The sequence below is a fragment of the Lithobates pipiens genome, unplaced genomic scaffold, assembly GCF_037356315.1.
Source record: "Lithobates pipiens isolate NorthernLeopardFrog02 unplaced genomic scaffold, aLitPip1_a1.2 Scaffold_3, whole genome shotgun sequence".
In the NCBI taxonomy this organism is placed as follows: Eukaryota; Metazoa; Chordata; class Amphibia; order Anura; family Ranidae; genus Lithobates; species Lithobates pipiens.
Window position 1 is genome coordinate 209,190,991 of NW_027507790.1, and position 144,179 is coordinate 209,335,169.

Here is a 144,179-nt window from a genome sequence, read left to right on the forward strand (position 1 = left end):
GAGGCGGACTAGGTGTACCAAATTTTCGCTATTACTATTATGCAGCTCAGCTAGCCCAGATCACTCTATATCATGCGAAAGCCGAGATACCGATATGGGTCAGTCTTGAGGCCATAGACGCCCACCCTATTACTATATCCAATCTCCTATGGCTACCCCCCTCGCAGAGAGGCAAACTTACCAATCCGATAACCCAGCACTCCATTAAAATATGGGACATGCTCCACAAGCCCTTTCACCTTAAATCCCAACACTTACCGTTACTATCTATCTTCGGACACCCTCTATTTGGCCCGGCCTACTCCGAGCCAGGCTTATTTAGGGCCTGGTCTCGGGCAGGCTTAGACCGAATTTGTGATCTAACAAGGTGTAGATCGATCAAACCCTTTCCTATCCTACAAGCACAATCTCGACTCCCTAACAAGGAATGCTTCCGTTACCTACAAATTTCCCACTTTGTAAATTCACTACCCAAATTTGACAATGAGCAGGACTATATGTCAATCTATGAAAAAATATGTGATTCTGACCCACATGCACCTGGCATTATATCTCAACTATACTCTCAATTCACTTCCCCGCCCGCTCCCCTCCCGTCCTATGCCACTAGATGGTCCGCAGACCTCAATATAGATTACGATGACGATACATGGACGACGATCTGGACCAATACTTGTAAAGCTACCCAAAATGTCGTTGCCTCAGAGGCAAATTTTAAAGTCCTTATGCGGTGGTATCTGGTCCCCATTAGAATAGCTAAGTTTGTCCCTGGTTACCCCGCTTCCTGCTTTAGAGGTTGTGCTGAAGCAGGTACTCATACCCATATCTGGTGGACATGACCTATTGCACAAAGCTTTTGGACAGCGACATTCCAGATGGCGTCATTACTTTTGGGAGACCCTATACCACCCGATCCATCTCTGGCCTTGCTTAACCTAGCACCCCAAAACTGCACGCGAAACCAGTTATCCTTATTTCTCCAACTTACTACGGTGGCAAAACAAACGATAGCTAGAGCCTGGAAGACACCAACACTCCCCATAGCTGAACTTAAAAATAGTGTCACGCAGGCTATGATCCACTGCAAAATTGAAGCCAAAATTCTAGATCGCATGCCCCGGTTCCGCAAGATCTGGCAACCGTGGATAACACACTTCTTACCCCCTGACTTAGATCCCAACCTTTTCGAGGCCTAATCTGTGAAGGGGACCCCCGCAGCATGCGGCCTGGGTCCGTGCGGACCGACTGACCCACAGCCTTCCTGTCTTTCTTTGCTTCTCTCTCCTCTTGTTTCTCCCTTCTACTCCTTTTCTTGTTTCCACTCTAACTGCTATTGCTATCCTATTTCCTTATTCCCGAAAACCACTGCACTCGCAGTACATGTATTCCCCGCTAAAGCATTGACCTTACTCCGGGGAGTAACCTACTTCTCCATTCCCGGTGATTCCGGGCTATAGGACACTTAACTGTCTAACCAGATAATTACTCTCTTTTGTGATCTGAATTGCATGATCCAGTTTTGTTCTAATTATGTTATATAGGGACCAAGTCCCAACGTTATTGCTTCCATGCTGTTCACCAAATCTCTTTACTTACCTTATGTCTATATCGTACTGTGTAATTATTCTGTTACTTGCTAATAAAAATTTTTGAACAGAAAAAAATATTTTAAAAAGCAACAGCTATTAAACCATTACCTTCCCCGCAAGGTTACATAGCAATATATTGTAGAACTATTAGTTCAGGTTATTTTTGGGTCTATATTGGCATTTGAGACGATGCAGGATTATGTGGACTATGGGGAATGTTCCTGTTTGTCTGGCCTAGCTATCCTACAATCACTTAACTACAATTTCAAAATTCACATATGAGTTAAAATGAAAAAAATAATAGATAAAAAAAAAAAAATCAAACATCTCACCATCGGCCAAAGTCTGAACAGGCTAAAAACAAAGCAAAGCATTGAGCCAACTATGTAGGGAGGCCTCAGAGGTCCTTCTAGACAAGCTGCAAATATAGTTATTCTACAGAAGTGCTAGCTGTAAAGTTTATGTAATTGATGTACTTAGCAGAACCAGTAAACAGAAAAGCTGCCTAAGTAAAAACATCAGTTTCTTTCACGCACCAAAACATACAAAACATAAAATTAGCATATGCAAGAGGCTTATTGCTTTAGCATGTGTGATAATAGACAAGAACAATACATACAAATTCAGTGATGAAATGCAGCTGTAGATACAACATTGCCAATACACAGAATATAGAAATAACAAATAAAAACGAAGAGGTAATATAAAGAATGCATTATATTCACAGCTAAATCTGGTAAATAACAAGAAATAGAACATAACACTGATAGCACTAAAGAACACGTAATGAAAAAAAAAATCAGAAAAAAATAATGGAAATAATAATTAAACATTGTTCTTTTTCTAGGGTGGTTTGTCATATTGTTCACATGAAAATGCAGGCCTAGAGTTTTTTAGGTCACTCTGAGCAAAGAAAAAGAAAAAAAAAAAAAGCTCAGCGGTAAGTAGACACGTGCAATTGGTTCCCGTCCGAATGAATTTTTGGTTATTCAAAGATTTGGATGTATCCGAATCACCGAATGAAATAGTCCTGAATTTAGTTGAAATTACTTTAATTTTGTTTCGTATATTCATTTTCTAACAAAATCCATATTTTCAGAACTATTTGAATTCGGATCGGTCGAAAAATGATTGACCAATTCAAATTCTGTGTAAAGAATAGCTTGTTGTTAAAGGGTCAGGTCTGAATCTACACTGGGGGACATTTTATTTAATAAAGGACTTGTCAAAAACTTGTGTTGTGTTTTTACTCACTTTTTACACTTTCACATAGGGGGCCATCAACATGGGGACAAGGTGCTCCAAAGCAACCCCCCCCCCCCCCCCCCCCATGTTGAGGGCATGTAGCCTGGTATGGTTCAGGAGGCTTTTCTGGCCTGCTAGGCTGCATGCTCGGATAAGGGTCTGGTATGGATTTTGGTGGGTCCTCACGCCAGTTTTTTTTACATTTTGGCGTGGGGTTCCCCTTGACATCCACACCAGACCTGGGAAGCGTGTGGACAGCTGAAGAGTCATAGGTTGTTAGGACACGGCAGCTGGCTTAATGAATTTGGAATTCATTAGAAGCTTAATAAACAAAACTAAATTAAATGAAACAAAACAAATCTAAATAAATTCCGAAACGAATAAAAGAAACAAAATTAGTAACATAACAAATTTATCCATTCTGTTCATGTCTAGTGATAAGCATGCAACATGCATACCGAAGTGTGGCCATAGATGACTATCTTTTTTCATCAATTAGCGGGCTGATAAAAAAAATGAACTGATTCCTCCTTCCACACAAGCAAGGTAGATGGAGGAATCCTCTATTGAATCCTAAATTGAGCTGCAGTTCAGTGAGTAAAATAAGTATTTGATCCCCTACCAACCAACAATAATTATGGCTCCCACAGACTGGCTACAGTATATGCCCATGTGGTACACAGATTAGTCCTGTCAATTTAAGAAGGTGCTTCTAATGACAACTTGCTATGTGTACAAAGGACACCTGTCCAAAGAATGTCTTTCTTCCATTCAAACCTCACCATCATTGACAAGACCAAAGAGCTGTCAAAGGACATCAGAGGCAAGATTGTAGACCCGCACAAGGCTGGAATGGGCTACAAGACCATCAGCAAGAAGTTTGGTGAGAAGGAGACAACTGTTGGAGTGATTATTTGCAAATGCAAGAAATACAAAGTAACCGTCAATCACCCTCAGTTTGGAGCTCTATGCAAGGATGTAAGGATGATCATGAGAAAAGTGAGGAATCAGCCGAGAACTTTATGGGTGGAGCTTGTGAATGATCTCAAGCTAGTTGGGACCACAGTCACCAAACAAACGATTGACAACAAAATATGCCGCCATAGTCTGAAATCCTGCAGTGCCCAAGGTCCCTGTCCTCAAGAAGGCACATGTACAGGCCTGTCTGAGATTTGCCAATGAATATCTAAATGATTCAGAGAATGATTGGGAGAAAGTGCTGTGGCCAGACATAAGGAAAATTGAGCTCTTTGGCATTGACTCGACTCGCTGTGTTTGGAGGAAGAAAAATGCTGAATATGACCCTAAGAAAACCATCCCTATAGTCAAGCACTCTGCTAAAGGTACAGGTGACTTTGCCTCATTGAGGGGCTAATGAACGGGGTCATGTATTGTAAAATCTTGGATGCGTACCTTCTTTTCTCAGTCAGAACACTGAATATGGGTCGTGGATGGGGTTTCCAGCATGACAATGACCCAAAACATACCACCAAGGCAACAAAGGAGTGGCTCAAGAAGAAGCACATTAAGGTCATGGAGTGGCCTAGTCAGTTGCCGGACCTTAATCCTATAGAAAATCTATGGAGGCTGAAACTTGCCATGAGACAGCCAAGAAACCATAAGGATTTAGAGAAGATCTGTAATGAAGAGTGGACCAAAATCCCTCCTGAGATGTGTGCAAACCTGGAAACCAACAAAAAAAGTCTTCCCCTCCAAGTACTGAGCCATGTTTTGCTTGGGAATCAAATACTTATTTTCCTCACTGAACTGCAACTTAATTGATAACATTTGTATCATGTGTTTTTTTCTGGATTTTTGGTTAATATTCTGTCTCTATCATTTAAAATTCACCTGTGATAAAGATTATAGACCCTTCATTTCTTTGTAAGTGGGCAAACTTATAAAATCTGCAGGGGATCCAATAATAATTTTCCCCACTATATAAGATGTTCTCAGACTGAAGATATACTGTGAGTACAGGACTCCATTGACCTGCCTTGATAGGGAGTGTCATAAAGTGATTTAGTCTTTTAAGGCCTGCATGTCAAATGTACCTGCCAATGAACTCATAATTATCTCAGAAGCATCAAAAATGTATCTGAAATGCATATTGAGGGCACATGAAAGGAACCTGAGTCTGTCCATCAACACAAGCCCTGATAAAGATTGATTTCCCTTTTTCTTATTTATTTTGAATCATAATGTTCCATTTAAGAGGTTGGTAATAGATGTACATTGTGTGTGGGGCTGTGTAGCAAAATCACTATCATTTTTACTATATATAGACTTGTAATGTATTTTCAATAACAACTTCCGTATATACTATATTTGACAGACTTATGTCTGTTCTTTTTACAATACAGAAAAATATTTCCATCATATTAATGGCTTTTGCTTCATAGATGGAAGTGTCTTGATAATTTTTTGGCCAAGGTTGTGTAATAAAGCACCCAGATTATTTTTATCAAAATATACTGAGCTAATTGTTTCTGATAGTAATTTTCTAGTCTGAAAGACTGACAGCTTAATTAATTTAAAGAAAAATGTGTATGGCCTCACAAAGTGTATAAAAAAAGTAAAACGAATACCCAAAGAACCATTATCTGAATTAAATGGAATAGAGATTTGGGAGTCTGGTCCCCGACCAGAACCACCAGAAAAGAGGGAGGCTCTACTGGGTGACCTCTTTGCCCTGATAGTACTGGACTTGGGGTAAGCAATTTTCTGTTATATGTATTGCTACTCCTTTTTTTCCCCAAATATATTCAAAACTATATTGTGTTTTAAATATCAATGCTATTATATTATGGTATGTTTATATCTTTTCCAGATGTATTCCTTGTATTTCCTGAAGAAGCTATTTACAGCGAAACTAGTTGAAATACTACACCATCTGTACCTGTATTTTTAGTGATTGTGTTTTGTATTAATAAATTGTTATTTTTTTATATATCTGTCTATATATTCATTCATATCACATTTTTAACCTGTACCGAGATAGTCCGCAAGCTCTCCCTTTAAAGAGGAAATAAGCTCTGCATTTTAAATCGCTTTTTTCATGCTATATAATATGGTACAGTATTTACAATCATTGCCCAGTGTAAAGGATGTAAAAACATTACTTACAGTTTTTTTAATCTTTTACAATTACCGTATTTATCGGCGTATAACACACACTTTCTTACCCTGAAAATAGAGGGTAAACCATTTCTGCATGTTATCAAATATCAGTTTTTTTTACTAACAGGTAGCGGCCTGGGTGCCACCTGCACTGCCTCTCCTGGCCATAAGACAGCGCTGCCAGTAAATTTTAAAGTTCAGAAAACATTACTGCCAGCCCTTTGTCATATACTGCTCCTCCTCTGTAACTCTCAATGTAAATCTAAGCCTCCGAATCCCTCAATTATCGCCCCCCCTTGTGGCCGCTCTCCTACTCCCGCTCCTCCTCGAGTGTACCTTCTGATTGGAGGAGGAGAGCGGTCATGTGACCATCAATGAAAAAAAGGAGAGCAGTCACATGACCAGGTACCGCGTTAATGGAGGTATTTAGAAGCTTTGATTTACAATGAGAGTGAAACGGGAGGAGCAGTGTAGGAGAAGGGGCTGACAGTGTGAAGTTTTCTCAACTTCAGAGTATGCTTGCAGCCCTGTCCCAGGAGACTGGTGGTCACCCAGGTGCAGGGGGGGGGGTCTTTATAATGAAAGGGGGGTGTGTGTTGTGCAGGGGTCTGTGTATTGCGCAGGGGTCCTTGTATTATGCAGGTGGTCTGTGTATTATTCCAAGGGGATGTGTATTATGCTGGGAGTCTGTGTATTATGCTGGGGATCTGTGTATTATGTAGGTGGTCTGTGTATTATGCAGGGGGTCTATGTATTATGCTGGGGGGTCTGTGTATTATGCTGGGGGTCTATTTATTATTTCAGGGGGCTGTGTATTATGCAGGGGGTCTGTGTATTATGCTGGGGGGCTTTGTAAAGTTTTTTCCTGAAACTTCCCTCTTAAAGTTAAGGTGCGTGTTATATGCTTGTGCGTGTTATACGCCGATAATGCTTCTCTAGGGAATTGGCAATTGCTCCCGAGCTTAGTAAATAAAGTGAAGCTTCACTTTACAAAGATAACCCAACCTCATGCAAAAAGAAAAAAAAACAAGCAAACAAAAACAGCATTGGATGATGGAAGTAATGAGATCATTACCACTTTTACTAAGCTCTGGAGCACCTGCACCTGCAAAGTGCACAATATTTTTGCCCTTAGTAAATCAAGGTATGACTAGAGCCTCTCCATGTACACGTGCCATAAGTATGTGGCACAGATACATCAATTCCATTTTTTTTTGTCTGGGATTCTTTGATCCAATTTGTATCACTGATAAACGCTAATGATTACAATTTGAAATTCATTATGGATGTTTAACCAGCTCTTTCTCAAAGTAATACTATTCTACCTGTGTCCAGCTTTCACTCTTGGGCACCTATTAATTGAATAGCATATAGACAGTACCTTCGAGTCAGGCATGATTGCTCCATAGAACAAGCCTTCAAGAGGCAGACAGATTGAGGCATAGTCTACTACAAAGAGGCTACACTACAACAAGCTTACGTAAAGGCATTCAACCCGGCACAACAACAACCTTGCAAAAAAATTACTTTTCACAAAAAAAAGAGAGGACAAATGATGATAATACAACTTGGATAGTTTTATGTTATTCCAATCACACAAACACTGGCAAATTTCAACTGAAGATCCTATAGTGGCAATTTTTGAGTACTCTCTATTACTAGTACTCTAGTAATAGAGTACTCTAGTACTCTCTAGTACTCTCTATTACCTTCAGACCTCTGTTAACAATAAACTAGTGCAAAGTGCATTTAAGGGGGAACAGAGGATGGGCCCATGTCTTAAGCTTGGTACTTTCCTTTGAAGGAAGGTTTCTATGTAGACAAAAAGAGAACTTTGCATTACCCAATGGGGAGATTTTCAAAATGTGGCACTTTTGATAATTGCAACACAATTGTTATCATATGATTGCAGGGCTTTTTACATTGGCAAAATGAAAAACGAGTTTTGGTGACGTACAAACATATTTATAGCACGAGGGCGATGTGATGGAAGCCACTTAGTCTCGTGGATGCTTGTAGGTCCCATAGGAGCTTTGGTCGCACACCCCCACCCCAGGAGGTTCTTTGAGGACACGGCTAGTGGAGAGGTGGAGTCTGGGATAGTTTTTGAGGGAGATCAATTACTTTCAATACGTCTCTGGTTTAGATGCATGTCTCTGATGAAAAGGGTAAATATACTCATATGTAGACACCCATGAACTGGTGCTTTAGTGAAGTGTAACATTTATAACCATTCATTTGCTGTATCAACAGAAATATACAAAAAAAAACCCTATAGAAGACCGTTATTATCAGTTCTAGGTTGAAATGCATTGGGCTATTTCTGTACATCAGATAGCTCTTTGAATTAAGAATGGAACCGCATGTTAGGACTACTTTTTGGAATTATTTATAACCATTTTTTACGTGAGATTGTATATATTCTTTCATCACACTTGCATAACTTCTGTATACACCAGAGCTCATGTTTTAACCAAGCTTATATATATATATATATATATATATATATATATATATATATATATATATATTTTTTTTTTTTTACTTGATGTATCTTCATCATTTGGTGTTAAATAAAAACCTTTTGGACTTTTACAAAATCTATGTCTCTTAAATAGCTGCTTAAAAACCCTATGGGGAAATTTTCTCTCTTTTTTTCTATCTGATATCAGGGTGTGCAGCTTTCCTAGACCCACCGTGTATGTCCACCTCTCCCCGTTTTCTCAGGTAGTCTGCCTAAAAGCCTTCGTCAAGCTGAGTTGGAAATAGCCTGGGCCTTTTGTTGAGATGGACAGGGAAAAGGAAGATAAAGGCCTAGAGATTATCCCTGAAGTGTTGTCAGAGAAGGCACTGAAGAGAAGTAAGGGAAGAATCTCAGTCAGTGTTCGGAACAGCCTTACCCATGAGGATGCCTGCCAGAGTGCTGTTGGGACAGGTCAGTCAAGCAACTCCAGTCTCACTGGGTGATATCATGGGAAAACAAGACAGAGATATTCCCCTGGAGGATTTCTACCCAAAGAACACACCTCTTATACCTGCTTGGATGGAGAGAGCAAAGGCTCAGATCTTGAGATGGAAGGCCGCTTTCTCAAAGTGAGTTTGACATAACTGGCAAAGAGTGCAACCCACTAAATTCGGCGGGAGGAAGACAAGCCCTTTCGGGAGAGAGTCAGACGAATCCCACTGGGGGACCTTGAAGATTTGAGGGAACAGCTGGCTGAACTCAAAAGAACGGGCATTATCAGAGAGTCCTGGATCCCTTACGCCTCTCCAATTGTGGTGGTAAGGAAGAACGACGGGTCCCTATGGCTGTGCACTGATTATAGGACCCTGAACCGGAGGACCATTCCTGACCAGTACACTACACCTCGGATAGAAGATGCCTTGCAGAGCCTGCCGGGGGCAAAGTGGTTCAGTGTGCTGGACCTAAAAAGCGGGTACTATCAGATCCCCATGTGTCCTGAAGATAGGGAAAAGACCGCTTTTATCACTCCTGTGGGTTTCTTCGAGTATGGATGCTGCAAGGCCTGTCTGGAGCTCCAGCAACCTTTCAGAGGCTAATGGAGAAGACAGTGGGTGACATGAACCTGATTGAAGTGCTGGTATACCTGAACAGATTTCCGATGGATTTTGGCCGAAACTAGTCTTGCATACACATGGTCACACAAAGTTGTTGGAAAATCTGATCGTTCAGAACGAGGTGACGTTCGTAACATACAACGGGACTACGTAGAGGCCAGTAGCCAATAGCTTTCGTCTCCAATTTTTTTCTGAGCATGCATGGCACTTTGTGCGTTGGAATTCTCTACACATGATCGGAAAAAGTCCGATCAGATTTAGTTGTCGGAAAATTTTAAATCCAGCTCTCAAACTTTTTCCCGTCGGAAATTCCGACAGAAAAAGTCCAATAGAGCCCACACACGATCGGATTTTCCGACAACATAATCTGATCTGACTTTTTCCATCGGAATTTCCGACCATGTGTATGGGGCATTAGAATTTAGAAGCCCAACTGTATCCTCTGGTGGCTCCAGAAGTCTATGTCCAAATGCTTAGATTTGTGCTACAACCATATTTGGATCACTAGATCACACAATCACATTCAAAATACACCACTGATGCGTTATGAAGGGTAGAGAATTTTCATTTATTAGAAGAAGACAGGCTGGTGAATATTGATGTACTGTAAGCCTGTATAGTTGTGTTCCACGTTACAGCAATTGAGAATATACTTATAACAAGAAATATGTAGAGTATATGGAGTTTATTTGAGCTTTGTTCTTGAAGGTAACTTCTTCCTGTTTGATGAGGATTGGTTCCATAATGTTAGCCATTCATTAATGTGAATATTTGTGACCCCATACATATACTAACCTATTCCTCGCTGTTTGGAAGCAGGAATGTGTAGTTGATTTGCTTTACACTTTATTATGAGTCCCTGATAGTTTGGGAAGGGAGTCAGAGTCGGTTTTTAGAATGTTTTAGATATTTAAATGCTAATACATTTAACATAATGTTTACAGAGATTTATGGATTTCTTTGTGGATTTGAAAATTAGCATTAAAGAAGGTAAAGTATTTACTCAAGAATACGGAAAGGATATGGCTTCAAATGTTATTTTACCACAGCTTCTTATGTCAAATGTGCAATCTCCTATCATCAATCTGTTCATCTGATGCATAATGATAGACGTGAGGAGGATTTTTTTCAAGGGATTCTAAAGCCGCGTACACACGTAGCCGTCTGTCCGACGTACTTAGTCTGGCGGACTTCCCGCCAGACTGTCCGTCGGACTTTCCGAACGGGCTACTTGCCCACACACGGCACTTTTTCAGCTGACTAATACGGCGTACTAAGTCTGCCATACTATCCGCCCTACTTTTGAAATGAACGGACTCGCCCACACACGCGGAGGAAAGTCCGCTCATTTCGAGTGCGTCTCCAGGTAGGCGGGGCCCGCGAAGGATACATCGCTGGCCCCGCCGCCTGGTATGGACTTAAAGGGGAACCCCAATGCCGTGGGGGTCCCCCCAAGTCCACAACAGACCCTTGTCCGAGCACGCTACCCGGCTGGCCAGGAAAGGAGGGGCGAGCGAGCGCCCCCCCTCCTGAGCCGTACCAGGCCGCGTGCCCTCAACATGGGGGGTGCCTTGGGAAAGGGGGGGCTGCTTGGCCCCCCCACCCCAAAGCACCTTGTCCCCATGTTGATGAGGACAAGGGCCTCTTCCCGACAACCCTGGCCGTTGGTTGTTGGGGTCTGCGGGCGGGGGGCTTATCGGAATCCGGGAGCCTCCTTTAATAAGGGGGCCCCCGGATACCGGCCCCCCACCTTATGTGAATGAGTATGGGGTACAATGTACCCCTACCCATTCACCTGTAAAAAAAAGTAAAAAAAAAAAAAAACACAACACACAAGATAAAATATTTTATTGCACAGCTCCAGGGGTCTTCCGTCTTCGGGGGTCTTCTCGCCGGACTCCTCCGCTATCTTCTTGTAGCTCTTTTACTAGCGGAGGAGCCCGGCATTCTTCTTCGTCGCCGCGGCCTCTTCTTCCGACTTCGGGGGTCTTGTCCCCCTCTTCGGTTCTTCTGCCGGGCCACCGCGCCTTCTTATAGCTCTTTTACAGGCGGTGGCCCGGTCTTCTGTCGCCGCCGCCGCCTTCTGTTCTTCTTCTTCTTCTTCTTCAGTCCGGCGGACTTGAGTTTGCTGGACTTTTCCACCCGCTTGTTTGATCGTGTGTACGCGGCATAAGGAAGTGAGTAAGAAATAATGGGTATGTTAGTAAAAAGGAGATGGATACAATATACCGTATTTATCGGCGTATAACACACACCCCAAGTTTAGGAGGGAATTTTAAGGAAAAAAACTTTTAGGAGGGAAATTTAAAGAAAAAAAACTTACATTTAAATGCCCATCAATGCAGCCTTATCAGTGTCCATCTGAAGCCTTGTCAGTGTCATTTGCAGCCTTGTCATGCAGCCTGTCCGTCATTGCAGCGTTGTCATGCAGCCTGTCTGTCATTGCAGCCTTGTCATTGCAGCCTTGTCATTGCAGCCTACCCGTCATGCAGCCTGTCCGTCATGCAGCCTGTCCGTCATGCAGTTTGTCCGTCATTGCAGCCTTGTGCATCGTTATCCGCTCAGCTTTTGTTTTTAAAAATGGCGACGCCGAGATGTCCTGTGTATCTCGGGGGCACCCGGAAGTTCTCGTGGCTTTTGGCCGCCTTCGGCCGTACCCGGCGGCTTTCAGCCGCCTCGGCCGTACTCGGCGGCTTTCGCCCGCCTCGGCCGTACTCGGCGGCTTTCTGCCGCCTCGGCCGTACTCGGCGGCTTTCTGCCGCCTCGGCCGTACTCGGCGGCTTTCGGCCGCCTCGGCCGTACTCGGCGGCTTTCGGGTGCTTCGGCTGTACTCAGCGGCTTTTGGCCGCCTTCGGCCGTACTCGGTGGCTTTCAGCCGCTCTCGTCCCTTTTCTGCGGTTTTCGGCCGCCGAGAAGGGCCGAAGGCTGGCGAAAGCCACGAGAAGGGCCGAAGGCGGCTAAAACCTGCCCAGAGCCCAAAAATCACGCAGAAATCGCAGCAGAACGGCGTATAACGCGCAACCGCGATTTTCCCCTGATTTTAAGGGGAAAAAGTGTATGTTATACGCCGATAAATACGGTAGTAACTTTTTAAGTTAAAGTGTTTATTAAGACATTTATATAAGACTATGCCAGCCCCTCTATTAAAGGTTGGCATAGCACACTATGTAAGTCATTTTGAAAAACGGTGTTCTAAATACCTATTTTGAGCTGTCTGTAGGCCAGTCACGTGACTTGCAGCCACTTTACAGCTCTGATAGATGGCTTCTGTGAGAGGAGACGTTATCTCCCTCTGACGTCAGCCAGGGAGATCACGTAAACACTCGTCTCTTCCTGCAGAAACTATCCATCGGAGCTGTAAAGCGACCACGACTCACGTGACCTGCAAACAATGCTGATGGCTATAATTATAAGAGAGGAGACTTTTGTGATCTCATCCATACAAAGGAAAAAATCTAGGTATAGACAGGAAGAAAAACCCTCCAGCAATCTATAATAGCGGACTATAATGGCCAAGACAATGGAGACAATGGGTAAGCAAAAAATGTATCTTTATTATACAATATTTTAATATTGTATAATAAAGATGATTTTTTTATTTACCTATTATCTTCATTGTTTTGGCCATTATAATCTGCTATTATAGATTGCTGGAGGGTTTTTCTAATGGGTTTATACCTAATTTTTTTCCAATGCTGATGGCTTTCAAAGTTGCCACAAGAGAGCAGATGAGAGCACTACTTCAATGAGTGTGGACCTTTACAATCATGCAACAGCTTCCAAGGAATCCAACTTTTAACAGATACGTTGGTGCATTGCATGAGATTTAATCACAATGCAGGCTTTTGATATCTGCATCCTTCAAACTTAAGAAGTCTCTACAGGCTTGTTGACATTAATATAATGTACCATGGCTAATGCATTGCAAATGACACATCACTCTGTTTACTTTTTTTAAGTTTATTAAGTTTATTAATTCATTGTTATTCACTGCAGCAAGTTGTGATGCGGTGCTGAAAAAGTACAGTATATACTTCTTTTTTTTAGCACACACCTCTGTACTGAACAGAACTCATAGGACTCAAGGCACATTGCCTTGATTATGCCTTTGGACTGGGTTGGGAAAGGGTGCCCATTGCAGCCCAATGTGTATGGTGTGAATGAGCCCTGCTGGATACATACATTGCCTGCATATTAACACATTTTGCCTACCATTAGTAGTATCTTTGGTAACACTTTCGACATTTGACACAGCTGTTACAAGCAGTATTTGTATACTCGCACTCAGCACTGTGTAATCAAAGTGGGGGCTGGCCATTTTTAGGTTACTCAACCTCATGACTCATATGATATGATGTGTCCGCAAGACCTTGTCCTTACAGCAAAATGTTTAATAAGAATTATACAACCGTTTCAACTGTTATTATTTTTCTGCTCACTAAATAATAACACCCGGTGGGATGTAAATCTCAGAACTGAAGATCAGATGAGTATAAGTCGGAAATGAAAGTAACAGACACATTAGCCTGTAGGAGTTCAAGTTTATACTTACTCAACTCAAATGATGTCACAATAACAAAGTCTGAGTGAGCCCACAATAATATCATACCAGCATGAATCATAGTGGAAATCATCATGACCATTACAACTTTACAAGCAATGCTAGCAATACTTTGTGTTCTAATCTGCAAAAAAGTTTGTTTTTCCTTTCCTTTTTATCAGTGTTATTTATTCAGAGCACATATGTCGGTACACAGTTATAAAATGACTAATGGGCTTATTATTTAAAGGAAGTAAAGGTGCTATCTGTCAGGCTAGATTCATACCAAGTCATACCATTTAGGTCATGTTGATGCATGCCAGGCATTTGTGCTGATGTGTGTCTTTCCAACCCATGCCATTACTGTGCATTTTTGCTTTTTCCCACACCAGGAGCCAAAATACGGTACTTTATTTTATATTTGCGTTACAACTCACTGTGCCACATTTAAATGCAGCGTATCTTACTTTTGCTCAGTGCACACCATTGCCATGCATTTGTGTGAACTGGGAATATTGAAATTGATGTATTTTTCTTGTTATTGTGTTGTGCCTGTTTTGGACCTGCTGTGAATAAATGTTCAAAAAAAAGAAAGAGAAAAATAGTGTTTTTGTAAACATTTTATGAGTTTCATGGAATACAAGACATTCATAAGGATTCTTGCACATAGGCAGAAGAGCCATTCAATGTAAGTGCCGGTGTCTTTCCCAGCCTATGATGCCTAGGTGCAGTGTACAGCCTCACATTAGACATGTGCGATTCTGAAAATTCGTACATTCGTATGAGTCCAAAATACAAATTTTCATGCATATGAATTCCGTCCGAAATTTTGTTTACGAATTTCGGATCCAAATTCATAATGAAAATTTGTAAATGTTACGAAAGGTTAAGGAACCTAAAAGTTAAAAACCCAGGAAGTCAGCACAGCACAGGGATGGTGGGAACCCTTCATAACGATAAATTCACCATAACGAAAATTCGCAAGTGTTACGAAAGTTAACGAACCTAAAATTTAAAACCCCAGGAAGTCAGCACAGGGATGGTGGGAACCCAATGGGGAATTTCTATGCTTACGAATTTTATAAGAAATACGAAATTTCATTAAAGAATTTCGGGAATTTCGGATCCAAATTAACAGAATTGTAACTGGTGTTTTGTTCACCAATCAGAGAAAGTCAGCACAGCACAGGGATGGTGGGAACCCCTCATAAGGGGCACAGCGGGTGTACACTCAGACCCGAGAACTCAGCGTAGGGATGGTGGGAACCACTCATAATGGACACAGCAGGTGTACAGACCTGGGAACTCAGCACAGGGATGGTGGGAACCCCTCATAATGATAAATTCATCATAACGAACATTCGGAATTGTTACGAAACGTTAACAAACCTAAAAGTTAAAAACACAGGAAGTCGCCACAGCACAGGGATGGTGGGAGCCCGTCATAATGATAAATTCATCATAACGAACTTTCGTTATTTTAACGAAAAGTTTAGGAATCTAACGAAAATTCGTATTTCGTACAAATCCAAATTGAAATTCATACACAAATTACGAAATACGATTTTTTTTTGTATGAAACGAAACAGAACAAAACAAAACATTTTTTTTTGACGGTGCCCATGTCTACCTCAAATAGACATAAATGGATTTGTGCTGCTGTACTCGGGTATGCTCACAGATGCTGTTGTAAAAACAATAAAGAAAAAGTTATATATTTTGTATATATACTTGTGTTTAGGGTAGTACTGACATATACCTGAGTACAGCAGTACACGGCCATTCATGTCTGTAGGAGGCTGCACGCTGCAGCTGGTCTTTCCTGGTGGGGAAAATATGTCGACATTTATGTTGAACAGGCTCAGCCACCCTTGTGCTAGAGGTCTAAAAGAGTGTTAGGTTGTTTATATATATATAATATTTGTTGGGAAACATGCAGTTTAGCTTTAAGGAAACAGACCACATTAAAGTTGTGTATCTCTTACCCCCACAGGAGCTACTGGTGATGAGTACTACTCTGTTCTGCCATAATTCTTATAATTGCTTGGTCCTCATTGACACACCTGGTAATATACTAAAACCATCTGCACCTATGTAACTCAAGAATTAGTAGACCACCACTCGGTAATAGTGCACCAGAAATAGGCCACAGCAACTTGGAGAAAAATTTAATGTTAAGAGGCAAGGCAAACAAAGGATACATCAATAAACATTTAATTACACAGACTTAAAAGCACTATAAAGGGTCAAATGAGTTTATCCACTAGCTGGCACTCAAAGAGTTATAGCAAGTGAACTTAAACTACAACCGGGTAACAAGAGTCTCTAAACAACTCAACCAGTTCAGAAGAATCTAAAGGGTCCTGGTGTACACCTTGTGCATACAACCCCAACAGCAGGTGGTTGTACACTATTCTAGTATGGGGTTACCCCTGGAGGTGGTGGAAAGTATTTGGTGCCTACTAGTTAATTGGGATGGGTGAACGGTTCTGTCCGAGCATAAGTTCGGGCCTAACTTTGGTTGTTCAGATGTTCAGCGAACACTAATATGCAGTGTTTTGGGGGAAATTTGAAAGCCGCGGGAACACCGTTAAAGTCTATAGGACACTAACATGAAAAATAAAACGTGCTCATTTTAAAGGCTTATATGCAAGTTATTGTCAAAAAAAAGTGTTTAGGGACCTGGGTCCTGCCCCAGGGGACATGTATCAATGCAAAATTTTTTTTAAAAATGGCTGTTTTTTCGGGAGCAGTGATTTTTTTCATGCTAAAAGTGAAACATTGAAAGTGAAATATTCCTTTAAATATCAATCCTGGTGGGTGTCTATAGTATACCTGTAAAGTGGCGCATTTTCCTTGTGTTTAGAACAGTACCACAGCAAAACAACATTTTTGTGAGGGTATGCGAGCAGGGGGCTTATTGGAATCGGGAAGCCCCCTTTAACAAGGGGACCCCCAGATCCCGGCCCCCCCTGTGTGAATTGGTAACAGGGTACATTGTACCCCTACCATTTCACAAAAATAGTGTCAATAATGGTAAAAAAGACAAGAGCTTGTCCTGCGATGTAAATCCACGCCGCCCGACGGACTGAAAAAAAAGGCACAACAGTTCCACCTCCATAGGAGGCTCCCGCTGAGTGATGCTTCCCTTTGGTGACAACTGTTATATAGCTGAGGGCGGGGCGACACCCGGTGACATAAATGGGTGACTCGGCCCCCCTCTGACGCAATGGGGAAGTGTCACATGTGACAACACTGAAGAAATGACACTTTGCTACAGTGTAAAGTAGTGAGTGTACAGCTTGTATAACAGTGTAAATTTGCTGTCTCTACAAAATAACTCAACACACAGCCATTAATGTCTAAACCACTGGCAACAAAAGTGAGTACACCCCTAAGTTAAAAAAGTCTAAATTGGGCCCAAAGTGTCAATATTTTGTGTGGCCACCATTATTTTCCTGCATTGCCTTAACCCTCTTGGGCATGGAGTTCACCAGAGCTTCACAGGTTGCCACTGGAGTCCTCTTCCTCTCCTCCATGATGACATCATGGAGCTGGTGGATATTAGAGACCTTGCGCTCCTTTACCTGCTGTTTGACGATGCCCCACAGATACTTAATAGGGTTTAGGTATGGAGACATGCTTGGCCAATCCATCACCTTTACCCTCAGCTTCTTTAGCAAGGCAGTGGTCATCTTGCAGGTGTGTTTGGGGTCCTTATCATGTTGGAATATTGCCCTGTAGCACAGGCTCTAAAGGGCATTATGCTCTGCTTCAATATGTCACAGTACATGTCGGCATTCATGGGCCCCTCAATGAACTGTAGCTCCCCAGTGCCAGCAGCACTCATGCAGCCCCAGACCATGACACTCTCACCATCATACTTGACTGTAGGCAAGACACACTTGTCTTTGTACTCCTTACCTAGTTGCTGCCATACAAGCTTTACACCATCTGAACCAAATAAGTTTATCTTGGTCTCATCATTCATGTCCTTAGTCTGCTTGTCTTCAGCAAACTGTTTGCGGGCTTTCTTGTGCATCATCTTTAGAAGAGACTTCCCTCTGGGGCGACAGCCATGCAGACCAATTTGATGCAGTGGGCGGCGTATGGTCTGAGCACTGACAGGCTGACCCCCCAACCCCTTCAACTTCTGCAGTGATGCTGGAAGCACTCATAAGTCCATTTCCCATAGACAACCTCTGGATATGAAGCTGAAAATGTGCACTCAACTTCTTTGGTCGACCATGGCGAGGCCTGTTCTGAGTGGAACCTGTGCGGTTAAACCGCTGTATGGTTTTGGCCACCATGCTGAAGCTCAGTTTCAGGGTCTTGGCAATCTTCTTATAGCCTAGGCCAGTGATGGCGAACCTTGGCACTCCTGATGTTTTGAAACTACATTTCCCATGATGCTCCACTACACTGCAGAGTGCATGAGCATCATGGGAAATGTAGTTCCAAAACATCTGGGGTGCCAAGGTTCGCCATCACTGGCCTAGGCCATCTTTATGTAGAGCAACAATTATTTTTTTCAGATGCTCACTGAGTTCTTTGTCATACATTGCCATGTCGAACTTACAGTGACCAGTATGAGAGAGTGTGAGAGCGATAACACAAAATTTAACACAACTGCTCCCCATTCACTCCTGAGACCTTGTAACGCTAACAAGTCACATGACACGGGGGAGGAAAAAATGGCTAATTGGGCCCAATTTAGACATTTTCACTTAGGTGTGTGTTCACTTTTGTTGCCAGCGGTTTAGACATTAATGGCTGTGTGTTGAGTTATTTTGAGGGGACAGCAAATTTACACTGTTATGCAAGCTTTACATTCACTACTTTACATTGCAGCAAAGTGTCATTTCTTCAGTGTTGTCACATGAAAAGATATAATAAAATATTTACAAAAATGTGAGGGGTGTACTCACTTTTGAGATACTGTGTGTACATATATATATATATATATATATATATATATATATATATATATATATATATATATATATATATATATATATATATTTATTTATTTATTTTATTTTAGCAGAGGCCCTATAGAATAAAATGGTAGATGTTGCAATTTGTTGTGTCATACAGTATTTGCTCAGCGGTTTTTCAAATTCAATTTTTGGGGGGAAATACACTTGAGGAATTGTATTTCACACAAACATAACATAATATCCAATTTATAAAATATAAAAGATGGTGTTACACTGAGCAAATAGATACCTAACATATCAAACTACGGTACTTAAAATTCTCCATGGGTGTCACTTTGAATGCCTTTACAGGTTACCAGTTTGGGGATACACAGAAGGTCTGGTGCTAGAATATTGCTATTCCTCTGATGTTCGTGACAGTACCTCACAAGGGTGGTGCGATCACCATTTACATATGTGTGCAGGACTTATGTACGCGTTTGCATTAGTACATAGGCACATGGGGACAGGGGCTGATTTCCGGGTCGCTAATGGCCAGGTAAAGAAAAAGACAAAGCCGGAAGTCACAAAATCTCACCGCTTCCAGTTTCCGGGGTCACAGAGAAAAAAGGAAGAAGTTCCTCTCTCTCTGTGTAATGCTGTTGTTGCCTCTGGTCGCATCGCTCCCGCACTCAGGTATTGGATGTCTATTTGGAACAGTGCGTGGTGGGCGTTTAGGCTGTGTCGTTCAGCTCATCACTTCCTGGCAAGCGTCTAATTTGGTCCCAATGGCTTAGTGATTAACAATTCCCAGCGATCAGGTCTCGGTCTCTCAGACACACCACAGTCTCTTAGCTCCAATCCTGAAGATGCAGTGACTCCCTCTCTCTTTCAAATTCAGTCTCTGAAGGCAGCTCTAGCAGGCTCAGATGCATGTCCATCCCCTCTCCCTCATTGGGGAACAAGCTCTCAGATCCTCTCTAATGGCTTTGGTGCCGTGGATGTAGGTCTGCAGGTCTGTACCCATCATTCTCTTCCCTGGACTCTAGGGATCAGCATCAATCTGACTGGGAAAACTGTGAAGCTCTCCTATTAGTGCAGGGATTCAAGGGAATTTAGGTCCACAGCCTGCCAGCCTCCATAGACAAGCATGGTGCAAATCCCTTTAACCAATTCAATACCAGGCACTTTTACCCCCTGCCTGCCCAGGCCAATTTTCAGCTTTCATAGCTGTCACAATGACAATTGTGCAGTCATGGAGCAATGCACCCATAATACATTTTTTCACACAAATAGAGCTATTTTCCTAAATGGACAAAAAATACAGAAAATTCATAAATTTGGTCAAAATGTATTCTGCTACATTTCCTTGGTGAGAATAACCCAACACAGTGTTTTATTATTTAGTCTGTAGGAAAGTTATAGAATCCACAAACTATGGCATATACAGTATCTCACAAAAGTACACCCCTCCCCACCCTTTTTTGTAAATATTTTATTATATCTTTTCATGTGACAACACTGAGGAAATGACACTTTGCTACAATGTAAAGTAGTGAGTGTACAACTTGTATAACAGTGTAAATTTGCTGTCCTCTCAAAATAACTCAACACGCAGCCATTAATGTCTAAACCGCTGGCAACAAAAGTTAGTACACCCCTAAGTGAAAATGTCCAAAATGGCCCCAATTAGCCATTTTTGTGACTCGTTAGTGTTACAAAATCTCAGGTGTGAATGGGGAGCAGGTGTGTTAAATTTGGTGTTATTGCTTTCACTCTCTCATACTGGTCACTGGAAGTTCAACATGTCATCTCATGGCAAAGAACTCTGAGGATCTGAAAAAATAATTGTTGCTCTACATAAAGATAGCCTAGGCTATAAGAAGATTGCCAAGACCCTGAAACTGAGGTGCAGCATGGTGGCCAAGAACAAACAGCGGTTTAACGGCACAGGATATCCTGACATAATACTGAGGCCAAATGACCAGGTTGCTTACACAGGGGATATGCGAGTTGTTAGCTGGCATTTACTTTTTGTATTGTTGGGAACCCTGTATCAAGATGCATCTAAATGATGTCTTATGTTATACAGCATCTCACAATAGTTAGTACGCCCCTCACATTTTTTGTAAATATTTTATTATATCTTTTCATGTGACAACACTTAAGAAATTACACTTTTTTTACAATGTAAAGTAGTGAGTGTACACCTTGTATAACAGTGTACATTTTCTTTAACCTTAAATAACTCAACACACATTCATTAATGTCTAAACCCCTAAGTGAAAATTTCCAAATTGGACCAAATTATCAATTTTTCCACCCATGTGACTCGTTAGTGTTACAAGGTCTCAGGTATAAATGGGGGGCAGGTGTGTTAAATTTGGTGTTATCGCTCTCACTGTCTCATACTGGTCACTGGAAGTTCAACATGACACCTCATGGCAATGAACTTTCTGAGGATCTGAAAAAAAATGAAAAGAAAATGAAAAACTGAAAAAAAAATTGTTGCTCTACATAAAGATGGCCTAGGCTAAAAGAAGATTGCCAAGACCCAGAAACTGAGCTGCAGCATGGTGGCCAAGACAGGACTGGTTCCACTCAGAACAGGCTTCACCATGGTCGACCATAGAAGTTGAGTGCACGTGCTCAGCGTCATATCCAGAGGTTGTCTTTGGGAAATAGACATAGGAGTGCTGCCAGCATTGCTGCAGAGGTTGAAGGGTTGGGGGGTCAGCCTATCAGTACTCAGACCATATGCCGCAAACTGCATCAAATTGGTCTGTATGGCTGTCATCCCAGGAGGAAGCCTCTTCTAAAGATAATGCGCAAGAAAGCCTGCAAACAGTTTGCTGAAGACAAGCAGACTTAGGACATGGGTTACCGGTAGACATGTGCACAACAAAGAAAATTGTTTTGTTTCGTTTCATTTCTTTACGTTTCCGTTGATTCGTAACCATTCATAATTTCGTAAGACACAAGTTTTTATAGTCGGACTGTATTTTCATAAAATATATATTTTCGCGAAATGATTCGTAATTCCATTAGTCTAAGTCTCTTTGATTTGAAATTCGTAATTTTTTTAGATAAACATTTTAGTTTATTCGGTACACTACTCGTAATTTAGTAATTGTTACTTTGGTGAGATTGCCTTTTTCGTTTTTTCGTTGATTTGTACTTTCGTAGCAAAATAAAGAATAATAATCCTATACTTGCTTTTCTAATAAGTCCTGTACTTACTTCAGTCCACTCCCTCAGTCACGAGACCTGACTCAGTCTCCTCCTCAACTGAATTTAAAAAGATTCAGGAATGCAGTGGGACTCAAACACAAAAGGGATAAGCTGATTGGCTGAAGATATTAAGTAAGATGCATCACTCGCTAATACACTGCTCATTAGAAAGAACGATTTGAGAACACAAAATTACCAACATACATATTAAAGTGGTTGTAAACCCACATTTTGGACTTATACCTATAGGTATTGGAAATATCTCCTAAACGTGTGCCGTTTAGGAGATATTTCACTTGTAGTCTGCTCAAAAATTCAACGGCGCATGTGCGGGGAAGAAACAAAACGAAGTGCCATTTCTTCCTTTGCCTGTGCCGTTAATCGAGAGAGAGAGAGAGAGAGAGAGAGAGAGAGAGAATGAATTTAGTTGGACATGCTTATAATGATAGTAGTTGTACAGAGATTGAAGAGACACCACAGCTTTACTCTTCATATTTTTAACCTTAAGCCCCATACACACTATCAGATTTTCTGCTGATTTTTGCCTTCAGATTTACCAAAACCATATAATATGAGGTCAAACCTTAGGAGTTTCAATTTGAATGCAATCAGGCAGGTCCTTGTACTACATTTTTTTCATAAATCTGAAGGAAAGAAATCAGCAGAAAATCTGATAGTGTGTATGTGGCTTTAGTCACATTTTTATGTTGTTTGCCATTTATTGTTTATGGGCTTCCCATGACTCATTAATGTGGCTATATACATATGGAAAATCTTATGACCAGTTCATGGCTATTCTGCATAAAACAGCTGCACCTCATCTGAATCAGGCCTTAATAAAGCTGTTCCTTTGACCCATCAAAAGCTTTTTTATATGTTCTTTGCGTAGATTGTTCTGCTGTAGTGGAGGTGGGCATAGGTAGTACATCACCCACTTGTCAAGACAAGGAATGGTGTAAACAATACATACAGTTTATTGATTGCAGCAGAAAATAAGCCAATGATTATATTACCAGCCCTCCCTCAAAGTGGTTAAAGTGAACCTATTGTCACGTGGAAGGTGGTTTTTACAGTGCCTTGAAAAAGTATTCATACCCCTTGAGAGTTTCCACATTTTGTCATGTTACAACCAAAAACGGAAATGTATTTTATTGGGAATTTATGTGATAGACCAACACAAAGTGGCACATAATTGTGAAATGGATGGAAAATGATAAATGGTTTTCAATTTTTTTTACAAATAAATATCTGAAAAGTGTGGCATGCATTTGTATTCAGCCCCCTTTACTCTGATACCCCTAACTAAAAAATCTAGTGGAACCAATGGCCTTCAGAAGTCACAAAATTAGTAAATAGAGTCCATCTGTGTGTAATTTAATCTCCGTTTAAACACAACTGTTCTGTGAAACCCTCAGAGGGTTGTTAGAAAACCTTAGTGAACAAGTGTCATGAAGGCAAAGGAACACACGGCACAGGTCAGGGATAAAGTTGTGGAGAAGTTTAAAGCAGGGTTAGGTTATCAAAAAATGGAAAGATTATGGCACAACTGCAAACCTACCAAGACATGGCCGTCCACCTAAACTGACAGGCCGTGTAATGAGAGCATTCATCAGAGATGCAGCCAAGAGACCCATGTTAACACTGGAGGAGATGTAGAGATCCACAGCTCAGGTAGGAGAATCTGTCCACAGAACAACTATTAGTCGTGCACTCCACAAATCTGGCCTTTATGTAAGAGTGGCAAGAAGAAAGCCATTGTTGAAAGTAAACCATAAGAAGTCCCATTTGCAGTTTGCGAGAAGCCATGTGAGGGACACAGCAAACATGTAGAAGAAGGTGCTCTGGTCAGATGAGACCAAAATGTAACTTTTTGGCCTAAAAGCAAAACGTTTGGCAGAAAACTAACACTGCACATCACCCTGAACATACACCATCCCCACCATGAAACATGGTGGTGGCAGCATCATGGTGTGGTGGGGGGGCATGGCTGAGTCCTGCATTCTGTGTGAATGGACACAGATGCGGAACTCAGGAGCGCACCCTCATGGGTGTCCATTAAGGAGAGCGCTTCTCCAACATGGACACTCGATACAGGGAGGAGCCCCCATCGGCACTGAGGGACCCCAAAAGAGGATGCTTTGGGTACCTCTCAAACAAAAAAGAAAAAAGAAAAAGTGTCCCCAAGGTGGGGCTTTTTACCAGCATGTATTACCTGTGGAAGCTAATAAATTTAAATGTGAAGAGATACTGACATGTTGCAGAAAGGCTAGTAATATAAATATTTTATTGATAAAAAAGGAGGATTACAGTGGTCAGGGATTGAGCTCCACTATGTGAATAAAAATGCATAGTGTTACATGTATAAGCAAAAGTACACATATACATACAATTATAATGCTTGGAACATAGTATCAATACAATAAAAGATATATGCGTATAGATAATATAAACCCTTTACGCGTTTCGACCCTCTCAGGGGTCTTCTTCAGAAGGTTATTATCTATTATAGAATAATAGATAATAAACTTCTGAAGAAGACCCCTGAGAGGGTCGAAACGCGTAAAGGGTTTATATTATCTATACGCATATATCTTTTATTGTATTGTATTGTTCCAAGCATTATAATTGTATGTATATGTGTACTTTTGTTTATACATGTAACACTATGCATTTTTATTCACATAGTGGAGCTCAATCCCTGACCACTGTAATCCTCCTTTTTTATCAATAAAATATTTATATTACTAGCCTTTCTGCAACATGTCAGTATCTCTTCACATTTAAATTTATTAGCTTCCACAGGAAATACATGCTGGTAAAAAGCCCCACCTTGGGGACACTTTTTCTTTTTTCTTTTTTGTTTGTAACATACCAGGGGTGATCAGCGCCCTCTGACCCTGTTTCTGGGGTGTTACCGTCCATTTTGTCTAGTGCTTTGGGTACCTCTTTGCAAATCGAACTACACGGTGGAGTTAAGTATGACATGTTTGTTTTGTTTTGTTTTTTTAAATGAGGGTTTACAACCCCTTTAACTGTTTTGCACTGCAAGGTTTCTCCCTATTTATACCCTATACATGTGGTGAGCGGCACTGTGAATCTAGGGGCATTTGTGTCCAATCCATCATTGATAGTGCCACACCAGGAGTGCCCTACTATTGAAATAGCCTACTGTGATGAAGTGTGTGCTTGTTTGATCTCTTTAATTAGAGATCCACGCTATCTGGTAAGAAGCCACTCTTTCAATATAAGGAGCACATTTGAAGCAGATTTTTTCCATAAGCATTAAACACTTCATCACCTTGTAATTCATGTTGACTTTTTTCTAGAACAGATACAATGTTTGATAGACATTAATGTTTAGTTTATATATTGGTGCACATGAACAAATATTTGAAATTTATTTATTTTATTTATTTGCGCATGCACTTTATTTTTTCTACATGCATACTATATTTGTTTATTATATTGCCTATTTTTATTCATCAGTTTTTACCCAATGAATGATAGGAGGTATCACATTAATATAAGCACCATTTTTTATGTGGGTGTATAGATAACTCATTCATTTTGTGATCTCATTTGTGAATTAGTCATTGTTATTTAAAGGAACAGCACACCATTTATTTTTCATAAGGTTTTTATTTCTGCCTGTGCCTCTGCTGTGGAGATTCACCCACTATATTTGTTCTGGTGACCATTGTCACTGAGACAGTAAATGATGGGAAAATCAAAATGTTACAGATGTCACTGGGAGGTGAGGGGAAATCTCCAAATGGGGTCATGTCCCAATGACAGCTGTCAGAGGAGAGGAGATGTTCCCTAACTTTAGAGAAATTTCTGTTATTCTTCTATAGCTTCTAGAACAGAAGGCACAGGAAAATTCACCAATGGAACGCCGAAAAAAAAAAAAAACTCTATCCAAATCTAAAAGAGCAGAACAGAGAAAGGCTCTGAATTAAAGTATAATGTTGCCACCTAAGTTGCTTTTTACAAAAAAAAACTTGCTGGAAGTCTTCTGAAAAAAACAAACAAAAAAACAAAACAGAAATTTGCCCAGTGTTTGGTTTTAAAGTAACAAAAGTGACATTATTTAAGACATGCAGTTTCTGGCACATATCTGAATAAAATAAAATAAAAAAATGCAATTTTAGAACCCATTTCAACACTTAAAAAAAGCAATTGTAATTAAATGTTATATACCATATAATCATCGCACTTCCCTGAAAAGAACCTTGCTTTAACGCAGTAAGCATTAAACTATGTTTGGGTGTGTTCCTCTTTCAGGGGAATCGATTCAGTGCACCTTAGACACTGGAGAACCCACTTCCAAAGATTTTGGCTGCAGAAAACACAGTTCATATGAATCATTGTGATCTCCCACCTGTTATGTCAAGTTGCATCATATTTATCTCGGAGACCATCTGCATCCAACTACACAACAGGAAACACAGCTTCTTGGCTCTGATCCATTGGATTAGTTTGGAAGAAAATTGTGCTTCTTTTGTTGTCATTACACAAGTTTACGTGAAAAAAAGGATCTATAAAATAAATACTTTGGTTTAGGCTATCAGCTAAGTTGTATGGCTACAGATGTCTGTTCTATAAGCATCTATCAAACCAAGGCCATACAGGTAACCCTAGTAGTTAGGAAGATTCATCATTGTGTATAGATCACTGTAAAGACACATCGACTCATTTCATGCTTTGATAGGCATACAATGTTGACTCCACAAACATGGGTAGACATGTTTATGCAGACAATCAGAAACATATACAGACTCATGCAGTACCTTTTTGGAAAACCAATTTTCATGTTCATTTCATGTTATCTTATCCCTATCAACTCCACAACACAACCCCCACCAATTTAAAGTAATTCTAAAGGATTTTTTAAAATTATTAAAACATATTATGCATACCTACATACATAGCAGCCTCAATCCTACTCTTCTGGGGTCCTCTGTTTCTGGTTTATTCCCCTCTAAGTGTCTCAATGGCTAAGCCGCTTGCTATGGGGGCACTCGTGTGGCCATGCACAAATGACACACAGAGTATGGCTAGGTCCCACACTCCTCACTGACTGTGATTGACTGTGTCAATCTCCAGGGAGGAGAGAGAGAGCGGAGAGAGCCATGGTACAGTGCTGGATTGAGATTGGGCTCAGGTAAGTTAAAGGAGGGGGGAACTGAGGGGGAGCTACACACAGATTTTTTTTACTGTACCTATTTTTTTGTTAATGTAGAGGATGCATTAACCAGATGCATACATTTGGTGTGTTACACACATCCATAAAATTTCTTCCTCTGTATATAAGGCATCTCCTGTACATCCAGGAGACTGCCTGCAGTTTCTCCTCTCTCCTGCTCACTCCCGTGCCCTCACTGATACCTTGTGTCTGTAGAAAGAGGAGCTCCAATCCTACGATTGGCAGCCAATCTAAAGCCTTCCTCGTTCAATGATCACAGTAATAGGCAATCACAGCGAACATTCAGTGTAACATTTCTAAACAATAACAAAAGTAACACAGTAGCTGTCTTATCTCCTCAGTTCCCTGACAGACAGCATCTGTGAGTAAGAGAGCTGCAGCTAACATAAACGAATGTTTGTTGTGTGCACAGGGAATTAGTTAAAGTGGTTGGAAAACTCAGTCATGGAATCTGAACAAAGCACATATATCTGTAGTGTTTACTTATCTCTCTCCAAAGCTCTAAGGCTGGGTTCACACATATATGGCTACAGTATGCAGTCCGGTGCGTTTCTGTTCAATGATTCAGGTATGAAATTTTACCTGAATTTTTACCTGAACCGGGCCCAAAAATGCACAGGACCCATTTCAAAACTGCACTGCTCCATTAAAAGCCAGTCACATTAGCATGTTATGCAAAATGGACGCGGGTAAAAACGTATTCAATTTGCATATGTGTGAACCCAGCCTAAGTTTCTATTCTCTCTGGTGCTTCATTCCTCTGTTATTAGCATGAGTCACTTCTGAGAAGTTTTCCTGACACATTAGATAAAATCTGCCATTTTGAAGGGGGTGTAGGGAAGAGAAGATCACAGATAAACAAATAAAACCTATGTAGTAGGATTTGTTTCATCTCTGTGTATCATCTGAGGCTGTTCACTCCACTGGGTATATATGAGGGTTTACATCCACTTTAACCCTTAACTAACCCAGACATGCTCCTTTATTTTAGTATTCAACCCATTCATTTCAGTGCATCATCATGTATAAAAACTACTGTATGTAACAGTTTAATCTCCTGTTCCATGTTATCATTTTAAATTATTTGTTTTAAAAAATATATAATACTGTTACAAAATACGTGATTTATGGTATATCTGTTTTATTTTAAATTAGTAAGAACTTTAAATTACCAATGCATTATGAGAAAAATGAAATATATGTAAAATGAAAGCATAACAACGTAATTTCTCTTGTAAATAACGAACATGCTTTGTAACAAAAATTAAATTTTAGTGTAGCAGTAAATAAAACAAAACAAAAACAGCAGAATACCATTTATATGTTTCCCTGCAGAAATGGTACTTGTGTTCAAAATATTGCTGATCAAACTTTAAAAAAATTTTTTTTTTTCAATTTTTTACTGTTTTATTTCTCCTTAAAATGCAAATAGATTTAAAAAAAAAAAAAAATCTCAGAAGACCTTAGGATCACACAAAAGTCCCATTTGTCCCCTCAAAATGATATATGTACCAATTCTGTACCATCAGTAATTACAAAGTTATAGACTCATGAATAGACAGACGCAGACGCATAGTGAAAATGTGAAAATATGGGCTGGTCCATAAGGGTAGACAGGTGGGAGAGCTGAAGTGATTAAGGTAAAAACCCTTCTACCTTTAGAACCACTTTAATTGGTGGCATTGTACACAGAAATGTGTGGATTGCTTCTGACATGGTTGGTCAGTAAAACATTTTTGAAGGATCTAGAACCCAGTGTTTCAATTATTATTTTATTGGATTATTTACAGCAAGGAAGTGCAGGACTTTTTTGGTATCCCCATTGGCCTTCCACAAATATGGGGTTGCAAGCAGCTGTCTGTCCTTCCCTTACCATAATCAACCACTAAGCTTGCATCGTGGGCCTTCATTTGTAATTGGATGTTTGCACACTTTGTGATGACGACCCCTGAACTACCTACTGATGACTTACACTAATGTTTAAAGCTGCACCAAAATACACAGTTCATCAACTCTGTAATCAATAAAACATCATTCATTTTTTTTTTTAACACAAGCAGTGTAGGTACCTGAACTGACCTGGTATCAGCCTCCTACAGTCCCTGTACAGAAGGTTGGAGTGTGAGAGGAAGAAGTAGCTGACAAGAAACATTCTGAAAGGAAGAGAGAGCAGAGTGACAGAGAGATGAGCCCATTACTGTGCTACTTTACCTTTCGCTGTTCAGTCACAGGCTCCAGGACCAGCTAGGCTCAGGGGAAGTAGCTTGCACAATGCTGGCATAAATAAAAATAATGCTGCAGGGGAAATCTTTGAAGTAAAGGTGAATATTGCAGCAGCAGCTGGATTTATTTTTTACATATATTTTTATTGGGGTTTTCATTTTAGCTTATTACTTTTAGCTGGAGATCTGCTTTAAAGTATACTGTGGGATCTTTATTTGCTCTATGTGTGTTCAACATCTGAATAATTATGCTTTTGTGCCTTCTGTTCCTATAAGTTAAGTTAAGGAATGCGCGTGTCAACATTTTAAAGAAAAATTAAGTGAAATAAAAAACAAATGTGATCAGTTTGCTAAGCAATGAGATGTGTATGTGACAACTAAACAGCATGTCAAAGTAACTATACACTATGCTGTCATAGATATATTACATAGTACAGATATTTATTACTGGATTCTCCACTTCAGGCACCAACATATGGGACTTTGTGTTCTGGCACATGCTTGAACTTATGCTTATCTGCACAAAGATACGCATATGTGGTGAACAATAACCCCCATGCATAACTTACTGAGGCTTTTTACGAATAAGGGTTTTCTACAGTCTCCTTTTATTATAGCTGCGTGTGCTTGATGCAATATTATATCTGCATGATATGCATTTAAAAATGATAACAGTGGATGAAAAGACCCCAAAAATATTAGAGGAAATCACATTTTAATTTTAGGCAGTCTGAACTGAAGTGTACATAGAAAACTATACATTTTAGCAGAATCGCTGGATATTCTGTTTAGATATGATTTGCTTATCAACACATAATCAATGTGCCAGTGTAACTTTATTTCCTTTTATAAATCAGGCTTATAGTCTCCATTCGGTCCAGCAAGAAAATGTGTAGATTGCAGGTTACAAAACCCTAAAATGCATCTACATACTCTAGAGCAGTGATGGTGAACCTTGGCACCCCAGATGTTTTGGAACTACATTTCCCATGATGATCATGCACTCTGCAGTGTAGATGAGTATCCTGGGAATCGTAGTTCCAAAACATCTGGAGTGCCAAGGTTCGCCATCACTGCTCTATAGTATCTATAGAGAGCATTAAAGCCCAAGTCTTGTACTCCCAGTGCTGCCTTCTGTGTTTTCCTCTGATCCTTATCTTCTTTCCACTTCATTGACATCCAACTACTTCTTGTCAGTCCAGGTTGTCAGTGACACACTCTGTGGGCCAGTGTGCTGAGCAGTCTGGGCTGACATTGGAATGCTGTATATAATGGTGCTCACCACAGAAAAATACCCTACAGGATACAGCACCTCAAAGGCTACTGTTTGCAGAATATAAAAATTTATTGGACATCAAATCCTATTACAAATATCACAGTATGTGTCGGCTAACCCCACAAGGGGCGATCTCACGAACACTGCTCACTAGCCTCCCCCCCCCACTCACCCTAGACACCCACCCCAATGATCTTCCATCCACTCCAGCGTCCCTGAGTATGCCCTGTAACCTAAGATCCTACTAGCTCCCAACCCTCTCCTCCACTAATCAAAGAGAAACCTCCAAATATGGGAAAAAAGTACAAAAAGCAATAGTCTGTTTGAAATTCTATGCATGCATAGAAGCGGATCCTGTTGTACAAAAGTCCCATGTACCTGGATCTGTTAGCTGAATTCCACCTGCTGAAGGCTGGTGGATGTCTTGCCGTGATATTGGCTCCTTGCTGGATCATGGAACAGGATAGGCTGTGCTGGTAATGTGAAATTAAACCCATGTCAATGGAGAGCAAACATACATGCCGTCGCTCAGAGGCGGCTCTAGGCTTTGTGAGGCCTTAGGCATAACCTAGACATGAGGCCCCACTCACATCTATAATGGCGGGAAAAAATAATTCAAGCAAAAAAAAATGAATTGCATATATTAAGAGTACTGGTGTCAATGTGCTCAATCATACCAGTACTGAGAGCACACTGACACCAGCGCTGAGAGCACACTGACACCAGCGCTGAGAGCACACTGACACCAGCGCTGAGACAGAGCACACTGACACCAGGGCTGAGACAGAGCACATTGACACCAGGGCTGAGCTAGAGCACACTGACACCAGCGCTAAGTACACTGACACCAACACAGAGCACACTGACACCAGGGCTGAGACAGAGCACACTGACACCAGCACTGAGCTACAGCACACTGACACCAACACTGAGAGAACACTGACACCAACGCTGAGAGAACACCGACACCAACGCTGAGAGAACACCGACACCAACGCTGAGAGAACACCGACACCAACGCTGAGAGAACACCGACACCAACGCTGAGAGAACACCGACACCAACGCTGAGAGAACACCGACACCAACGCTGAGAGAACACCGACACCAACGCTGAGAGAACACTGACACCAGGGCTGAGGTAGAGCACACTGACACCAGAGCTGACACAGAGCACACTGACACCAGAGCTGACACAGAGCACACTGACACCAGGGCTGACACAGAGCACACTGACACCAGGGCTGACACAGAGCACACTGACACCAGGGCTGACACAGAGCACACTGACACCAGGGCTGACACAGAGCACACTGACACCAGGGCTGAGGTAGAGCACACTGACACCAGGGCTGAGGTAGAGCACACTGACACCAGGGCTGAGGTAGAGCACACTGACACCAGAGCTGACACAGAGCACACTGACACCAGGGCTGAGGTAGAGCACACTGACACCAGGGCTGAGGTAGAGCACACTGACACCAGGGCTGAGGTAGAGCACACTGACACCAGAGCTGACACAGAGCACACTGACACCAGGGCTGAGGTAGAGCACACTGACACCAGGGCTGAGGTAGAGCACACTGACACCAGGGCTGACACAGAGCACACTGACACCAGGGCTGAGGTAGAGCACACTGACACCAGGGCTGAGGTAGAGCACACTGACACCAGAGCTGACACAGAGCACACTGACACCAGGGCTGACACAGAGCACACTGACACCAGGGCTGACACAGAGCACACCGACACCAGGGCTGACACAGAGCACACTGACACCAGGGCTGAGGTAGAGCACACTGACACCAGAACTGACACCACACCACTGTACCACCCCCCCCCCTCCAGTCACATGCACCCCCTAGTCCCATTTACCTCACATATAGCAAGGCTCTGCCCCCCCCTCATAGTTCAGTCCGTCGGCTGCACAGTGCACACAGACAGGCAGCCCTGCCCTGGAAGGAGGGTAGACTCAGCGATCCTGTGCTGAGCTGCTAGCTGTGCCCTGCCCTTGCACAAGAAAGGATGGACAGGATTTGATGGCGGGGCAGGCGGGGCGGGCAGGCCAGTTGATGGTCTCTGTGTCTGCTGGTGTTCTGACTGGAAGGACACCTGCACTGCAGTTCCACTTCCAGTGAAGTTTTCTGGACAGGAGTGGGGCGGGGTGTTACAGAGAAGAGAGGAGGCGGGCTGACTGTACTCTGAACGAGCAGGCACCTGGGACGGATGTATGATGATAGCCAGAGGCGGATCTTTAGGCAAAGTAGGCGGGAGCGAGGCCCCTAGGAGGGTGAGGCCTTAGGCCACCGCCTACTTTGCCTAATTAGAGAGCCGCTTCTGCCGCCGCTGATCCCTCTTTACTCCAAGTCCTTAATTGCGTACTACTAGGTCCAGCCTGGCAATTGAAGAGGAAGAAAAAGGACATCTTATGAAGCATTGAAGACATCTAGATATAGAATATGTATGGTTCAATTTATAAGAATAACAGTGCCAAAAGGGATGCAGGGCTCCGAATAGGGGGACTAAAGACTAAAGGTTGGATGTTGGGATTGGGCTTTAGGTAGAGCAACTGATGATATAGCAATTATATCATCTTTCAACAAAAACACATGGCAGTTAATCTGTATAGATTATCTAGATAACATATCCATAATTTATCTCCAAGAGGAAGAAACATTAGACATAGATGTTATAGATAACATTTCCATAATTTATCTCCAAGAGAAATAAATATTAAACACCAGACTTAAATAAACATACAGATCATGAAAATGCTATGGGGACCTGAAGCAGAGGTCCCAGACCCATCTGGCTACACAGGGATTTAGGCTGGCAGTAGAAGCATTCATTTCGATACATTTGCCCCTCTCATAATTTTGCTATGGGGCCCCATTACACTGCCCTGTGTATTTCTATAAAGTTAAGAATTGTGTGTACACAGTCAAAATAATTGTTTGTTTCCTTATGTAGCGCTGGCTCCTGACGAGCAGGCACTATGGTTTTTTAAAGTACATTTTTTCTGAAACCACAGTTGGGTTTTGGGGCTAATTTTCTAAATTTCTGGTTTCAGTACCAGTCTAACTGGATTCCACTGGGTTCTCCTTGACCGCAGGTGTCACTGTCACCGCCGGCAAGAGTTGAGAACACAGTCTAGCTGGGTGCATTGAATGCCACTGTTCTTTCGGAACCAGCCCAGTGGGAGTGTTCTCCTGCTGTGCATTCTGGGAGGTGGTATTTAAGGTACAGACACCACGTGCTGGGGGAGAGAGAGATTATTCTATTGTCTGTCTGGTTCTGGTCCTCCTGACCAACCCCGAGGCCTTCCTGGCCTGGGGTACGAACCATGCATTTCAAGTCTTGGGGCTGGCTGGCCCGAGGCAACTCAACTGCAAGGGACAGGCCTGAATGGATTTTGGGGCCTATTGATCCAAAGGTGGTCCGGTGCCGTCTCATCTAAGGGAGAGGCCCAGCAACTGTAGAAACCCCAGGGGAAGACTCTTCGGGAGAAGGCCGTGCTCAAGGCTGGCTTCTCTGAAGGAGCCTGGAGGCTTAGTTGAAGGACACTACATGGATCTACACTCATGAAGTATCGCCGGATCGGCTGAGAGATACTGGTACCATATGATAGCTCTTTAAATTTGTCTATGTCCCTCAGTTACAGTCAAGTCTGTGGCAGAGACTTTCTCAAATATCCTACACTCAAGTCTGTGGCAGAGACTTTCTTAAATATTCTACACTCAAGTCTGTGGCAGAGACTTTGCTTGACACCCTACCAGCTGCAAGGCCTAGTGAGAGGAGGTCTATCCAGCTGTGAAACTGTTGCTATTCTCTGGATTTTTCATATAAGAGACTTTCCATTTTTGCAGTCTAAAGTATCTGAACTTAATCCTAACCCTCTACCCTAACCTGAGAGACTCTGTTTCTGGTTAAAATAAATAACCTAAAGAAGATTCAGTGTCAGTTTCCACATTTCTTTGGGCCATCTTCCATGGGAACCCCTAGACGGAGAAGAGGTCAAGAAGGTAACGGTAAGCCCAATAAAACCAGCAGCTCCTTCAGGGGTCAGTGCTACACCTATATGGAAAATGGGAACACAAAAGCAACCCAAACACATTTCAAATGTAAGCTGCAAGCATGCTAAACTTATCCATCTACACAATTCCCAAAGCATTTTTTTTTTTTTACTTTTCTCAGTTTGGTAAACAGTTCTCAACATGCTAATGTTGACATACCTTAAATAGAACTTATTTTAATTGTTATACATTTCTTGGTTGATCAATAATGGTTACGTTTAATCAATTCAACTTAAAAAAAACTGGTAGAGTGTCTGGTGATCTGTACCCTAGGGCATGAACTCATGTCTATCAGTTGCCCAGTAACATCTGCCATTAATTTTCTCACTATTATGAAATCAATTTACTGGTTAAATTAGCAATTTGACTACACTTGGCTTCTCCAAGGTCATGCATGTGTGTCTTCTTTATCTGTCTGAATTGGTGTCTATTCTTCTTTTGTCTACATGGCTGAAAACCACCCAAACATTATTCAGAGGTGTGGACTTGCTCTCCCACTTGCACTACAATTCTGAGATAATTGTCGAGCTGTTTGTGTTTTCCCAAAGACCTTACATGGATAATCAGTGCATTGTCAGTCCTTCTTTTTCTGCTGTCATAATATAAATGAACTTTATTTGATGCATGGGTGAGTGCCCTTCTTTTTGGATTTCAAGGCCAAATTTTATTGGTTTTCTATTTGCCTAGTTAATTTGCATGGGAACAATGGGCAGCTTTTGTGACATCTGAGTGCTATATCATCATCATCTATCATTGTACCCTTAAGCTACATAGACATCTCTGTATTACATGCTTGACGGGGATTGCAGAACCTCCTATAGATCCCAGGAAGATGACCTTATTTAGAACTTGAAAACCTTCAAACGACCCCAGACTTTCTAAAGCGCTCTAGCAAACATTGACAATCTCCATTATCTGGTAACAGTCTGAGCATAGTCTCTTCAAGCTGGGTATACTTAATGGTATGTAATATGTTGGCTTTTCAGTGGCCAATCTGGCAACATTTTGAGGCTCAGTTATACATCTTTAAACATATTTTTTGTACACCCTTAGTAATCTGAGTTGGATATTTCCATTCCACATGTTCTTAGAGTGGCTTAAAGCAAGTTAATGCTGTAGCAAGTACAAGCTGGGAAGCAATGCCAACACAAGTCAAAGCATATATCACCAGCATGTCAAAAAGCAAGAAACTGCGCTAGCAGAAATGAGAAAGCCACTAGCAAAAAAGAGTGAGATAAACTGTGCAATAGAACATAAGAAACAATATTTGCAGCGCTAATACAGTGCATACAATTAATGTTCAAATAGCAAGAAGAAAAAAAATCAAAAAGTCCAACAAAAATGTATGTAGCCAGGATAATAGTGAAGCTTCCTTTTCTTTTCTTGAAATCTGTGAGTCACCATGTGATAGAGACCATTTTCATGTTAGTGATCCGAATCCACCATGTGAGCCACCACCAGAGATAAGATGGACTCTTACCAAAACAGATGGAGTCTATTACAGAGTCACATGTGCCTGAAATGACAAATATGTCCAAATGTGCCAAATCCCAGGGAATCACAAGTGATTCAGGTACATCTCAGATGGACATGATGGAGCAAGATGTCACCATACAAATAAAATGGAAACAAGGCCACATAGTGTAAAACTGTAAAATATATTTATTGATGCAAAGGGATTAAAAATACTCACATATGATATGGTAAAAACAGCACTGTATAAGAGTCAAAATGCACAATTCATGCATAAAGGAGATCCAAATCACATTCCATGTGTATGCCCCTGATGATGTCAGTTATGATGATGAAACGCATTGGGTAGCACCATTGTACATGACGTTGCCACGCTTGTCTGTTTGCCTTGTATGCAATTACCTTGTATTGATTATGAATTTTGACTCTTATACAGTGCTTTGTCTGAGAACTGAGTTTCATCTGAGACCTGAGTTGAGGGAATGGATACACCCCCATCTACACAGTTTAATAGGGAAATATCCATAGCTGAGATTGTCAATCGCCTGTTGTGTGCTGGAGGGTAAGCCAGGCCTTTTTTCGGGAATGGCTGGTGTTGGCATAAACTATCAAAAGTGATTCATGCAGATAGCAGAGGAATTAGAGAGGAGACATAAATCTAGTGCTTTGGATAGAGGCAAGTACACACTATAGAACAATATTCTTTGTTTACTTTTAAATTTCAGAGTTTTACAACCACTGCTGTATCAGCAAAGTGGAAGTATTGCCGCATACACATGACAAGACTTTTCAACGGACTTGGTCCAGCGGACAATCCAACTGACTTTGCAGCTGAGGTCCGCCAGACTTTCAAATGAACGGACTTGGCCACCCATGATTACTCCAAAATTCAGACGGATTCGAACGTGATGATGTATAATAAGGAAGTTCATAGCCAGTAGCCAATAGCTACACTAGCTTTGGTTTTAGTCCATCGGACTAGCACACAGACGACTGGATTTTTTGACCGGACTCGAGTCCATAGGAAAGATTTAAAGCAAGTTTTATTTCTAGGTCCGCTGGACTTTTGGGAAGAAAAAGTCTGCTGGAGCCCACACAAGATCAAATTGTCTGACGGATTCCAGTCTGCCGGACCAATTTCGTTGAAAAGTCTGGTCGTGTGAACGGGGCATAAGACTATAAAAACGGAGGTTGATAGTACAATGCTTATGCATATCTATTTCTGTGATGTTAGGGTTTAGGGAACCAAGTGTTAGGTTAAAGAAGGGCTTCACCCCCCAGTAATTTATTTTTCTTTCCCTTTTCACCATGACTGCTGAGTTGTCCTCAAAAAAACATACGCCCACCTTGTGAATCCAACATTGTCTGGTGTAATGTTTCAATCAGCTGCAGCCTGCCTGGGTCCTGCATTGCCATCTTCTTTTCTTAATTTATCAGGGAGTAGGCTGTCTCTTTCTGGTGTATGCAGCTGGCTCCCTGATGACACACCACAGTCCATGCGCAGAAAGAGCAGGGCCAGGTCCTGCAAAAAAGTTATTAAACATATCTGATTCAACAGTAGGGATCGGGGGTGGTTGGATTTATTCAAGAAGGTGAAGGTCTGCTTAAAGTTTTAATTGCAAATCACACTACTGTGATTTCCTGTGGCACACCAGAAAGCATGGTATGTGCCTTGTGGTGTGCTACCCTGTGTATTACCTTCGCAATGTCTATGCATTGGGATGCTGATCACAATAAATGGCATCGCAACGCACCTTACACATAGGGGTTATTTACTAAAGGAAAATCTACTTTGCACTGCAAGTGCACTTGGAGGTAAATTCGCTGTGGATCCAAGGGGGACATGCAAGGAAAATAAAAAACAGCATTTTAGCTTGCACATGATTGGATGATAAAATCAACAGAGCTTCCACTCATTTCCGATCTACCCCTTAGGCCGCGTACACACGGGCGGACTGTCCGCCCAACTAGGTTCGTCAAACAGTTTGACAAACAGTCCGTTCAAAATTAGCATGAACGGACTTGACCACACACGACGAACGAACAGTCCGCTGAAAACTTGCACGATGACGTGAACGGCACGTACGACGGGACGAGAAATTCGGCGTCCGATACACTGCAATGCAACCTTCGCCGTGTAAATTCTTTCTGAGCATGTGCGAGACTTAGTTTGCCGAACAAGCCTACACACGAGCGGACTGTCCGCTCAAACCAAGTTTCAGCGGACAGTCTTACGGAAATTCCGAAAAACTTTGTTCGTCAGACTGTCCGCTGAAACTGTCCGCTGAAGCCCACACACGAGCGGACTGTCCACTGAAACACTGTTCAGCGGACAAAGTTGGGCGAACAGTCCGCCCGTGTGTACGCGGCCTTAGATTTAGAATGACTGCACTTCCAAGTGCACTTGCAGTGCAAAGTGGATTTGCCTTTCGTGAATTAACCCCATAGTCTTATGTTGCCATGACATGTATGTGAAGGGTCCCTTAGGGTTAAAGGACATCTATCAAAAAAAAGTTTAAGTAGCTCCTACAGGCTATCACAGGTGCATGCTTTCCTATAATTTAATTGGCTCTTCCTTGTTTGCTTTCTATTCTTATGCTTTTTATACTTGGGATTTCAGAGCAGCAGAGGCAACTATGCCAGCTAACCCCCCACAGAAAGTTAGGAGCTCACTGGATTTCTAGTGGGATCAACAAGTATTTTTCTGTAATTGCCGCTTTTTAAAACATAGATAAATATGCATGTATTGGAAAATGCACTTAATTTGTTTGTTTATTTATTTTACCCAGTCACACATTTTAACCACTTAACAACTGCCCATTGCCGATTAACGGCTTCAGGGCGGTTGTTTAACTCTGAGAGGCCATTAATTAATGGGGCGCGCACACGAGAGCATCCGTGACCGCCGGGTCCACGGATCACGGATCACCGTAAACGGCCGCTCATCGCGGCCGATTACCACGTGATCACTCCGTCAAATGACGGAGTGATCACTTGTAAACAAACCGGCGTCATGTTATGACACCAGTTCCTCCCTCCCCCTCTCTGTACCGATTGGTACAGCGGAGGGGGAAGAGATCGGTGTCAGCAGCGCTGTGGGCTGCATCTGCAGTGCCCACATCGCTGCTCACTGAAAATTAACCCCTCAATTCCCTGCCATTACTCTGCAATACCCTGCAACACTCTACAATACCCTGCAACACTCTGCAATACTCTGCAATACCCTGCAACACTCTGCAATACCCTGCAACACTCTGCAATACTCTGCAACACTCTGCAATACTCTGCAATACCCTGCAACACTCTGCAATACCCTGCAACACTCTGCAACACTCTGCAATGCTCTGCAACACCCGCCAATACCCTGCAACACTCTGCAATGCTCTGCAACACCCGCCAATACCCTGCAACACTCTGCAATGCTCTGCAACACCCACCAATACCCTGCAAGGCTCTGCAACACCCGCCAATACCCTGCAACACTCTGCAACACCCGCCAATACCCTGCAACACTCTGCAATGCTCTGCAACACCCACCATTACCCTGCAACACTCTGCAACACCCGGCAATACCCTGCAACACTCTGCAACACCCGGCAATACTCTGCAACGCCATACTCTGAGATACCCAGCCATAGTCGGTGATACCCTGCAATACCCAGCCATAGACACCCCCCCCTCCTGCCGCCCTCCGGTGCTTCTACCGACTCGCCAATACGATCAAAGCCAGAATCTTGTTGTTTTTTTTTTCAGACTTCCCAGCTTAGAGGTGGGTCTTATTGACCCCATATCTCACTGTAAAGAGGACCTGTCATGCCATATTCCTATTACAAGGGATGTTTACATTCCTTGTAATAGAAATAAAAGTGATCAAAAAATTTATTTTTGGGGAAAAAAATGTCAAACTAAAATAAATAAAGTAAAATGAACAATACATTTTTTTTTTTTTAAAGCACCCCTGCCCCCATGTGCTCGCATGCAGAAGCGAACGCATACGCAAGTCCCGCCCACATATGAAAACGGTGTTCAAACCACACATGTGAGGTATCGCTGCGAACGTTAGAACAAGAGCAATAATTCTAGCCCTACACCTCCTCTGTAACTCAAAAAATATAACCAGTAAAAAAAAATTAAATCGTCGCCTATGGGGATTTTTAAGTAGCGAAGTTTAGCGCCATTCCACGAGCGTGTGCAATTTTGAAGAGTGACATGTTAGGTATCTATTTACTCAGCGTAACTTCATCTTTCACATTATGCAAAAATTGGGCTAACTTTACTGTGTATTTTTTTTTTTTTAAGCACAAAACTGTTTTTTTTTTAAAAAAAAAGCATTCGAAAAATTGCTGCGCAAATACCGTGCGAGATAAAAAAGTTGCAACAGCCACCATTGTATTCTCCAGGGTGTTTGCTGAAAAAAAATATATATATATAATGTTTTGGGGTTCTATGTAATTTTCTAGCAAATAAATGATGATTTTTACATGTAGGAGAGAAATGTCAGAATTGCCCTGGGTGCTCCAGAACGCCTGATGGCGCTCCCTGCATGTTGGGCCTCTGTATGTGGCCACACTGTGTAAAAGTCTCACACATGTGGTATCGCCGTACTCGGGAGTAATAGCAGAATGTGGTTTGGGGTTTAATTTGTGATACGCATATGCTGTGTGTGAGAAATAAACTGATAATATGACAATTTTGTGAAAAAAAAAAAAAAAGTAAAAAAAATCTTGATTGTGCAAAGAATTGTGGGAAAAAATGACAACTTCAAAAAACTCATCATGCCTCTTACTAAATACCTTGGAATGTCTTCTTTCCAAAAAGGGGTAATTTGGGGGGTATTTGTACTTTTCTGGCATGTTAGGGTCTCAAGAATTGAAATAGGCCGCCAGTACTTCAGATGTGATCAATTTTCAGATATTGGCACCATAGCTTTTGGACTCTATAACTTTCACAAAGACCAAATAATATCCACCAATTTGTACTTATTTTTACCAAAGATATGTAGTAGTATAAATTTTGGCCAAAATTTATGAAGAAAAGATTACTAATCTGCTAAATTTTATAACAGAAACAAAGAAAAATGCATTTTATTACAGAATTTTCTGTATTTTTTATTTTATAGCACAAAAAATAAAAAACCCAGCGGTGATTAAATACCACCAAAAGAAAGCTCCATTTGTGTGAAAAAAAGGACAAAAATTTCATATAGGTCCAGTGTTGCATGACTGAGTAATTGTCATTCAAAATGTGAGAGCACCGAAAGCTGAAAATTGGTCTGGTTATTAAGGGTGTTTAAGTACCCAGTGGTCAAGTGGTTAAATGATGCCCCTTACCATTTGAGTCTCTCGGTCCGGATAACACCAGAAAAATAAAATAAACCAATAACACTGGTGATACAAGTAGGGGCACATCACAGCAAGTGAAGGGACAATGGGGGTTATTTATGAAAGGCAAATCCACTTTGCACTGCAAGCGCACTTGGAAGTGTAGTCGCTCTAAATCTAAGGGATAGATCTGAAATGATGGGAAGCTCTGCTGATTTTATCATCCAATTGTGTGCAAGCTAAAATGCTGTTTTTTCTTTTCATTGCATGTCCCCCTGGGGTCTACAGTGATTTTACTTTCAAGTTCACTTGCAGTGCAAAGTGGATTTTCCTTTAGTAAATAACCCCAATGCATGGAGAGATGTAGCAATGAACAGGTTGAGGTAAAATAGTAAGTTGTATTTTTGGAACAATTTAAAATCTATTTTTTAAAGATTTGAAGGATGAATGTCACAGCCATTCACCCAGACATCCCAAACTCTAAATGGATTTTGATTAATATCTTTTTTTTTCTATGATCACAGCTCCTTTTAGTGTCCATGATGTATTTTTTCTGAAATAACTCAATTATAGGTCATCTTCAGCCCCCTGGGATGCACAGCTGTTTTGTGCAGTGGCATGCAGGCAGCCTGTTGAAATAAATGCCAGATTTCCAGCTGCAAGGGACCTGCACTGATTGCCATGTGCATATGGACTGTACATCAGTGTAGATCCAATGCACAGATCAGATCACAATCTGTCAGTGTCCTGACCTGCGTGGATGTACACTCAGGGGTGCGCATGGAGCTCCATGCAGACGGCACTTGTTACTGATTTCAACAGGCTGCCTGCACACCCCTGCACAGAACAGCTGTGCACCCCAGGGGGCTAAAGATGACCCTTTGCCCAGGTTTATGAATGAGGCCGACATCACGGTCAGACATCATGTGGGTTGGGTGAACACTTGAAAAATTTGTCCAGCAAATATTTTAGAAATATAACTGTAGCACTAACCCCCGAAGGAGCTGCTGGTTATTTTTGGGCTAATCATTACCTTCTTTTCTCCTTGTGGCACGTCCAGGGGATGTCCCGTGGTAAATAGCCCAGTAACTAGAGACTGACGACAGATCCACTTGAATGGATTTTATTTGCAAAACTCAGTCAAATAAACAGTCTTTCAACTTGGGATCAGAGGGTTGGAAAGGAAGTTCAGGTACTCTCTGGGTACTCTTATAAGTCCAAAAACATTAAAGTACTTGCTTACTTTGACTGCATCCAGAGAATAGCCGTTCGCAGCTGGATGAACACTCAGGTTGGACAGTCCCTCTCTCACAAGGCCCAGCTAACAAGGTGCTTACTCAGGAACAAAGTCTTTGTCACAGACGTTGTTGCAGAATTTGTAGGGAAACTAAGCTGTAGAACACTTGTAGGATACCTCATACCTGGATCTTTCAGCCTGCTTAGCGATATCCACAAGACCGGATTCTCTCGGTTACTTCAGCCCTTACAGGCTCTTGTTAAGAAAACCAACCCGTACGTGGTGTTCTTCTAAAGAGTCCTCACCTGGAATGCTCAAAGTAGTCTGGGTCTCTCCCAAACCGGAGACGGCACCCAACCACCTCAGAATCCTCCTTTAGTTTCCTTGCCTTGGGCTAGTTAGCCCAGAGGCATTAAAGTCGGGTGGAACCGCACCCCAGGCCATAGCCTTCCTGGGGGCTGGTCAGGAGGACCAGGACCATGTAATCAGCACTTCACACTGGACCGGAACCCCGAACCATGTGACATCCGCATCTTAAATACCCTTTCCCAGAGGGCACAGCGAGAGGGCCACTCCCACTGACCTGGCTCCGAAAGAGAGTAACTTAAGCGCCTACCAACACCATAGTTCCACACCTGCCACAAGAGACAGTGCCCCCTGTGGCCAGGCTGAACATCTCACAGTCAGGTCAGACTGATGCAGAGGTCCAATTTAGACAAATAAAAACCCAAACCAAACTGAAGTTTAGGTAAAGTTTAATTTTGAAAAACGCATAGCGTGTGCTCTTCAGGTGCCGCCGCTACATAACCCTATTTCATAGTTTCATAGTTAGTAAGGTTGAATAAAGACACCAGTCCATCCAGTTCAACCTGAGTGAGTGTCTACAATTGCCCCTGTACATTGCACACTCACATCGGTCCCCACCCTCAAAGAGCCCACAATCCAAGATCCCCATTCATATACTAGGGCCAATTTTGGACAGAAGCCAATTAACCTACCTGCATGTCTTTGGATTGTGGGAGGAAACCCATCACAGGTACAGAGAGAACATACAAACTCCAGGCAGGTAGTGTTGTGGTTGGGATTTGAACCAGCAACCCTTCTTACTTCTAGGTGAGAGTGCTACCCACTACACCACTGTGCTGTACCCTTTGGAGTCCTTACTGTAGACAAACCTTGGCCACATGGCACGATGACAACATGTACAGTATGCAAATATATAAAGCAGTGATAGGCACTAAGGGAGAAGCAAGATCTTTTTTTTTTTTTTTTACGGAGGGGCTGTGTGGCATTTCTATTCTTCATAACTGTGTCTGCTGGGATGGCATATTGCATACAAAGTTGGATTATTTGGAACTAATGTTTGTACATTGAAAAACAGTAAGATCCAAGTAAAGAAGAGGACAGAAGTTTGGGACGAGAAGAAGAAACCACAAAAGACAGAGCAATCTCAAATAATTGACAAATATTATAATCCTTCCAGTTCTTCACAGTGTATATTCATGTTCAGAACATTCAAGAACTAGATTTCCAGGTGCAAATAAACTGAGCCTTGAAAACTGAAAGGGCCTCAATGACATCTAGTGACATTTGCTGCATACATTACAACTCAGGAAAAAAAAGAAGAAAATTATGCAAAACCAGGAATGTCACAATCTTGGAAGACAAGGGCAATGAGATTCAGTATTGTAACAGTCGCTTATTTTTCACGCTCCAATAACATACATAATTGAAACCACTCACAGATCATATTCTACGCCCATAGCTTAGAATTCCAGTAGGAATATGAACTTGGGATCATCTGTTTTGCTGGGGTAAAATAATCATCCAGAAGTTCTAGAGGAGAATCTGACATTCTTCAAGAGTGTGAGTTTTCTTCTCATAAAATTTTCACAACTGTGATCACTCGCTAGATGAGACGTCTTCCCTGTACAGATCATTCTTCACAAATTTTGGAAATATAAATACAAACAAAATTTTCTATTACTTATAGTGAGTGACAGCATGGAAATGTTCATACTGCAGGTTGTGATACACATCCTTTAATTATATAAAGTTATTAAGTGGTACATTTCTATAAAGAGTAGCTATACCTTTAAAGCCCATTGCCAGTTATACCAAATAAATAAATGTAGCAGTCTTTAGCCTCTTCCAGTCTAATGAGGACCTCTAAGGCCAAAGATAGCTGGCGTCCTTCCATATATAGTGGGTTGTGAGGCATAGTGGATGCAAAGATAGTGAAAGTCATTGGGCACCAGACACTTCTCGGGTGTAAAAGGGGTTTTATTTCTCTTAACAATCCTTTTTGTCTTTTTTTAGGAAAGAGGGTTAGGGCCAGGACGACTTTAAGTAGTTGTAGATTCAATTGGCAGACTCTGAGATAGGAGGACAGCCATGCAAGGAAATGCCCCAGCAGGGTGCCACATCTGCACATGCAAGAATGCTGTCTCCTATGGCAACAGTCTTTAACAGTTCCTAACTCAAACGTAACAGTTCCTTCAGCTTCACTACAACTGCTTCTGATTCACTAACTCTGAATCCTTTGAGCTCCTTCAATCTTTGCGGTGGTATCTCCCTTAAGCATCACTCGCGCTTCCCTGCCTGGTCCCTATTTTGGCACTCCAGCTACTTCTCAAGCTTCACCCCTGCTGACTGGCTTGGTCCCTGGCTTGACACACAAGGCTGCTCTGCAAGCATTACCTCCACTTCTTGGGTCCCTGACTTGATCACTGCCTGAAGTTTCCAGATTCTCTTGCTTCTGGAAAGGCCCTCACACAGCCTGGCAGTCAGATGCCCCCGGATAGGCCCAAACTCCGACCTAGCAGCCCGTGGTGTATGACACACATCCACCCAGTCAGCCGTCCAGGTGGCACAGAAAACAGATCCCTAGACTCCACCCAAATATATAAATGTTCCCAGCAGGCCAAGAGATTCAAGAAAACCCCTGCCCATTGGCTGGGATACCCCATATACCCATAACCTGACCTTGGGTTTCCCTTCTCATATCTAGTACCACCAAGTACTCGGCCACCTAGTGGTAGAATAGAAAAGTGCAACAAGGCCAAACTTAGGGAGAAATCAATGGATCACCATCAATCAATCAGGATAACTACTCCTGGCAAGTAAATTTGTGAGGATAAAAATTTATTTGGTCATTTCATATAAGAATAAAAAAATACTCATCTTCTATGTTGTGTTTCCTCCTGAAGACCTGGCACTGTGACCTCTTTCAGGTTGGATGACACCAAAACCACTTCCTGTGAGGTCAGGCTGGCATGGACATATCCCTTGAGGATGTGTCATTGTGCAGCCTGGGATTACTGAATGATGTAGAGGGTGGTCTTCAATGCCGCATAGAATTGAGCTCACATAGTAATATGAGGAAGGATCCCGCTCATAATGTGACTATCTGGATTTAAGTTAAGTATGTTTTTTAATGTATAATGCTAGTTGATGGGAGTGGGGGGACATGGACTTAACCATTAAAGAGGAAGTAAAGGCTATTTAAAAAAAAAAAAATGCAACCTGCAAGGCAAAGGCATAATGAGCTAGTATGCATAGCATACTAGCTCATTATGAATAACTTACCTGAGAACGAAGCCCCCGAAGCGGTCCTCCATCTTCATGTTCATATTGCTGCCATGTATCCCGGAGTAACTTCCGGGTCTCGCTGCTCCGGCGCTGTGATTCGCTGGTGCCCCGATGACGCCACACGAGCGGCATATCGCCGTGATCTGCGGCCTGCCCAGTGCGCCTGCATGCCACTGTCTTTTTGTAAGTATCTCCTAAACCGTATAGGTTTAGGAGATATTTCTTGGACCTACAGGTAATCCTTAATCTAGGCTTACCTGTAGGTCAAAGTGGTTTGTAAGGGTTTACAACTACTTTAATAGATAACAATGTGTAGGCATCTTGCAGGGTACAGCAATCTTATCTCCAGTATTTGTAAAGACTGTGTATATTTTAATGTAATCTAGGGATATTCTCTCCCATTACAAATATAAAAACTTGAGTGTCTCTAGTCCAAATTTAGAGAAAAGCTGGGCTGTAGTTAGCTTAAAGTGGAACTTCACTCTCTCAATATACATTGACTAATTTTAATCCTCATGTTGCTAGCATTAGTAAATAGATATGAAAGTATATCATATTTTCTTGTCTTAAACTATTTTTTTAAAAAAAAATTTCAGTTACTTCCTGGTTTCAAGGTCTAGGCAAATGAGGTCATGCATCCTAGGAGTCTCAGGAGGGGAAGAGTGTTTTCCTCAGATAAGCACACCCTCCATTCTGCATGCCTGAGCTAAGGGCAGATGGGTTCCAAGAAGTAAATGCTACATGAATAATCTACTCTTACTCAATATGGCCACAGCCAGAAATGCTAGGGGGTGTTTTCTAAAATAATTTCTTAGCACAATAAAATATGGAGACTTGGCCGGATGGATTTGCTTTGAAAATTATAAATTAATTAAATAGTGTTTTTGGTTTATGGTGCTAGGAAGCAGCGTAGTTTTGCTTTAAGCTTGTTATTGTAATTGTTGGGTTTCCCTAGGTACTGGCCTATGTTTGCTTTTGCTTGTTGCAGGAAAATCCCAGGCAGACAGAGCAGGAAGAAGCGATATTGCAGTTATTTATTCCTCTGTAGCAGACCACCAGGATGTTTATTGCCAGTGGTGCAAGCTGAAGCAGGATATATATATATTGGGTGACCTTGGAGATATGTATTTGTCTTTCCAGGCTTTGTCTGTGTAGAAGGATGTGCTGGAAGTCTTTTATCCTTCCAAATCCGCTGCCTGGGATAGGTTGCTGTTGAAAGAGGGGCCTAAGTCTGGGCCTAGTGAATTTATGATGCCTTGCTGAGGGTTTACGTCAAGAATGGAGTGGAGCAGGAAGATGGCTACCCCTGTGGAGTATCTTAGGAAAAGGTGTCACTGCTGAATAGTGCCCTGGAGAGCTGAGTACAAGCTACGTCTAAACGTTATTTGTGTTACCTGGTTATATTTACCAGCCTAACAATACAGATTGCTGGTGTTGGTTTAAAACTTCATACCCTATATTAACTAGGGTTGCCACCTGTCCAGGATTCACCAAGACAGTCCGGGTTTTGAATCATGTGTCCACCTGAAACCCAGACACATTATGAAGACAGGAATGTGGCTTGGAATGGGGCTTGACAGGAGGGTGAGGGGGCACTACATGCTCAGCATTACTATTCTCTTTGGAGTGCCCTAAGGTGTCCGAGGTCCGTTACAATCCTATAGTCTATACTAAAAATTGAACTGTGCGTCAGTAAAGTTTTCAGGTTTGGCTTGAAGAAAAGTGGCAACCCTATGTATTGACTGTTCCTAGAAAGGTCTGAAGCCATGTTTTCCTATATTTTGGATATCCTGTTCCCTAACCCTCACTGCTTGAGGTTATTGTGCTTTAATATACATACCAAAGGGGCTGGCATTCCTTTCACTCCACAAATAGTTAAGGAATCTGCCCTGAGAGTTGAAATGTTAGCTGGTTTGAATCTCGGCCAGTTCAGTAGGAACCAGATGAGATTTGAACTGTGTGTTGGCAGGCTGAATGTACCAAGTTCATTTATTGATCGATCGGGTACAACCAGCCTACTGGATTTACTCGCGATTATCACTAGCAGCTGTTATAGCTAGATAGTCCCACCCTCCTCATATAAGAAATGTCAGGCTTCCGGGATACCCGCAGTGTCTCCGCCAGTGGAGACAGAGGATGGATGGATTGGCTGAGCTGGAGGGAGAGATCACCCGTTGCTGGATCAGATCAGCCATCGCTGGATCCCGGAGAGATCATTATCCGTCGCAGGATAGGAAGAGTGGATTACCACCGCTGGAATCTTTTTTAAATTTTTTTTATTTTTAATAAAGGACTTTTTCAACTGTGTGTCTTTTTTAACATTCTTTTACACTTTCTTTGTGAAATGGTAGGGGTACCTTACCATTTCAAACGGGGGGGGCAGGATCTGGGGGTCCCCTTGTTAAAGGGGACTTCCAGATTCTGATAAGCCCCCTGCCCGCAGACCCCCACAACCACCGGCCAGGGTTGTAGGGATGAGGCCCTTGTCCTCATCAACATGGGGACAAGGTGTTTTGAGGGGTCACACACCCCCAAAGCATCCTCCCAATGTTGAGGGCATGTGGCCTGGTATGGTTCAGGAGCTGATAAAGTACAAATAAAGAAGGGCTACGGAAATTAACGATGAATTCCTCGATTAATCATTCATTTTTTTGATTGATCAAAAGTCTTTTGATCGGTGGGCTGCCTGCCCTGGGGCTGCTTTGGGCCAAGCTGTGGCTGCAGAGCAGCACTCCGCTCCCTCCTCCTCCACTATACGTCATACACAGTCTGCGGGCATCTCCCGCTGTGTATCTCCGAACTGAGTGTGAAAACTTTGGCTGCGCTGTGATAAAAGCCTCGCCCTCCTCCTAGATCAGCTCGTGTGATAGACGCAGTGTTCTGTCTATCACACGAGCTGACCTAGGAGGAGGGCGGGACTTTTCTCACATCACAGCCAAAGTTTTCACACTCAGCTCAGAGACACACAGTGGGAGATGCCTGCAGACTGTGTAATCCAGGCACAGGCACTGGCTACAGTGAAGCTGTGATTATGGGTACAGTGAGACTGCATTATGGGCACGGTGAGACTGCATTATGGGCACGATGAGGCTGCCATTATAGGCCCAGCGAGGCTTTGATTATGATCATGGGGAGACGGAATTATAGGCACGGTGAGATAGCATTATGAGCAAGGTGAGGCTGCAATTATAGGCACAGCGAGGCTACGATTATGGGCATGATGAGACAGCATTATGGACACGGTGAGGCTGCGATTATGGGCACGGTGAGACTGCATTATGGGAACAGTGAGGCTGCGATTATGGGCACGGTAAGTCTGAGATTATGGGCATGGTGAGACTGCATTAGGGGCACTGTAAGGCTGCGATTATGGGTAGGTAAGGCTGAGATTATGGGCACAGTGAGGTTGAGTTCATGACGTGTGACATCATAGCCATGTCCCGCTATGTCCAGCTTTGGCCGTTGCCATAACAACGGTGCTAAAACAGCTAAAAGTAGTTGATTAGTAAATTAATGGATTAAAAAAATGTTTTAATCAGTAACGGCCCTAAAATAAACGACCTTTATTCAAGAGCATGCGAGTTGCCATCTTTCCTGATTTAAGTATATTTTAAAATAATATGCAAAGTGGTTGGAGGGAAGCTTTAGAATGGTAAGGATGTTTTTATTACAAATTATGTGAGCAAACTGCAATTCCTCTTTAAGGCTCGGTCCACACTGGTGCCATACGGGAAACCCTGCGAATCTAGTGTGGGTTCCCTCATCGCACCTGAATAGCCAGCGAACTGCTGCGGGTGTCAATACAAAGTTAATGACAACTCCAGATTGGTTCACAGTGTGAACTGTGACTTTGGACAGGAATTGGATCCTATGGGTGTGAACACCCATGGGATCCGATTCTGGTGCAGACAAAAAAGGAGTTTGGTCCAAATGCAATGCAAATTCAGCCATAAAATCTGTATGCCTGAATTTGCATCGCACAGACATCACGTGTGATTAGCCCAGCAGTGCGGTGGGAATCACATGCGATGTCTGACATCGTACAAGTGTGAACCGGCACTTATTAAACAATCTAGAAGCTGATTGGCTACCATGCACAGCTGCACCAGATTTTGCCCTCTCCAGTTTTAGTACATCAACCCCAATGTTTACTGAATCTTTCCTAATTCATTAAGTCCCTTTGTTTACTGGAGGTTTACTGTTTTTATCCAAAAGCTTTTTGTTCAGCTGTATTCCTAATAATAACTCACTTGTGCAAATCCCTGAAAAAGTCTGATAAAGCAATGAAAATCTAACATGTCAAAATGAATTAGAAAGTAAATAGATATTCCAATGAATTACAACCAGAATTCTGAAAATCCTGGAGCCCACAGACAGTTTGTTTTTCCAATGACCCATTTTATGATAGAAATATATCCCTAGAGTACATCAAAATATACTGCAGTCTAATGCAAAACATTTATTTAATACTGAGTGGGTTGACCTTCCTTGTTGGACTGCGGAGTATCCTGTTCAGTCATTCTATAGCATTCTTTGCTGAGACAGTAAAAACCACAGCGTACACCGACTTTACATTCCGCATGACTCTCTGCTCATTGAACTCCAGCTCATACATTGACAGTTGGAGGCACAGGACACTGCATGGTGACAACTTCTAATTAGGTATTTATACACTTAGTCTTTATTTCTGCTACAAACATATAGCATATATTTATATAGAGATAACTGAGCAGAGTAGTGGCTCTTCTCATGCTATGATAAAGATACATTGCCTGATTCACTAAACTGCTAGGTGCAAAAGTTGCATCTGGTAAAGCTGATCTCCCAGCAAACAGATACATAAAATGATACAAATAAATACATATATGAGAGCTATCCGTTTTGAGATTTATTCAGCTCTGCCACAAAACACAGCCTTGTTTGGCAGGTAGGACCTGATATTTTTCTTCTGCAATTTCACTTTCACTTACAGGTCTTATCCCCCAACCCCACACTGAGGCTGGACAGTGAAAGGACAAGCAGAAGACTGGTGAGTTTATTAGCAGGTGAAGTTAGCTTGCCTGCCACTAGATGGCTCTGTTCCCATCATAGCATGGAAAAGGAACATTGTGATTAGATGTTAGCTCCCCTTTTAGAGGAGTCCCTTTTCTAGTGATGTCAGTGTCCACATCACACCTCCTAACTTTCTGAAATGGCAAAGTATGTAAGCATAAGACACACCCCATGCCCTGCCCTCCTTTAAGGAGAATTGTCCAAAAAAATTGATTGGTTAAACACACAAGTGCTTTTATACTAATACTATTCCTTTATATTGGCTTTTGACACTTACAAATGCAGTCATTTAGAAACGGGATGAAAGGTTTAGCACAGTGAAACCCTTTTTGACAGATAAGTAGTGAATGTTATATATAGGGATGAGCCGAACACCCCCCGGTTCGGTTCGCACCAGAACTTGCGAACGACCCCCGCGTTCGGTACGAACGTTAGAACCCCATTGAAGTCTATGGGACTCGAACGTTCGAATTGGAAAGTGCTAATTTTAACGGCTAATATGCAAGATAGTGTCCTAAAAAGGGTTTGGCGACCTGCCTCCTGCCTCAGGGGACATGGGTCACTGCAAAAAAAAGTTTTAAAAACTACCGTTTTGGTGGGAGTACTGATTTTAATGACGATTAAAGTGAAAAAAAAAAGTGAAATATTCCTTTAAATATGGTGCCTGGTGGGTGTCTGTAGTATGCCTGTGAAGTGCCACGTGTTTCCCGTGTTTAGAACAGTCCCTGCACAAAATGACATTAAGCGGAAATAACACCATTTAAAACTGCTTGCGGTTTTAATGTTATATCTGGTTCCTGCAATATGGTTGAAAATCATTCAGAAAAATGCCATGGGTAGCCCTCCCTGCCCATTACCAGCCTATTTGGGTCTTTTACGCATATTAAGGGGAACCCTGTACCCATATTAAAAAAAGGAAATGCGTGTGGCCCCCAGGCCCTATATACTCAGAACAGCAGTATACAGGCGGTGCAAACAAGACAGGGACTGTGTAGGTTTGTTGTGTTAAGTTGAATCTGTTTGTAATTTTCAACTGGTACATTTTTAAAGTGTAGCTCCAGTCAAAAAAAATATTTTTAAGCTTTTTGGAAAACATAGGGAAGGGTTATCACCCCTGTATAATTTGTTTTGTCGTCCATCTTTTTTCATCTCACTTGCTGTTGTCTCCTTCCGTTTGCAAGTAGGAGATGTTTGTAAGTTGGATGTTTGAAAGTAGGGGCCTGCCCTATATGCTGTGCAGAAATGGCAGAACAAGGTGTTGGTTTTGCAACAACATTGTAAGCCCTCAAAGTGACTCTTGGTGGGCGCTGGAGCGCCCTGCTGTGAACGATTATATCAAGAATTGTAATTACATGCCATTGTTGAACAGTGGTAGAAAAATTGACCTTTGGTGGTTGTGGTGCTGGTGCCACAACACTATAAGTCCTCACAGTTACTCTGGGTGGGCACAGGAAGGATTGTCCTGTGAAATATTATATCAAGAATTGTAATTACATGTCCCTGTTAAACAGGGGCAGAAAAATTGGGCCTTAGGCACTGGTGCCATCACACTGCAACCTCTGCCATACACTCTAGTTTTTTTGCAGGAATTAGCCCTGCTGCAAAGCATTGCATCAAAAATTGTACTTAAACGCCCCTGTTAAACAGGGGCAGAAAAATTGGGCCTCAGGCACTGGTGCCATCACACTGCAACCTCTGCCATACACTCTAGTTTTTTTGCAGGAATTAGCCCTGCTGCAAAGCATTGCATCAAAAATTGTACTTAAACGCCCCTGTTAAACAGGGGCAGAAAAATTGGGCCTTAGGCACTGGTGCCATCACACTGCAACCTCTGCCATACACTCTAGTTTTTTTGCAGGAATTAGCCCTGCTGCAAAGCATTGCATCAAAAATTGTACTTAAACGCCCCTGTTAAACAGGGGCAGAAAAATTGGGCCTTAGGCACTGGTGCCATCACACTGCAACCTCTGCCATACACTCTAGTTTTTTTTGCAGGAATTAGCCCTGCTGCAAAGCATTGCATCAAAAATTGTACTTAAACGCCCCTGTTAAACAGGGGCAGAAAAATTGGGCCTTAGGCACTGGTGCCATCACACTGCAACCTCTGCCATACACTCTAGTTTTTTTGCAGGAATTAGCCCTGCTGCAAAGCATTGCATCAAAAATTGTACTTAAACGCCCCTGTTAAACAGGGGCAGAAAAATTGGGCCTTAGGCACTGGTGCCATCACACTGCAACCTCTGCCATACACTCTAGTTTTTTTGCAGGAATTAGCCCTGCTGCAAAGCATTGCATCAAAAATTGTACTTAAACGCCCCTGTTAAACAGGGGCAGAAAAATTGGGCTGCTGGCATCACCCAGAACCAAAAATGTTCTTCCAACATATCAGCGAAGGAGGAAGAGGATAGACAATCAACATAACAGGACAGTCACTCAGCATCAGCATAGGCAGTCTTGAAGGGATGTGGTATTTCAAAAAAAATTATTCGGTTACATCAGCTTCAGGTGCTTGGTAGCTGTGGGTGATCCAAGACTGATTCATCTTGATGAAGGTCAGTCGATCAACTGATTCGGTGGACAGGCGCACCCTGTGATCGGTAACAAAGCCACCAGCAGCACTGAAGGTGCGTTCCGAAAGAACGCTGGATGCAGGACAGGCCAGTAGCTCAATTGCATACTGTGCAAGCTCTGGCCAGTGATCCATCCTCAAGACCCAGTAAGCCAGAGGATTTTCAGTGGGAAAGGTGTCCAAGTCTGACCTTGCCCCTAGGTATTCCTGCACCATGTAAATTAGACGCTGGCGATGGGTGCTGGAACCAATCATACCTTGGGGCTGCGGACTAAAAAATTGTCTGAAAGCATCAGTCAGACGGCCACCTTCTCCACCGCTCCTTCTGACTGATGCCTCAGCAACACGTTGTCCAGGACCAGGAGTTTGTGACCTCCCAGTCTCTGGGAACGCATTGCACAGAGCTTTCTGCAAGGCCTCCCGGAGATGTCTCATCCTCTGCTCCCTCTGCGATGGCAAGATAAGGTCGGCAACCTTACCCTTGTACCGTGGATCAAGGAGAGTGGCCAGCCAGTAATGGTCCCTCTCCTTGATCCGAAGAATACGAGGATCCTTCCGCAGGCTTTGCAGGATCAGGGAGGCCATGCAGCGTAGGTTAGCTGAGGCATTCAGTCCGGAGTCCTCTGGGTCACTAAGGACAACATGATCCGCAGCTACCTCCTCCCAGCCACGTACAAGTCCACGTGTTTCTTGGGACTGTAAATCATCCCTATAAGACTGCTGCTGCTGATGCTGAGTGCCAGCCTCCACCTCCATGCTGACACAATCATCCTCCTCCTCCTCTTCCTCCTCCTCACCCTCTTCCTGTGTGATGGGTGGCACAGCAGGAACACTGTCTGGATAAAGGGGGCCTTGAGAGGCAAGGAAGTCCTCCTCTTCCTGCCTCTGTTCTGCCTCAAGTGCCCTGTCCATTATTCCACGCAGCGTATGCTCCAAGAGGTGGACAAGAGGTATAGTGTCACTGATGCATGCACTGTCACTGCTCACCATCCTTGTGGCCTCCTCAAACGGTGACAGGACAGTGCATGCATCCCTGATCATGCCCCACTGGCGTGGTGAGAAAAAACCAAGCTCTCCTGACCCTGTCCTGGTGCCGTAGTCGCACAGGTACTCATTGATGGCCCTCTGCTGCGTGTGCAGCCGCTGCAGCATGGCCAATGTTGAGTTCCATCTGGTGGGCATGTCACATATAAGGCGGTTCTTGGGCAGGTTCAACTCCTTTTGGAGCTCAGCCAGCTGAGCACAGGCATTAAATGATCGGCGGAAATGCACACAGACTCTCCTGGCCTGTTTCAGGACATCCTGTAAGCCGGGGTACCTGCCCAAGAACCGCTGCACCACCAGGTTAAGGACGTGAGCTACACAGGGCACATGGGTCAGTTGTCCCTGTCGGAGGGCGGAGAGGAGGTTGGTGCCATTGTCGCAAACCACCATTCCTGGCTTAAGCTGGCGTGGCGTCAACCACCTCTCGGCCTGCCCCTGCAGAGCTGACAAAACATCCGCCCCAGTGTGGCTCCTGTCCCCCAAACAAACCAGCGCAAGCACGGCATGGCATCGTTTTGCCTGCGTACTTGCGTAGCCCCTGCAACGCCTACGGAGCACCGCTGGTTCTGAGGACAGAGCACTGGAAGAGGCCATGGAGGAAGAAGAAGAGGAGGGGGTGGAGGAGAGAGGTGTGTCACAACCAATAGTAGCATTTTGGAGGCGTGGTGGCGGAACAACCTCCAATACTACTGCACCTTGTCCTGCATCCTTCCCAGCAGCCAGAAGAGTGACCCAATGGGCCGTGAAAGACAGGTAACGTCCCTGTCCATGCCTGCTGGACCATGAGTCAGCGGTAATATGCACCTTACCGCTGACCGCCCTGTCCAGCGAGGCAAGGACATTGCCTTCCACATGCCGGTAGAGAGCCGGAATTGCCTTCCGTGAGAAAAAGTGGCGTTTGGGGACCTGCCACTGAGGAACCGCACATTGTACAAACTCACGGAAGGGGGCCGAGTCTACCAACTGAAAAGGCAGCAGTTGAAGTGCTAGCAATTTAGCCAAGCTAGCATTCAACCGCTGGGCATGTGGATGGCTGGGAGTAAATTTCTTCCGCCGGTCCAGCAGCTGGGGCAGGGACATTTGTCTGCTATAATCGGACGTGGATGTACCACTAGCAGAGTTCCCGGAAGCACTTGGCTGTGACACACCTAATTCTACACCTTCATTCCTCTCAGAGCAGGTTTCAGAGAGGACTGAAGGTCTAGTGGGGTTGGAGATGCCAGCTGATGAGGAGCAAGGAGAGGTCCGCTTTGTTCTTTGGTGTGGGTCTTTGAGGTATGCTTGCCAACGAGCTGCATGGCAGGTCAACATATGTCTGGTCAAGCATGTGGTGCCCAAGCGGCTGATGTTTTGGCCACGTGAGATACGCTTGAGACATATGTTGCAAATAGCAGCGGTGCGATCTGATGCACTCGTCTCAAAAAAGGCCCACACCAAAGAACTTTTAGAATAACGCGCAGAGGAAGCGCTCTGCGCAGAGGAAGCGCTCTGCGCAGGCGGAGCTCTGCGGTGTGATTCAGTCGGTGTGCTGCCCCTAAGCTGGCCCCCGGAGGGCATCCTGCCTCGTTGGACATGTGCCTCCTCCTCCTCCTCCTCCTCCTCCCTCCTTCCAGGCACCCACGTGGAGTCAGTGCCCTCATCATCCCCTCCCTCTTCATCGCTGTAGCAAACCTGGCAGTATGCTGCAGCTTGTGGAACATGACTGCCAGATTGCTGTCCTTCTTGAGCATCCCCTCTCTCTGTGCTCACGCTACTGCCTTCCTCTAGCTGAGTGTCATCATCAGAGCCCACCAAACACTGGGCATCCTCCTGGAGCATGTACCCAACACTGTGCTCAAAGAGTTCAGGAGACTCCTCAGGAGGACGTGGTGGGTCTAGGGAAGGAGTCACTGATGATGACATTGAGAGGAGGGACGACGATGTGTTGGCAGCTGCTTTTCTACTACCCTGAGACTGGGTGAGAGAGGATGAGGAGGATGAAGAGGGCTTGGTCATCCACTCTACCAAGTCGTTGGCATGTTGCGGTTCAACATGTCCAGCTGCAGAAAAGAAGGACAAGCATGTCCCATGGCCACGTGCTGATGACAATGCACCGCGTCCACGACCAGCACTGTTGTCTCTAGACACAGAGCCTGCTTGCCCTCTTTTATCGGCTCGCGCCTGTCTGCCTCTCCTTGCTGGCCTTCCAGACATGGTAATGGCCTGAAGGGAGTTGGGTAAAACAGTAGTTGGGTAGTTTATATTGTGCTGGAGGCACACAACACCCACTAACTCCTGCAGATGCCTTTTTTATAGAACAGCAGAGTTAAAGGGGTATATACAGATGTATACTGTGCTGTGCTGGAAGCACACACAACTTCCAATAACTCCAGCAGATGCCAATCGGGCCCAAATAGAGAACAGCTATGTAGGTGGATAATAGCGGTATGTACTGGGTACAGAGCAGGCACACAGCACGCACTATCTCCTGAGTGACACTACTGACTGCAAGCTCTATTGTTAAAGATGGACCACTAGCTATATAGGTGAGGTGAATATCACGGTGTATACTGCGGTCAGGGCACGCAGACAATAACAAGAAAACAGCAGAGTTAAAGGGGTATATACAGATGTATACTGTGCTGTGCTGGAAGCACACACAACTTCCAATAACTCCAGCAGATGTCAATCGGGCCCAAATAGAGAACAGCTATGTAGGTGTATATAGCGGTATGTACTGGGTACAGAGCAGGCACACAGCACGCACTATCTCCTGAGTGACACTGCTGACTGCAAGCTCTATTGTTAAAGATGGACCACTAGCTATATAGGTGAGGTGAATATCACGGTGTATACTGCGGTCAGGGCACGCAGATAATAACCAGAAAACAGCAGAGTTAAAGGGGTATATACAGATGTATACTGTGCTGTGCTGGAGGCACACACAACTTCCAATAACTCCAGCAAATGACAATCGGGCTCAAATAGAGAACAGCTTTGTAGGTGTATATAGTGGTATGTACTGGCACGCAGACAGCACGCACTAACACTACTGACTGCAAGCTCTATTATTAAAGCTAGATCACTAGCTATATAGGTGAGGTGAATATAGTGGTGTATACTGCGGTCAGGGCACAGACAGTAACCACTACACAAGAGCAAAATAGTAAATCAGCCAAAACGATTGGTGTGTAACTGTGTTGAAGGTACACAGAACACCCACTGCTTCAGATGCTAACAAACACTACACGAGGCCGCCTGAAAGGCAGCTTTATATAGTGTGGGGCGTGCACTACACAGTCTGAGCTATGATTGGCCACAGGCAGGATGCCTGTGGCCAACCATTGCTCTCCTCGCTACTGGCGCTGCGATTGGCCAAGCATGCGGGGTCAATCGCTTGGCCAATCGTGAGACAGCAATGCATTGCGCCATCGCAGTGCATTGTGGGCCACACGAATTTTGCCGCGAACGGCCCAAACGTTCGGAATTCGGCGAACGCACGAACGACCGATGTTCGAGTCGAACATGCGTTCGACTCGAACACGAAGCTCATCCCTAGTTATATACAACAGACAGTTGGAAGCTATGGTCCAAATGCCAGTGTCATAAATGCCAGTGTGGGATGGGGCATAGGCGTAAGACATAGCTCCCAACTTTTCAAGATGGGACAAGGGACACCTATTAGCAAATGTATGTAGGCATAGGACATACCCACTGCCATGCCCCCTTAAAGGAGAATTATCCCCAAAAAAAAGATTAGTTAAACCCACTTTTTTTTTTACCACTACTATTCCTTTATATTGGCTTTTGAGGCTTACAAATGCAGTCATTTAGAAACGGGATGAAAGGTTTAGCACAGTGAAACCCTTTTTGACAGATAAGTAGTGAATGTTATATACAACTATATAGATTAGACCAAAATGAAGGACAAATGAAGAGAAAAGTGGAACAGAGGGACTTTTTTTCCCAAATGAGGGACAGTCTCTCGAAATCAGGGACTTGGAAGCTATGGTCCAAATGCCAGTGTCATAAATGCCAGTGTGGGATGGGGCATAGGAGTAAGACATAGCTCCCAACTTTTCAAGATGGGACAAGGGACACCTATTAGCAAATGTATGTAGGCATAGGACACACCCACTGCCATGCCCCCTAAAGGAAAATTATCCCCCAAAAAAAAGATTAGTTATATATTATATACAACCATATAAATCAAACCAAAATGAGGGACAAATGAGAAGGAATGAGGGACAGAGGGAAACAAAATCAGGAACAGTTGGGAGGTATGGACTATGATACCGCAGAGCTGCTGAAAGGTAGTCTTCTGCAGTATTGACCTAAAGGGCCTTTTGAGGGGCTGAAGTCCCAGGCGAGGTGGAACAGGATTTGTGAGTATTGGGGGAAGCCTGGGGGGGGGGGGGGTTGTGCCATCTGGGAGCTTGCCTGGCTTGGCAGAGCCATAGAAAGGCTATGGGGAAGAGACTGGTATCCTATAGACAACACCTTGATTTCCCTGACACTCAGCTGTGGGTGCTGCGACATGGTAAAGGAAGCGTAATGCTATGGACTGAGTATACATGGGGAAGTAGTCCCAAGTCTGTGGTGTTCCCTAGGAGGAATGGAGGTGTAAAAGGAAGATGGCTTAACGTGTTACTAAACCCAGGACTCTGCATTCACTATATCTGGTCTCCCACAGTACACAGAACATGGAAATGCAATTATTTTAGTAAATATACTGCTAAATACCTTTTCTCATCAGCAGTATATAGCAGTCTTGTGACTTCTATTAGTGTCCAGCTGAGTACTGCTAGTAGGAGGAGTTTTCATTCTCCTCTGCTGCATGACCCCTGACCCTCTGTCTGGACAGTGCTGGCCCTATACTGATCAAATGCACTCTCCAAAAAAAACAAAAAACTCTAGCAATACATACCAAACTGAGCATGTGCAGAGTGATTCCAAGGCTCGGTACTACTAGAAGATGGGCTGGGGACAGTAAAAGAAAGGGGAAAATCAGAGAAGACAGGATTAAGCAGGGATTAACCCCTTTGGTTCCACAGTGAGCATAACAAGCATGCTTTACTGTATATACAAATATATTCTAAATATATAAACTCGCTTTGATGGTGTAACAAATATATGATGGTGTAACAAAAATGTCAAAATATAAATAAAGTGAAATAAAGTGAAATATCATTTGATCCCAAATGTCATCCGCTACACAAACACAGCATTAGTGAAAGTGAAAACAATTAATTAATAACAACAACAGTGATGATGCCCTGTGGTAAGGTGAAACGCGTATATGTCATTTCCTGTTCCTATTGACGTCACTTCAGGTAACCCGGAACGCACGCCATGAACAGCGTTTTTGTACTCACAGCTCCAAGTTTTTCATGCCTGGTTTTATCTTGCTTCTTGTAAGTATTCATTTTTTATGTGCAATAAATCCTTTGCCAAAGAGGTACTTTACTATCAGTCCCTTCTTTTCATTTTGGGTACCTTTTATCCTGGCTGAGTATCTCTACCAAGGAGGTTTACTTGATTATCTAATGTTCAAGCTGCCATTCCTGGCCACATTATTAAGCCTGAAGTGACCCCTAGACTGCAAAGCTGGGGGTCTATTCCATTTGGTGAGTGGGCACACAGGAGGGGGTGTTGTGGTACATCTTGAAAACTTTGGAGCACTTTGCACTTTTGTTGGAATGGAGCACATTGGTCACTTTATATGGACTTATATCTTTTTTTGTTGTTATTAATGAATTGTTTTCACTTTCACTAATGTTGTGTTTGCTAGTGCTGTAATTCATATTTGTATTATATTACGGTAGATACAGACAGATTTTACTGTTGTGGGTTTAGTAACACTTTAAATCATGTACTTGCGGGACTTGCTCAGTTTGGTGCCAACACCGAGCCAATGGTAAGTCGCCTTACAAGCTGATCTCTCTGTTCTCTGTGTTCACATTCTATTACACACCTGCTGGAGCAAGGAGTAAGGTAAGGTAATTATTTATCCCCATATTCTTCGACCCTAATAAACACTGCGAGGGTGGATTTTTTTTACATTTTCGTGGAGTTGAGCTTTGAATACCCTTTTTAACATCTGAAATGAATTGCAGAATAGACTGCAAAATTCCCATGACATATGTGCATTTCACGCGGGCTAATCTGAAGATTTTTTTTGCGCATCCAGGGACACCGACTATTTGTCTTAGTGCGCCGCATAGTGATCACATCTAGTGTGTAGTGACATCCCAACTGACATCACTTCCTGTCAATATGGATAATCAGGCAGAACTGTTGCAGCTAAGGTTAATCTCTCCATATAGCAGTAAATCACTGCTATAAAGATCTATTGCTGGCAGACTACAGCCAGCAATAAATCACTAGTAGCAGTGATCTGCTGTTGCACAGCTACTTGGGGGTTGAATCTTGTCTCTACTTTTTTATTTATTTTTTTATTTCTGAAGTGTTGGAAGGTATGGTTTAACCCTTTCTCTACCACCATATGTCGGCAGCATTGGGGGGTTTACACGTCTTTTGGTGTGTTTTACAGAAACGCACTACAGTCCATTTAACGTGGTTTCCTATGGATGTAGTTCACGTTTTTGAGCTTTTTGCAGCCCTGCATTTTTTGAAAAGGGTCAGGGACTTTTTTTCCCACAGCAAATTGCATTTTGCGTGTAATAGACTTCAATGGAGTCACACCAAAAATGCAAGTAAGTGTTTTTTAAATCTTTCTCTTTAAACACACTGAGTATAGCTAGTTGTACAAGAGGCCAGCCACCGCATCCTTAACAAGCATGCAGAGTGGCAGGTCAGGAAAGGGAGGGTACTCCCTCCCCCCCCTTAACCATACCAGGTTGCATGCCTTCAACATTGGGGGGGTGCTTTGGGGCAAGGGGGGGATCTGACACCCCCCACCCCAAAACACCTTGTTCCCATGTTGATGAGAGCGGGGGACTTATCAGAATCTGGAAGACACCTTTAACAAGGGGGGCCCCAGATCCCGGCCCCCCTATGTAAATGAGTATGGGGTACATTGTACCCCTACTCATACACCATAAAAATGTGAAATAGAAAAAAAACACACACAAAGTTTTTGACAATTCCTTCCAATTCCAAATCAAAGATAAAAAAACAGTGCCCCAGTGTAGACCCATCCTCAATCACACTGTGCGCTGCAGTGCGGGACCAGGAAAAAAAACCTCTGCACTCAAAGAAGGCTAACCGCCGACCGCCTGCTCCTCTGTCTGACAGTTCCTAAATAGGTAAGGGACAGGGACTACATCACCTGGTGGCACCTCTCCCTTTGACATTATCGACCGGTGCTGGTCCACCAACGTCACAGGGGGCACTTCTACTCCTTACCTATTTAGAAACTGTCAGACAGAGGGACAAGCAGTCAGTCTTCGTTGAGTGCATGGCTTTTATTTTGGGGACCAGCAGTGTGATGGGCAGGGTGATTGACTGTGGATCTAAATCAGGGTATGTTCTTTTGTTATTAAGGAATTGGCCAAAACCATTTTTTGGTAAATGAGTGAGAGTACAGTGTACCCCATACTCATTCACATGGGGAGGGAGGGATCTGGGGGCCAGATTCTGATAAGCCCCCCACTCGCAGACCCCCACAACCACCGCCCAGGGTTGTGGGGAAGAGGCCCTTGCCCCCATCAACATGGAACCCTGCTGATAGCTGATGACTCATCGGTTTTTAAGGATGTAGCAGCTAGCTTTACGGCTCACTCCTTAGCAACCATCTATACACAGTGTGTTTAAAGAGAAAAAAACACAAAATGCATGAAAACTGCATGCAAAAATTCATAAAAAACGCAGGTTTAAAAATGCGATACGCACTACAAAACACGCCTGAAAACAGGATCAACCGCAACCACATAGATGTGAATCTAGGGTAGTTATACAAGCTGAAGTTAGAAACTGATTGGTTACCAAGCTGCTAGGGATGGGGAACGGTTCGGCCCGACCATAGGTTCGGGCCAAACTTTGGTTGTTCGGATGTTCTGCGAACACCGAACAATATTCGGTTTTGTGCAAATTTGAAAGCTGCTGGAACACCGTTAAAGTCTATGGGACATTTACATGAAAAATCATGTGTTAATTTTAAAGGCTTATATTCAAGTTATTATCATAAAAAGTGTTTGGGGACCTGACATGTATCAATGAAATATTTTTTTTTTTTAAATGGCCGTTTTTCGGGAGCAGTGATTTTTTTAATGCTTAAAGTGAAATAATAAAAGTTAAATATTGCTTTAAATATCGTACCTTGAGGTTGTCTAAAGTATGCCTGTTAAGTGGCACATTTTTCCCATGTTAAGAACAGTATCGCAGCAAAATGAGATTTCTAAAGGAAAAATTGTCATTTAAAACTGATCGCGGCTGTAATGAATTGTCGGGTCTTGGCAATATGGATAAAAATCATTGAAAAAAAGAGCATGGGACTCCCTCCCCAGTCCATTACCATGCCCTTTGGGTCATGTATGAATATTAAGGGAACCCTGAAACAAAATTTTATAAAAACAAAATTGCATGAGGGTCCCCCTAAAATCCATACCAGGCCCTTCGGGATTGATATGGAAATTAAGGGGAACCCTGCTCCAAAATTTAAAAGAATATGGAGTAGGGGTCCCCCTCGAAATTCATGCCAGACCCTTATCCGAGCACGAAACCTGGCAGGCCACAGGAAAAGAGGGAGGAACGAGAGAGCCCCCCCTCCTGAACCGTACCAGGCCACATGCCCTCAACATGGGGAGGGTGCTTTGGGGTAGCCCCACAAAGCACCTTGTCCCCATGTTGATGAGGACAAGGGCCTCATCTCCACTACCCTTGCCTGGTGGTTTTGGGGGTATGCAGGCGGGGGGCTTATCAGAATCTGGAAGCCCCCTTTAACAAGGGGACCCCAAGATCCTGGCCTCCTCCGTGTGAAATGGTAATTGGGTATGATGTACCCCTACCATTTCACAAAAGTGTCAAAATGGTAAAAAAGACAATAGCCAGTCTTTGGCAATTCCTTTATTAATAAGGTCTTCTCACTTCTTCCTCCATCTTCTTCTGGTCTTCCTTCGGTTTTCTCCTTCTTCCTCCATCTTCTTGTTCCCCCACTTCTTCCTCCATCTTCCTCTGCATCTTCCTCCAGTCTTCCTCATCTTCCTCCGGCTTCTTCTTCCCTGCTTCGTCCTCCGGATGATTTGCCTCAATGGGAGGCTCTCACAGTGTGACGCTTCTGTGCTTGTGACAGTTCTTATGTAACGGAGGGCCGGGCCACCTGGTGACCCCACCCCCTTTGACATCACTGGACTTCCCTATGGCTTTCCTGTGGCATCAGAGGGGGCGGGGTCACCCGTTTATGTAAACGGGTGACATCGCTCCCCTCTGATGCCATGGGAAAGCCATAGCCAAAGTGCACTTGAAATTGCACTGAAAGTGCACATGGAGTTGCAGTTACTGTAGATCCGAGGGGGACATGCAAGGAAAATAAAAAACAGCATTTTAGCATTTCAGTGCAATTTCAAGTGCACTTTGTGTTCTAACTGTAGGGGGGTGGGACTGACTAGGAGAGGAGAGAAATCGGTGTTCATACTTAGTATGAATACACAATCTCTCTCCTCTCCCCTGAGAGAATCGGGATTTGTATGTTTACAAACGATCACAGGTGCCCGGTGGTCATCGCTCCCACCAGGCACTGGCATTGGCTCCGTGGACAAACTTCGGGTGCGTGCGCCGCCAGAGGCATCTTAAAGAGCGGACGTACACCTACAACGGCTTGCACAAGGGAGCCAACGTGGGCAGGAAGCTGTATAAGCGCCCGGTATTGAAGTGGTTAAGTACAGCATAGCGCTGAGCCCCCTTGAAAGTCCCTCCACTAGAGAAAACATTGGCTTTGTAAAAAAAACAAAGGCAAGCAATGGATTGTAAATGATCTGATTTGTCCAGAAGTTATGTTTTAGAAAAACAACTGAAAAATCTTATTGCTGTATAATACTTAGGCAATGGTATAGAAACAGTTAAAAGTAAATATTTATGCGTTAGATTTGGACAGTGCAACAAGGCAATTCACACAATCTGCTTTTGTTTGTTAAATCATTTATCATTTATCAATAAAATGCTCATGTTTCCTCACTGACACATCAAGTAAACACAACAAATCAGCATTGTTAATGAGGCATAATAGTTGTGTAATCTCTTTCCTCTAATTTGTAAGAGTGTCAGACATTTGCTAAAGGTCAACTACATAGAACGTTTTCTCATGTCTGTGATCGATCTGCTGGACAAATGTCTATGTGAGGCCAGATTCTGGCAACGGTACTGTACACATCGCTATCTGCATCTCTAATGTTAAAAGTAGAATGACGGAAGTGTGGAAAATGACATTTCACTGCTTGTTTGCACACATGTATACAATCTTGTTTATTCTCACTCCAATTGTTGCAATAGTGGCTTATCCTTTTCTGAGACCTCTACGCCTGGCCTGAATGTAGGAGAGACAACTATTGAAGACAATCCTCATCAGATAGCTGAACTCACCAAACCCGTGACATCTACGAATATCATTATTGCATGCAAAAGGGTTAAGGCAAAAAATATGTTGTGTTAAATTTTTTTCATTTGCAGTGTTTTACCACTTCAATATGTTCACCCCTTTCCTGCCCAGGCCAATTTTCAGTTTCAGCGCTGTCGCACTTTGAATGACATTTGTGAGGTCATGAAACACTATACCCAAACCATATTTTTATAATTTTTTGAGACAGATAGAGAGCAGTGTTTAACCACTTTCAGACCGGACCATTTCGCTGGCTTAAGACCAGACCACTTTATGCGATTCGGCACCGCGTCGCTTTAACTGACAATTGCGCGGTCATGCGACGTGGTTCCCAAACAAAATTGACTTCCTTTTTTTCCCACAAATAGAGCTTTCTTTTGGTGGTATTTGATCACCTCTGCGGTTTTTATTTTTTCCGCTATAAACAAAAGTAGAGCGACAATTTTTTACTTTTTGTTATAATAAATATCCCCCAAAAATATATAAAAAAAAATGTTTCCCTCAGTTTAGGCCGATACGTATTCTTCTACATATTTTTGGTAAAAAAAATCGCAATAAGCTAATAAGATTATTGGTTTGGGCAAAAGTTATAGCGTTTACAAAATAGGGGATAGTTTTATGGCATTTTTATTAAAATTTTTTTTTTTTTTACTAGTAATGGCGGCGATCAGCGATTTTTATTTTGACTGCGACATTATGACATTTTTGACACATTTTTGGGACCATTGTCATTTATACAGCAATCAGTGCTATACAAATGCAGTGATTCCTGTGTAAATGACACTGGCAGTGAAGGGGTTAACCAGGGGGTGGCAGTGTAGGACTTAAGTGTTCCTAGGGCCGTGTTACTAACTGTGGGGGCCTGGGCTTTGTGCTAGTGAATACTGATCTCTGCTCCAATCACATGGAGCAGAGATCAGCGTCACTAGTTGTTAGGCAGAATGGGTAGATGCTGTTTACAACGGCATCTTCCCGTTCAGCCGCCCTGTGAGACGATCGCGGGTATCCCCGTAAAGAAGAGTTGACCAAAATCCCTCCTGAGATGTGTGCAAACCTGGTCACAAACTATAATAAACGTCTTACTTCTGTGCTCGACAAAAAGGATTTCTCCACCAAGTATTAGGTCATGTTTTGCTTGGGGATCCAATACTTATTTTACTCACTGCGACTCAATTTATAACATTTATATCATGTGTTTTTTTTCTGGATTTTTGGCTGATATTCTGTCTCTAGCATTTAAAATAAATCTATGATAAAAATAATAGACTCTTCATTTCATTGTAAGTGGGCACATTTACAAAATCTGCAGGGGATTAAATAATTACTTTCCCCACTGTATATATGAGAAAAAGTATATCTATCTATCTATCTATCTATCTATCTATCTATCTATCTATCTATCTATCTATCTATCTATCTATCTATCTATCTATCTATCTATTTATCTATCTATCTATCTATCTATCTATCTATCTATCTATCTATCTATCTATCTCTCTATTACAAGCAAAAAATGTTATTTAGTGCAATATAGTCTCTAAAAATATCACAGTAAAAAAACAAAACAAAAACAAAAAAAAGGTCAGTGAAAGGGGCAGTGAAAAGGAAAAATAAAATGAAACTCATGTTCTCAAAGTTTACATTCATCATATAAAATTTTGGGTTTAAAGTCTTATGAGTGGATGCAAAAGTTGATGTCGTGTTTCTAGGCTAAACCCAGCTTTGAGAGTCCATCTAGAGGGTGGGTGAGGGACTGCAAGACAGCAGTGGTCCTTGGAATGTAGTATAAAGCACAAACTTCTCTAACTGCTAATGTATTCCTTTTGAAAGTTTGGAACAACGTTTAGATATCATAGAAATATAGATGACTGATGGCAGATAAAGACTAAGTCCATCATGTCTGCCTTTTTTAAATAATTTTTGTCTGAGGATAAACCTATGTTTATTCCAGTCACATTTAAATGATCTTTTTATCGATTGGCTTACTACCTTTGCTGGAAGTCTGTTCCAAACATTCTCTTCTCTTTCTTTAACCACCTCAATACCAGCGTGTTATATCCCTTTCCTTTCCTGGGCGTTTTTCAGTTTTCAGCATTGTGATAGTTTGATCAAGAACTACTTAGTCATTTAACACTGCACCCAAATTAATTTTTATGTAATTTTTTGAGACAGATAGGGCTTTCTCTTGGTGGTATTTAAAAATCACTGTGTTTTTTTTGTTTTGTTTTGTTTTTTACCATTTTACCATACAAAGAAAAACATATCAAACATAAAAAAAAAATATCCTTAACTTTCTGTTATTACTAATCATATCAAATGATTAGTCTTCATAAATTTCATACATTTAAGGCAAAATACATTTTTTGGGTAAAAAAAGCCAAAGATATATATGATTTAGCCTGTGTGAAAGTTGTAGAGTCTAAAGACTATATTTGTAAAATTGTAAAACCCTGGTGTTCTGACTATGTATTGCATTTCCTGAGGCCCTACAATACCAGAACTGTATGGCCATGAAACCTAGATTTGTGACACAATTCTTTCTAAAATGAACAAAGTAAATTAAATTAGTGGTTTTTTTTCCCCACAAAGTCTTAAATGTAGTAAGTTATTTCTCGCACACAGCATTGGCATAGTTACAATTACACCCCAGACACATTCTGCTACTCTGACAGAGTATGGGAATACCACATGTGTGAGACTTCTTTGCAGCCTACACACATGGAGGGACCCAAAATCCAAGGAGAACCTTCAAGGGACATAAAATACAGATCTGATTTCCTTACTACCTATCACATTTGTGGAGGTTGTGAAACACACACAAAATTACCCCTTTTTGGAAAGTTGACACTTGAAGGTATTTTGTAAGAGACGTGGTGAATTATTTGTAGATCAATTTTTTTTTGCTACTTTTTTGGGGAAATTGAAGAAAGTAAATTAATTATTCTGTTGTTTTAATAAGTTATTTCTCACACACAACATGGGTGTACTTAGACTTACAACCCAAGACTTTATTTTTTGCTGCCTAGCCATAGAGGCGTCCAAAATCCAAGCAGCAACTTCAGGCTTTCAAGGGGCTTTCAAACTATACATCTGCTTTCCTGACTATTACATTTTCAGAGGCCGGGAGGTGCCACAACAGTAGGAACACTTAGAAAATTATCCAATTTGGTAGTTGCTAAAAGGCAGGGTAAGTCTTTTGAAGATTTAACGTTTTTCCATACATTTTAATATATGAGCACAGTAAAAAAAAAAAAGACATTTAAAATTGGATATGATTTCCACTCATATGAAGCTTTTCCACCACAATGACTGGTATCTACGAGCGGATCTGACCAACTCACTGGGCAAACTTAAAATACAGGACTCCCCTGAGTCTCAGGCCTCCTTTTTGTACACACGGTTGGACATTCCGATGGAAAATGTTTGCTCAGACCGTGTTGTCGGATAATCTGACTGTGTGTGGGCTCCATCGGACATCGGAATATCCGACGGACAAAGTTTTAGAGCTGGGCTATAAAACTTTCCGACAACATGACTTTGTCCGATTGTGTGTAGAGAATTCCGATCGGACAAAGTGCCACGCATGCTCAGAGTCAAATTCCTAGACCAAAGCTATTGGCTACTAGCCTGAACGTAGTCCCGTCGTAACGAAATAACCTCATCACGTTACGTACGATTGGATTTTCCGACAACTTTGTCCGACCGTGTGTATGCAACACAAGTTTCGGACAAAATCCGTCGGACAAAATCCGACGGATTTTGTTGTCGGAATGTCCGACCGTGTGTACAAGGGCTTAGACATTCCAAAATTTGTGTTGTGTTTATTAACTGTCTTATTTATCCAGTTGCCAGGTTATCCACTTCCACTCCTCAGATCCCATTGGTAGATCCTGTTTCTTTGCATTTATCTTAGGCTAGCAATTATTCTGCTGTGTGACATATTTTGGCCTAGTGTATGAAAATATGTTTATTTTATTTTGTATGGCAAAAGTGTTATGCTTCATTCTGAAACTTTCGCTCAACCATTGTACTGTTATCTTTTCTCATAAAATAAATAAACATATTAAAAGAAAAAAAATGCATATGGCCTGTCAGAAGAGAAAGCAGTCCCGCTGGTCATTTTACTACAACAGCTGGTAATGATGTCTTATATTATATTTTTGCTAGCAAAGTAATAAAGGGAATATAACTGTCAAAGAGACAACACTGGGGTAGTTAAAATAATACTCCCCACTGTTACCCCTATACCTTCCCTCTAGTGATGTACCCCAGAATTATGTTTTCTTTCCCCACTGCCTGCCCATGCTGTTTGCTGCTTTTGAAACAATCTGAAGTGAGAACCCCAAATATTTTACTTTTGTAGTTCTGGCTAAAACTGTACCCCCAATATTATAGTCTATGAGAAGATTCTTTTTCACTACATGTTCTTGTAGGGCAGGAGAAAAGGTTCACTTAGACCCACACACTTGTGAAAGAAAACACTGAAAATGGACTAAACAGGGTTATGGACTCCTTCTCTGGCCCCATGTGATAGTGCTGGGCCAATTACTAGGCACCTAGCACTGTTACATGGAAGAGGAAGAATTGGTAACATGTACATTTTTAGCCAAAAGTATTTCTCACAAGTCCCTGAAACTTTAAGTAGAAGTTCAGCCAAAAACGAAATAACTCTAAATCTACTGGCAGACACATTCTAAGACTAATATATCTAATCCTGTAAAGAAAAAATCACTATACATACCTTTTCTGCAGCTGATCTGTTCCAGTCTCAGCAGCAGCTTCTCTGTGTAGGTGTGTGCAGGACAGGCGGCGGACAACAGACGTCACTTCCCAGGCATTCCGCTGGAGACCGGACCAAAATGGCGGCTTGACTGGGCTCCAGCCCATGGGCCCCACCCAACAGGGGGCCCCATGGGCCCCACCGAGATACATAGCCGAGTGTACTCGGCTCCGCTCATAGTCACTGCCCTGCGATGCACATAATACAGGGACTGGGCGTGACTGTAAGCTGAGCTGAGTACACCCGGCTACTCTTGGCTCCGCTCGGGACTGAGAGAGGACCCAAGAGCCACTGATATACAGAGGACTCTGTATCTCCGTGGTGCCATTTTTAAACGTCAAGACTGCAATGACAAGGCTGCAAATGACAAGGCTACAAATGACACTGGATAAGGCTGCAGATGGACACTTATAAGGCTGCATTGATGGGCATTTAAATTAAAGCCTTTTCCTTAAACTTTCCACCTAAGCCTGGGGTGCGTGTTATGCGCTGATAAATACGGTAATGTATAGAAGGTAGGGCCCGAAAGTGACTCAAGCCCAGGGGCCCCCACCAGCCTAAGTCCTGCCCTGGCTGTCAGTAACTAGAACACTGGCTAAAGGCACTGCAATCCCTATAGGTAAATAGTGTAGTTCCAGTGTCCACCAGCCAGTGTCTACTAGCAGTCAGTACATCCCAGAAATTAGTCACCACTTGATGCTAACTGTTGGAAGGGTATTTAGCCCCACCTTACAAGTCAAACAGTGACTTGGTATTTTACCTGTGTGCTTACATACTCTGAATCTGTTACTTCTTGAACCTGCTACCTGCTCTGGTCCCTGACATGTCTAGCTCTCTGTTACTTTGAACTCCTGTCTGATCCTTCTCTACCTGATTTCCCATCTCTGTACATAGGTAATTAGTTATCGTCCACTTTACATAATCACTGGGTTGTGTATAGGTTGTTGTATTGATGGATTCAATGGATTCCTGATGACACAGCTTGTTCACCCCAAACTGTGAATAAGCTGGGGAACTACTCATGTTCAACATGATCCCTACTGGTCACAGTAGCACTGCTAAATACCAGCACAGGTTATACTGACAAATAATACTGAGGCCAAATGACCAGGCTGCTTACACAGGACATATGCAAGTTGTTAGCTGGCATTTACTTTTTGTATTGTTGGGAACCCTGTATCAAGATGCATCTAAATGATGTCTTATGTTATACAGTATCTCACAAAAGTGAGTACACCCCTCACATTTTTTGTAAATATTTTATTATATCTTTTCATGTGACAACACTTAAGAAATTACACTTTGTTACAATGTAAAGTAGTGAGTGTACACCTTGTATAACAGTGTAAATTTTCTTTAACCTTAAATAACTCAACACACAGTCATTAATGTCTAAACCGCTGGCAACAAAAGTGAGTACACCCCTAAGTGAAAATTTCCAAATTGGACCAAATTATCAATTTTCCCACACCCGTGTCATGTGACTCGTTAGTGTTACAAGGTCTCAGGTATAAATGGGGGGCAGGTGTGTTAAATTTGGTGTTATCGCTCTCACTGTCTCATACTGGTCACTGGAAGTTCAACATGGCACCTCATGGCAATGAACTTTCTGAGGATCTGAAAAAAACTAGAAAAAATAATTGTTGATCTACATAAAGATGGCCTAGGCTAAAAGAAGATTGCCAAGACCCAGAAATCTGAGCTGCAGCATGGTGGCCAAAACAGGACTGGTTCCACTCAGAACAGGCTTCACCATGGTCGACCAAATAAGTTAAAGAGGAAGTAAACCCTGATGGGTTTACTTCCTCTTTTTTTCCCTGCAAAGGTAAAGCATAATGGACTACTATGCATCGCATAGTAGCTCATTATGTGTCACTTACCTGACACAGGAGCCAGCGAAGTCGCCGCTGATCCCTGTAGTCCGCCGCGTCCATCTTGCTGGTGGCGTCTCGCAGCTCCGACCAATGACAGCGGCGCAACCGCGATGACGTCACTCCCGCGCATGCGCACGGGAGTCGCGCCTCGCAGCTCCGTTGCTGTCATACGGCGAAGCCGCGATGACGTCACTCCCGCGCATGCGCACGGGAGTCGACAAATTTGGCAAATCCATTCTTGGATTTGCCGCATTTAGTGCGCCTGCGCGCCGCTGTCTACGGCGCATGCGCCGTAGACAGCGGTGCCCATTTTCGGGCAAATATCTCCTAAACCATATAGGTTTAGGAGATATTGCTTGGACCTACAGGTAAGCCTTAATCTAGGCTTACCTATAGGTCCAAGTTGTTTGGAAGGGTTTACTTCCTCTTTAAGTGCACATTCTCAGCGTCATATCCAGAGGTCATCTTTGAGAAATAGACGTATGAATGCTGCCAGAATTGCTGCAGAGGTTGAAGGGGTGGGGGGTCAGCCTGTCAGCGCTCATACCGTACGCCGCACACTGCATCAAATTGGTCTACATGGCTGTCATCCCAGAAGGAAGCTTCTTCTAAAGATGATGCACATGAAAGTGAACAAACAGTTTGCTGAAAACAAGCAGACTAACATCATGGATAATTGGAACCATGTTCTGTGGTAAGAAGAGACCAAGATAAACACATTTTGTTCAGATGGTGTCAAGCTTGTGATGGCAACCAGGTAAAGAGTACAAAGACAAGTGTGTCTTGCCTACAGTCAAGCATGGAGATGAGAGTGTCCTGGTCTGGGGCTGCATGAGTGCTGCCAGCACTGGGGAGATACAGTTCATTGAGGAAACAATGCCTGCCAACATGTACTGTGACATACTGAAGCAGAGCATGATCCCCTCCCTTCGGAGACTGGGTTGCAGGGCAGCATTCCAACATGAAAAGGACCCAAACACACCTCCAAGACAATCACTGCCTTGCTAAAGAAGCTGAGGGTAAAGGTGATGGACTGGCCAAGCATGTCTCCAGACCTAAACCCTATTGAGCATCTGGGGGCATCCTCAAACAGAAAGTGGAGGAGTGCAAGGTCTCTAACATCCACCAGCTCCATGATGTCACCATGGGGGAGTGGAAGGGCAACAGTGGCAACCTGTGACGCTCTGGTGAACTCCATCCTCAAGAGGGTTAAGGCAGTCCTGGAAAATAATGGTGGCCACACAATATATTGACACTTTGGGCCCAATTTGGACATTTTCACTTAGGGGTTTACTTGTTGCCAGTGGTTTAGACATTAATGGTTGTGTGTTGAGTTATTTTTGAGGGGACAACAAATTTACACTGTTATACAAGCTGTACACTCAATGCCTTACATTGTAGTAAAGTGTAATTTCTTCAGCGTTGTCACATGAAAAGATAGAATAAAATATTTACAAAAATGTGAGGGATGTACTCACTTTTGTGAAATACTGTATGTTGCTAGTGAAGAAGGAAAGGTAATATAACCATCAGATATTTCAGGACCAAACTAGAGAGCAGTTGCTGGAAAACATTTGTTTGGCTCATTGCTTTGTTGATCAGGGATGTATTACATATTATGAAATTCAGCCACGGATTTAGATCTGGTCTGAGCTGGCTTTGTCTGGTAACACTAGAGGTAACGCTAGTGGTGATGATTTTTTACGTCCCTTTACGATGTTTCAGGTAGTATCTTGATGTGATTTTTTAAAGATCCTTTTTCTAAGAACACAATTCTGTATATTCATGAGATGCCCCGTTGGACTGTATTAACCCTGTACATCCTCTTGTTAGGCAGGGGAATTGTAAGTTGAATTTTGTTCAAACTCTACTCGAGACCTGGTCAGACATATTAGTCACAGCTAATTTACACTTATCCATTTCTCCCTCTAGATACCACTGTTCCCAAATGCTTTCATCTGCATCACCTATAGCAACCACATCTTACTCCCCATCATATATCAATACCCTACTCTACATCCTTCTGTTCCTGTTCTTGATAATTATATAGCCCCTGTCACTAGTCACTCTGTTACCTATGGCATTCTCTCAGACACCCCATCCAGCCACTGGTACTGTTCACTTAGGATTTTTCTCTGTCAGCCTCAGTGTCTGTGGTTGTCTCAGATTTATCTAATTATTCCTGTGTCGGTAGTTTTTTGAATTACGCCTTGGTTGACACATCACACCAGATAGGCATAGTCTGGAGTGGTTTGTGATGAATTTGTCATCTTGCATGGATAATATAATCCATGGGTCCATCTAAAATTTGATTGACAAATGGTCCCTTTAAGTGTGGTGAAATTATTCTATATAAGAGAGTTATAAGAGATAATTTTTTTTCTCTCTCTCTTTTCCCTTTTTTGACACAATAAGTAAATGAGAAGAATATAGGGCTGCCTCTATTAAGATGAGTAGTGGTTTATTTCCCTCTTTGTTTTCTTTGATACTGCCCTACATATGTGGGGGGAAAACGGCATAGTCTCCTAGGTGACGGCGCCGCTAATTCCTTCTTCCGTTTTACATCGGCGTCTGTGTGTGTTGTTTTTGTGTTAGGAATCGTCATTTCCGGTTCCCATGTTCCGGAGATTTTCGGTTCCAGGGATGTCGTCACGTCCGGAAGTCTCGGGTGAGTGCCGCTTCCGGTTCCGGTTGAGGATGGTGAACCGGACGTGGATGTGGTGACATCGACGACGCCATCGTCTAGGTGATGGCGGCACCGTTTGCTTGGAATGGTTTTCACTAAAAACTTTCCGTGGATGAGGCTTAATTATAGTAAGTAGATGCAGTTGAATATTTTTCTTGGTAAATAGATGAAGGGTAATATTGTAGATTGCCTTGATTCATATGGATTACGGTTTTTTGGTCAATTAAGAAAAGTGCCACAGGCTCCTCCCCTTTGTATTCGAGGAGCCTTTTTTGATTGGAGGACCTTTTGGCGCCAATCATTTTTATTAGGGCTATTTAAGGCAGACGCCAGAAGTCCAAACAGGTGGGAACTGCTCACATGTCTGCAGGGTTTCCAGGACTAGGTTGTATCAGCAGAAAGACTTAGAAATTGAGATTTTTTGATCTATGGACTCTGGATCGCAATATTGTTGTAAGTAATAGCTATTTAATCTTTTCCCCCTTTTTTGTAAAATGGTGAAGTAATAGCAATATCAGAAATACTCTTATGGTCTTTTTTTTCTGCCCTAGGCTTTTCCTGGTAACTGAGGGCTCATCTGTTTTGGGGTTCCTCCACATCTGAGCTATTTGACATGTGAAAAGAAGGTTTCTTTCCATCTATTGTTTAGTCTTTTTGACCCCTGGGCTTTGTAGTGCTGTGGCAAATCAACAGATTATCCTTTCTTTTTGAGCTATTCCCTTTTTTGGGCAGTTCTGGTGAAGGAGAGAGAAATGTCCCTTGGATGTGAAGGGTGAACATGTGAGTAGTCAAATGTTAGTGTTTTTGGTTATATATAATGTCTGAAAAAAAATATTTTTCATGTGTGTTTTTGGTTTGTCTTATATTCATTGTTTATTATGTGCTTACAGAGAGTGGCTTCCCTGAAGAAGAAATTATTTATATGCACTTTTCGAAACGCGTTGGAATAGCCACCTGTCTGTCATTTAGATTCATACATGTTGTATTGTTCAATGCATTATTGTATGTTAAAATAATAATGTTACATTATGGACTTTTTATGTATATATAGTGTTTCTTTTTGTACTCAAAATAAAAAATATTTTTTATATAAGTATTATATATTTCATATATTGCCTTAAAAATCTCATTTGGTCTTGAGGTATCAAAAAATGTGGTCTATAATCTAGAGATGATGGCAATAACATGCCATAGCAAATGAGTCTAGAAGTATCTTTAACTGGTACCATTCACTTAGCTTCTCACAGCACATACAGTTCCTAGCAATTACCAATAGCAGTAGTTAATAACCAAACCAAAAAAAAAAGCAAAGTTTTTTTTTCCAACCAACACTGTTCAGTAACTGTCCACTCCAGCTGCAGGCATTGCTCAGCCAGATCCTCTGCCAGCTTCTGTCTCCATCCAGTCTAAATTGTTCCTGCTTTAGTTAACCATGTTACTCTGCCAACCTCTTTATCCCTCACCAGCAGTGGCGGCCCATGTACTGTGGGCGCACAGGCTCCGCTCCCCGCATCCATGTGCCCAGCCCCTTTCTGGATGCCAGATGCATGGATTCCTATGGGAGGGGGTGGTACTTTTTGAAGCACCTGATTAGAGCCTGAGGCTCTAATAGGCTTCAAAATAGTGAGAGAGTGCGCCCTGATTTACACTATTTTTACACTAACCTTCCTGCCCACCAATCAGGGCATCAGACCTGTCTCTTGATTTGCCAAAGCACCAGGCCACTTTATTGGGTGCCTGGGGCTTAGGAAGAGGAGCAGAGGAGACACACGCTGGAGCAGAGGTCACTGCCACTCTGGTGCACTGAGAGGAGCTGCTGCCTGGCGGTAAGTGCCAGGGGGTCTGTCAGAGCTGCACGGGGGGGGGGGGGGGTTGGAGTGCTTAAGAGCCTCAAGCCCCATGAGTGGGAGGGTTAGGCACAATGGCTGCATTTGATGGGCACAAGTGGCTGCATATACTGGACACAAGTGGCTGCATATACTGGGCACAAGTGCCTGCATTTGATGGGCACAAGTGGCTGCATATACTGGACACAAGTGGCTGTATTTGATGGGCACAAGTGGCTGCATATGATTGGCACAAATGGCTGCACATGATGGGCACAAGTGGCTGCATATGAGGTTCACATGAGGCATACACTGAGCACAAGTAAGGATGAGCTGAACACCCCCCTGTTCGGTTCGCACCAGAACCTGCGAACAGACCTAAACTTCATGTGAACTTTAGAACCCTATTAAAGTCTATGGGACTCGAACGTTCACAATCTAAAGTGCTAATTTTAAAGGCTAATATGCAAGTTACTGTCCTAAAAAGTGTTTGGGGACCTGGCTCCTGCCCCAGGGGACATGGATCAATGCAAAAAAAAGTTTTAAAAACGGCCGTTTTTTCAGGAGCAGTGATTTTAATAATGATTAAAGTGAAACAATAAAAGTGTAATATTCCTTTAAATTTCGTACCTGGGGGGTGTCTATAGTATGCCTTTGAAGGGCCGCATGTTTCCCGTGCTTAGAACTGTCCCTGTACAAAGTGTCATTTCGCAAGGAAAAAAAGTATTTTAAAATCACTTTCCATTGTCGGCTCCCGTAATACAGAGAACACTCAATGAGTGCTCTCTGTATTAGCCGACAATTCATTCATTGATAAATAAAAAAAGCATGGGGGTTCCCCTAAATTCAATTACCAGGCCCTTCGGGTCTAGTATGGATATTAAGGGGAACCCCGTGTCAAATTTAAAAAAAACATTTACGTGGGGTTCCCCCTAAAAATCTATACCAGACCCTTTATCTGAGCACGCAACCTGGCAGGCTGCAGGAAAAGAGGGGGGACGAGAGAACGCCCCCCCTCCTGAACCATTCCAGGCCACATGCCCTCAACATTGGGAGGATGCTTTGGGGGTCTGTGACCCCTCGAAGCACCTTGTCCCCATGTTGATGGGGACAAGGGCCTCATCCCCACAACCCTGGCTGGTGGTTGTGGGGGTCCGTGGGCGGGGGGCTTATCCGAATCTGGAAGCCCCCTTTAACAAGGGGTCCCCTAGATCCTGCCCCCCGTTTGAAGGTTTCTGCGTTACATCAGAGGGGGGCGGGGTCACCCATACGTCACTGGGGAACCCATGGCTTCCCTCACCAGCTTTAGAGGGGGCGGGGTCAGGTGACGGGTGGCCCCGCCCTCCTAATATAAGAAACGTCAGCGCTGGCTTCCCCGCAGTGTCTCCGCAGTGGAAACAGAAGACGGATGCATGTATGGACTGCGCTGAACTGAAAATCACCCGTCGCTGGATCAGATCAGCCATCGCTGGACCCCGGAGAGATGATCATCCATCGCTGGATAGTAAGAGTGGATTAGCACTGCTGGAATCTTTTTTTTATTTTTTTTATTTTTAATAAAGGAATTTTTCAAAAGTGTGTTTGTCTTATTTAACCATTTTTACACTTTCTTTGTGAAATGGTTGGGGAGGGCGGGATATGGGGGACCCCTTGTTAAAGGGGGCTTCCAGATTCTGATAAGCCCCCCGCCAACAGACCCCCACAACCACCGGCCAGGGTTGTGGGGATGAGGCCCTTGTCCCCATCAACATGGGAACATGGTGCTTTGAGGGGTCACGGACCCCCAAAGCATCCTCCCAATGTTGAGGGCATGTGGCCTAGTGCGGTTCAGGAGGGGGGGCGCTCTCTCGTCCCCTCCTCTTTTCCTGCAGCCTGCCAGGTAGCGTGCTCGGATAAAGGGTCTGGTATGGATTTTTAGGGGGACCACCACGTCAAATTTTTTTTTATTTGATGCGGGGTTCCCCTTAATATCCATACCAGACCTGAAGGGGGACCCCCACGTCAATTTTTTTTTAATTTGACACAGGGTTCCCCTTAATATCTATACCAGACCTGAAGGGCCTGGTAATAGAATTTAGGGGAACCCCCACGCTTTTTATTTTTTATCAATGAATGAATTGTCGGCTAATACAGAGAACACTCATTGAGTGCTCTCTGTATTACGGGAGCCGACAATGGAAAGTGATTTTAAAAGACTTTTTTTCCTTGCGAAATGACACTTTGTGCAGGGACAGTTCTAAGAACGGGAAACATGCGCCCCTTCACAGGCATACTATAGACACCCCCCAGGTATGAAATTTAAAGGAATATTACACTTTTATTGTTTCACTTTAATCATTATTAAAATCACTGCTCCTGAAAAAACAGCCATTTTTAAAACTTTTTTTTGCAATGATCCATGTCCCCTGGGGCAGGACCCGGGTCCCCAAACACTTTTTAGGACAGTAACTTGCATATTAGCCTTTAAAATTAGCACTTTAGATTTCTCCCATAGACTTGTACAGGGTGTTCCAGCTTTTCGAATTTGCCGCGAAAAGCCCAAATTGTTCACTGTTCCCTGAACAGGCGAACAGGCAATGTTCGAGTCGAACATGAGTTTGTCTCAAACTTGAAGCTCATCCCTAAGCACAAGTAATGGGCTGCATATACTGGGCACAAGCGACTGCATATACTGGGCACAAGTGGCTGCATTTGATGGGCACAAGTGGCTGCATATGATGGGCACAAGTGGCTGCATATGATGGGCACAGTGGCTGCGTTTGATGGACACAAGTGGCTGCGTTTGATGGGCACAATGGCTGCATTTGATGGGCACAGTGGCTGCATTTGATGGGCACAATGGCTGCATTTGATGGGCAAAGTGAGATTGTAATTGGTCGGCGGGGGGGCGTTTTCAGCAGTTTTCAGTTTGTTTGCACATCCCCAAAAATTTTTAAGAAACCAACTGCCACTGCCCACCAGCCCCTATTAAGCCTATGTTATTGCCGGTCTTCGGCCAGCTTGTCTTGTCTTTGTAAATACAGTTCCAGTCGAGACTGTCTCTGTGTCATCAGTTTCAATACAGCATGTCTCTGTGCCAGCTATTTCAGTCCAGCCTGTCTTCATGCCAGCTGTTCCAGTCCATTTCTGTACCAGCTGTTTCAGTCCTGCCTGTCTCTGTGCTAGTCTTCAACCAATTCTCTACTGTATCAGCTTTTACTCTGACTGACTGCCACTCCAGGTCTGAAACACTGAAGCATTCCTTCCCTGCAATATTTTCTCCCCACTTTTTCCTAAGAAGTATGATTCATCCTTTAGACAGACTTACGCATTTAGCCAAGAGGGGTCATTTACCATTTTTCAAAGCTTCGCTCCAAAGATCCTGCCTTTTGTCTCTGCTTCTGAGTTCCTGCACTCTGAATCTGCTGCAATGTCCAGCTTTTCAACTCTAGAAGCCTTGCCCTAAATTTGCTCCAAAGACTTTGCACCTTTTCTCTGCTTCAGAAGCCATACATCCAATTTCTATTTCTGAGGTCATGCACCCTGAATCTGCTTCAAAAGCCCTGCTATTACAGAAACCTTGCACTCAGTTTCTGCTTCAGTGGTTTTTCTGGTTGACTCTGTTTTAAAGACTTTCCAACTTGTCTCCACCTCAGAAGTTATACACCTCACCTCTATTTCAAAGACCTTGCGCCCTATTTTTGCCCCTGATGTCTTGTACCAGTTTGGCTTCTGACTTCCTTTACCTTGATTAGGTTTTCAAGATCCTGTACCCTAGTGCATCTTTGTCCTGCAGCCTGCATCATTTATTCTCTGCCTGCTGCCCGCCCTAACTCTGGTGTAAGTGTTGAGCTGCTGCCAGCTGGGTATGTCAATGTGCAGATCGGGTCCTAGTGACAAGGCCTTGGAGCATAATTTACCTGGATATGGAGTGTCCTTGTACAGTATATTGTCAGGGTTCCTGTGTTGTTGAAAGACCCCAGTACTGAATCTCCTAATGACTGATGGTACCCCAGCACTGGAATATCTGCTGCCTTGATGGGTTTGGGGAATCGTATTTCATGTATTGCAGTGAATTCAGTCAGCAGGACACTTAGATGGCTGGTAAATCCCTGCAGTGGGGCTCTTTGCCTGTTACTGGACCCCAACAGTAGGGAAACCTCTTGATGGACATGTTTGGAACCAAGTTTTTGATGGAAAATGTCTGATCGGACCGTGTTGTTGGATAATCAGACCGTGTGTGGGCTCCATCGGACTGTTTCCATTGGAATATCCGACCGACAAAGTTTTAGAGCTGGGCTAGATCCGATCGGACTTTGTCCGAGCGTTTGTAGAGAATTCCGATCGGACAAAGTGCCACACATGCTCAGATCAAATTCCTAGACCAAAGCTATTGGCTACTAGCCTGAATGTAGTCCCATCGTAACTAAAAAACGTCATCATGCTACGAACGATCGGATTTTCCGACAACTTTGTCCGACCGTGTGTATGCAACACCAGTTTCAGACAAAATCCGTCTGACAAAATCCAACGGATTTTGTTGTCGGAATGTCCGACCGTGTGTACAAGGGCTAAAAGAGATGGAATTTACACAGCCTGGACATGGTTCTGACTCTGCTTTTCTCTACATGCGATAAAGTAATACTGTTTGGTCAAGTACTTCCCCAACCTGTAACTGGATAGTGAAGGATCAACATCACACTGATGAGGTCATTCCTTTGCTCATACCTCCTATCAGCCAGCTCCATGTGCACTGTAGATTTTTAGTAAATCCTGACTGGATTACAGAGCTGCATCTTCCACTTCTATACTGATTCATTCTATCCAGGGAGCTCCAGGAGACTAAGACAAAGTAAAGAAATGAATAAAATATTTTTATGGATCTTTCTTTAAATTAACACAGGTTATTGGGGGGATTTTGTATTCATGTGCAGGTTTGCTTTCAAACTGTTTCCTTTGCATTTAAAAAGTACTTTGATTGTTATTTTAAAATATACTAGTTTAGTGTGATGATAGAGTTGTTGAAGACTTGCAATATAATCTCTGACATTCTATGACTCGGAACACCATAAAGTGACACCTAAGGTAAGTCGCTACATACTCACATGGGTACTAGGTGAGCTTGCAGACCAACCGCTAGAGAACAAATTATATGAACAGATTCTGTCCAAACCTTTCCTCACTAACTCTCTTTGCAATAATGTTACTGGCCCCAGTTCCAGCAAGTTAAACCTGTAATACATATATTGGCAGATACCATAAATTGCATTAGATGAAAGAAGGAAAAGTTCTCTGGAGTAGCATTAGCATTGAAATGTGAATCACTTCTATATCAGTTCCATATCTGGTTTATCCAAATACATTTCAGATCATTTTATTTTGTTTCTGAATGTTACTAAACTTTTTCTTTTTTTTTTGAGTGCTGACCTTAAAAGTTGGCCAACTTCCCAACTGAGTCATTTTGAATCAGCAACAATAGCCATCTGTCTGACATTCTGAGAACTTCCAATGTGAATTTAAATTTCAGTTGTTCACTAGTTTCCCCTGTTCCAACCCTTAAGCGCAGAACATATGTAATATTTTGGAAGTAACAAACCCTTTTAGTGTGATGCACACAGTAGTCCTTCACTGCTGACATCAGTGCCTACAGCTGGCCCAAATTACAAGACAAGCTGATACAACTTCATCTGACTGCCCTGTTCAGATAGTGACATTCATGAAAGTGGACCAGAACTAGGTCATGCATGGAATCCTATCTTTAATTACAGGAAAAGACCCACTTCAACTCTGTTATCCATAATACCACGTACAGATTTAAGGCAAATGCCAAATATGTTATTTTTTAAAGGATTTGTGTTTTTTCAATGTTGTATTTTTGTTTCTTGTTGTATTGGTTCATGGCCCCATGGCTGTGCCCCTTTGAAAGTAGTTTGCCTATTAGGCAATAAAATCACCAGAATATACAAACAGATTTACTTCATTGACGTAAATGAGATTTGCCAAATTCCAAATTTGGGTTTGCTGCATTTTAAACAGGATCTGCTGAACCCTTGGCAAGCCAACTTTATAACAGAAAGTAAAAAAAAAATTCTCAAAATTGATGCTCTTTTATTTCTCGGTTTATACTGCAAAAAAAACCCCAAAAACACAGAGGTGATCAAATACCACCAAAAGAAAGCTTTATTTGTGGGAAAAAAAGGACATCAATTTTATTTGGATACAGTGTTGCAGGACTTTGCAATTGTCAGTTAAAATAATGCAGTGCCGTACCGCAAAAAATGGCCTGGTCATGAGGGGGAGTAAAAGGGGGGGGGGGCAAGTGGTTAAGCAGTACACATGGCAGTTCAGAGGTTACTTTGACCTCCTGTGTATTATGTTTCTTTGGATGCAGCACATTCTTTTGAGGTGTGTGTTTGGCATACAAAGCAGGTAAAACATCCCACATATGTCAAATGCATGCAATTGGGATGCATGCAAATGCTAACGCAACAGAAACAATTGAGTACTGTCAGTAAAACTTTTTTTTTTATTTGCACTAACAATTTTCAAGAATACATAAGCCCTTAATCAAGCTCCCAGGAGACCACCCCTAAGCATCGGGTGAAATGACAGTTCTGTAGGAGATGACCCAGTGACATTATGGGTGCATACAGGAAACGACTTGAAGCCAGGGTGTAAGATAAAAAGTTTACATACAGAGAAAAAAGGCTATAGGAAGGTGGTGAAGGAGAATAAAAATTATTTGGGGGTGACAAGAATGTTAGGGTTAAAGGCTCATTCACACTGGAGTGTTGAAGTAACGCAATGTGCACACATTTATGCGCCATTTATTTTAAATGACACCCCACCCTACAACAGTAATTAGGTCCTTGAGATAGAAGATCTGATAAAGATCATGCAGCTTCATGCAGTGATTTTGTGGGACCCTTTTGTCCCCTGCTTTATTTGGGGGTGGGGGGTGGGCAGTTGCCTTCCTCTGGATCTACAGTAGGTATAGGATTATGTATATATTTTTCTCTCCTTCTGTTGGTTTAATTGTATACATGCAGTAGTTACATCATTAGTCAGGTTGTAAAAAGACACAAGTCCATCTAGGTCAACCAATGAGAATAAAAAAATCATGCAATCCCATATACACAATCCTATACCCACAGTTGATCCAGAGGAAGGCAAAAAACTCCAGCAAAGCATGCTCCAATTTGCTACAGCAGGGGAAAAAATTTCTTCCTGATCCCCCGAGAGGCAATCAGATATTCCCTGGATCATTTTCACTTATAAATGCCAGTACCCAATTAAATTATGTACATTTAATGAATCCAAGCTTTTCTTAAAGCAATTTAATGAGCTGGCCAGAACCACCTCTTGAGGCAGTCTATTACACATTTTCACAGCTTTTACTGTGAAGAAACCTTTCCATATTTGGAGATGAAATCTCTTCCTTATAGACATAAAGAGCGCTCCCTTGTCCTCTGTGGTGACCTTAAAGTGAATAACTCAACACACTAAGTTTACTATATGGACCCCTTATGTATTTGTACATATTGATCATATCCTCCCTTAATCTTCTCTTCTCAAGAGAGAATAAATTCAGTTCCTCTAATCTTTCCTCATAGCTGAGCTCCACCATGCCTCATCAGTTGCCCTTCTCTGCAGTTTTTTCCAGTTTCTGTGCTATCCTTTTTAGACTAGAATTGTTTCTTTTTTCAACAGGACTATGTAACTATGACATCAAGAAGAAAAGCTTGATGACTTTAAAGGTTAAAAGAGAACACAGAACCATTCTCCAGGATTTCCTGGTGCCCTTGATCTCCAGTCTCAAATGACCGAGGTGGGACATCATTTCAGTAGTCCTTTCAGTTCTTCTTTGTTCACTGGAACACATTACACTTCACGGATGCTATAAAACACTACAAGACTACCTTAATGTTTAGTTAGATTAGGTCTGTGAGCTGCAAAAAAAAAACAGCAAAAAGTTAACAAAGGGTACACAGATAAAGGCTCCCTGGCTTGCTTTATCATCCAAAAGCCAAGCTCAAATGATGGTACAATTTAACATATCAATGGTTTGGTGGACGCTGATGGGCTCTAATGAGCTGAAGCACTTTGGCTTCTTATATATATCAAAGAAAGTGATGAGACCTCGCGTATCACTGGCACCTCCTATGTGGTCTCATATCACTCATCATCTTTCATATTGGATACTGTCTTGGTTGTACATTTGCGCTATTCATGAACAATTTTTTTTTTCATTTTTAACTTTCAAATGGGTCTTAAGCCGCGTACACACGGGCGGACTGTATGGCCAACTTAGTCCGTCGAAACACATTTCAGCGGACAGTCCGCTCGTATGTGGGCTTCAGCTGACTTTTTCAGCGTGCAGTCTGGCGTACTAAGTATTTCGGAATCTCCGTAATACTGTCCGTCATACTTTGGTTTCAGCGGACAATCCGCTCGTCAGTAGGCTAGTTCGACGGACTAAGAATGGCGCATGCTCAGAAAGGATTTACACGGCTAAAGGTTGCATTGCTGTGTATTGGACTTCCTATTTCTAGTCCCGTCGTACGTGCTGTACACAGCATCGCGCAAGCTTTCGACGGACTGTTTGTGCATCCGTGTGTGGTCAAGTCCGTTCATTCGAAAGTATGACGGACTGTCCGTCGGATTGTATGACGGACTAAGTAGGCCATACAATCCGCCCGTGTGTACGCGGCTTTAGTCTTGTGGCAATTAATTTGTTTGCTTGGCCTCTTGTCTTGTCTTCTCTAATGCTCTGTTATTAGTTAGTTTCAACTGATGGAAATGCCCATGGATTTGCTATAAGCCTTATTTCTGTAAATCTATTTTTTAAAAATATTTTTTAATGAAGTCTTTGTCTTCTCCACCCAGATGAGAGCGGCCAAGATATATATCACAATTGTGCAGTGGTGGTCCAAGCCCGTCTCTGAGTCTATGCTTACTACAAGCAAGCGTGTTGCTCCTCCTGTTCCCACTTCCTGCAGCGAACCAGGGCGTCTGAGAACCAATCGCGTGCACATCTCCCCCCTCCCCCACCTCCCACCTCACCAGATTCAACATTTTTATATTCAGAAGAGACAGCGTTTAGTAACCTCTTTGGCACTAGTTCAGCCAGCCTAGCTTCAAACAGGTGAAAACCATGTGGGTCCAACTAGAGCGAGAGACACAATTGTATATTTGCTTTTAAATGTTGGCCGGTCAACCGCAGTTTCCCTGATACTTTACGGTGCTAAGTAACAATACCTGCGCGTTTTTGACCTACTGCGATGGTAATTCAGAATTTTGTTAATTAGCATAGCACTACAGTGACATGAAGGGTGGCGTATACTGTCTACATATGTTTGTATTTTACAGAAATATCAACTACCATGCACCCCAAAGTTTTCTCTCTTCCATTCCTGACACAGTGATGGTCTGTGCCAAAGTGGTGCCAGCCATATGATCACATTGTCTTTTCTTTGACATAGGTCACATGACTGACACCAAAAAGAGAACAAATTGGCTGACTATAGACGATGGATGCATTTGGCTGATATCTCTGTTACATTTTTTTATGATTACTCAGGGGAGTGATTATGTAGACATTACAGTATATGACAGTATAGGTGTTCCATATAGTTGGTTGTATTGTATTGTTTACTTTATTTTTCACTTTTAATGTTTTTAGGGGTATTTTGGAAGGATGATGTTTTCCATGCCAACAAAGCCTCCCCTCCTGTACCATTAAAAACCAAATGAAATTTCAGGTTAAATTGGCTAAATACGGAGGGAAAAATTAATTTAGAACACGTCACCTGTTTTCTAGGTAAATATATACCTAAAGGTGTTATTGACATGCATTTTTCACCACATGTCGGTACCAAACCCATGCAATCCATACTGACACAGAAACTAAAAGAAATAGGTTCAGAAATTAAGTTCTGTGTAATAAAATGGAATGATAAAGGGAAAAAGTATTAAACACGTGAAAAAAGGAGGTGCAAAAAGACATGGAAAGCTAAGACACCAGCTGAAATCTATCAGTAATTAGAAAGCAATTCTGCCCCTTGTCTGTGCAAATTAATATCAGCTGGTTCAGTCTCAACTGATGGTCTATAAAAAGGTTTCTCATTATCAAGGTGTCACACAAGAAACATCTCATGATAGGTAAAAGCAAAGCGCTCTCTCAAGACCTTTGCAACCTTATTGTTTCTAAACATACTCTTGACATTGGTAATAGAAGATTATCTAAAATTCTGAATGTTCCAGTGAGCACTGTTGAGGCCATAATCCAGAAGTGGAAAGAACATAATTTCACCGTAAACTGGCCACGACCAAGTGCTCCTTGTAAGATTTCTGAGGAGTGAAAAGAAGAGTTGTCCAAGAGCCAAGGACCATTTTTGGAGAGCTGGAGAAAAACCTGGAATTAGCTGGATAATTATTTCAAAGAAAACAATAATTAATGCACTCAACCGCCATGGCTCTATGCATGCTCATCACGCACGACTCCAATGCTGAAGAAAAAGCATGTTGAAACTCGTTTAAAGTTTGCCGCACAACATTTAGATGCGCCTGTGAAATACTGAGAGAATATACTCTGGTCAGATAAGACCAAAATTGAACTCTTTAGATGCTATAATACACACCATGTTTGGAGGTCAAATGGCATTGCACATCATCCCAAAACTTACCCATACCAACAGTAAGAAAATAAAGCTGCTAGAATGGCCCAGCCAATCACCTGACATAAATCCAATAGAAAATATATGGAAAGAACTTAAGGGCAGTTCATAGAAGAGTCCCAAAGAACCTTAAAGATTTGAAGACTGGTTGTGTGTAACTGAGCAATGCATGCGACTAGTTTCTCCATACAAGAGGCGTCTTGAAGCTGTCATTATCAACAAAGGATTTTGTACAAAGTATTAAATACATTTCAGTTAGCGTGTTCAATACTTTTTCCCTGAGTCTTTCCATTTTATTACATATATGTAACTTAATTTCAGAACTTATTTGTTTTGGTTTCTTTGTATGTATGGATTGCATGGGTTGTTACCGACATGTGGTGAAAATTTCAGGTCAATAGCACCTTTATAAATAAAGCCAGAGAGCTGAAGAGTGACCCTAGAAGAGGAGGATCAGGGCTGTTCTGTGCAAAGCCCCTTTATAGAGCAGGTAAGTATAGACATGTTTGTTATTTTTAACTAAAAACAAACAAGACTTTAATATCACTTTTAGGAGCAAGCCGAGAAGCCGGCTGCCGCGTCCTTAACGAATGACTCATCAGCTGACAGCTGAATGTAAAAAAAAATTGCCGGCAATAAAAAAATCATGAAAAAAAACAGTGTGGGGATCCCCCCCCCCAATTCATACCAGCTCCTTTCGTGTCTATTACGGATTTTACGGTGAACCACATGCCAAAATGTAAAATACAAGTGCCGTTGGGCCCACCCCTAAAATGCATACCAGACCCTTATCCAAGTATGCAGCCCGGCAGGCTAGGAAAGGAGGGGGATGAATGAGCACCCCCTGCTTGAACCATACCAAGCCACATGCACTCAACATTTAGGCCCCAAAGCACTTTGTTCCCTTGTTGATGGGGACAAGAGCCTTTTCCGCACAACCCTGCCCGGTCTGTGGACAGGGGACTTATCTGAATCAGTAAACACCCGTTAACAAGGGGGGCCCCAGATCCTGACCCCCCCATGTTAACGAGTATGGGGTACATTGCACCCCTACTCATTGACCAAAAAAGTGTCAAAAAGAAATAAAAACACAGTTTTTGAGATTCCTTTATTAAAAATTAAAAAAACAATGTTCCACAGTGTAGATTCATTGTCAATCACGACGAAAGCTAAAAGCTCCACACGTGCTGTGTGGTAGTTCTTAAAAAGCTAAGGAGCGGAGGCCACCCGGCGACATCGCCCCCTGTGATGTCACCGACATGCTGGGTCTGTGACATCGCAGGGTGTAGTGCCACCAGGTGATGTAGGTATCTAGGATTGACCAAGTAACAAAGATCAGGTAACGTGAATAGCAGCGGCCGGTCAGCTTCTTTAAACTAATGACAGGCTGACCGTGGTCACCACTATTCGCGTATAGCCACACACAACGTGTTTACCTGTGAATGCCTGAGCCTTCATGCAATCAGCTGTGTCCAGCTCCGCTATCAACAGATAAACGTTTAGTGTGCGGCTACATGCAGAAAGCAGCATGGCAGGTCACAAAGTTGCTCTGTGATTGAAGCAAAGCTTGCCATGTGTGTTTGACAAGTGAAATAACCAGGCTGTCCCCCTTTTTTCTCACAACCCCATGCTAATAAATGGTTAAAAGCAGGGATTTTTGGTTCACATTCATTGCAATACATGTTTAAGCTGGCCAACTGCATCAAAGTAATCCCTCTTTGGCCAGTCCCACCACACATCACACACACCACACACACCATCACACACCACATCGCACACAACACCACACACAACACAAACACCACATACACACACCACACCACACACTACACACAACACACACACAACATAGCCCCACACACCACACACAACACACACACCATACACACCACCACACACCACACACAACACCACACACAACACACACACAGGTTGCAGAGCTTGGTGATCTCTCTGTAGAACAGGATATAATATGCTTTGTCAGTTTCCATCAAGTCTCTGCAGAACCGGGTAAGAAGCTTGGCTATTTCCATCAGCCACCTCTGTAGAACCAGGTACAGAATTTGAATGCTCCTATGGAGCTGAGGAATGAAGGCATCTTCTGGAATGTCCTGGTGTGCCTGCCAAATATAAAAAAGAAAGTGTGTAAGTTAGGGTTGTTACCGTGCATGCTGGCATGTGTTTTTAAGGTGCACTGTAATGCATTTTTTGCAGGTGTTTCAGTGCATTTTATTACCCCTTTCTCTTTTTTGTAATGTATACTATTACTATGTTTTTTTTTTTTCAGTGCAAACCAATGGGGGACATTAGTGTAATCTGAAACAATAGGAAACAAGGCTATTTTCCTTGTGCTTGCATTTAAACTGTGTTGGGCAACACCGATTGTGTGAACAAACCCTGAGACCCCTTTCACACCACACCGCCCATAGCATGGGCGGTAAAACACCGCTATTTTTAGCGACATTTTACCGCCGGATTTGCGGTGCATTTCGGCCGCTAGCGGAGCGCTTTTACCCCCCGCTAGCGGCTGAGAAATGGTTAAAACCGCCGGCAATACGCCGCAATAGCGGCGTTTTGCCGGCGGTATTACAGAGCTGCCCCATTGATTTCAATGGGGAGCAGCGGTGGAGGATCGGTAAACACAAGAAGTGAGCCCGATTTTGCACTTTCTAGCTTTAGTAAATAAACCCCATTGTGTACTTAAAAGTGGGGTATGCCTGTAATGAACAGATAACTAAAACTGGCAATAGACTTTATAGGATGTTCAGACCAGGTAGCACCATCCACTTAAAGCTGATGTGATTCTGAACCCCGTAGAAAGAAACAGAATAGAAAGAGAAGTAATAATGGCTGGAAACTTACTTTCTGGCCCAATCCTCTATAAGTCCAGATCCGATTGAGAACTTTTTAATAAAGGCCACAGCTGCATTTGGGCCGTCCAAGTCATAATGGACGTTGGTGTTGTAGAAGAAGTCCTCCGGAATCTGGTTCTCTATCTGCAAAACATCAAAATGAAATATGATTAAAAAAACTAGAGAAGAAGCTATCGTGGACAGAAGTAAATTTAGGACCTATTTATACCAGAGGACATATGTCGCTATCTGCTCTCCATTATACTCCATAGGGCTATGCACACCATGGGCCACATTTTATAGCTATCTTACAATGTGGGGGTCACAGTGTGTACTCTGTTGTAGTTCATTGAGCTGCACTGTGATTGGAGGAGAGTTGGTCATTTGTGTTCGACCAGTCAAACAAAAGGCTGTCCCCCAGTTTATTTTTTCTCACAACCCCATGGCTGCACTTTTTAAATGCCCCCCTTAGTTATATGCTGATAGTTTTAACTTCATCTTTTTAAAGATGGCATCTGCATCCTGCCAACGTCACTTGATGTCAGAAAGGCACCTGAAAAGGAAAGTGTTGGTGAGATTAGATATAGACAACATAACGACAGGACATACAGCTATACAGTATATAAGGTTAATACACAAAACTCAACATTTCATTTCCAAGCAGCATGTATATATAATAGTGGAAACAATGGTAAGCACAGCATTTTCCTGTGACTTCTTGGGTCATCTCCATTTTGTCAGAGATCCAGTGAATCGATTATCTCATTGGTAAGCGGCGATGATATTGAAAACAGCCTAGACTTCATACAGAAGAGCCGTAAAGGACTACACTCTGCTCTGAGCAGGACACAATTCCACCATGGACAAGTACAACAGAGGTTTTGTACCACCAGGAAAAACTAGGCTGATAGAAAAGGAAAAACTGTTGTCAAAGGGCTTGTGTAGACAGATTTTGGGCTTGTGCATATGACATAAATTTCATATTAGTTCAAGAGATTTCTGAAATGATTCAGAATTAATTGACAGGTGTATATGGCCTGCAGTCAGCCTCCTCCCAGCTTTTGCATTCCTATAGACTTATTTGTGAATGCAAAACCCACCAGAAGTGAATGTAGCGCTGACTCTCCTGTCTATTAATGTATGTTAGCATGTTATAACGGAAGTCTATGGACGTTTCTATGGCTTAGTGTTTGGCACCATTTAGCGGCCAAACACCGAAAGTGAACTTAAATAATATTTTGCTTTCAAGCATTGAACTATTTACAGGAAGTGACTGTTATTTACATTGGAGAGTTGACCCTTTTACCCAGGATGCCGAGTGACCTACCCATGGACACCCTCTCTTGCATTGCATGCTGGGTAGGAGATAAAAAGCCTTTTTGGCCCTGAGTGGCCATTTTAGGTCTCTTGGGAACGCATGGCCTGCCAGTGAGGACTTGTGCAGAGGCCTCCCAGAGGAAGCGACTTATTGCCTGTGCGGAGCGCAACCCTGCTCAGTAGTGTGAGTGACCTGAAGTGCCAGTGACTCAGACAGGGCCACACATGGAGCAAATATTAGCTGGCTCCTGATGAAAATCTCATAGTGTATGGCCAGGTTTAATCACATAAAAAAACAATAGAATAGAAATAGAAACCCGACTTACTTTTCCACCCACTGAGGTCGCATGTTGGTCATGCTGGCAAATTCAAAGACCATCAAGTTTTTGTTTGTTGGGAAGATGGTCTGCCCCTCATGTCGGTAAAAACATTGTAGTGGAATTTGGCCTTTTGAATTCAGGAAGTTGAAGTCGTTCATAGACTGTACCCAGTCCCAGTTGTTCTCCCGAAGACACCTGTAAAGAAATATGGTGGCAGAAGACATAATATAGCAATTTTTAGATTGATGAAAGTACAAAAGAAATAATAACATATGGTAGTTATTTACGAAAGGCAAATCCACTTTGCACTACAAGTGCACTGAAAGTGCATTTCAAGTGCAGTTGCTGTAGATCTGAGAGGGACATGCAAGGGAAATAAAAAAACAGCATTTTAGCTTGCACATGATTGGATAATAAAATCAGCAGAGCTAACCTCATTTCAGATCTTCCCCTCAGACCTACAGCGACTGCACTTCCAAGTGCACTTGCAGTGCACTTGTAGTGCAAAGTGGATTTGATGATGGTGGTTCCCGTAGGCGATCAGCCATTGTAGGACTAGTGAGCGAGAGAGTAAGTGGAGACTGCAAGTGCCTTTCTTTAATCCTTTGAAGGTGGCTTGTCGTAAGAGGATGAGAATAGGTCCAAGGCTGCTTGGTTGGCTGGTGGAAGGGCCAAAAGGATGAAAGCTTGCCATCTGTAGAAAAAGCGAGCTTTGATTTGGGTTCCTTGAAGTCTGTGAGAAGTCGTTCTCTAAATAAAAGGGTAAGGAGGTACTTTTTGAGTTGATTAATAGATGGGCCTTGGGGTGAAATCCAGTTTTTAAGGATGAGCCTCCATGCGATAAGTAGGCATAACAAAGTCCAGTCTTTGGAGGAGGAGCGTTTGGAGGTCGCACCTGAGGGTGAGACGTTGGCAGACAGGGACCAAGGTAGCAGTAGAAGGTCCCAGTATCTGAAGATCAGGAGTAGAAGGTCTTTGGGTAACTTCAGCAAGGTGACTTCGAAGATAAAAGAAATGACTGGGTCCCAAAACGTAGAGATGGAGGGGCAGAACCAGAAACGGTGTGAGAGATGATGTTTGGAAACCGTACATAGAGGGCATGAGGCTCCATCCCAGTTGGATTTGTGGGAGAGGAAAGGGATATGGGCCGAGTGGGCAATCTTGAGCTGGGTTTCTCTCCAAATTTAGTTGGGGGTTAATCAGAGAACTTTCTGAAGTCCAGTCAGAACTTTGTCCACTAGGTTGGGGTCCGGGAAATCTACACCCCAGTTGGCAATCGACGAAGAGGATAGGAGTGGGGATGAGTCTCGCAAGAGAGGTTTGTATATATCCGAAATTTTGTAGTGGCCACTTTGCAGCAAATGTTCTGTAAAACTGGGTTTAAATCTCCGAGATTCATCTTTGCAGGTGCTAGAAAGGAAGCTGATGCACTGGTTATAGTAGAAGGTATGGGAAGGAGGTAGAGGAAATGAAGCTGTCAAAGTTTGAAAAGGTATTGATTTCCCAGTATTCGAGTCACACATGGAAGAAAAATTTGAGAGGTCCCATTTCTGCCACTCCGAGAAGGATTTGTAGTGAAGACCAGGTAGAAAATTAGGGTTGCCTTGAATAGGTAGATGAGGGGAGATGAAAGGGGGACGTTTGAGGATTTTCATGATTTCTCTCCAGGCTAAGGCCGTGTCCCGTAAAAGAAGGTTGTGTTGATATGGAGGGGGAACAGATTTCCATCTGCAGTGCAGGAGGGCCACCAGAGAATAGGGGTGAGTCATTTCAGATTATAGGCTGAAGTTGGAGTGTCGGGATGATTGGGCTATCCAGTCTAGGCTGGTCCTTTACAAACATGCTAGGTTATACAATCTAATGTTTGGTAGACTGATGCCCCCATTGCTCCTAGGAAGGTGTACATTTTTAAAAGCTATACAAGGTCTTTTGCCACGCCAAAGAAATTTAGAGATTATGGAATTAAGAGATTTGACATCCTTGTGTTTTAAGAGTAAAGGTATGGTTTGCAAAGGATACAACAGTCTGGCCGAAGATTATCATTTTGGCAAGGTAGCACCTTCCCAGGAGCGAGAGGGGGAGATCCATCCAGTTAGACAGTTCCTGAGAAAGTTTAGCAAAGAGGGGAGGGTAGTTAAGATGATAAAGAGAAGAGGGTATTCCCAGGTAGGTAATGTAAGAGGAGGCTACTTGAATCCATCCGGGCCAGTAGCTTTAGAAGGATGGAGGTCATGGATGGTGTGCTCTATTTCATCAACTGAAATAGGGGCATTTAGGGTCTCTAATTGGGTGGATGAAATAGTAGTTTAGTTTCATTTTCTCTAGGAAAGATTGGGCCAGCTTTTCATCTATTGGGTCGGGGGCATATAGGGCCATGTAGTATTGTAACATGGTTTTGTTTATGTGCAGAGGAGTGGAGTGGGTGGTCCCCGTGTGGTCACGCAATGAGGTAATGTGAGTCGGACGGGTCATACCCTTGCAGAGCCTGGAGAGGAGTTTACCGGCCTTATTTCCAAATTTATGTCGAATGGCGTCTAAGTGTGCTTTTTTGGTGAGTTCAAGGGTATCTGCCTAAGGCGGATTTGGCCGCTATCCATTCGTCTCTATCAGCAGGTGAGACTGAGGTAGCGAGGGTTCATTGTGCATGATGTAGTCTATCCCTTGCTAGTTTAAATTTCAACAGAGCGTTCTTTTTGAAAAAGGTGGCATAATATATGATCCAACCCCTAAGGTATGCTTTGCCAGCATCCTAGAGGAGATTCGGATCATCTGCGTGGGGGGCATTGGCAGTGGAGAATTCTGCCCATGAACGTTCCATGTAATTTTCGGAAATCATCATTATTGTGGAGAAAGGAGGGAAAGCGCCAAAGATTGGGGTGGGGAGAAAGATCTAACTTGTCCAGCGTGAGAGTTATTGGGGCATGATCAGAGATGGCTATGTCCCCGATCTCTGAGTCAGAGACTAGAGGGATAAGGTTGTCGAATCCAAAAAAATAGTTGATCCTGGTAAGGATCTTGTTGGGGTTGGAGTAAAAGGTGAAGTCCCTGTCTACCGGATGCGTTAAATACCAAAGGTCTGTAAGATGTAAGGAATCCATAGTGGACGCGAACTGGGTGGGAGTGGATGCAGCATGAACCGGTGCGTAGTGTTTTGGGGAGGACCTATCCTCTGATGGATGCATAATATCATTAAAGTCTCCCCCGACTAGGTGGGGAAGATGAGTGGCGGTAAGGAGCCAAGAGGAGAGTTCGCAATAAAATGCCTTAGTAGGATTATTAGGGGCGTAGATGTTGGAGATTACCAGTTCTTTGGAGGCTATTTTAACCCGGGTTGAAACAAAGCGCCCTTGTTCATCTGTGTGTGTAGAGAGAACTGTACAAGGGAGGTTTTTATGGATCAGGAGGAGGACACTAGCTTTCCGTCCAACTGATTCTGCTCCTAGGACCGTGCCTACCCAAAGTTTCTGTATGCGATGGAAGTCAGAGGTTGGGAGATGGGTTTCCTGTAGCAGGGCTATATAAGTTTTAAGCCTTTTAAGGTGGCAAAGTATCTTCATTTTCTTGTTAGGAGAACGAAGACCCTTCACGTTCCAAGAGACTACCTTAAGAATGTACTAAGAAACGGGATTGCATGGAAAGAACTTATAACAGTATATGCTAGACAGGAGAGACACAGCTTCAGCAAGGGAAGATAGGGAATGTACGTTCGTTGAGCCCTTAATTGGAGGGTAGTTAGAGATGCATAGATGGGGACCTGATAGAAGGGAGGGAGGGGAAGGGAGGGGAAGACACGGCAAAACAAGCCAACTAACTAAATCACACATTAGAGTAAACTCCACTTTTTTCCACATGAGTTCACTGTGCAATGTGGCTCCCCATGCAGGACCCTGCATGGAAAAAGAGAAAGGTGCCTGAGCGCCCTAGGGATGCCAACGAGGCATGGGAGAGTCCCAGGGTGCCCATGGAGTGAGGAGCCGGGAATGTTACACAGTGAGATCATGGAGGAGGGCAGTAAAAAAAACAAGAAATAACATGACATGAAAAACTAGAAGCAGCGGACTTGAGTACAAAACACTTGAAAGCATGTAAAATTGAAAGGCAAAAAGAAATATAACAAACAAAAGAAAGACCCTGAGGATCTAGTCAGGGATCAGTGGCCAAAGGTGGACTCTGGGTTACTATAGAAAAGATGATGTGCTATGGGTAGAGCATCAAAGTTAATGGGTACAAAACAAGCCATACGACCTGAGATAGAGGAGTAGATGGAATAGGATGGTATAGAGGTCTTCAGCGCAGGGAATTGTGATTATGGAGGTCCGGTGCTGAGGGCCGGAAGCATTTGGGAGAGTCTTTACGTGGGCTTCTCTGTTCCAGAGAGCAGAGGCTAGAAGCGGACTTGGAAGGCGTGTGAAGGTGTGCATCTGCTCGAAGAGATCGAATGAAGGAGAGAAGGATTCCGCTTCCGAGGGGTCCTGGAAGGATAGTTGATCCCTTTTTGGTGATTTGAGCTGGAAATTTGCAGGAAACGGCAAAGTAAATTTTATCTGTTGCTTGAAGAGTTCAGAGCAGGTCGATTTGAAGTGATGGAGATTGCCGGAACTTCTGGAGGATTAGAGATTTGTCAGCAAAGTTGAGATACTTGGCAATGATGGGGCGGGAAGATTTGCGTTCTGCATTGAAGGAGCCCATGCGGTGTGCACGTTCCACTGTAAAAAGGCCTGAAAGACCTATGGCCTCTGGTATACGTTGAGCAAAATTCAGATAGGGCTGTAGAGGGTAGGGACTCAGGGACGCCTACAAATCACAAGTTGCTCCGTCTGGATCTATTTTCTAAAGCTTCCAATTTTTGGATGATGTATTGATTAGTTTTGTCCTGCGACTGTTCCGTGTCTTGTGCTTGATATAATTCATCTTCTACCTCCGATAAGCAGTGTTCCACATCATTTAATCTAGTGGTATGTTCGCTAAATTGGGCTTTAATCTGCTTCATACCTGCATTTACAGCCTTTTCCACTGAGGCTGCAATCATGGGGGTGAGGAGGGCTGCCACCGCTGGTGGATGAGGCGGTGGATTGCTGAGAGGAGCTTCCGCTCACCTCAATATCCGCCGTCTGCGCGTCCACTGCGGCGTGTGTGTAGGCCAAAGCTGGGGGCTCAATATGCGGCCTGTCTGATGGGGCCGCCGCGGCTGCCTGCGCCTGGGCACCCTTTTTTTCCAGAAAGCGGTCCATCTCGCACAGGGGAGCGAAGGGGACACCGGATGGTGGGGGAAGGTGTGAGAGGCCGCTCAGGCTGGTTTTGTAGGCTGTTTTAGGGTTCCTGGTGCGGGAGCTGAGGTAAGGCGCAGCTACCTCATGTGGCGCCGGAACCGGACGTTATTGTGGGCGCAATTTAAATAACATTATCTTTCACAATATAAAATATCAGTGGATTTGCAAGGAACTTCCCCAGCTGAAGTGCTGGTCACCAGACAGAGGGTCCAAGACCTCGGCCCCACACCTGCGGCAGTTTCGGAGGCTCAGGGTGAGAAGGTGGTGATCACTTCCCAGGAGGAGGTGTTCATTGTACCTCCCCAAAAGTCAGCCAGGGTGGAGAAAGCGGTCTTTCCTCCCCAGCAAAGATCTGTGCACCTGGGAGACAGTACCATAGACATGTCGTCCCAGCAGCCAGATGAGGGAACGGAAAAGGAAGCAGCCAGCTCCCCTCCCCAATGGCAGCTACACAGTTTGGGAGTGGAGGAATAAAGCCTCCTGCCCCAACGGTTAGCTGAAGCGGATGATGTGGAGTTCCCAGCAGAAGTGCTGGCAACAGGGCAGAGTGCTACTAAACTCTGCCCAGCACCGGCAACAACTGTGGACTTCCAAGGAGCTGGGGCAGTCGGCTCATCTCTCCAGCCACAGATTACAGAATGTATGGACTTAATGGACTGCTCATTAGAGGATGTTATAGATTATGCATCACATGCTCAAGTACTGGCAACAGGAAAGAGTACTGTAGACCCCTGCTCCACACCCGTAGCAGTTTTGGAGGTCCGAGGTTAGAAAGGTGATGGTTCCTCTTTCCCGGTGGATTTCAGAGATGCAGGGAGAAGAAGCAGCCATTTCCCCTCCCTAACCAGTGTTTGTGCACCTGGGAGACAATACAAGGGAGTACCAACAGCAGACGGTGCCCCAGAATGATGACACCAACCCAGCTGAAGCGCTGGCAACTGGGCAGAGGGTCCAAGACCTCTGCCCTACACCTGCAGCAGTTCTGGAGGCCCAGGTAGAGGAGGTGGCGGTCACTCCCGAGCAGCAGATCAGGACCCAAGGAGAGAATGCAATAAGTACCTCACAACTGCAGCTTGATCTGGTGTTGGTGGATGGGTCTGCTGTCTCCACCAGCATAAACCCAGCAGAAGTGCTGGCAAGGGGACAGAGTGCTACCAACCTCTGCCCAGCACCAGCAATATCTACAGAGTTCCAGGGAGCCGGGGCAGTCGGCTTCCCTCCCCAACAGTTAGCCGGAGCAGATGGTGTGGGGTGTCTGCCCTCAACTAATAGAGGAAAGTTTTACTGTAAAGGTGGATGGGACTTCAGTCTCTACCTGTATACCCCAGGGATGCTGGGCAGTCGGCCCAGATGCCCAACAGCATGATGAACTGAGCCCAGCCACCCCGTCTTCTCTCCTGCAGCTAAAGGGACTCCAGGGGGAAGGACCAGTCTGCACTTCCCCCCAGCAGCGGGTATGTTCTATGAGAGAGGCAGAGGTTGGCTGGGTGAGTAATGCTCTTTTTGGAACAATTTGTTTGGGGTACTGTGTGGGTACAGGCATTAGAGGGCTGGAACTATGGACTAACTTATGAGTCAACCTGTCTGGGGCCTTCTCCTGTGTTTGTCTTCTGCCGAAAGGGGAGAGATGTGACAGGAGGGCCCATGGAACCAAGAATCCCTTGGAAAGGTTGGGAAAACCATGTTTCAGCCCTCCATGCACCTCTTATATCTAAGTCACCCTGTGCAAATCCCACTGGAGATGAGAACAGGGGAGAATGGGAGGCAAGGCACAAAACAAACCAAAACCAACCAAAACAAACAAACAAACAAACAATAATAATAATAATTTGTTAAATTAATAGGAATACTGAGTATACATGAGAAAAATCCCAAATATGAATGTAAATATAAATTTCCACCTCATTTTTCTCTGGAGAATAACGCTATCCCAGTTTCCCCCACGTGGATCCTGTGGAATGTGTTCAAGACATAAAAAATATGCATGGTCCTGGGCTGCATGCCTCCCTATCGGGGAATACAGATCACCTATTTTGATGGCGTATGTGTGGTCGTAAATACGTTTCCCTTCTTCCCTATGTAAAATGCACCACATTCACAAGTCATCAAGTATACAATTGATTTAGTTTGATAATTAGCCAATTTTTGGGGAAAAAAATCTATTCCCATTCTGTAAAATCAGATTTTGACCCGTGTTAATATATTTGCAATATGAGCATCCCCCACGTTGGAAAGTACCCTTGAGCAAATGGGTTTTGGAACTTAGTCCGGCCAGTCTTTTTAAATCCCCTTTCACTGAAAAGTTCTTTCCTATGCTAGTGTCACCAGTGCAGTATTTGCACATTGATATCATATCCCCTCTCAAGCGTCTCTTCTCCAGAGAGAATAGGTTCAATGCTTGTAGTCTTTCCCCATAGCTGAGGTTGAAAAAAAACGACATGGCCCTTTGGGTCTGGTATGGATATTAAGGGGAATCCGCACCCAAATTTAAATAAAAAAATGGCATGGAGGTCCCCCAGGTCCCCAGGCACTATATAATCTGAACAGCAGTATATATACTATACAGCCTGCCCTATATATTCTGCATAAAATTGGGCCTTGGGTGGTGGTGGTGCAACAACACTGTAACCCCTCACAGATACTCTTGTTGGGCGCAGGTACAGGCCCTGCTGTAAAATATTATATCAAAAATTGTAATTACACGCCTCTGTTAAACCGGGGCTGAAAAATTGGGCCTTTGGTGGTGGTGCCCTAAACCAATAATATTCTTAGAAGCTAGCTTCATCAAGATTGAGGAGGATATGTAAAGTTTACATATCTTTTTTCAAGCTCCTCCGATTCTAATTCCGGCCTTGTTTTTTAAACAAGCTTTTAAACAAGCTAAAACCCTGATCACTCAATTTGTATGGGCATATAAAAAGCCCAGTCTTAAGCTATCTTAGTTAACTCTGTCTAAGCAACAGGGGGGGGGGGGGGTTGGCTTTGCCAGACCTGCGACGTTACTATCTGGCCTCTCATTTGGGGCATATCCTTGACTGGAATCGCAATAATCTTACTAAGCTTTGGGTTCAGCTGGAGCAATCCCAATCCTGTGTCCCGTTGAGAATTGCAATGTGGTGCTATCAGGCACTACCGGTAGATTTAAAATCACACCATACTATAGGGACTACACTGAAAATCGGTTTTTTAACCGCCTCCCAGAACACGCTTACATCTTTGACCTCTCCTTTGTACCCTATCTTAGGTCATCCACACTTTGAGCCGGGGAATCATCCCCAAGACTATAAAGGTCTTAGGGATTCAGCATTAGACCATGCGTCGAAATTTGTTATTGATGGACAGTGGCCATCTATGTCCTCTTTAACTGATCCAACGGGTTTATACCGTCTAACATTTTGGAAGGCGATGCAATTACTTCATTTTCTCCATTCTATCCCTAATCCTCTAGCTTTTACTTATCCTCAAACAGAGTTTGAGACTCTGTGTAGGAGCAAAGGCCCCCTGGCCCATATTCTCTCTCAGACTTATGCTCTTCTGAATAAACCACCGGACCATTTATATTTGACCTGCCTATTAAAGTGGTTGAGAGATCTTGGTTATGCATTTTCGTCAACACAGAAACAATGTATCATTACTTTGACTCTTGAAACCTTGATGTGTACCAGGATACAAGAAATTAATTTTAAACTCCTTACCAGGTGGTACTTGACTCCATCAAAATTGCATAAATGTTTCTCGTCCATATCTGACAGATGTTGGAGATGTGGAGAAGATGAGGGCACGTTGTTCCATATTTTTTGGTCTTGTCCCAGCTTGTCAGACTTCTGGAAGGAGGTGTGCCGTATAACACAAATGTTTACGGAAATTCCTATTCCGGAAGAAGCTGCTTTTTTTCTTTTGTACCATTTTCGGATTCCCATTAAGCAATATAAAAATCTGAAAATAGAAGACATAAAGAAAATGGAAGACCTGATCTTGACGGCCCAGAATAAACAAGTAGTATTTAAACAGACCTGGGATACCTGGAACGCCTTTGTATTCTCGCTGGAAGGACGCCGCTTGCAGGTGTCTTAATGTCTGGTAGCTTTTTCTTAGTCTGGCTCAGGGGTTATGGCCTGCCATCGTGTCCCGCCCCTTTTATTTATTTTTATTAATTTTTATTTTTATTCTCCTCTCTCTTTTCTCAATCTTCTTATTCTGTCTAAAAAGTGAAAATTGGGAATGATGGTCCCCTCCCCCTCTGGTGATGGATAGTGCCGAAGGGTGTGGTGTTAGGGAGGCCCTGGATCTTGGTACTGTTCTTTCGATTATTTTTTTTAAGTCTAGACTCTCAGAAGATATGGTTATCATTGTTTGTATATCCCTGTTAGGTATTACTCGTACGTCTCTGATTTTGTATTTATCTACTTTGTATTGTACCCCGGGGACTGTCTTCCCTTGTTTGAAGTTGAATAAAAATTATACTTGTAAAAAAAAGATTGAGGAGGAATAGGATAGTCCGCATAGGCAGTCTTCAAGGGATCCCACATCCATAGCAATTTCAATCAGTTACATCAGCATCAGGTGCTTGATAGCTGTTGACCCAAGACTGATTCATTTTTATGAATGCCTATAAACTGAGTCTGTGGGCTGGCACACTCTTTGATACATTACAAACCCTTCAGCAGCACTGAATGTGCGATCAGAAAGCACACTGGATGAAGGACAGGCCAGTAGCTCAATTTAATATTGAGCAAGTTCTGGCCAGTGGTCCATCCTCAAAACCCAGTAACCCAGTGGATGCTCTGTTGGAAATGTCTCCAAGTCTGCTCTTGCCCCTAGATATTCCTTCACCATGTATAGCAGACCCTGGCGATGGTTGCTTGATCTGATCAGACCTTGGTGCTGAGCACTGAAAAATTGTTTAAAGGCATCGGTCAGCCGGTGTCAGGGCTGGGCTCAGCCCTTGCTTTTCTGAGCTGGCTGCTCGGCTGTTGGCTAATTGCCAGCTCCTATCTCCCCACAGTGACTCACCTGTTAGATAATATCCTGCTCATCACTCCAGCCTACATAAGCCGTCGAGCCCAGATGATCTCTGCCTTCACCTTGGTCAGCATCTCCTTAGTTCCTGTTAAAGACTTGCTTGGCTCCAAATCCTGCTTGCTGTTCCACTACGCTGTATCCTGGCTTCCTGACTTTCTGGTTTGTCTGACTATCCGTTCTGGTTACCGAACTTTGGCTTGACTATGTTTTGACTATGTTTGTGCTATTTACTTTTCTTATTAAACACGTGTGATTTAATTGTACTTCTGTCTCGGTCTGATTCATGGTTTCTGACAGCTGGCCACCTTCTCCACTGCTCTTCCTCTGACTGAACGAAGCTTCAGCAACATGTCCAGCACCAGCTTCTTGGGTTTCTGGAGACTGAAAACCATCCCTTGAAGACTGCTGCTGAGTGTTATCCTCTACATCCATGCTGACACAATCCTCCTCCTCCTCTTCTTTCTGTGTGTTTGGTGGGCCCACAGGAATGCTATCTGGATAAAGGGGGCCTTGAGAGGGAAGGAAGTCCTCCTCTTCCTCCAGCTGTTCTGCCTCAAGTACCCTGTCCATGATTCCATGAAGCGTGTGTTCCAACAGGAAGACTAGAGGGACAGTGTCAATTATGCATGCATTGTCGCTGCTCACCATCCTTGTGGCCTGCTCAAATGGTGAGAGGACAGTGCATGCATCCTTGATCAGTAGCCACTTGCGTAGCAAAAAGAAGCCAAATGAAGGAAGCGGCCAGCATGCAACTAGTGTCATATAATGTACGGGGTTTAAATTCACCAAGGAAGAGATATGTAATCCTGAGAGAACTAGAAAGCTATAGGGTCGGAATAGTATTTTTACAGGAGACACAAATTTCACAGGACTCAAACATTAAAATCTGCTCAAGAGCCCTACCAACATGGTTCTATGGAGATTCACCAGTTAAAGGGGCAAAAGGTGTAGCAATAGGAATAGGGAAAGATATCTGGTTTGAAATTGAAAAAAGGAAGGTGGACCCGGAAGGAAGGTTCCTCTATCTTGTAGGAAAATTAAACAACAAAAAGTACACACTAGCGAATATATACTGTCCAAATAAAAGCCCGAAAACATATCTAGGGAAAATCTTGAGGGATATAAATTAATTTAAACAAGGAAAATTAATACTTGTGGGGATTTTAATTTCCCCATGGAACAAAAAATTTACAGTACAGCGACCTCGATTGATAGAGAAATTAGACAAGCGAAGACATTAAAAAAAAGATTTTTTTGAATACCAGTTAGTAGACCCCTGGCGATTACAACATAAAAACATAAAGGACTACACATTTTATTCAACAGTGCATGGAGTATATTCCCGCCTGGACTATATTATAGTAGAATATAGAACCCTAGAGGACATCTCTGAAAAAATTTGGGATAATAACAGCCTCAGCTCATGCACCAGTATTGCTAAAGTTGAACCTGCGAGGAGAATCTTCAGGGGGATGTGGAGATTGAATGAAGATCTGTTGGAAGAAGAGGAAAATCTAAAAATTATTAAGGAGGAGATCGAAAGATATTTTCGGGAAAATGATACCCCGGATTTGACAAAAGCAACCATCTGGGAGGCTCATAAGTCTGTAATCAGAGGGAAACTGATTGCGAACGGCGCCAAGAGAAAGCAGGACCAGAGAAGGGCCAAGACAAGAATCATGAAAGAAATCCAGGAACTGGAACAAAAACATAAAAAGCAATTGAAAAAGGAATCCTTTCGGGAGTTAAGTCAAAAGCAAGAACAATTGAAGACAGTACTGGGCGAAGAAGAGAGAAATAATTATTATAGAGTAGCTCAGGAGAGATATAAGTGGGGTAATAAACCAAGGAAATATTTAGCAAACATAGTGAGAAAACAGAAGTCAATAAATTTTATAGCGAAGATCAAAAATGAAAATGGAGAAATAGTATATAAAACAACAGAGATTGCAGCAGCATTTCACTCCTTTTACAGTGTACTATACACAATAAGAAAGGATGAGTCGATTCAAGAATGGGAAATTAGAAGAAGGAAGATTCAAATTTATATCAAAGAAGCAAAATTACCCAGGATCCAAATGGAGCAACTAACAGAATTAGAAAAAAGAATCCCGGAAGAAGAGATAATGCAAGCAATAAAGGAAACTCCAGCTGGGAAAAGCCCAGGACCTGATGGCTTTACGATTAAATATTATAAAAAATTTCAAAAACCTCTGATCCCCAAACTATGTGAATATTTTAACAATTTGGGAAAGAAAGAAAAAATCAGGAAAGAATCGTTGCTGGCATACATAACAATAATACCCAAAGAAGGAAAAGCTAAAACCAACTGTTCCAGTTACAGACCCATTGCCCTTTTAAACACGGACATAAAAATCTATGCAAAGATCTTGGCCACCAGATTAAAAAAGTTAATACCACACCCAGATCAGACCGGGTTTGTCCCTGGAAGAGAGGGAAGAGGTAATAGCCTAAAAACTATTTTGATGTTATGTAAACGTAAGAAGAATGGGTCCCCAGCTCTACTCCTGTCATTAGATGCGGAAAAGGCATTTGACAGGGTAGACTGGGGATTCATGATGGAAACATTAAGACATTTGGGAATAGGGCCAAGATTTATGCAGTGGATTAAGAAACCTCTTCTGTCCTCTGGAGTTGAGATGGGTAATGGTACATGTCAGGGCTGCCCGCTCTCGCCTCTCCTGTATGTTCTATCTATGGAACCACTGTTGGCGAACCTAAGAAATAATCGGGATATAGGAGGGGTGAGAGTGGGAGAAAAGGAACACAAAATAGCTTCATACGCAGATGACGTGATGATGTATGTAACAAATCCAGAGGTGAATCTGACAAATATTCTGAAGGAAGTAACAAGATACGGGGAACTCTCAAATTTTAAAATAAATCCTGTCAAAACTGAAATTTTAAACATAGGAGTGGAGGAAAAAGAAGCTCAGAATCTCCAAAAAACATTCCCGTTCACGTGGGTCAAGGAAGAACTAAAATATTTGGGAATAAAAATAACCCCCACTGTTGAAAAATTATACGTAGCGAACTATATCCCATTGATTAATGAGGTTAAGGTGGACCTAATGAAGACAGGCCCTCGAACACTGTCGTGGATAGGTAGAATAAATTTGTTCAAAATGGTCACATTACCCAAAATAATGTACATATTTCAAATGTTACCAATAGGGATACCGCAGAGCTTTTTCAGGATTATAAAAAAGATGTTGATAAAATACATCTGGCAGAATAGGAAGTCAAGAATCAATTGCACACTAATCACTGGGATAGGGGAAAATGGTGGATTGGCAACTCCTGATATATATAGATACTATAAAGCAGTAATACTGACACGGATGATAGAATGGATGAAAGAAAACGGTGAAAAAAAGTGGGTTGAAACAGAAGACATATTAAGTAAGAGCACCCTGCACAAAAATATCTGGGTACCACAAAAATATAGGACACTGGGACAAGATTTACATATTTTGACCAAAAATGTGTTTAAAATATGGGACACACTATGTCGGAGAGAGAAATGGGAGTACAATTCCCCGCTATTGGCATTCACGGAAACTCATTTTTTTGCACCTGGGAATGAGATATTCACTGCTCGGAAAATAAGAACCCCCCAACTGAAAGATGTGGTGGTGATGGGAAAAATCTAAACACGACAGGAAATAGAAAGGGACACTGGTTGGAAATTAAATGATTGGAAGCTAGTTCAATTAACACACTTTGTAAAATCATCACTTCCACTGCCAATAAGAGGAGAAGGAGAAAATAGGCCCTTGGAAAGGCTCTGTTATACACAACATTCTTTAAGGAAAGGAATTTCTAAAATATACAAAATACTTACAGAACTAGAAGGACAAGGAAGACCGGCTTATATAGACCAATGGGAAAAGGAATTGGACTTAAAAATTTATTATGAACAAGGGAAGAGGATGATTAGAGCAATCCACGACGGCCCTCGAGATATGAAAACCATCGAGATGAACTATAAACTACTAGCCAGATGGTACTGGACATCGGCAAGAATAAGCCGATATCAAACGGAGTGCTCTCCACTATGCTGGAGGAAATGTAATCAAAGGGCAACAATGTTGCATATATGGTGGGAGTGCCTGAAAATAAAGGAGATAGTGATTATTATAAAAGAAATAACTAAGGAAAATATAGAATACAATTTTCAGGCGTGCCTGTTTAAAGATCTTAAAAAATCAAGGAAGCAGACAAGGAAAACAATCACACCAATACTCCTTACTGTGGCAAAAGGGGTGATTCAAATCTGGAAAGTAGAGACACTGGAAAAAGACTTATATTTAAAAATGGGAAAAATTTAAATCTACAGAAAAGTATATAGAAAAAAAAGGTGGGTTATTAAAGGTAACATAGGAGAGAACACAAAGAATAAGGTTGGGGGGGGGGGGGGTATGGGGGTAGGGTGGGCAAGGGATAAAATTAGGGGGTAATGCCCTTTGTTTTGCATGTAAGCTTAAAATACCGGATTAGTAAAAATAAAAAGTTTGAACATTTTCAACCACGATGATGTGAAAACGAGAAGAGACCAAAATTTGAACTGGGAAAGTTGAAATAAGTCTCTCGGGATATTTCGCTGAGGTGGAAAAAAAATAAAAAATAATCACACCTTCAATATAAAGCCCCAGAAAAGGAAACTCAAATTTTATATGCAATCTATATATATATATATATATATATATATATATATATATATATCAGTCGATATCAGAACCAGCAACATTACTTTACTCATCAAAAATAGATATAAATAAAAAACTAAATAAAGGAACGCTCATCCGTATGGCAAGATAAGACACGGTGAGAGGTAGCTTCTATTGACTTATGAGCGACCTCTCCCATCATTTATAAAATGTCGCTAAGTGAATCCCATCAACTTTAAATCTCAATAATCGCTAATAAAGCGGTTTATATCCAGTTCTATATTTAACCCATTAAGGGCTAATGTGTCCAACAAAAAAATCCATTAGGTTTCACGCTTCAAAGGCTCTCGTATGAAATTTGAGCCAGGATGGTTTAATGTGATCAATACCCCAAAATAACAAACCTGAGGGGTCCTGTTCAAGAAATAACTTGAAATGCAGAGATGCATTATGATCCTTATACCCAATCAATATATTGTGCACATGTTCTGCTATTCTAATACGTAATGATTGTTTAGTTCTACCTAAACACATTAATCCACAAGGACATTTCAAAACGTATACTACGTGTGTTGTATTGCAGGTAATAAATTCATTGATGGTAAATTCTTTATTATTAGATGTCAATAAGAACTTTTCAATCCCTCTAATTTTGCATGATACTTCTCGGCATGGTTTGCATTTCCTACATGAGAAAAAAAAAGTTATCCCAAAATGTAGGAAGACGACAAGGAGGGTCCTATACCTTTTTCACTACTACATCACCAAAACTTGGTGCCCTCCTATAGATAAACTTTGGTTTTGATGGCAATTCCTTTTGTAATGTCTTGTCCAAACATAAAATGTGCAGGGTGGGTATTAAAAACCGATTCTACCTCTCTGAATTGGGAATGGAAATTTGATATAAAACCCCACTCATGATTATTACTATTGGTCACCTTCACCTCCTTATCTCCCAAGATCTCTTGTCTGGGTAGAGAACCTACTTCTTCCACTATAGTGTCTAGAAATTGAGGTTTATAACCTTTTTCCACAAACCTCTTTTTTAAAACCTGGGATTATTCCAAAAAAAACGTCAGATGTAGAGCAATTGCGTTTCACCCTCATTATTTGACCTTTAAGAATATTTCTCAGCCATAGAGGGTGATGGTCACTATGAACGGGTAAAAAACAGTTTTTATCAGTAGATTTAAAAAAACTGTTTTGTTTGCAAGGTGTCGTTAATTCGAAAAATAGTAAAATGCAGAAAATTAATTTATTTTAGACTATACTGGCTTGTCAGTTTAATATTATTACTATTATTGTTCAGACCACGTAAGAACATTGCAAGAGACGCGTTTGATCCTGCCCAAATCAAGAGCAGATCGTCTATATAGAAAAAAACCCACATACTCAGTGGGTTCTTTCTATTCAAGATAGCACCATCTCCCTGGTGACAGTAGAAGTGATTTGGAGTACATCGCCCCATTGGAATCACCCCCTTTCACACTGTGGAATATTTTTTTGTGTGGACTTAATTGTTTTTCATTTCTCTTTATGCAGGGTCTTTATATATAGACTTATATTTGTATTTCACTTGTACCTTATTTCATTTATTTATTCATTTTTTGTGATCACTCACGTTATGAGTGCAACTTATTGATATACAACACACACATACATATATATATATATATATATATATATATATATATATATATATATATATATATATATATATATATATATATATATATATATAATACACCGCCTAAAGTTTATTAGAAACATTACACCATGGAATGCACTGTAGATATAGGCTATACTGGATGCAGAGTAAACACTGAATATATAGTCGATGCTAAATGCAGAGTATATATATATATATATATATATATATATATATATATATATAATTAGACTGACTGTATAGATATATCAAATATACTGTCACTAACTGAATAACCTGCTTGCTTAATCTAAATCAAGCTATCTCTCTGTCCACACCAACAACACTACACACGGCCACCGTGTAAGCAGCCTTATATAGTGTGGAGCATGGACTTAGTCCCGCTGAGCCATGATTGGCCAAAGGCACCCTGCCTTTGGCCAATTATGGTTCTTTTACCAGAGGGCGCTGTGATTGGCCAAAGCATGCAGGTCAGGTGCATGCTTTGGCCAATCATCATACAGCAATGCACTGTGATCTTGTAGTGCATTATGGGGCTTTCTGCTGCACTCGAATTTGTCGCAAACGCCCATAATGTTCGCTCTTTGGCAAACCGGCGAACGCCCCATGATCGAGTCGAACATATGTTCGACCAGGGCCGTCTTTAAGGCAGGGCAAAAGGGGCAGCTGCCCTGGGCCCTGTCATTGTTGTGGGGCCCAAAGCAGCTGCCTAATACTTGCCAACTATCCCAGTTTAAATTCCCTTGTCCTTTGAACTTTTAGTCCTGTGCTGTGTCCCTATATCTCAGTGGGAAGTGCTGGTACTAATGCTGCCCAGCTCTGCCCTATTGTTGTGTACCAGATAGCTCACCTGCAGACCCTGTGTTTACATGTAAATAACCGGCATTCATATGTAAATAGCGGCTGCATTCATAAGTAAATGGCTGTGGCCGGCGGCATTGATATGTACATAAAGGCGGCATTCATATGTATATCATGCCCCCCTGCAGTGAGGAGATGATGTACTGTATCCTCTAGCAACCAATCAGTGAGCAGTATTCCTGTACAGTAATCTATATCTCAGGAGCAGGTGGAGAGTAAAATTGCATGGGGGGGCCCCAAGAATTTTTTTGCCCAGGGTCCAATCAATATTAAACATGGCCCTGTGTTTGACCCAAACATTAAGCTCATCCCTACTAGTGATGGACAAACTTCCGACGGGACGTTTCGTGAACACGAACCGCGAACGCAGTCAAAAGTTTGCGAACCGCAAAGTTCGCGGCGGACCCCATTGACTTTAATGGCAGGTGAACCTTAAAAACCTACAGGTCATACTGGGGAGGAGAGCAGGGGGAACAAGAACCCTGCCATAAAGCCAACGGAGTTAAAAAAGAGTGATGTCACCTCACAAGGCAGGGATATAAGGCAGAAGGGTTCTCAAGGTAACGGGGGAGAAGTAAATATGGAGGAAGGAGAACTTACCCTGGAAGGGCAGGTGGAAACCCCACACCCAGAACAAGGCCCGCAAATTCGAGAGATGCTTGTGGAGATGTTCTCGAGTATGGAAACCTCTCTAAAGCCAGATATTGCGATAATAAGAGCAGATATCAGCCAGGTTCTGGGGAGAGTGGAGGAGATAGAAAACAGATTAGAGGCTCAGGAGCAAAGAATAGAGGATATACTCGAGCAGGTAACAGCTCTCCAGAAGGGAAATAGAACAATCAGATACAGGTTAGAAGATCAGGAGAATAGAGGCAGGAGAAAGAACTTAAGAATAAAAGGCCTCCCCGAGTCACATAGCAGCTCAGCGCTAAGGGAAATAGCTCAGCAAATATTTAACCCCCTCCTGGATAAAGAGGCAGGAGCCCCATTGAAAATAGATAGAATACATAGAATATCACGATCCTCCGGATTAAGATCAGAAGCCCCGCGAGACGTGATAGTAAGATTTCATTATGTAGAAGAAAAAATGCAGGTAATGAGAAAAGTCAGAATAGCACCAGAGGTGGTCTACGGGGGTACAGAACTGCAGATCTACTCCGATTTAGCAGTAGAGACACTTGCAAGAAGGAGACGCTTAAAACCGCTCACGGAATTAATGAGGGCTGCCGATATCCCATATCAATGGGGATTCCCGGCATGCCTCATAGGAAAGAAAGAGGGGCGCTCCGCGGTTCTGCGCTTCCCGGAAGACCTCCAAGAATTTTGCGAGCGTGTAGGAATAAGCCCCATCCCACAGATAGAATGGGAAAATGAAGATAAGGTGGGGGGATTAGCACATAGACCCCATAGGAGGGAGAGGCAGGAGGGGGGGTACCTGGAGGGTGAGAGGGAAGACCTCAAATCCCTGAAGGTAACTGAACCCAGTGCTGGGATTAGGTGGGTGGGGGGAGAGGGACAGGGGGGAAGGGGGGTGGGGAAGAGGAGGGGCGGTTTCTGACGTGACGTCATAGGCGTGAGCCCCAGGGATTCTATGGGGGAGAGACGACCACAAATATTGGTCAACTGGACCCATAGTTCTAACGGGAAAAAGGAAGTCCTATCCAGTCTTACGAGATGTTCCGTTATAGGACAAGGGGGCGGGGGAGGGGGGGAAGGTTGGGGCTTTTGGGGGGGAATTTTCAGGCTCTCGTTGGGGTCCTGGTATTTGTTGTTGTTGGGGCTCTCATTCGATCCTTCCACAGGTTTAGGAAGGGCAGGTACTGCTGGGTCCACTCGACGCACCAAAAAGCAGAAGGAATCATCATTAGAAGAAAGGTATGACAGTAATCAATGTAGTCACTTATAATGTAAGGGGCCTAAACACAAAAAAGAAAAGATATAGGGTAAATGATGAACTGTATTATATGGATGCAAACATAGTTTGTCTCCAAGAGACGCACATAACACACACCTCAGGTATTAGATTGAATTCGGTAAATTTCCCGATCTGGTTTCAGGGGGACTCCCCTTCCTCTTATTCTAGAGGAATAGCGATAGGGTTTAGTAAAACAATGAATTTCAGGCTGGAGGAGCGTCTAGTGGACCCGGAGGGACGGTACCTCTGCTTAAAAGGGATGCTGTTTAATACTAAATGCACAATTGTAAATGTTTATGCTCCAAATGAGAAGGCGGACAAATTTCTAAAGAAAGTGTTTAATAAAATAGAAGGGTTTAAGGAGGGCAAATTGATATTAGCAGGTGATTTTAATTGGATTATAGACCCTAAAATAAATTCTACAGGGGGAGGGAATAGGACATCGGAACAGAAACAGAGAAGGTTCTTAAAGGCTCTGACTACCTATCAGTTACAGGATACCTGGAGGGTGCTGCACCCCAAAGACAGGGATTACACATGTTTCTCCTCGGTCCATGGGTCCTTCTCTAGAATTGACCATATTTTTTTGGAACATCAGTTCTTGCCGGCACTTAAGAAAGCAGAAATAAAAACAAGAATGGTATCGGACAATGCACCGCTAAAGATTCAGTTGGATTTGGGGGGAATTCGTGGACTGAGGACAAACTGGAGGTTGAATACATCATTGCTGGAGGATGAGGCCTCAGTAAATAGGATTAATCAGGAGCTAGAACAATTTTTTAGTTTGAATGATACCCCGGGAATCTCTAGCTCAACACTTTGGGAGACGCATAAAGCAGTAATAAGAGGAGTCTTAATAGGGATTGAAGCAGGGAAAAAGAGGGACAGAGAGAGGAGGAAAACCTTACTTTACGATGAAATTTAGAGACTTGAGCATAGTACGAGATCAAGGGGGATTCAAGATAAGCAGAACTTAATGTCGAAAAAGAAGGAACTAGATGACTGCTTAGAACAGGACAGGAGGGCTGCTTACCATATACTCGAAAGAGATAGATATCAATGGGGAAATAAATCAAGCAGATGGCTGGCTAGGAGGGTGAAGGAAAGGAAGAGCAGAACTTTTATTCCAAAGGTGAGAGAAAAGGAGGGAGATGTACAAAATATGCCAGATGATATAATGAACACCTTCTATGCATACTACAGGTCCCTTTATAATATTGGACAGCGGGATAATGCGGAAAGTAGAGGGTTAGAGGACATAAAGGAATACCTGAAGGGGTTGGATCTATACAGGCTTAAACAAGAAGAAAGCGATTCATTAGGAAGCCCCAATCACAACTGAGGAGGTGGAGAGTGCAATTAAAAACACAGCTAAGGGTGGATTCCCTGGTCCCGATGGGTTCCCGATCGCTTACTATAGGACATTCTAAAAGCAGCTTGCTCCAAAATTATGCGATTATTTTAATGCAGTGGGGAGAGACAAGAGTTTTCACAAAGAGACACTCTTGGCACATGTGGTTCTGATCCTGAAAGAAGCTAAGGATCCTCTAGCAGTGGAGAGCTATAGGCCAATCTCCCTATTAAATTCAGATATCAAATTGTTTGCCAAAATTATCGCGGAGCGATTAGGGCCTTATGTGCCAGAGTGGATTCAGAATGATCAGACGGGATTTGTCCAAGGGAGGGAGGGTCGGGATAATGTCTTGAAGACAACTTTGCTAATCCAAGAAGCAATTAGGCGGGGTACCCCTACGGTCCTCATGTCGGTAGACGCCGAAAAAGCATTCAATAGAGTTGATTGGGCGTACCTCTTCGAGGTATTAGAGGAGTTTGGATTAGGTGAGAGGATGAGGAGCTGGTTAAAAGCTTTATCCTGCCACCCTAAAGCCAAAATAAGAATCAATGGTACCCTGTCTTGCCCCCTTGAATTGTTCAATGGGACAAGACAGGGATGCCCACTGTCCCCACTGCTGTTCATCCTATCGCTGGAACCCCTCCTGGTAGCTATCAGGAAAAATCAAGATATTCAGGGAATACGAGTAGAAAGGAGGGAGTATAAGATCGCGGCTTTCGCAGATGACCTCCTGTTCTATATCGCTAACCCTAGGACTTCTATCCCAGTGATTATGGATGAATTGCGGAAATTCGGGAAAGTGTCCAACTTTAAAGTGAATATGTCTAAATCGGAAATATTAAATCTAAATACATCACTAGAAGAACAGATTGCACTCCAAATCATATTTTCTTTTAGGTGGTGCCTGAAGGAACTGGGATACTTGGGAATAAAATTGACAGCAAAGCTAGGAGACCTGTTTGAGATCAATTATATCCCCCTTCTGAACAAAATTAAACAGCATTTGGGAAGGATACAATATAAAGCCCTTTCATGGATAGGGAGAATAAACGTAGTTAAGATGTTCATCCTACCAATATTTACATATACATGTCAAATGATCCCAATATTACTACCCCAAGCATACCTAAACAAATTGAAAACCATGATTATAAGATTTATCTGGAAACAAAAAGCAGTGAGGGTGGCCTTCAATATCCTGACTAGGAGCAAAGAGAGAGGAGGTCTTGCAGCTCCAGACTTTAAAAGGTATTACGAGGCGATAGTGGTGTCAAGAATTGCGGACTGGATCCATGGTGACGGGGGGAAAGACTGGGTGGAATTAGAAATTAAGTTAAACAAAAAGAAAATAGGTGAGCTAATATGGATACTGGCACGTTGTAGAGAATTAGGCCCTAATATAAGTAAACAAAAAATTCACTTCGGGTTTGGGATATAATAAATAAGAGGCACAATTGGGTGCACAATTCACCACTAATTCCGTTATTGGACACTAATTTTTTCTTACCAGGGCAAGAAGAATACATATATTTTAGTAGATGGGCCAAGAAAGGGGATATTAGACTTCAGGGCGTTATCAAGGGAAATAGATTATGCACATACGAGGAAATTATAAGTAAGTGGGGTCACAGGACACTAGATAAATGGAGATACTCACAATTATTTCACTTTGCCCAGCGGTTACCACAGCCATTGCAGAGTAAGGAGCAATTGAGACCCTTTGAAAAGTTACTAGAGAACAGCCAGTGTTTGGAAAAAAGGACCTCAAAAATATATAAAATCTTAACTGAAGCAGTGGATCTTAATTACCCTGGCTATATAGAGAAATGGGAAAGAGAAATTGGGCCCCTAAGGAGCAATCATCAGAGGGACAGGATAATGAGACGAACTTATTCGGTGGCCATAGACTCACAAACAAGAGAGATGTCATACAAACTTTTAACAAGGTGATATATAACTCCACAAAAAGGACATAAAATTAGCATGGAGACCCCCCCAACTTGCTGGAGAGGTTGACCGATATTGGGAACTTTTGCTCATATGTGGTGGGTAGGGATGAGCTTCGTGTTCGAGTCGAACGTACGTTCGACTCGAACATTGGCCGTTCGGCCGTTCGGCGAATTCCGAACGTTTTGGCCGTTCGCGTCAAAATTCGAGTGACGCGCGCGCGGACCACAATGCACTGCGTTGGCGCAGTGCATTGCTGCCCGATGATTGGCCAAGCATGCACTGTGACCCCGCATGCTTGGCCAATCGCAGCGCCGGCAGCGAGGAGAGCCATGATTGGCCACAGGCATCCTGCCTGTGGCCAATCATAGCTCAGGCTGTGTAGTGCACGCCCCACACTATATAAGGCCGCCTTTAAGGCGGCCTCCTGTAGTGTGTTACTTTGCATCTGAAGCAGTGGGTGTTCTGTGTACCTTCAACACAGTACACACCAATCGTTTTTGGCTGATTTCCTATCTTGCTGCTGTGTAGTGGTTGTTGTCTGTGCCCTGACTGCAGTATACACCACTATATTCACCTCACCTATATAGCTAGTGATCTAGCTTTAACCACTTAACAACTGCCCATTGCCGATTAACGGCTTCAGGGCGGTTGTTTAACTCAGAGAGGCCGTTAATTAACGGCCTCCCAGAATTCTGCTCTCGCGTGCCCCGAGGTGTGCGCACTCGAGAGCATCCGTGACCGCCGGGTCCATAGGACCCGGCGCATCACGGTAAACGGCCGCTCATAGCGGCCGTTTACCACGTGATTGCTCCGTCAAATGACGGAGTGATCACTTGGAAACAAACCGGCGTCATGTTATGACGCCTGTTCCTCCCTCCCCTTTCTGTACCGATCGGTACAGCGGAGGGGAAAGAGATCGGTGTCAGCAGCGATGTGGGCTGCATCTGCAGTGCCCACATCGCTGCTCACCGAATTTAACCCCTCAATTCCCTGCCAATACTCTGCAATACCAGTGCATACTCTGCAGTACCCTGCCATTACTCTGCAGTACCCCGCCATTACTCTGCAGTACCCCGCCATTACTCTGCAGTGCAGTACCCCGCCATTACTCTGCAGTGCAGTACCCTGCCATTACTCTGCAGTGCAGTACCCTGCCATTACTCTGTAGTACCCCGCCATTACTCTGCAGTGCAGTACCCCGCCATTACTCTGCAGTGCAGTACCCTGCCATTACTCTGCAGTGCAGTACCCCGCCATTACTCTGCAGTACCCCGCCATTACTCTGCAGTGCAGTACCCCGCCATTACTCTGCAGTGCAGTACCCCGCCATTACTCTGCAGTGCAGTACCCTGCCATTACTCTGCAGTGCAGTACCCTGCTATTACTCTGTAGTACCCCGCCAATACCCCGCCAATACTCTGTAATACCCTGCCATAAATTGCCATACCCAGCCATACTCAGAGATACCCAGCCATACTCGGTGATACCCTGAAATACCCAGCCATAGACGCCCCCCACCCCTCACCGCCCTCCGGTGCTTCTACCAACTCGCCAGTACGATCAAAGCCAGAATCTTTTTTTTATTTTTTATTTCAGGCTTCCCAGCCTAGAGGTGAGATGTGGGGTCATATTGACCCCCCATATTTCACTGTAAAGAGGACCTGTCACCCCATATTCCTATTACAAGGGATGTTTACATTTCTTGTAATAGGAATAAAAGTGATCAAAAATATATTTTTGGGAAAAAAAATGTCAAACTAAAATAAATAAAGTAAAATGAACAATAAAAAAATAAAATAAAAATTAAAGCGCCCATGTCCCCATGTGCTCGCATGTGCCACACATGTGAGGTATCGCCGAGAATGTTAGAGCGAGAGCAATAATTCTAGTCCTAGACCTCCTCTGCAACTCAAAACATGTAACCAGTAAAAAAATATTTAAAGCGTCGCCTATGGGGATTTTTTAAGTAGCGACGTTTGGCGCCATTCCACGGGCATGTGCAATTTTGAAGAGTGACATGTTTGATATCTATTTACTCAGCATAACTTCATCTTTCACTTTATGCAAACATTGGGCTAACAAGTGGTTAATAATAGAGCTTGCAGTCAGTAGTGTTAGGAGATAGTGCGTGCTGTCTGCGTGCTCTGTACCCAGTACATACCGCTATAATATAGGGCAGGCCCCTACTTTCAAACATCCAACTTACAAACATCTCCTACTTGCAAACGCAAGGAGACAGCAGCAAGTGAGATGAAAAAAGATGGACGACAAAACAAATTATACAGGGGTGATAACCCTTCCCTATGTTTTCCAAAAAGCTTAAAGATAGTTTTTTTGACTGGAGCTACACTTTAAAAATGTACCGGTTGAAAATGACAAACAGATTCAACTTAACACAACAAACCTACACAGTCCCTGTCTTGTTTGCACCGCCTGTATACTGCTGTTCTGAGTATATAGGGCCTGGGGGCCACACGCATTTCCTTTTTTTAATATGGGTACGGGGTTCCCCTTAATATGCGTACAAGACCCAAATAGGCTGGTAATGGGCAGGGAGGGCTACCCATGCCATGTTTCTCAATGATTTTCAACCATATTGCAGGAACCAGATATAACATTAAAACCGCAAGCAGTTTTAAATGGTGTTATTTCCGTTTAATGTCATTTTGTGCAGGGACTGTTCTAAACACGGGAAACACGTGGCACTTCACAGGCATACTACAGACACCCCGCAGGCACCATATTTAAAGGAATATTTCACTTTTTTTTTTTTCACTTTAATCGTCATTAAAATCAGTGCTCCCGCCAAAACGGTAGTTTTTAAAACTTTTTTTTTGCAGTGACCCATGTCCCCTGAGGCAGGAGGCAGGTCGCCAAACCCTTTTTAGGACACTATCTTGCATATTAGCCGTTAAAATGAGCACTTTCCAATTCGAACGTTCGAGTCCCATAGACTTCAATGGGGTTCTAACGTTCGTACCGAACGCGGGGGTCGTTCGCAAGTTCTGGTGCGAACCGAACCGGGGGGTGTTCGGCTCATCCCTAGTGGTGGGAATGCCCCTTTATACAGCCATTCTGGGGGAAAATAATAGAATCTATTTATGATAGGAGAAAGGATCAAGAGAGACCCTTGGATGTGCCTTTTTCATGACTCTGAAAAAGGGGAGAGGGAGTATAGTCACTCCCTCACCCCTTGTTTATTGAACTCAGCTAAGGGACTGATACCGCTAAGATGGAAAAAACAGGACCCTCCCTTGATGAAGGAGTAGAAAAACTAGAGCGGATAAGGCACATCGAAGAGTCAATGTATAAATCAGAGGGTTCAATAGGGAAGTACTATAGTAAGTGGCGGCAATGGTTGCAATTTGAAAAAACTGAAAAGTATATGAAACTGCTTGAATGTTAGTAAGAAATATTATCGGAAGGATCGACTGAGAGCGTGGGTATAGGGAGGGGGAGGGAGGGTATAGGGGGAGTAGGGCGTAGGTATTGGTGAAAGCATGTTGTATTCAATGTATTTTATGTAATTGGGTACAATACTGGAACATTTTGAAAAATAAAGAATATAAAAAAAAAAAAAGAAAAAAAAAAAGAGAGCACTGACACCAGCACCGTGATAGAGAGCATTGACACCAGCACCGTGATAGAGAGCACTGACACCACACCAGCACCGAGACAGAGAGCACTGACACCACACCAGCACCATCATAGAGAGCACTGACACCAGCACCGTGATAGAGAGCACTGACACCACACCAGCACCGACATAGAGAGAAAGCACTGAGATAGAGAGCACTGACAACAGCACTGATACCAGCAACTCGCTGTGGGGCCCAAAAATATGACACCGCTCAACCTCTTCAAACAGGAAGGTACGGGCATATAGTATATATATATATATATATATATATATATATATATATATATATAGTGATTTGCAGACTGTCCCTACAATGATAAAAGACAGCTGCAGAATTGGTCAGCAGTCAAGTATAATAGGCTTTCTATATTTGAAAGAAAGTATATTATACGTGTACAACCCTATATACTATACACCTATACCAGTCCTTAAATGGACCTTTGTGGACCTAATAGTAATAGCTAGTGATTAAATTGACTGTCCCTGCTCCACACAGCGTTCTGTCCCTGCACTGACAAAAGACAGCTGCAGAATCGGTCAGCAGTGCACTCAGCAATCTGCAGCACAGCAGTCAGCAGCAGTGCACCAGAACCCTATATACTGTACACCTATACCAGTCCTTAAAAGGACTTTTGTGGACCTAATAGTAATAGCTAGTGATTAATCTGACTGTCCCTGCTCCACACAGCGTCCTGTCCCTACACTGACAAAAGACAGTGGCAGAATCGGTCAGCAGTGCACTCAGCAATCAGCAGCACAGCAGTCAGCACCAGTGCACCAGAACCCTATATACTGTATACCTATATCAGTCCTTAAAAGGACTTTTGTGGACCTAATAGCTAGTGATTTGTGTCACTACAGTCTGTCCCTGCTCCACACAGCAACCTCTCCCTACACTGACAAAAGACAGATCAGGTCTATTTATAAGGGGAATGTCCAATTGTCCATGTGCTGAAATGGTTCCGTTGGCTGTCTTGTACCCCATGATGGATGTGCCATCATGGGTCAAAGTTCTTTCACAATGTAAAGGAATATGTACACCACAAAAACAGGGCCAGAAGTCCGCTGGTTTGGCGAATCGCGAACACGCAAAATTTGCCGTGGACCGACTGCCGGGCGAACCGCAAGGCCATCCCTACTAACGAGTAACATTGATATTTTTGCCACCCAAATGAATTACCTTACATTTTTCAACATTAAACCTCATTTACCATGCATCAGCCCACCCCATTAATTCTTTTAGGTCTTCTTATAAGGTTTCCACATCCTGCGTAGAAGTTATTGTCCTGTTAACTTTGTATCGTCCACAAATACTGTGATTGAGCATATGGTTTATGAATAAATTAAACAGATTGATAGATTGATCCCAGGACAGATCCCTAGGGGACCCCACTTTCCACACCAGACCATTGTGAGTACTCCCAGTTTATGCCCACCCTTTGGACTCACCCTTGTAGTCAGTTTTCAATCAAGGTACTTACCCTATGGTCTATGCCGACAGACCTTAGTTTGTACAGTAAGTGCTTATGAGGAACTGTATCAAATGCCTTTGCAAAGTCCAGATACACCACATCCACAGGCCTTCCTTTATCTAGATTGTAGCTCACTTCTTCATAGAAGGTTAATAGATTGGTCTGGCAAGAATGATTCTTCATGAATCCATGGTGATTACGGCTAATGATACCATTTGCATTACTGAAATCTTGTATATAGTCCCTTATCATCCCCTCCAATAGCTTGCAGACTGTTGATGTTAGGCTAACTGTTTTGTAGTTCCTCGGTATCTATCTCTGCCCTTTTTTAAATATTGATGCCACATTGGATTTTCTCCAATCAGCTGGTACCATTCCAGTCAGTAAACTGTCCACAAAAATTAGGAACAATGGTCTAGCTATCACTTGACTGAGTTCCTTGAGGACCCACAGTGCAAGCCATCTGGTCCCGGTGACTTATTTATGTTAGGTTTTTCAAGTCTAATTGTAATTCTTTCCTCTTTTAGCCATGAGGGTGCTGCCAGTGACATGCTATGAAAATTAACATTACAGTCTTGGTTACCATATCTCCGTTTCTTTTGTGAAGACTGAGGAGAAGAATATATTTAAAACCTTTGCCATCTCTCTGTCTTTTGTAACCAGATTCTCTTCATCATCCTTAATGGGGCCAATATGTTCTGCCCTCCCTTTCTTACTATTTATATACTTAAAGAATTTCTTGGGATTTGTTTTATTCTCCTCCACTATCTGCCTTTTATGTTCTATGTTAGCCGCCCTGATTGCACCCTTACATTTCTTATTGCATTCTTTGTAAAATTGGAATGCAATGACTCTTCAGCTTCCTTTGCTTTTATATGCATTTTTTGTTGGAATTAAGCCATCCAGGATATTTTTTAGCTCTTTTAAATGTATTTCCCATTGGAATGCACTGGCCAATACCTTTATTTAGTATGCTCTTAAAGCACTCACATTTTTCCTCCTTGTTCCTTGTGCCTAGGATTGTATTCCACTTAATATCATATAATGTAATAATGTGATGATGGTTGTAGCCATTGGGCAGTTTTAACCTTTTCACTGCCAGCAATGTAAGACTTACATTGGTGGCATCAGTAATGGCAGGATTGGCCCATACTCTATACTGACTCCTGGCTGCTATAGTCTGATTACCTTTCTACAGCCAACTGTTGGCTTTCCCTTCCCCACACAACAACATGCCACCTCTCCCCACACTGTTCCCCCTTCTTCATGTATTCTGGGCTCTGCAGCATTTCTTGGGTGCCCGGGGCCACCGTGGCAGTTGTTGGCTACAAGATCAGAAAATGATTAATGGACATCCATTCGCAGATCATTCCTGCAGTGAAAAAATCTGGGAGCAATGAGTTTCTAGTCACTTCCAGTTTCAATACTGTCATTCCCTGGCCCCATGTTCTGATCGATGCTTGATTAGCTTCAATCGAGTTTGCACTCATTTGATATCTATTTACTCAACACAACCTCATATGTTATATTTCACCAAACATTTATTAGATTGTGTCTGTGTGCACTAAAATTATTTTCAGAGTATTTTTACAAAAAAATAGATTTCATAAACAGTAGTGCAATTATCAAATAACATAACACATTGCAACTGCAACCATTTTATGTTGTATTCTCCAGTGTCTGCTTTCAGAAAATATATGTTTTGGGGGTTATCTTCAGGCCTAAAAAAGCAAACATCAGCTCTGCCAGTGAAAGGGTCATTGATGGGCATTTTTTGTTTAAGCCCGTCCTCACTCTATCCAAAACTAAAAAACGTATTTATCTAAACTACTTTAGTCCGATTTTCCACTTTGAGTTGTTCTTATAGTGCAGGCTGTCTTCTTAGGGATGGACATTCTCATTCTGGTACACCCCCATTAAATCAGAACTAGAGATCTCCAATCAGCTCTGAATTAGTAGGGAGCATGTTGGACCTTGGCAGCAAGGCCCTTGCATTCATAAAATATAGCAGTAGTCGTTTGTACTGCATACTGGCAGAGACAGGGTGATTTATTTTTGCTGTATCTGCTATACAGAAAGAACAAACAGTAAGTAACTTTATAATCCTTTTGCTTTAGTTCACACTTATTTTTTTTTTGGGCTGATTTTAATAAATTCTTGATTTGGTTTTAATTTTACTACTACTAATTAGAACAGTAAACAAAAAGCAATAATACTGGAATTTTTCATACCGATAGGATTTATTGTATGTCAAAAGCTTCCCTGTCATTCATTTGATCAACCGTGTCCTCTGTCCACACATTTTCCCAGTTCAGTTTAGGATTGTATTTGTGGTCAGGACACACAGCACTACACAATCTGTAACGAACATGAGCTAAATTGCTCATCTTCATGTCATTCTTCGACATCTGTTGTTTGAGCTATTCCAATGACTTTTTTCCTAATTATAACCAGATTATAATATAAATCGGAATCAGTGACTAAGCTAGTTCCCTCAAACAAGGAAAAAACAATATTGAGGCTATAGACAATTCTCCATTTAATAGTGCTGAATGGCCAGTTTCCATATGTGACATCACAATGTACTGACTTGATCAAAAGCTACACCCTGCAATCCGTCAAGATGATAACGTTCCTAGATGAAATGATGCAAACTGCCAATGGAGGTGTTAAAAATATTTGAGCATGTAAAAGTGGAAAGTACTAGATCCAGTTTAAGAGTAAATGTTAACCAGTACAAGACTGTCCACACTAGGTATGGAGAAATCAACATCTCAGAGAGGATATACACTATATTACCAAAAGTATTAAGACACCTGCCTTTACACGCACATGACCTTTAATGGCATCCCAGTCTTAGCCCGTAGTGTTCAGTATCGAGTTGGCCCATTATTTGCAGCCATAACAGCTTCAAAGCTTCTATGATGGCTGCCCACAACATTTTATGGGCCTTGTTTGTGCACTGTTGTGCAGTCATTTTGGAGCAGGAACGGGCCATCCCCAAAGTTGGGAGCATGTAATTGTCCAAAATGTCTTGGTATGCTGATGCCTTAAGAGTTCCCGTCACTTGAACTAAGGGACCAAGCCCAACCCCTGAAAAACAACCTCATGCCATTATCCCTCTACACCAAATGATTTGGACCAATGCACAACGCAAGGTCCATAAAGACATGGATGAGTGAGTTTGGGGTAAAGGAACTTGACTGGCCTGCACAGAGTACTTACCTCAACCCGATAGAACACCTTTGGGATGAGTTAGAGCGGAAACTGCGAGCCAGGCCTTCTCACCTACATCAGTGCCTGACCTCACAAACATGCTTGTGGAAGAATGGTCAAACATTCCCACAGACACACCCCTAAACCTTGTGGACAGCCTTCTCAGAAGAGTTGAAGCTGTTATAGCTGCAAAGGTTGGGCCAACTTAATATTGTACCCTATGGAATAAGACTGGGATGCCATTACAGTTCATGTGCGTGTAAAGGCAGTCGTTCCAATTCTTTTGGTAATGTAGTGTACATTGGTATCATTGCTCTTTGTATATTGATTTTCAAGTTGGCATCAAAGGCTTGTGAACATGATGTGACTTTTGGCCTTATAGCAATGGTCAGGAGCCAGTCTTTGTGGTTCCTTATCATGTGATCAAGGAGACAGCCACTATGGCAGTAAAAAGGCTCTTTATAAATAAAGGTACCTCCACTCTGCCTTTTAGGGATGAACTTTATGTTCAAGTCGAACATGAGTTCGACTAGAACATTGGCTGTTCACCAGTTCACCAAACAGCGAACAATTTTGGGTGTTCACGGCAAATTCAAAAGCCGCGGAACACCCTTTAAAAGTCTATGGGAGAGAGCAGCCCACCCCAAACCACCTTGTCCCCATGTTGATGGAGAGAAGGGCCTCATCCCCACAACCCTTGCCTGATCCTGCCCCCCAGATCCTGCCCCGTGTGAATTGGTAATGGGGACAAATGTACCACAAGCACCGGGCAAGGGTTGTGGGGATGAGGGCATGTGCCCTGGTATGGTTCAGGAGGGGGAGGCTTTCTCGCCCCCCTCTTTACCTGCGGCCTGCTAGGTTGCATGCTCGGATAAGGGTCTGGTATGGATTTCTGGGGGTCTGCGGGCGGGGGGCTTATTGGAATCTAGAAGCACCCTTTAACCCCACAGATCCCAGCCCCCCCTATGTGAATTGGTAATGGGGTACAAATGTACCCCTACCATTTCCCAAAAAAAGTGTCAAAAAGGTTAAAAAACACAAGAGACGGTTTTTGAAAAGTCCTTTATTAATTTATTCTTCTTTTCACTTCTTCTTCAATCTCCTTTCTTCTGGTCTTCCTGTGGTGTTCTTCTTCCTCCATCTTCTTCTTCTCCACCTCCTTCTACTCCATCTTCTTCTTAATCTTCTTCTGACACTTCTTATATAACAGAGGGCGGGGCCACCCGGTGACCCTGCCCCCACTGATGCACAGGGAAAGCCCTAGGGAAGTCCCCGTGCGTCAGAGGGGGCGGGGCCACAAGTGTCAGAAGAACAGAAGCGTCACATGGCGGAAGATTCTCACAGAGGCGGATCGTGTGGACGGAGTGGAGAAGAAGCCGGAGCAAGATGCGGGACAAGAAGAGCAGAGGAAGAAGAAGATGAAGAAGAAGTTGGAGGAAGAAGAACACCGAAGTAAGATCAGAAGAAAGAACATGGAAGGAGCGGAAAGAAGAAGAAATTAATAAAGGACTTGTCAAAAACCATCTCTTGTGTTTTTTTAACCCTTTTGACACTTTTTTTGTGAAATGGTAGGGGTACATTTGTACCCCATTACCAATTCGCATGGGGAGGCCAGAATCTGGGGGTTCCCTTGTTAACGGGGGCTTCCAGATTCCGATAAGCCCCCTGCCCACAGACCCCCACAAGCACCGGACAAGGGTTGTGGGGATGAGGCCCTTCTCCCCATCAACATGGGGACAAGGTGCTTTGGGGGGGCGCTTCCCCAAAGCACCCTCCCAATGTTGAGGGCATGTGCCCTGGTATGGTTCAGGAGGGGGGAGGCTCTCTTGCCCCCCTCTTTTCCTGTGGCCTGCCAGGTTGCGTGCTCGGATAAGGGTCTGGTATGGACTTTTGGTGGGACCCCACGCCATTTTTTTTACATTTTGTCACAGGCTTCCCCTTAAAATCCATACCAGACCCTTCAGGTCTGGTATGGATTTTAAGGGGGACCCCCACACCATTTTAAAAAAAATGCTGGCGTGGGGTTTCCCTTAATATCCATACCAGACCCGAAGGGCCTGGTATGAAATTTAGGGGGACCCCCACACATTTTTTTCTTAAATTGTGGTTCGGGGTTCCCCTGTGGGGAAATTCCTTGCCATTTTTATCAATACTATATATGCCTGTAAAGGAGCGCATGTTTCCCGTGTTTAGAATAGTCTGACAGCAAAATGACATTTCTAAAGGAAAAAAGTCATCTAAAACTACTCGCAGCTATAATGTATTGTCGGTCCGACAATACACATAACAGTTCATTTTTAAAAATGGCATGGAATTTCCCCACAGGGGAACCCCGAACTAAAATTTTAAAAAAAAGGTGTAGGTGTCCCCCGCAAAATCCATACCAGACCCAACTTTAACAGTGTTCGCATGTTCAAACAAATTTTTTGCCTGTTCGCATGTTCTGGATGCAAACCGAACAGGGGGGTGTTCGGCTCATCCCTACTGCCTTTTATTATATCAAGTTTTTTTTTTCTTTGAAAAAGATTTAGTGTGCCCTAAAGAGACTTTTTGGACTCAAAAGAACAATGCCACAATGTCAGTATTTAAACTCTACAAATGCTGAAAGGCTCACTTTAATTAAACAATAGAAGAATGCTTTATAAAATATTTTATTCATGGAAATTATAAATTTCATATAAACACGACTTTACAGTAGAGTTTTAGGAATAAGTATTATTACTGATTTATGTGTGTTATAATGTCTATGGAGAGCTGCAAACATTAGTAATTAGTTCAATTATCTAGTGGAAGGTTAGAAAAGCAGAAAAAAGCATAGAAATTGTAACTTGCTTATATGAGCTTACTTCCTTGAGCTGTAAACAAAGCTATACATTGAAAATTTATCTTTTTAATTGTAATAGTGCACACAAGGTTAATTAAACTCACAAACATTCATAGTGGGCATTATACCCCTACTCAAGGCTAAGCTCCTGCTGTATTGCATTGGAGTTATTGTACAATAACAGGACAGGGCCAGAACACCATCTTGTATACTCACCATACCCTGTTATGTGGGCTTATAGACCAAAGAATAGAAACTGACATTTCAAACATATTGCAAACATTATTGGTACTATTTGTGAAATTTGTACGAATGTTGAGACATTTGCAAAGTGAATATTTTGTGCATTATTTCTTCTACATCTGTGCAGTAACCTAGCATGAAACTTTGGGATTGATTTACTAAAGTCAAATTTACTGGGCACTTTTCTGTAAGTGCAGTTGCACTCTGCAAGTGCAGTTTCTCCAGATCTTAGTACATGAGGGAGAGCTCTGCTGGCTTCCATCATCCAATCATCTTCAAGCAAAAATGTTGATTTTTTTAAATTTTCCTTGCATGTGATTGGTTGTTCTTTGTAAAGTGAAGCTTTACCTCATTTATTAAGCTCTGGGGCAACTGCACTTTCAACAGTGCACAGTCTTTCTACCTTTAGTAAAACAACCCATTTTCCTTTGTGTATTTGTTAGTTTCAGTGCAGTAATTGACATGCATATGCCTGTATACATATGTTTACTTGGCTTGTGCAATTCGTTTCGTAATTCGGCCGAATTTTGCATCTTAAATGTCCGAATAAAAAAATAACGAATTTCAACTAATACGAAATAAATTATAGTGGATATAACGAATGAATTCGACATGATTCGGTAATTTGTTAAAGATCTAATGAAACAAAAAGGTCAACTCAAAGTAAATCTTACAGTTCAATCAGCTGATTTATTTTGTGCTGGAGGTTGGATTACTGGCAAAGTGCATTCCTGAGAACTGAGTGAGAAGGGTGTTGTATTGTATTTGAGCAGAGGAGAGATATTGTCACTGTGTGTGTTAAAAGATTCAATAAACAAATGACTTTCCAAACTACTAATCATTATCACGAATATATATACGTACATAAATATCGAATTTCAATGAAAACAAATGAAATTGTAGAGCATATAATGCATGAAGTCGACATGATTCGAGATTCAGTATAACAAATATCGTCACTCTACAGAAATAACGAATTATCCGAAAACAAATTAACGTAATATAATGAATATAACAGAATGAAATTATGTATTTTACAAATGACAACGAATCAAAACTTAATAAAATTTCCCGTTGTGCACAAGTCTAATGTTTACACACATATACACGCGTAAATTGCAACACTGGCAACTAGATGAGGTGAAGGAGTATTTTACACATACGCACATGCATATTTAAACACCTTTATGCGCATTTAGGCAAGGCCTTTACAGAACATTTTATTCAGGATCTGTCTGTCAACAAGATCATGAGTATAAATATCAGCAAATTATTATGTACGTGTGCAAGAGGCCCAATCGCATGGAGTGATTGGCCTTACATCTGTCCCCTCATGTAGTTTTCTGCTGGCAACTGGTAGTGGATGGGCCTACTGGGTCCCTACCACAGCTTTCGTCTCTGCACAAATCTCTGTATATGCAGCATAAGGATGATTACATGTCTAATTATATATGATAATCTAAAGTTCAGTTTTAAAAACAAAATATAAAAACACGCATGGCTTTCTTAAATGTGTTTAGCACTCCATTTGCTTTGCTTTTAAAGCAAACCCCATTTAAATGAATAAATAGGGGCAAGCCAGGAACCAGAAAGCCTGGTAAAATGATCTGTCATTGATTGGTCTCCCCACCAATGTTGGGGTGTTCTTGTCAGCATTATGGAAAGTAAAGCCTGCATTTTATGCATACAAAGTAAGTTGCAGGGGCATTGAAAATGGTTACACTTCATTTTTAAGCCTTCAAACTGCTCACATGTACTGTAACTCAGGTGGCCGGATCTTCTCTAGATAAGCCAAATGTTTGACTGGTGTGCAATAATGAAAACAGTCAAACAATAACATGGAATGCCACCCCTTAACCAAAATGATTCTTTGTGGATTAGGTCAACTGGCGTATACTGATTAATAAATGTTCTGGACATATTCCTAGACAGTAGGAGGGGAAGGCCGGAAATTTGATGGGTTGAATAAATAAAAGTCTATGTTATATTTTCTTTTTCAAATATTTTATTGAATCTATGTTATATTTTATCCTGAAGACAGATGCACTTATGTATAAATATATAATATATATATATATATATATATATATAGATATATCTCTATCTATCTATCTATCTATCTATCTATCTATCTATCTATCTATCTATCTATCTATCTATCTATATATATATATATATATATATATATATATATATATATATATATATATATATATATATATATATATATATATACATATATATATATTCTAAATTAAAATATTTATTTATGTAATTATCACATTTTTACCAGCTTGTACCTTCCTATATTTGTTATTGTATTCAGTACAGAGATTTGAAGATTTGCCACTAGAGGGATGATAGACTAGTCACTACTATGCATGTGTCTTATTGCTTAATGACTGTCAATATATCAGTTTAGATACAAGATAAAGGAAAAGAATAGTGCATATTTTTTGGAACACATTTTGAAATATTTTTTGTTACAAATTTCACATTTGCTCTTACATATTTTTATTATATTACACCTGTAAATTAACAGCTGGTAAAAAGTCTGTATCTGACAGCCTTGTTTAACCTCCTTGGGTATTAGGTGTTGAGATCGATCTATCTATCTATCTATCTATCTATCTATCTATCTATCTATCTATCTATCTATCTATCTATCTATCTATCTATCTATCTATCTATCTATCCATCTCTCTATCTATCTATCTATCTATCTATCTATCTATCTATCTATCTATCTATCTATCTATCTATCTATCTTTCTTTCTATCTATCTATCTTTCTATCTATCTATCTATCTATCTACACAATACCAGGAATACATTTTTTCTATGCGTCAGAAAACTTAAAAAATTACAAGAAGAAGCAGTAAAACAACACTACTGCATAAAAAGCAAAGCTAAATGTGCAGCCTGTATTTGCTGTGAGCAGTTATGGATATCCCCATGTAAATATATAAAATTATAAAATCTATACTTAGTTACCAAAATCTTAACACATATTTATGAGATTATTTACACCAAAATACTATATATTCACTTTAATATTATACTTTTGATTTAGTCTTTTGCATATGATAAATTAAAGGTGTTTTTTTTTGCATCTAATAGGGATAACCTAAATTTAACAACGGCATAAAATGTGGATATTGTCATGTATCAAGTGTGACCAGAACTTTGTGGACAGCAACAGAGGAAACCATACGCATGTAAGGTGAAAATATTGTGATTTATTTAAGATAAGTGAAAAAAAAAATATATATATATAAAAATACAACCACCTCCAATATCACACAGTGCACAGTAAACCAATACCAAACAGAGACCCACAAACAATAACAGTCAGACAAGTATATACAATAAATAGGGGAATACCAGAAGTAAATCCAAAAGCCGTGTAGACTACACGGGCGGACGTGGGGGAGGGGACAGCAGAACGGTGACTACACTAGATTCGTTTTTATGTTTCATTGACAGTTTTTTATTGTACATATATAGGAAGGAGGGCTACTTTGTATTGCGGGACTCTTTTAATAAGATAAGATTACGCTATGTTGGTTTCTTGCATTTTATGGTCCAGTTTGGAGCACATCATACTCTTGAGCTGACGATTGGAATCTGGTCAAAGGATAACAATTAAGGCTGATTTCTTTGAACATAAATACAGCGCTCACAAACAAAAACCCATAATAAGTGATGACAAAAACATAAAGTCCATATAAAACTGTGAATGTGCTTCACAAATAAAAAAATGCAGGGAATGCTTCACATCTGATGTGCAGAAAGTGCAGAGAAAATGTAGCCCGGGTGAAATGCATTGACGTGACAAACTTCCGTTACTGACGTAATTTCCTGTCTCGTGGGAACGCTAATGAATGGTGTTTGCTGCATCCTCTGATCATTTCAATGCCTGATTTTAACTTACTTTTGTAAGTATAACCTTTTATGCGCAATACATCTTCAGTCTGAACATACTTCACTATTGGTCCCTCCCCCCTTTTTTCTTCCTTTTTGGGTACCTGTTTTTGTATGGCTGAGTATTAACGTTAAAGAATTGTTTATCATCTCATCAGTGAACCTGCCATCCTGCAACATCCTCTGGATATTGCTATAAGCCTATTTTGACTTCCAGACTGCAAAGCTGGGTGTCATTGTGATTTGGTGAGTGTAGACAAACGTGGGGGTGTCTGGGTACACCTGAAATTTTTTCTGCAACATTTCTCACCAGATGTGAAGCATTCCCTGCATTTTTTATTTGTGAAACACATTCACAGTTTTATATGGACTATGTTTTTGTCTTCACTTATAATGGGTTTTTGTTTGTGAGTGCTGTATTTATATTTTATTACTATGTCCAGGTGTCTAGCACTTTGTGTGTAGCAGCTTCATTCGTTTTTTTATCACCCATTTTTTTCACACCATCAGCGCAAGTTTTTATATCTAGATTCTATATTTTCCCTGATTTCTTTGAATGTTCTGGTGAGTGTATCCCCTTGGGGGAAGTGTGCCTCACGTGGGGAAGACAGGGAGTCAGTGTAGGGTGCACTTACTGACTGTTATCTAGGATCACCAATCATCTAGGATTCAATTGTCATATCATAATACGTTGAATGTGGAGTTGGACACTGAATATTATCCAACACTAGCGCTGTTATAACATTGGACTGCTATACTTATTAGACTGCTCCTTCTGTTATTTATAATCAGGTAAGTAGAATAGTAAAGGAAAAAACAATCAGCATATAGAAGATTCAAAGAAATAGGAGGTGTAGCTGACAGAAGAGTATAAAAATAAAGGGAGCCAAACACATTATTAGTGCTGTCAAAGCACAGAAAGAGGAGGGAATTGCTAAATCTATTACAAAAGGAGATAAAACATTTTTAGGTACATTAGCATAGAAGGAAAAATACAATAGATCACTAAAATGAAAACTGGGCACAACACATATGTTGAGGGAGACAAAGATGTAGGAAACCATTTGATCAATTACTTCTGTTCAGTCTTCTCAGAAATAAATTGTACTAACAATACAATTGGGGAAAGGAGGGGGGAAAACACTGCTCTGACCCTATAAATACAAGTGAAAATTTTTTATAAATTGTGTAACACAATAAATATATATGGACACAATCTGTGAGTGAACACTAAGCTGCTAGCACACAAACAAACTAGTCTACCCCAGTAGACGACTTTGCGGTCGAAACGTGTAGGGCAAGTATATTTCTGCTCCCCACATTGCGTTTCTTCCTTTTTTATATATCACGTGATTTTTTTATGTATTTTGTGCTTTTTTTATGCATTTTTTATAATAAACCTTCATTGGTTGAATTACACAATGAGGAGCGCCTTTTTTTGCTTTTTCCCTTTATGGTGAGCCTCTGTGGAGCTATTTTTGATCAAGCTCTGTAAAAGTTCAAGTCCCGGGCAGCTGATCTATCTTTGGAGCACAAATTGTGAAGTGTGGACGACAAACGATTGGGACGGAATACCCCTGAGGAGAAACACCACCCAGTTGGAAGTCCGTTTGCCTTGGCCACCACAGCCATTCTCAGCTTTCATGACACATTGCTATATGGTAGATGTGTCCAACATATCTGGTAAGAGTACCCATCCCTTTCAGATATAGTCCAGTAGTCAGTTGCCAGGTATGCTGTACCTTTGGATGTCTGAAGATTTGAATCCCAAGATTTGAATCGATATTAGTGGACATTTTTTCACAATTTTTTTGGGACTTTTAGCCACTGTTATGTATTTTGATCTATTTTTATTTTATTGTTTCATTTACACTAATTTCTACATTTAGGTGGACTTTAGCGTTGCACTTTTTATTTATAATAAAACTTGGGAATCATGTTAGTTCTATTAATGGCTTCTCATTTTGAGGATTTCTGGAGACAGAGGCAGCAGAGGAACTGGCTTGGTTAAATCTTAATAAAGCATGGATGGTATTCATCCCAGAGTTGTAAAAGAACTGTGAGGTATATGGTAGTTGTTGGACCATTAACAGATCTTTTTAATCAATCTCTTCTAACAGAAGAAGTTCCCCATGACTGGCGGAAAGCTAATATTGTATCTATCCACAAGAAGGGCAGCAAGGTAGAAGCTGGAAATTACAGACCAGAGAGTTTACCATCAGTTGTAGTCAAGTTAATGCATTCACTCCTAAAAAGAAGGATCATTTATCACCTAAAAATACACAGCTTGCTGGACCCAAAGCAGCATGGCTTTACTGAGGGTAGATCATGTCAGACTAATCTGATTGAATTTTTGATTATATCACCAATGTTTTGGACAAGGGTGGTTCTGTGGACAATGAAAAATGAAAACAAAAAAAAAATAAAACAAACGAAAACAAAAAAAAAAAAGTTAAAAAAAAAAAAATTTTAAAAATGGACAGACTTGATGGATTACTATGTCTTTTTCTGCTGCTATTTTTCCATGTTTCTAACTTTTTGGGCTTCTGTTTTTGTATTATGTAACTTTTTTTGAGAAATGTAAGATTTATAACTATATTAATGACATACACATAATAATATTAATTTTGAGACGGAAAACCTATGCACCAAAGAAGGGTATGTACGAGTGGCACTATTCACTGGAATATTTTGATCAAATTTGAAGTGATGTTCATCGTGTTTAAAATGTATACTAGCTAAGCGCAGTGTTTAACCATTTCTTACAAATAATTTTGAGTCAGCCAGTTTTGGTCCTTATTGTTCCCAATTTCTCCAAAGGTCTCATTCACATGGAGTGTACAAAAGTCTACACCCATGGAGGGCCGTGTTTACCCAGGGTGCGCTTGGGGCTATGTATCCGCACCGAAATAGATGTCAGATTGGAAGCAGTGAAATTGCATCGCTAATATCAATAATAAACACTTAATATTATACATTTATATACTGTGAAAAATGTGCAAATAATCCATTAATTTCCTAAAATACAAAAATACAAGTGATCATCCTTCATATTGTGAAAACAACATGTATTCATAAAAAACAAACGGCACATAAAAAACTCTCCAAAGCATATAGTGACTTATATATAGTCCATATCCAATAGTGCTGTGTGCTAAGTGCAAAAAGTCCAAATAAATGTCAGTAATATTCTGAGCATGTGTAACATTGGGGTGTTTAGCTCAATTGGTAGATGCATTTTTTAGTTCACATCAGGCAGGCGTTTATGGTTAAGGGCCTGGTAGCCCACGTTTATTATAAGAAAACAAAATATTAGTCCATCCAGAAATCCCACGCAGGGGTCCAAGCTTACATTAAATACACAAAAAAGTCCAAATGAAAATGCTAGCCCACCTGGCTACTCTTCAGCAGTAGTGCTGCTATAGGTACTTGCTCCGTCCACCAAACTGCTTGGACGCACACAGTCTTAGGCTCCTTGGACGCACACAGCTTCAAGCCCTTTAACACACACCTTTGGACTCCTTGGACGCACACAGCTTCAACCCTTCAACGCACACAGCTTTGGGCTCTTTGGACGCACACAGCTTCAACCCTTCAACGCACACAGCTTTGGGCTCTTTGGACATGCACACAGCTTCAAGCTACTCCACTCCACCATCCCTCACATTCTACTCCCAACAGCCCCTTCGTTATATGGGCTGTGTGCAGCTGGGCACACACCCTGCTCGTTATCACCAAGACCTGGACACAGGGTTGGAGATCCCTCTTTCCTCCAATTTCACAGGGACAGAGCCTCGCTCTGTCACACATGCTTCACTGCACAATAAAAAACAAAAATGCGTGCTACCCCTCCCATTTGGGGGGTTGATGTACTTCTTAGGTGAACCCATCATCCACCCACACACACCAGATTTTTTGACCTATTACATAAGCAAGTAGGTCTAGCAGGGTTCTGTGACACTCTTTAGATGTGTATTGCAGACACCATCAGCGATCCCTCCAGCTCCTAACTCCAATTTTCCCTTTGGTAGCTCTATGTTTATATGAAGGTTAACATACCAATAGCAAGGGAAAAGAAGAGCATCCATAGCATAATACAGTTTATTATTAAAATGAAAATACAAAATCATAGCACTCACATGTGTTGTGTTGAAGTCAACTACATGTATTTGAACCAGGAAGTGCCACTATATCAGTGCCCCACTCAGTGTCCGCCTGTGCTTCAAAGAGTCAAAGTGACATTAAAGTGCGCATCACCATGTAGGTAAAGATGGTTCTCCACAGGTGTATGCTTTTGTACACCCCGCGGGAACAGGGCCTTAAGCGTGTTTTAATCCAAAAAACTGTTTTAATATAGTGCAGCCTACTAGTCATTGGATAAGATGGCTTCATTTGTTTTTTATCACACATGGTAATCTTTTGAATAGCACCTAGGGTGGCTATGTTCTCTCCCCCACATAATCCCTTGCTGCACTACAACTATGTCTGCTTTAGTTCATGTATATTAAATAAGGGATGGTGAGAAAACAGGTCTACAAATAATAAATAGCATTGTCTGTAATTGTAGTTCAATTCACAGGAACTGACAAGGACAATGAATTTCTGGCAAGATCAACAAGAATTTTTCATACTTGCTGAAAATATTAAGTTAATCCTAATGCAGCCACTACATCAGGACTGATAATCTGCAATGTATTCAATTTATGTATTTGAATCTTTTACAGATGAGCTTCATGTATGAAAATGACCAATGTCCATGCCCCAGTCTTCTATCTGCATCTCTTACAGAAATAGATCCTTACCTTCATTTGGGCCCACAAATACCCTAGAGTTCCTCGTCTCACACTCTTCACCCATAGGCTACAGGGTGGCATAGGGGTCCCTAACACTGAAGGCAGCACAAATATCACAGCTCCTATTACTGTATGCCACCTTAGATGTCCGCTCGCTAGTCAGGCAAATGAATGTCCCTTTTTTTACCCTTGCGTTCCATTCTTCAAGTATATGTGAACCCTTAACTTGAAAACACCCCTATCAGTTTAAAGTAGAAATTGAAGTCAAAATGTTTATGTATTTACTGTATATAAAAACATTATAAACACCTTTTTTTCTCTTTGTTTTCATATCACATAATCTCTTTTCTCAGATACATATGGGCTTAGAGAGGTGTGAGTTGAGAATCAGCAGTGCACTAATCTTCCCAGTGATTAGCTGTGCAGGAGGGTGTGTAAGCATAGGTTTGAACTTTGGAGATCAGGCAAGCTGGTCTCCCAGCACAGACAGAAAACTGAACATGCTAGAAATGATGTGCTTTAATGCCTAGCATGGTGAGTTTGACATAGGAAACCAAGGGGGACTGGGAGGATTACCATGTATTTCATACGAAGAAAGCAGTACAAAGAAAACAGGATACCTTTTAACACAAGTACATGCTACAATAGACAAATATCAGGAATATGAAATGTTTGGGTAACATATTCTTTAAAAATCGAATTTTCCCCCTGGACTAGCCCACCCCAAATCTTTTGCCTGGTGGCCTGCACATGGGTTTATGTGTGTTTACCATTTCCTGACCTCCAGGTCCTTCCCTTCTTGGTCCTCCCTCCAGAAACTTCACACTGCACCTAATTCAGAATATTTCTACTATTTAACTGAGACACTGTATATTAAGGATGAGCCCTGGTTCGGTTCGCTGCAGAACATGCGAACAGGCAAACATTTTGTTCAAATGTGTGAACACCGTTAAAGTCTATGGGACGGGAATGTGAAAAAATCGAAAGTACTAGTTTTAAAGGCTTATATGCAAGTTATTGCCATAAAAGTGTTTGGGGACCCAGGTCCTGCCCCAGGGGACATGTTTCAATGCAAAAAGGAGCAGTGATTTTAAGAATGCTTAAAGTGAAAAAATAAAAATTAAATATTGCTTTGATGAAGGCTTCTTAGCCGAAATGCATCAGCATAGCCTGTACTCATGTACCCATGTAACGAAAGAAAGGACTTTTATTTAAGAGCATCCGAGTCAGTCCTTTTCTGATTCAAGTACTGCATTTTGGGGCCTGAAGTCCTGGCTAGAGCACCAGTCCACAGTTCATAGATCATCATATTGGAAGTAGAGCTGGGGTGTCATTTTGCTTCAAAAATTAAATATTCCTTTAAATATCGTGCTTGGGGGTGTCTATAGTATGTATGTAAAGTAGCGCAGTTTTCCCATGTTTAGAACAATACCACAGCAAAATGGCATTTCTAAAGAAAAAAAAGTCATTCAAAACTGTTTGCGGCTGTAATGTATTTTCAATATAGATGAAAATTATTGAAAAAAATGGCATGCCCCCCAACCCAGTCCATTACTAGTAAAAAATAATAATAATAATAAAAATGCCATAAAAATTTCACAAATTTTTCCCATCGTTTGTAGACTTTTGTGCAAACCAATCAATATGCCCTTATTGTGTTTTTTTTTTTACTAAAAATATGTAGAAGAACATATATTGGCCTCAACTGATGAAGAAATGTTTAATAGATATTTATTATAGCAAAAAGTTAAAGATATTTTTTATAGCGCAAAAAATAAAAACCGCAGAGGTGATCAAATGCCACCAAAAGAAATCTCTATTTGTAGGAAAAAAGGATGCACATTTAGTTTGGGTACAGCATTGCATGAACGCACAATTGTCAGAATTCCGCTCAAGCTGTCTTGCCTACACATGGTCACACCAAATTCCGATCATTTAGAACGTGGCGACACACAACACGTACGACGGGACTAGAAAAAGGAAGCTCAATAGCCAGTAACCAATAGCTTCCATCTCGTAGTTGAATCTGAGCATGTGTGATTTTTGGCGTGTCGGAATTACATACACACGATCAGAATTTCCGATAGAAAGTTTTTCCATCTGGAAAATTGAGAACATGCTATAAATTTTTGGCTAGCGGAAATTTGGACAGCTAAATTCCAATGGAGCATACACACAGTCGCATTTTCCGATGAAAAACTCTCATCTGTCTTTTTCTGGCCAGAATTCCGATCGTGTGTGCGCGGCATAAGATTGATCAGCTCAAAACAGGTTATTGTAAATTGTTTAGCTAGTATTTGTAAGCCTCAAACAACTTCAAATTATGCTCCAACATAAAAAATGCCATCTCCTACAACCTTTAGAAGAGCATCCCATGGGCTCTAATGTATGGTAACTGTTAAAGGGACATTACCCTCCATAACTAGAGGCTTTCAATGAAAGTTTATTGTAAAATAGATATTAAAACAATCTTTAGTCTAGCAGGATGTACGTTACTCCAGCACTTGGCAATAACTGTCATAAATAAGTTGTAAAATAATCACACTGTTATACAAGCTGTACACTCACTACTTTACATTGTAGCAAACTGTCATTTATTCAGTGTTGTCACATAAAAAGTTATAATAAAATATTTACAAAAATGTGAGGGTGTACTCACTTTTGTGAGATACTGTAAGTCTGGACTTATTTGATCTGACACTGTCTTTTTATACATATCCAGGGCTCAATTCTAATCACATTTAATTATGGTTAGAATGTATAAAAAGGAAACAATTGGCTCAAAACACCCCTACATAAGATCTATATCTATATCTGATCACTAACAGCTCTCTGTCACCAATCTTGTAATTGTATTCCGCAGGTGACAATTTCTTGGAAAAGTAGCCACAGGGATGCATAGCGCTCTCAGAGGTAGGACGTGAGACAGGAGGGCGCCAACTCCAGTCTCAGAAGCATCAGCCTCAAGGATAAAAGGTAACATAGGATCAGGATGTGCCAACAAAGGAGCAGAAACAAAGGCAACATTGAAACTCTCAAAGGCCTTAATGGACTTGAGATTCTGTGGGTTACCATCCTTTCTGGTCATATCTGTCAGAGGCTTGACCAGAGATAAGAAATCACAGAACACTTCCTATATTAGTTGGCAAAGCCAAGAAAACACTGCAGAGGACATAAACCCATGGGTCAGGCCACTGTAGGACTGCTGAAAGTTTTCTCTGGGTCCATCGAAAAACCAGCAGTGGAAATAACATAATTCAGGAACTTAACCTGTTCACGATGGAATTCGCACTTTTCCTATTTACAATAGAGATTGTTCTCTCTTAGTTTGTGAAGTACATGGCAGACATCTGTGGGTGGCTGTCCAGGGACTTGGAAAATATGAGGATATCGTTGAGATGAACCACCACACATAAGTGCAACAAATCTCGGAGGACATCGTTAATAAATTCCTGAAAAACGGGGCGTTACAAATGACAAAAGGCATTACAAGGTACTCATAATGGCCTGTTCTTGTATTAAATGCAGTTTTCCACTTGTAGGCCTATTTAATCCTCATGAGATTATATGCCCCTCTCAAATCAAGCTTTGTGAAAACCGTTGCTCCCTTGAGGCGGTCAAATAACTCCGTAATCAATGGAATCGGATAGGCATTCTTAATCGTGAAACGATTGAGACCCCTATAATCAATACAAGGTCTCAGTTAGGAACAAAGAAGAAACCAGCACCAGCAGGAGATGAGGATTTGTGGATGAAACCTTGCGAAAGTGCATCTGCAACATACTCCTTCATGGCCTTATCCTCCAAGACCGACAAAGGGAAAACCCGGCCACGAGGGGGTATGACACCAGGATGAAGGTCAATTGTGCAATCATATGACCGGTGTGGAAGCAAACTACTGGCTTAACTTTTGTCAAAGACATTGCTAAAATTGCTCTACTCCTCCGGGAGGGAGGAGAGTGAAGAGGTGCACAGAACCTTGGCTACCTTCTGGAAGCATGTCTTACTGCATTGGGGCAACCAGGAGAGAACCTCAGCAGGGAGCCAAGGATAACCAATAACCAGCGGAAACTTAGGTGTGGAAATAACTTGGAATTGGATTATCTCATGGTGAAGAGCCTCTACGGCCATGGACAACAAAACAGTCTCATGAGTCACATGGGCAGGCTGTAGAGGTCTACCGTCATGAGCCTTAATGGCAAGTGCAGTGTCAAGCAGCTGCAGCGTGTCTGGGAAATTTGGCTGTATGCTATGCACACACCATATCTCCTGTGCTCCTAAGCACACATTCCATCTGCTGATATAATGTACCTTACCCATCATTCCATTTCCCATATATCCCCAAGTAAAGAGACACCACCATAGCTTACGTTCTCAGATCTATCAGCATGCCTGCCTTTCTGAGCTGTGCACTTGCTTTTATTTAGACATAAACAGGAAGTCCCAAACTGGAGGGTTTGCCTCCAACAGCCAATAGCCTCCTACACAGTTTGTGACCTCACAGGAAATTACTAACTAAGGATGTAACACAGTATGTGGACGTCAACATGGGAAATGACCAAATAAGGACATGACCAAATAAGGATGTAACACAGGATAAATTAATTTATACAATAACCAATGAATGATGACTACAATTCCATTGATAGGAAACCTTATACGACCATTCCTTGTGGATGGGAGGCTATCTGCAGGTGCACGCTGTGAATCCCGACATGTGCTGATCAGACACAGCAGAGACAAGAGTGTGCAGCCACCTATAACCGATAATGTCCTTGCAGAGCGAACATATCCCCTCAGACAATCGCCTGTGCAGTGCACAGGGGCCCTTTCACTGGTGGACATACCCCCACTCTGCAAACACCTCTCTCCAATCCCAGGAACTTTTCCACTACCTAACGGATCTCAACCAGTGTCAGTCTGCCCCAGTCAGCTCTTTAGAGAGGGCTGTGAGGGAACAAAACACTTGGAGACAATGTGACAATACATATTAAAATACATCTTCATAAAATGTCCACAACAAGCGGAATCGAAGGGCTTCAATACAAAGGCAGCATCAATGAACAGGCCTGCAGCCCCAGAGTCGATTAGAGCCTAAATCTTGATGGATGACTCAGCCCAAGAAAAGGTCATTGAAACCAGGGGCTTATCCTTCTGGTTAACTGGGAATGAAACAACGCCACCTAAGGTCTGTCTGTGACACAACCTCAAGGTTCGGGTGTTCCCTGGACGGGTAGGGCAAAACTTCAAAAAGGGACCTGCCTGGCCACAATAAAGGCACTATCTCTCCCTTCTCCTAAGGGTTCTCTCATCTGCAGATAAACACATGAAGCCAAGTGCATGAGTTCATCTTTACAGACCGACTCGATCCCAGAAGCCATAGGAGGTAAGGGAGGCAAGGGTGAGACTGCAAAGCTCAGAGACAAATGTACAGGAGGCTTCCACAAGCGCTCCTTAAGAGAGTCTTTCTCTGAGTCTGGAGTCAATGAGGATGTCAAACGTGATCAACTTGTCCAGCTCAGTGGGTATACCTCGGGCTGCTATTTCATCCTTGATGGTATCCGAGAGACCATGAGAAAAAGCAGCCACGAGGGCCTCATTGCTCCAAGCAACCTCGGCTGCCAGAGTACGAAATTCAATGGCGTAATCGGCAGCAGTTCTCATACTCTGTTTGATGGACATGAGGCATTTGACAGCAGAAGCGGAGCATGCGGGAACGTCAAATACCCTTTTTAAGAAGCCACAAACTCAGGGTAAATCAAGACAACGTGTTTTTGCATCTCCCATTGAGGGTTTGTTAAGGCCAAGGCTCTCTCAGAAAGCAAAGATATCATGAAACCTACTTTGAATCTGTCAGTGGAAAACGTCTGGGGCAGCATCTCAAAGTATATCTCAACCGGGTTGACAAACACTCTGCATTGGACTGGATTGCTCCCAAATCGCTGGGGAAGTGGAACCAGACATACCTCTTATAGAGGTAATACTTGAGACGTTGCCTGCTCAGAGGCTGGAGCAGCAGCAGGGATGGCCTGCAACACAGGTTGTACCGGAGCACCCACAGTGGGAGATTCTAGGTTTCCTGTGCGACTCAGGAGCATTTGTAACGCCATTGCAAACTTATCCATGCTGTGATCCTGCTCATCCAATCTGGAAAAAATATTACCAACAAGTGGATTGACTGCATCTTCTGAATTCGTAGAACAAACATAGTCAAAACATAGCCGACAGTCCTGACAGTCCCGTATCTGTATCCCCAAAATGTTTCTAACCCTTCTCCCCTTACTTGTGAAGGGTCTTCTTCTTTACCCATCCACATCTTTTCCTCACCATACTATTCTCCTCTATCCTATACACATGAAATGTGGACCAAGACAGGGAAGACATCAATTAATCTGTTCTTTTTTACCTTGTGGAAATGTATACACGTCTAATTTGTGTTGTTTTGTATACAACCATTTCTGATCATTGAGATATATTGTATCTGCTATACTTGGCTGTACTGACATTATGTTTATGTAACTGCCTGTTTAACCCTGTCCTATTTAGGTCTAAATTAAGAGTTTACAAAATGTATATATTACTCACTTGTACTCACTTTTGTGAGATACTGTATATATACATGCATTCAATTAGGGAGATTCTCCCACTCTAATATTCTAGTTGACCATTGTCAATGACAGAGAAGGTGATGGGTAAAGCAAAATGTTAGAGTTATCACCAAGAGCAAGAGCTGAAGGTAAATATTCCATTTGGAACACCTGGAGAATCTAATGCCGGGTACACACGAGCGGATTGTATGGCGTACTTAGTCCGTCGAAACACATTTCAGCGGACAATCCACTCGTGTGTGGGCTTCAGCGGACTTTTTCAGCGTGCAGTCCGGAGTACTAAGAATTTCGGTTTTTTCGAAATTCTGTCCGTCGTACTTTGGTTTCAGCGGACAATATGGTCGTCAGTATGCTAGTTCGACGGACTAAGAATGGCGCATGCCCAGAAAGGATTTACACGGCGGAAGGGTGCTTTGCTGTGTCTTGGACTTCCTATTTCTAGTCCCGTCGTACGTGCTGTACACGTCATCGCGCAAGCTTTCGACTGACTGTTTGTGTATCCGTGTGTGGTCAAGTCCGTTCAGTGGAAAGTACGACGGACTGTCCGTCGGATTGTATGACGGACTAAGTACGCCATACAATCCGCTCGTGTGTACGCGGCATAAGAGGTCTTAGCCATTGTACACACGGTCGGACATTCCGATGGACAATGTCCGATAGGACTGTGTTGTCGGATAATCCGACAGTGTGTGGGTTCTATTGGACTGTTTCTGTCGGAGTATCCGACGGATCAAGTTTTCCAGCTGGGCTATAAAATTTTCCGACAACATGATCCGATCGGACTTTGTCGGATCATGTGTAGAGAATTCCGAATGGACAAAGTGCCACGCATGCTCAGATCAAATTCCTAGACCAAAGCTATTGGCTACTAGCCTGAACGTAGTCCCGTCCTAACGAAATAACGTCATTACGTTAAGTACGATCGGATTTTCTGACAACTTTGTTCGACTGTGTGTATGCAACAGTTTTGGACAAATTCCGTCGAACAAAATCTGATGGATTTTGTTGTCGGAATGTCCGACCGTGTGTACAAGGGCTAAGAGGATAATTCTTCTTATGGTAGAGATTTCCTTTCACTTCCGGTTGTGCTCTGTAGAAAAGAAGTGGAGGGAACGTCCTCAATGACACACACAAAAAATAAATAAACAAACACATAAATAAATAAATTGATGGGTTTTTTATACCTACTGTAGAACCCTTGTCTTTAACAGGGGCTACTGGTAGATGTAGCTGTGCTAGGTGGTAACTAAGCTGACTGAATTGTAGTTTTTGTGATCATTTAATAAGGGGACTGGAGGACTTCAATTATGAGGAATGACTACAAGCACTAGATTTATTCTCACTGAAGAAGCAACGCTTGTGATGGGACATGATAGCGATTTAAAAATACCTCAAAGGTGATGCCAGCATAGTAAAAAAACTATCCAGATACCCAATGAGATTGGAGGGGAAGCGGTTTAGCCCTAAACTGCACAGGGCAATAAGGTTGTGGAATTCTCTTTCACAATTGGTGGTGGCAGGGGGGTATGGATATTTTTAAAAGACTCATGGATGTGCATCTTAAAGAACACAACATACAGGGATATGGAAATCATTATAAACACTAACACACGTACACCTACACAGGTTGAACTGGATAGACTATTGTCTTTATTTAACCTTACCTCCTATATAACCATGTAATTTGGGTTTTCTCCTAAGCCTGGTTTAACTATAGTTCCTCCCTCCTGTCAATAGGTGGCACTGTTGCCTTTGGCATTAGTGTTATGAGCTACAGGGATACTGAGTTATGAATATGCATATCTCTTTTAGAAAATCAATAGAAGTTTCAGCCACTGAGCATGCTGGGAGAGAGTATATATATATATATATATATATATATATTTTTATATACGGAGGAAGTTGGGGGATGGGGTCCTCCCATCCAGACCTCAGTCTGGTGTGCATGTGTGAGGAACAGCTGCATTGGGTGAGGCCTATGAGTCTAAGGCTTGACCATGTGCTTGAGGCTCTGCCAGAGGGAACCTGTTTGCTGCCTGGGGGGCATGGAAGAGGCTTTGCCAGAGAGCAAGAACCTCTTGTTGTCTGGAGGCATGACAAAAAGGATGGAGTTCTGAGATGAGTACCAGAGGTTAGTCTTCATGAGCTGGGGACTGTGAAGGTGCTGGCAAAGCATCAATAAAGGGACTTATCCAAAGGTAACCCTGCACAGTGTTGTGAGTTTTTTAGTTGCTACAAGAGACAGCTATTGCTACATAGATAAACTCACTTTTGTTCATCCTAAAAGTGACTGCCGCCCATCTTTTCTGCAATTGTCCACAACCACCATGCCGAAGAACCAGCACACTGAGGTTAAATGTCGGCCCTCCCTGATGCTGGGGGTCAGGGGGGTGCTACACTACACATCTAAACCTAGAAAATGTTAGCTTATACATACACTTTGGTGCAATCTGTAGATGTCTTTTTGCTTGGAAATATTTTTACATATTATTTTTGCACAGTGTAAATACAGAACAATATTAACATTTTGAAAAGCTGAGTATTTATATATATATTTTTTTATTTAAAACTAAACATACATGATGCTCTCTTCCTAAG